The sequence below is a fragment of the Eutrigla gurnardus genome, assembly GCF_963514095.1.
Source record: "Eutrigla gurnardus genome assembly, chromosome: 12".
Lineage (NCBI taxonomy): Eukaryota > Metazoa > Chordata > Actinopteri > Perciformes > Triglidae > Eutrigla > Eutrigla gurnardus.
Window position 1 is genome coordinate 10,529,231 of NC_139926.1, and position 144,179 is coordinate 10,673,409.

General features: G+C 41.0%; 5 protein-coding genes across 5 annotated transcripts; 1 reads left to right on the plus strand and 4 right to left on the minus strand.

Moving 5' to 3' along the window:
* Nucleotides 1–45,541: 45,541 nt before the first annotated feature.
* gmppaa (GDP-mannose pyrophosphorylase Aa) lies at nucleotides 45,542–53,126 on the minus strand. Its single transcript, XM_084023534.1, has 12 exons — nucleotides 53,006–53,126; nucleotides 52,299–52,396; nucleotides 51,905–52,008; nucleotides 51,347–51,539; nucleotides 51,120–51,179; nucleotides 50,894–51,024; nucleotides 49,221–49,355; nucleotides 48,826–48,923; nucleotides 48,700–48,746; nucleotides 48,457–48,549; nucleotides 46,920–47,088; nucleotides 45,542–46,183 (listed from the first exon to the last, which is right to left on the minus strand). Exons 1-12 carry the CDS (start codon nucleotides 53,043–53,045, stop codon nucleotides 46,083–46,085), a joined length of 1,269 nt encoding a protein of 422 aa, XP_083879660.1. The 5' UTR covers nucleotides 53,046–53,126; the 3' UTR covers nucleotides 45,542–46,082.
* Nucleotides 53,127–54,565: 1,439 nt separating this feature from the next.
* pnkd (PNKD metallo-beta-lactamase domain containing) lies at nucleotides 54,566–63,123 on the minus strand (the record flags this gene model as incomplete). The annotated part of the gene is made up of 9 exons (XM_084023538.1): nucleotides 54,566–56,686; nucleotides 57,665–57,780; nucleotides 58,884–58,970; nucleotides 60,398–60,561; nucleotides 60,844–60,936; nucleotides 61,274–61,332; nucleotides 62,083–62,195; nucleotides 62,399–62,514; nucleotides 62,966–63,123. 9 exons carry the CDS (start codon nucleotides 63,121–63,123, stop codon nucleotides 56,513–56,515), a joined length of 1,080 nt encoding a protein of 359 aa, XP_083879664.1. The 3' UTR covers nucleotides 54,566–56,512.
* Nucleotides 63,124–64,146: 1,023 nt separating this feature from the next.
* On the plus strand, nucleotides 64,147–68,185 carry LOC311021835 (protein lifeguard 3-like). Its single transcript, XM_084022675.1, has 12 exons — nucleotides 64,147–64,213; nucleotides 64,612–64,893; nucleotides 65,003–65,070; nucleotides 65,199–65,263; nucleotides 65,366–65,419; nucleotides 65,587–65,637; nucleotides 65,760–65,799; nucleotides 65,952–65,989; nucleotides 66,114–66,201; nucleotides 66,541–66,636; nucleotides 66,736–66,789; nucleotides 67,782–68,185. Exons 2-12 carry the CDS (start codon nucleotides 64,620–64,622, stop codon nucleotides 67,929–67,931), a joined length of 978 nt encoding a protein of 325 aa, XP_083878801.1. The 5' UTR covers nucleotides 64,147–64,213; nucleotides 64,612–64,619; the 3' UTR covers nucleotides 67,932–68,185.
* A 288-nt stretch (nucleotides 68,186–68,473) lies between these two features.
* On the minus strand, nucleotides 68,474–92,640 carry dars1 (aspartyl-tRNA synthetase 1). The gene is made up of 18 exons (XM_084023683.1): nucleotides 92,497–92,640; nucleotides 89,373–89,478; nucleotides 87,621–87,650; nucleotides 87,183–87,240; nucleotides 85,440–85,532; nucleotides 84,111–84,213; nucleotides 80,252–80,354; nucleotides 79,713–79,793; nucleotides 77,311–77,370; nucleotides 74,960–75,071; nucleotides 73,404–73,538; nucleotides 71,440–71,587; nucleotides 70,692–70,838; nucleotides 70,302–70,344; nucleotides 69,656–69,736; nucleotides 69,409–69,520; nucleotides 69,183–69,254; nucleotides 68,474–69,035 (listed from the first exon to the last, which is right to left on the minus strand). Exons 1-18 carry the CDS (start codon nucleotides 92,517–92,519, stop codon nucleotides 68,944–68,946), a joined length of 1,599 nt encoding a protein of 532 aa, XP_083879809.1. The 5' UTR covers nucleotides 92,520–92,640; the 3' UTR covers nucleotides 68,474–68,943.
* A 3,576-nt stretch (nucleotides 92,641–96,216) lies between these two features.
* Nucleotides 96,217–98,341, minus strand: cxcr4b (chemokine (C-X-C motif), receptor 4b). Its single transcript, XM_084023495.1, has 2 exons — nucleotides 98,271–98,341; nucleotides 96,217–97,900 (listed from the first exon to the last, which is right to left on the minus strand). Exons 1-2 carry the CDS (start codon nucleotides 98,274–98,276, stop codon nucleotides 96,779–96,781), a joined length of 1,128 nt encoding a protein of 375 aa, XP_083879621.1. The 5' UTR covers nucleotides 98,277–98,341; the 3' UTR covers nucleotides 96,217–96,778.
* Nucleotides 98,342–144,179: the final 45,838 nt, after the last annotated feature.

Sequence of the window (144,179 nt, forward strand, 5' to 3'; positions counted from 1 at the left end):
ACACCACAAGCGGATATTACACCGGTTATATGAAAAGTTGTTGCTGTTGATCCCATTTCATTAAAGTCTGTTTTAATTTAGCTTGGCTCATTGGTTCTGAACATAGACAGTATTAAATATATTCTGTGACTTCACCCATGGGTTTCTCTAGAGCCGTTGTGAAGCTCACAATGTGTGGGTCTGGCCGTTGCCATCTTGGCAGTCAGCATAACTTTAAAAATCTGCAACAGGATTGTTGATAGAAGTGGGCCCGGGTGACACAGCAGGAGAGACATCTTGCAGCTTAGGCGGCACCCACCTGTCACTCAGAGCCGGCATGTAGTTAATTATGCCTAACTGACAGTCTTAATATCATTTAAACAGGTGAGTTAGGTAAAAAATGAATCCCCTTTACAGTTATCATAAACGGGTAAATTAGCTACAGAAAAAAACACTTTCTGTACCTAGCTAATGGGTTTTTTTTTCTGCTATAAAGCTGGTCATTTTAACATGGGGGGGTCTATGGGGATTGACTCACTTTTGCAGCCAGCCTCAAGTAGCCATTTGTTGAACTACTTTTTGGCACTTCGGCATTGGCTTCATTTCTCAGCACCGGAGGTTCGTGATTGGCTCTGATGTTTGGTTTTCACTTTACACAGTGGACGGAGGACTGTTAGACTACAATACAATGCCAGGACTATCTAGTTTAAGAACCTAGAATCTAGTTGAGCCACACTGTTCTCATGTTTCAGGCATAGAGTTTTCTTATTTATTTATTTTTAAAATTCAAGAGAGAAATTGAGAAAACATGTTTTAAGTAGCCTCAGTGTCACAGGCGTTCACTTCTTCCTGGTTAGTAGATGTTGACAGGTGGGTGTTTTAAGGCACACAACAGGCTGTATTGTTTTTTCTTATGGCTTCAATGTCATAGTTCAGGCTTGCAGTCACAGTTAGATGAGTGCTTAATGCTTTATGAACATGTGGCTCAATGTGGTCACTGTGTGTACTATTTTTACATGGTACGGTAGCTCCTGCTGATGAGGCCTTGGCTATTTGTACTTGGCTCCTGCTTGCTGCCACTGCCTCCATGACCCCTTTCATCTTCATCAACATTAATATGATATCCACCCTTTACACTCAAACAGACAGTATTTTCTTCTCCACTCCGCATCATTTTTTCCTCACCCCATGCATTTCTGTCTGCAGGAAAGCATTGATTTTCAAAAGTTGCCGACTGATATAGAATGATTTACCAGTCACGCACCCATCCCTTAGTATGAACTCTTCGTATGAGCCTGTTCAGAGCATGGCGGGGTTGAATATCTCAGACTCGCTGATGGATTTCGATGAGACCCTGTCCGCCCTCCTGTCTCCATAGCAGCAGTAATGATGGCAGCAGCGCCAGTTAAAGTGCATAACATGCAGACGGCCATCCATATAGATAAGAGGAACAAATCACAGCTAGTGTCTTTCAGCGTAAATTAGTGTCCATTACCTTGAAATACTAAGCCAACCTGTGCCTTGTCTACCATTATCAACACAACATGAATGCAAAATGTCATTCAACTAAAATAAGAGGATAAAATACACCAATCCTCCAACCGGGAGTGCAATCTGATACCAAGTTACCAACCCCTCGAGAGGTTTACACTGGAACTGTGGTGGTGCAATTATTACAAAGTACTGACATCCTCTGGATTCACACACGTGTACTTTAGAGTAACTGCTGATCATGACTTTTTGATGTCACGGTTTGTTTAACACTATTGACAGACCATTGTATAGAATGAATATTGCATACTTTATCATAGTTGGCTATCTTTAGTAAACAGTCATTTGTATTACGATAGCAATATATAAAATATTCAACTCAAGTGACTACAGGGCAGAATGTCAAGAATAAACACTTGCAAATAAATAAGATTAATCTATGCATCAAAATGCTATATTTCTTCTTTTTGGGTGCTCATATTGACCACAGTCTTGCAAAAGGAGAAAGGCCTGGAAAAATATCAGAATGGCTCTGGATGCTTAAGCTGTTAGTCCTTTATCCATTTAGCTGCTCAACACACACTCAAACATCAACCAAAGGTGGGTGTATGGTGATTTTCCAGTTTAAACACAAAGGAAAAGGGAGGATGCCTTAGAAATAGGCTGTATTCTTGAGCAGGTTAACATTCTAGGCATGCAGCATCACAGGGATGAGAGAGGGGCTCAAAAGGTTTAGTTTGAGTTGCAGAATGAAAAAAGGTGTGTGTGTGTGTGTGTGTCCGTGTGAGTGGGTGTGAGTGGGTGTGTGTGTGTGTGTGTATATATATATATATATATATATATATATATATATATATATATATATATATACACACACACATTATTATTATTATTATTTACATTTAGGGCATTGACCAGAGGGGTATTCCATCAAACTCGCTAAGCGCAAAGCCGGGCTAATTTCGATAAGCCTCGCTACCTTTAGCGAGAGTTGCGTTCCATCAACGTGACTTGAGGCACTCTCCGCTAAGTAACCATGGGAATTTATCCGACCAAACTAGCCTGCCCCGGGGCAGGCTAACCATCAGGCTTACTTAAGCGGGGGTTTCAGAGAAGTCCGTCTGTCGGAAACAACTGTACCAGCAGAAGGTTCCGCCAAGCCTAGTCCTCGTGATTTCATCACGTGAAAGACCAAAAATTACCAAAATTACATATATGAAGTACAAACAGACTATATTTTCATCAAGAATACATGCTTGCAATTAAAAAAATATGAATAAATTGTTTATTTTGTTTAAGACCGACTGGCCATATGATCATCTAAAGCCCCCAGTTGGGTGAGTGGTGATCCACCTGCCCCCGAACGTGGGCATCCCAGGTTCACATCCCGGCAAAGACATCTCATATGTGTTTTTTTTTTGTTTTTTTTGCTTGTATAATTGTCTTTAGATCAGAGAATTAGACCAACATTTTACTTTAACTATGATAAATACACTCAACAAAGATATAAACGCAACACTTTTGTTTTTGCTCCCATTTTTCATGAGATGGACTTAAAGATCTAAAATTCATACCAGATACACAATATTACCATTTCTCTCAAACATTGTTCACAAATCAGTCTAAATGTGTGATAGTGAGCACTTCTGCTTTGCTGAGATAATCCATCCCACCTCACAGGTGTGCCACATCAAGATGCTGATCTGACATCATGATTAGTGCACAGGTGTGCCTTAGACTGTCCACAATAAAAGGCCGCCCTGAAATGTGCATTTTTTTGCTTTATTGGGGGTCTGGGGACTCAGAACCAGTCAGAATCTGGTGTGACCACCATTTGCCTCATGCAGTGCAACACATCTTCTTCGCATAGAGTTTATCAGATTGTCAATTGTGGCCTGTGGAATGTTGGTCCACTCCTCTTCAATGGCTGTGCGAAGTTGCTGGATATTAGTGGGAACTGGTACACGCTGTCGTATACGCCGGTCAAGCACATCCCAAACATGCTCAATGGGTGACATGTCCGGTGAGTATGCTGGCCATGCAAGAACTGGGACATTTTCAGCTTCCAAGAATTGTGTACAGATCCTTGCAACATGGGGCCGTGCATTATCTTGCTGAAACATGAGGTGATGTTCATGGATGTATGGCACAACAATGGGCCTCAGGATCTCATCACGGTATCTCTGTGCATTCAAAATGCCATCAATAAAATGCACCTGTGTTCTTCGTCCATAACAGATGCCTGCCCATACCATAACCCCACCACCACCATGGGCCACTCGATCCACAACATTGACATCAGCAAAGCGCTCACCCACACGACGCCACACACGCTGTCTGCCATCTGCCCTGAACAATGTAAACCGAGATTCATCTGTGAAGAGAACACCTCTCCAACGTGCCAGACGCCATCGAATGTGAGCATTTGCCCACTCAAGTCTGTTACGGCGACGAGCTGGAGTCAGGTCAAGACCCCGATGAGGACGACGAGCATGCAGTTGAGCTTCCCTGAGACGGTTTCTGACAGTTTGTGCAGAAATTGTTTGGTTATGCAAACCAATTGTTTCAGCAGCTGTCTGAGTGGCTGGTCTCAGACGATCTTGGAGGTGAACCTGCTGGATGTGGAGGTCCTGGGCTGGTGTGGTTACACGGGGTCTGCGGTTGTGAGGCCGGTTGGATGTACTGCCATATTCTCTGAAACGCCTTTGGAGACGGCTTATGGTGGAGAAATGAACATTCAATGCACGAGCAACAGATCTGGTTGACATTCCTGCTGTCAGCATGCCAATTGCACGCTCCCTCAATGCTTGTGGCATCTGTGGCATTTTGCTGTGATACAAAACTGCACATTTCAGAGTGGCCTTTTATTGTGGGCAGTATAAGGTACACCTGTGCACTAATCATGATGTCAGATCAGCATCTTGATGTGGCACACCTGTGAGGTGGGATGGATTATCTCAGCAAAGCAGAAGTGCTCACTATCACACATTTAGACAGATTTGTGAACAATGTTTGAGAGAAATGGTAATATTGTGTATCTGGAATGAATTTTAGATCTTTAAGTCCATCTCATGAAAAATGGGAGCAAAAACCAAAGTGTTGCGTTTATATTTTTGTTGAGTGTATGTCATACAATTTCCCCAGAACCCAAATATAACTTGCAAAAACATGATAGGCATAAAGATGTTATTATTAATATGATATGATGATATAGATCCCAATGACAAAGGCATTGCTGCATGCAATTTTCACATAAATTCCTTTCAGGTGAGTTCATTAATAGGTTCATTGAATGTGTTCATTGAATTGTTGAGATAAATGAGTTGGTCAATGTAGATGCATTTACTAGGCCTATCTAAATAAAGAGAGAGAGAGAGAGTTCCGGCGAAAGAAAGAAGAATAAGAAACTTCCATAGTCGGGAATTGAACCGTGGCCGGCCGCATGCAAAGCCGGCGCGTTACCTCTACACTATCCTCACATTCGAGGTATCGTTGTCAGTGTTATATTAGAACATGTTACTCTTAACGGTACTTACACATTTAATCGCTCTGCAATTCTTGCCCAAGCAGCCCCGCGATTTTTATTTATCACTACAGTATTCCCTTTTTTGGTTATGATGGGTTTGTACTCCTCGTACAGTACCATCAATATTTTTTGCTCTGGTCTTTTCTGCCATTTTCTCGATGATTCGACATTCACGGTTCTGGGCTGGCTTCATATCCCGTGAACGCGCGTAACACACGACAACGTTAACCTGGCTTGAATTAGCCTCAACAAGGCGCGGCTGAAATGCGTTAATGGAATGGGTTTAGCCGCAAGTGGAAGTTGGCGTTAGTTCTTACCAGGCTTAACTAGGTAAGCGCCGCCTTAATTAGCGAGTTTGGTGGAATACCCCTCAGATGCAGAGAACTAAAAAACAAAAACAAAAAAAAACATTACCTATAGCACTTAGGCACTGTTGTTCTTAAGGTATGTTTGCTGAACAGCTACTATACCAACACTTCTATTTTTAGCTCTTACTTTATCGGCAATGATATGTTGTGGTTTCTTTCTTTCTTTCTTTTGACAATTGTACTTATTGGAAGTCGCTTTGGACAAAAACATTTGCTAAATGACCTAAATGTAAATGTAATGCTTTGTCCAACAATAAGTACATTTGTCAAAAGAAAGAAAGAAAGAAACCACAACATATAATTGCCGATAAAGTAAGAGCTAAAAAATAGAAATAAGTGTTAGATCCTCGTCTGAGTAAAGCAGTAACTGTTCAGCAAACATACCTTAAGAGCAACAGTGCTATGATCAAAGTGCTATAGGTATAGGTTTTTTTTTTGGGGGGGGGGGGGGGGGGGGGTTATAGTGGGTCATGCTATGCAGAGTCGAGGTGAAGTCTGAACAGGTGAGTCTTGAGCCTTTTTGGAAGATGGCAGATGACTCTGCTGTCCTGACATTGGTTCGTTCCACCACTGAGGCGCCAGAACAGAGAAGAGTCTGGACTTTGCTGAGCGACATTTGTTTGATTTCAGCGATGGTGGTACCAGCCGGCCAGCTGAAGTAGAGGAGCGAAGTGCTCGCGTCAGGGCGTGTGGTTTATATATATATATATATATATATATATATATATATATATATATATATATATATATATATATAATATTGAGGTTGCTCTTTAATAATTAGAGAAAGGACGGTTCAGTAGGTTTAATAATATTTTCAAAAATCAATTTAGCATGGCTATAAATGAAGCTGACTGCAAGACAGACAATAAGTCATGCAAACCTCATTAGGCTTTCCTTTTGTGTGTATGTATCTGCAGTAGTTATTGCATTTAACTATAATACAGATTATGTGATAATAGCTTATTAAATTCAAATTTCACAGTGGTTGTGGAAATTAATTTGCAGTGAGCATACCTTTCTGTAACATTTAGGTATGCAAGACTTCCTTAGTTGATAAGCTAATAAAACCACAACAATGCATTATTCTAGTGAGGTCCTTGGTAAGGTCCACAGCCCCTCAAGCTTAATCAGTGAATGTTTATTGTACATGAGAAATTTATTCATATTCAGTGCATAATCATTCACCATTTCCTGCCTTTTAAAAATAACCTCATTATTTGCAGTATGTACATGAACTGGTTTCTTAAAAGCTGACACTTTTACCAGTGAAGCAGCGTGGTATGGTAATACATACCCTTCAAAGTCAAATAGGAGTCTTCATCTGCCCATCTTTATCCTTGGACTAAACATTCTCCAACATCAATTCTCCCACAAACACCATAATCCAGTTATTACACAGTGCTTTAGGTCGAGTTTTCTGTTTCATGAAAACCCTCTCATGATAGTATAAGGTAAGTGAGCCTGTTATCATAACCTTTGAAATGACAGTAGTTTTATTAAGTCATGTAGAAAGTAAATGGAAGGAAACTACAGTCTTTTCAGATCTCCCAAACTGTTAAAGACATGAAGGCAAGTTAAGTCTTTGAGCTCAGCTTTGCTTAGAGTGTAAGGGAGTGTAAGGGAGTTTTCAGGGTCAGACCAATTAAGACAGTTCAGGATCTGTATTCACGAGTAACAACAGCTGTATCTTCATAGCTACAGGTTAGTCGCTCACATTGTGCTCAGTCAAATCAATAATAGTACATTTGGTTTTGTCTACACTAAAGGATACATTGTTAATCTGTATAATTGACAATTTGGCTATTATAATGTCATGACAGAATCATGAGTGAACATGATATAAGGGCCTAGAGGGGCAAAATTGCTGTCATTTATGAGTGTTAAGGTAGTGGATGAATTCATTTCTGAAATCTGATAATGATGACTGATGACTTTGTTCACCTCCCTCTCTCACACTTGCAGTGTACAGTCATAGAATCTTTGTAAACTGACATCTTATCTTATGACCAGTTGATTTGTAATTTAAATGGCATGGAAGCCTTGATTTTAAAATGCATACAAATCTGTGCATTAGTTGTGCCCTTGTTGATAATCGACTACCCTATAAGCTAAGAAGTGGATCTTTCAGTAGTACACATATCCAAGTTTAGAGACCTCTAAACTCCTGCTGGGCTTTTGCTGGGCTATGTGTAGGAGGCTTGTTTCTCATCTTGGTTAATAACTATCTCACTCAAATAATGCCTATCCTCTTTGAAACACATTTAGATCTCTTATCATGCCAGTGATTTTAGTTTGGCTGTGGTCTTCTCAAGCCATCATTCTCCCTGAGTTTCTGAAACAAGGCTAAGGAGCTGAAAGCCTCTTGTGCGCTGCAACGCCTGCCTAGTGTACATCTCTCTCCATTACGTGTGTCAGCCTGTCCATCTCCGATCAGGGCCACACACACACACACACACACACACACACACACACACACACACAAAAGCATACACACGCACACAAAACACCACAGATTCATACTAGTGATACACACATACAGTTGGAGGCTGCAGATGGGCATATCAGATTGTCTTGCTCTTCAAACAAGCTTGGGTGGACAACATCATGCTGAAACGGTGCATTAAATGCTATTAGCCTGTCATTTCATCTAAGCCAATCCTTTCTCAATTCCTCTGCTTAGCAAACAGCTATGGGGTCACAGCTAAAGATGAAGAAAAGAGACAGGCAAATGAAGCAAGGCTACTCACCCTAATGGTGCTCGTGGTAATGACGTTGAGGATAATGTGTTTTCTACGATCAGAGAAAAGGATTTGAATCTAATTATACACAGGGAAGAGTGGTGGACGTTGGATGGTCTGTTTTGTGCTTTTAAGAACATTCACCTCCCGGGTTACAAAAAAAAACCCTCAAATTACTAAATTAGAACTTGCAATGAGCTGTGCAACGCAAAACATTGATTCGTGTTCAGCAATTAAACAATACATGTAAATGGGGAAAGATCTTCATGGCCATGCACCTAAAATTGAGAGATAATGCATAGACCCACTGTCTGCACGGTAAATGAGCTGCTCTGACATCTTTAAACATACATTTAATTATTCTTAAAATGAATTATTTATAACCATTATTATTACCTCATTACGGCTTCCAAGCGATTGTTGTTGAAACAATTACATTCATTAAAATTACAATTAAAATGTTATTATAACTGTGTATGTCCACCACAACAGAGCTGGCTAAGCACATTTTAAGTTTCTTCGAAGTTCCATGATGTCTGAGCTGGCAATGTTTGATGAAAAGTGAACCCAAATGCCACCATGTGAAGTCTATGGATCTGTCTGTTATGACGTTACCGATTTATTTGTCCATTCACCCTGACATACAGGACAAAATGGCACCATTGTGCCCTATTTGAAAAGCTGGTGCCTGGTGCCTCCATGCAGATGGCTTTGTAAATCAATATTATTCTACAAAGTCAGAACACAGCCTAAATGGAGACTAAACAAATGATTAATATGACTCAAGGTTTTGAAAAAGGTCAATTTGGTAAAGGTATGCATCGGTTTGAAGCAATTACCGCCAGTGATCTGGCCCTACCTGCACAATTGGAGTTGCTATGGATACTGGCTGAGCAGGAAATGGAGATGCTCACCCTACATGACAACATCATATATGTATTCATTACATCTGGTTGCCTGTGGCTAAAGTCAAACACTCAGATTTCTCAAAAATATTTAACAAGAGAAACAGGTTGGATTGCAGGATATTACACTTGTATGTGACTGGACACAAGACATGCACTTCTTACTGCCAGGCTCTCCAGGCAGGAAGGAACATCATGCAAAGCAAAGCTGCATGTAAATCTAGTCTGATTTATGATAAGTGCCCTAAATCATTATGTAGCCAGCAGTGTGAGATTAATGTAATAAAATACTGCCTCTTTTTTTAGGCATTTAAAAACAAAAAAGGTAGAATATTCATAAAATACAAATTCAGAGTCTTATGGTACTTGTGGTATGTAACTGCCAGGATCAGGTGCTAGTTCATCAGGAGTTCAATGACCTGCAATGAAGTTTCACCATCAACAAAGTCACAACCATTGTTTGCAAAAGTAATTAAAGAAAAGCCTGATGACTCACGCCATCTTCAAGATTTCACTTGCCACTGGGAGCATTCGTGGCTCCAAACAAAAACAGGAGGTAATTGTTTTATAAAACTGTCTCAATTTAATGCTCAGTTAGTACATACTCAAGGGGTCAGAGATTACAAAAGCTACATTAATGAATTGTTTTTATTTGACTATTGAAAGTGCGTTTCAAACATTCAGACTAGATCAGATTTGATTAAGAATTGGTTTACTACCATGGATATCATTTCAAGGCCACTAATCAATCTGTACTTCCCATAGCTGCAGTTCCAGTTTCTCCTGTATTTACTTTTTATAATGACACTTATTTTTATATTTTTTCCAGTAGCAAACTTGTGTCTTGACTCAAGTATGTAGTGAATAGGTAACTCAAACACGTTTCCTAATTTAAGTAATTGCACAGCTTGCTAGCAGTGAGCAGTTTCAGACACACTCCAAGATATCATGTTACGTGATGTCAGCAGATTACAGATGGCTTCCTAGACATAATAATTCGATTGTTATTGCCTGAAACAATGACATTTATTGAAATTACAATTAAATTGTGCGTACCTTGTCATTTCATCAAAGATTATGAAGCCAAGTGAGCAGCAGTACCAGAGATTGACTCAAAATACATTAGGAAACAATTTGCAAGTTTTTTTTTTTTGTTTTTTTTTTAAATCGTTGATTATACTGTATATTCCACTCATGCAGCACACTGTCCTGGATGCTTTGATTGTCCAAGAAGGTTACCCCAAACATATGACTCTCAATAGGTTATATGCTATGAGTTTACATCTGAGAGGAATGTTAGCTGAACAGCATTTCAACTAGTAAACACTAGTATTTTCTTGTATTATTTGTACTAGTGCAGTGCCTGTTCGGAGCATGTCCTTTCAGAGTGTATCACCAATTAATCGCTCCCGGTTTTGCTGCTTGTAACGTTCTTAAGAACCACTCATTGCTCATTGACTCCAGGGAAGTGAAGAGTTCAGCTGTAACAGGATATCCCGCATCCAGCAGCAAAAGTGAACTTCAGTTAATGAGCCCTGTAAAGCCTGCTATGGATGACATGCTCAACTCAGCTCTGTCGCCCTGTCCCCACTGCTGCACAGAGCCGTGTTTGCATGTTTATTCAAAATGTATTAATATTGACACATGTTGCATATCTAAATTACACCAAATTCAACATGAAATGTATTGAATTTTAATAGCAACTTACACTAACAGCTCAATTACACATTCATGGATCAAAAGGTCATAGGAGCAAACTCCCAGATGTACTGGAACATTGGAAGTGTGGAGCAGCATGCTCCCTCTAAACCCAGGGTCACAGATAAGTATGAGGAAACCACTCACTTCAAGTTTTCCACCTTACACTGGGCGGCCTAAAGGGAGATACATAATTACATCAATTATATCCTAGTCTTGACCATCAGCGGATGGTGAAGAAAAAAAATAAAATCATCTATATTATTATCTTAGATTTGGGAGAGTAGCCTAAGCCTGAGAGTTATTGGAATGTTAGTAAAATTTCGGTGTTTCCTCACAGGAATAATAGTGGAGGTGGATTTTTTTAGTGCCATTTCTAAGATATGGCTGTCATCAATATGATTTACCTGCACTTTGTAACTCAACAGATATTAACACGAGGTTGTGGCAAACATGATGATAAAACCTGATATTTTTTGTGTGAAAGATATCTCAGTGCAGTGATACTGCCTTCTCAGTGAGCAGGGTTTTAATTAAACCCCTAAACACAAGAGCTATCGATAAAGTCTTCACAACTTAATGCCCTGTGAGTTGCTGCCATGGATGTGAAGAGATTGGTGGGTTTATTTACACCATAGCGGAAGAGTTAATCTGCCTTGATGCTCTTGGATCTCTCATCAAATAGAAAGAGATTGTAAATACCACAAAGTAATCCTTCCAACTAGAAGTCAGATGACATCCGCGGTTAATAAAAAAAACAGTTCATGTAAATTATCTTGTGAGCGCATTATGTCCCTTTTATGAGTGGTGCATCAACTCATACTGAATATTAAGGTCTTGTCCTGATTGAAATAGTCTACTGAAGGCCAAATCTTACACAAAGATAAACACACATTTCATGTCTCAAATTACAATTTGCCTGATCCTTGTACACACACCTTCAGACTGAAAGAGCAGACTACAGCAACCAGACTACACACAAGAATATTAAATAATGACCAGAGCAAATGTGGATATTAAATTAGAATGTAGCTTTGACTTGGTGCAGATCCAAATTATATCAGCCATCAGTATAAGTATAATCTGAAATCTGTTTACACATGCACATTTTCAAGTTGTTTTTTTTCAACTGTTTCCCAAATGTGAAAATCAACATGTTCAATCACTCATGCTGCAACCACAGTGTCAAATTCAAAGTTATTTTAATAAATTGTATGGTGAATTCACACTTTTCCTGAGGTTAAGATTTCTGTAGAATGCAGAAAATGCAAATGCATTTACAAAAAAATGGCATTTAGTGATCACATGCAAGATATGCCACAGATGACGGACAAATTGAGCTCCCTGTTTGTTATGCCTGTTATCATACACATCTCTCAGCACAGAATGCATGGAAAACAATTATTTGTATTTAAATGATTTTATTGAAAAGCTAAAGTCTGAACACAAGAAGGGCTGGGCGATTAATCAATTTTTTTTTATTATTATTTAAATGTTATGATGTTGGCTTCCAACCATTATAGAACAAGATATTGAACATTAATGATTATGTTGAGAAAATGATTTTCTGGCGATTTACATTTTTGTTGCTATACAAAATAGAAAATCTAAATCAAACAATTTTTTTAAATGTTGCTTTGCTTTGGAGCTACATGTGCCACCATTTCCCACACTTAAATCAGACATATACTGTATATTAAATCAAACCAAAATGTTAAATATAGGTTCAGGAGTTTTTAGTTGGTTGTGGCAGTGCACTAGGACATATTTCATCACATTTGTTCTTTAATTTATTGTCCTATGCATGATTCTTACAAGTTGTACCTCGTTGTAACAGTGACTAATCAGGCTTTCCAACAAAATCAAATACAATACCAATTGGTATTACGAAAGGGGAGGAATAATCGACCGAAATAACGTTTCCAAACTTTTTTTGAGGAGTTTATATTGAATATTTATGTTAATTAGTTTTTACTATGACATAGTGATCTTATTTTTCTTCCAATCTGGTTTCCTTTATTATTAATAATCTTATTTTTAAAATGTATGTTCGTTATATGAATGAATGTGTATGCATATATGTATTTATTTTACTTCTAATTATATCATTCTATTTAAATATATTTTATAATCAGTCAATCAGTAATTATAAAGTAAAAAATACAAGAACATTAATCATTAACCAATATAATCCTGATTATGATTTTTGCCATAACATAGCAGCTCTATCACAGATAAGCACATACTCAGGTGTAAGACTACAAACCAAAAATACAATTCACTGATTCAGAAATTCTACACTAAGACAGACATCAAACAGAAAAAGTTTTTTGCTTTGATGTCTAGTTACTGTCTTCATAGATGAAATAGTTCCAGTGATCTTGTCCAAAATGAGGATTGTGCACATTCTATAGACTGGAAGAAAATAGTTTAATATATTTATGAATACATAAAACTCCATTGTCCATCTCCTATGAAACTAATCACACTTGGAAACCAGGTAAAAAAATAAGAGTGGGAAGTCTTTGATTCTTCAATACACTGTGGTTTATATGCATATTTCTTGGTTTATTCATATCTCCCATACAACTGTGAGAGCCTTTAGGCCAAAACCTCTGCTGAAAGGATTAAGTTCAAAGGCAAGCGAGAAAATTACTCACAGACTCAAAGTCTTCAGCCATGCAGTGGGCCTTCTTAAAGCGACAAGACTTCGCCATGTCCCACAGGCAGTGAGCTGAACGATCGTACATCCTTTTTTAGGCAAACTGGCCACAGCATGGTAGCTCTGCTTTGGTCCCACTGAGGTATGTGAAACGTTCCCTATTCACCTCATGCACATGACGTGTGAAGTTCTCTGTATGCTCTGCAGGTATGTATGTCCAGATCTCCCTTAGATGTTCTATATCACAGGTGAACTTTCTCGGAGTATTAATATTGCGAAATGGAAAGGCACGGAAGGTTTTCTCAGACACCAACTTTTCCTCGAACTTGGTTCTGTGGTGGATAGGCGTGGAAAGTTATAGGATTTGATCATGCATTGGGATAAAAAAAAAACACAATCGATCTGATCTTTGGTTCCAAATATAACACGAGAAAGTTTTTGCTTTCCGTAGCGGCCAGCCAGCCACCGTACATCCAGGCCCTTTCTATGTTGCAGCCATGGAGCACAGTAAGTGGGGCTTATATGACTGAACACCTACGCCGGCATGGTGTACAAATAAATAAGGAGTGTACCATGTTCAAAGTGCTGCGCCGGTTAGGGCTGAACGATTTATCGTTTTCTGACCGAAATTGCGATTTCAGACAACGCGATCATGTGATCGCCAAAGCTGCGGTTTTTGCAGCGCTCCTGACTCACCCAGGATCTGTTGTCAACTATTTTACACATGCCGTCTCCCGACCATCCTGCCAAGCTCACCAATCAGACTACTCGTGAACAGGTCACGCTAACCAATCAGTATTAACCTGCTCCGTATTTGTAATTAGTCAGAAATTACTTCAACTGGACCAGAAGCGGAGTTAGGGGATTTAATCGCCAAGAAAAACAGCACGTCCGTCATTTGGGAGTATTTCGGGTTTGAGGCTGCAGACGTGCACCAGAAACGGGTACTGTGCAAAACCTGTGGCGCTAAAGTTGCGACATCCAGCGGAAACACAACCAATATATACCGGTGATATAATCTCCCGCGAGAGGGTGCATTTCACGGCAGGGGCGCTGATTACGGCACAACACCGGCACTTGAAAAATCACCACAGACATTTGCATGACGCGTGCATGACGAAAAAGTCCGGTAAAAAGTCCGGTGACTATGATGATCAGGCCCACTGTAGCAAACAGACTACAATTGCAGCATCTTTTGCCAGTGTAACTCCGTATGATAAGAGCAGCGGAAGACACCGGAAAGACGGATTTAAAAACCTCCTCCGCACGCTGGACAGATATACGATTCCCTCCCGCACCGACTTCTAACAGGTTGCCGTCCCACAGCTATACGCGGAGTGTAAAGAAAAAGTGGTAAGCCATAAATGAATGACCCACCTATTTTAATGTCTGACATATTTTTTAGAAGGGTCATTTTATTTCAATAACAGTTTTTGTATTTGATTTACAATTAAATTATTACAGTTAAGGATTTTTGCACATTTTTTTTAAGTTCATTTGTAATAACTGCCATTGGTCAAGGACTTTAAAGAATGAACATGCATGTTTCTTGTTAATAAATTCATTTGGAAGCAATTTTTAACTTTAGTCCTTGCATTAGAGTAATAGCATTCAATGTTTTAATGTTACTGTACATTGTGAATATTGCACTGAAGCTTGATTTGAAGGAAATCGTGAATCAAATCGAAATCGCAATATCTGTCAGAAAAATCGCAATTAGATCTTTTCCCAAAATCGTTCAGCCCTACCGGTCACCCTGTCCTGCCTTGTGCTCCTCGGTCAAACGCAAATTGCTACTGCTAGTAGCAAACCTACTGCTGCTAATGTCAAACTGCAGCGTGAAACTCTACTTCCATTAGCAGCAAAGCAAGAAAATGCCAGCGGAGAAACGTAGGATATTAATTTATAGTCCAGACCAGGGTGTTAGTTTTGCATATCTTTTGTTCTCTTTGGCTTGGTTGCAGTTATGCAAGTGCATCATCTTGCAGAGACATTCCTACTTCTCTCATCAACACCCACATTGGCTGCAGCTCCCAAATTGGTAAATAATTATTATGGCCCAAGAACTGACAACATCGGGACAGAGCCCTATTGAAACTGTGTTTATTGTTTTTCTTATTTTTTCGCAAGTTGGACTGCCTTTTTGGGGACCTTCGCATGAAAAAAGAATTTAAGCAAAATTGGTGTGTGCATGGGGACTGCCGAAAAATTTTACATTTTAAAGGTTTCATAGTTGGCCACAAAAAAGTGTCTCACTAGCACTACCTAGCACCTTTTATGCCATGCCCCTCACACCGTAACTCCAATTGACAAGGAATTTGGCACACATGTGAGAGTGCTGTACAAAACTGAAGTCCGCCTACCAACATTTTCCGACATCTTGGATTTTGTGAAAAACACATTTTTGCTAATGTCTGTGGATCATCACTAGACCAAGCTGGTCAATCAAACTTTGTGAGCCTGTTCTAAAGGCTTCGACAATTAAAAATTACCAAAAGGTCCTCCAAAAGTCAAAGAGTGTGGCCATTTGATGAGAGTCCCACCCTGAACATATCTGCACTGCAATATTTACTCACGGTGAGAGTGCCACCTACTGTTAAGAGGAAATGTCATGAAACTGTGTACGGCAGTCAAGCGTGATGACTTTAAATGGCTAACGGTTGTTAACAGATGAAAATCCAGGCACGTCCAGTGATGGGGGCGTTGGCCGGGTAGGCCGCCGCAGCACTGGCAGGCGGTCGTAGTACCCGACTTGCGTGTGTGCGAGGGTCCGCGCATGCATCCTGTGAAAAAAGCACGTGACTGTTTCTACTCCACCCCTCAAAGAATCGGAATCGATAACAAACCGGAATCGTAAGGAAGAATCAGAATTGGAATCAGAATTGTTCAAATCAAAACGATGCCCAACTGGGGATGCAAACAATTAATCGATTGTCGATAAGAAATTACACGATTAAAATCAATTGATTGCAATTAATTGCGTTTTGAACCCGTCATTCCCCGCCAGTCCACGTGAGGGCGCGCTTGACGCCAGACATACTTGACGCACATGCGCGAACACAAGCGAAGCAGGGCTCTGACGACAACAACACGACAAAACGAGAAGCGGGAGCAGTGTTTCCCACACGACGAGACTATGGCGCACCGCTGTAGTTTAATTTTGGACGCCAAAGTCTCGGTGTTCGGCCAAAATTATTTTATCAAGGCAAATGGACGTAACTAGCAGCTCTAATGATAGGCCTAAACAGGATGGCAGCAGTGCTTATTGTAAGGGGAAATCCTCGCGGCTAGTCTGGCTCATCAACGTTCTGTTTTCCCCTGTCGCCATGGCAAGGCGTCCCCCGCGCCGACCCCCCCTCAGCTGGCGAGTTTGACGGCGCGTATAGCCCCGTTCACATACGTCGGTACTCGCTTTCTCCCTGAATTCTACTCGCTGGCAAAAAAAAAACTCACTGCCGCCGACGGCTAGTTTCAAGCAGCAACTCTCTGTGGAACTCTCTGTTGACGTCAACTGTCAATCATCTCTATTCTATCTCTATTCTACATTCTGATTGGTACTCGCTTCACTCGCATCACAGAATGTTAAAGTTATTTTCTCTCCGTCCCCGCCCACATCGCATCGCCTGTCCTGGCCACATTCCGCTAGAACACATTCACATTCATTGACAGCTGTCGCTCAGAGATGGACGAGTGGCGATGTATGTGAACGGGACTTTAGTCAAAACCAAAACACCAAGGACGGCTGAGGAATAGTCACCCACTTATATTAATAATAATAGTTATTAAAGATAATAGTTAAACTATTAGTTAAACTAATAGTTTAAAGGCTCAGCACTGTGTTTTAGTCATTTTTGTTTTCATCTTTTCTTGAATGCTTAAATTCCTCAACCCCATTTAACATGTCAACATTTGGATTAGTACCAGCAGTTTGTAAGAAATTGGTCAGGAAACGATGTCATATTTTGGTTCTCAAAATTCACCAAATTGATGCATTAAAATGAAATTATTCAAAATATGATTTGCATTTTTCTTTATATCATAAGGAAGATAGCATTTTATGTTACGTATACAGTAGATAGAACCTATTCAGAGGGAAATTCAGCTTCTCAGAAGAATTGCCGCTTAATTAATCGATCATCAACCGATAAGATAAACTATCGATTAATGAATTACTCGATAATTTGCATCCCTATGCCCAACCCTAGTCATGAGTGACTTGAAAAAGCAAAAAGTGAATGAAGTGAAAAATAGTGTGAAAAATACACAATAAAAGAAAATGTAATAATTATTTATCCCTTTTTGTGTCATTTATATGGGGAGTATCGGGATAATATCATGAATAGCAATTATTTTGGCCAGGATAATTGTTAAATGTATGTTCATATTGTCCCATGCCTAATGGTGGAACTGAAGTAGTACACAATCTTGCTATGCAGTGGTAGATGGAATGAAAGGAAAGATCCAGATACAATGTTGGAGACACGTCTTTCTGGCAATTGCTGCAAACTCGCTCCCTCTGGGTAAGTATGGAATGGTTGGGACAGGAGTTTGCCCCTGGGTCAGGTTCACCCCAGACCCCCAAAAGTGAATGTGTTGATGTGCAGCTCATCATCAAACACCACTTAAATTGAATGTATAGGGTGAGGCAGAAAACAGTAAGATGACATTTCCAATCAAATACATTACCTTTATCCCTAAGAAAACCTTTTTCCATCAAATATCCATCTCACACAAACAGGAAGCCAAGTTCAAATCTATTCAACCCATTTCAAAAAATAAAAGCAAAGTTCATGCAAAATGGAAGTTGATGAAAGCTGCCTTAGCTTTTTTTTCTGAGAGAGAGTGAGAAATTTCTAATGTAACTTGTTTCCACTGATCTTGATAAAACGGTATGATAAAAGTTCACTGATATACAATTATGTTTCATTTCTCTGCCACAGCAGCAATACATTTGAGAGGCTTTACAATTTAGTTTTAGCTTGAAAGCACTACAGCAAAACAAATTTGTGCTCTTATTGTTTATTTCTGAAAAAAATGACAGTATAACTCTTGGTACTAAAGTGTACTAAACAGTACTGTGTGTGTGTGTGTGTGTGTGTGTGTGTGTGTGTGTGTGTGTGTGTGCGTGTGTGAGAGAGAGGGCAGCTGTTCTACTTCACTGCAGTTAAACAACTACTCAAGGAAAGCATTTTATTCAGGGTGAAATTCCTCCTTCGACATTAACAGATACGTGATCATAAAAGTTGTTCGACAGTGTAGATTAAATGCACTGTTGGTGCATATATTATCTCGCAGTGGTGGCCTAAAGGTTAGGGAAGCAAGCTATAAATCTGGGTCAGGAAAGTGAAAAGCAGCCCCTTCATCATTACCTCCCCGGAGGTGCCCTTGAGCAAGGTCCTTAACCCCATCTGCAACAGTGGAGCTGCTCAGTGGCTAGCAGATCACACTGTGGTTGTACTGGAAATCTTCCAGGCGTGAATGTGTATGTGTGAATGTGATCAGAGAGTTCCTGAAAACTTGCTGTCATTGAAACTCCCCCCTGAATAAATAAAAGGTGAAATAAGATCTCAAAAACAGAACTGGAACCAGAGGAACCGTGACGACACAGACGGCCATTTGATGTATTAAATGAGCGTCTGAAATCCAATTAGCTCGAGGCTTCAAAACAACTGTGAAAGGTGAACTTTTGCTTGTCTTGCATATTTACATGATGCTTCAACTGTGAGCCAAGTTGCTGTGCATCATATACATGTTGATGATGCAACCGCTGCCTCATGTGAGCAACTAAACCGGCTTTCTATCTTCTTTGGATCTACGTTCTCAGCTTGTTAAATGCTCCGGTGGCACTTCACCTAGTAACACGTCTTCAAAACGTTGAACTAACAACAACTAACAAACACAAGGTGTGCGCATCTCCCACCTCTACTGAAATGTGATCAGTCATGCCAGCCTTGGCTCGCTCGGCAGCACGGCGGCCACACTTTGCGCACCGGCTGCCTCAGACACTCGCGGCGGCTCCATTAGTCCGTTTATAAATAAAACAATATTATGGTAATCACTTGTCATCATTGCTGTTTATTACTAATGCAATACAAGTTGGATTTAGTGCTGTGACGCTGTCGGCACAGGTTTCTGATTTTAATTTTCGAGAATGTGTCACAAGGCCAAATGCTGGTTCAGTCGGTTTGCATAAATCAAACCGGTTTCGCCCCATACACCCAACTGGACCGGTGAAACCGGAAATTGCCCCAACTCTATTACCACCAAGTTACCAAGATCGTCATAGCCAAACAGGGGCCTGTACTACGAAGCGAGTTCAACATACCCAGGGTATCTTTCAGTTATCCAGCTTAAGTAACCCTAACAAAGGCAATCAGAGATAAGCGGTCACACGAAGCTGGTTATCAACTCGTTAAGTCAACCCAGGGTTTACCTGTCCAGCTATGAGCGCGTGCACATGAAAGAGGCGGCGTTTGCAGCATTTGACCAATCACAAACATGGATCAGTCTACGGCAGCGGAGCGGCGTATTTCACGTACGAGGAGCGAACCATAATCTTACAGAAATACAAAGAAGTAAAACATATAATACAGGTAAAAAGCAACAGTATCATCTGCCAAATGCAGGAAGGACAGCTGGCAAAAACTTGCCGACTGTGTGAATGCGGAAGTCATAATAGTATTAGTAGTCGTATAATATGACTGCCCCATCATAAGGACACTACTAGATCTGACTGATTGAATGACAGCCGTAACTTCGCTGATAGCTCAGTGGTAGCGTTACCGCCCCATGCACTGAGGCTCCCTGCAGCGGTCCTGAGTTCAAATCCGCCCTGCGGTTGTCTTTTAAATCATGTCGTCGCTCTCTCTCATCCTTTTCACTCTCACGCTGTCCTCCCACAATAAAAAGCCAAAAATATAACTTTAAAATAATGAATGTTGCTTAGATGTATTCTTATGTGGTGTATGACAATATCAGCCTAATTCTTTCAGCTGCAATCCCGGCGGTGTAAAATTCAAAAATTCAAAGTGGTCAGTAGGCTGTACACTGACACGGAAAAGTATTTCCCTCTGATGATAATCTGTATCTCTCATATAAAACATTGTCAGGGAAAGAAAAGGGTGTTTGCCGGTCTCTGAACACTCTAGTCCTCCTAAGAGACCCTTTCACGATCCACCGAGCTTCTTTTTTTTTTATCCGCGCACCAAGAGAGTTGATTGGTCAATAGGCGGTGTTTTTCTCCACGTTGATCTCTGATCAGGAACATAACCTGCACCGGAGCAGGTTAGCTCTGCAGCGTAAGTTACCATGGCGATATACCCCGGAGACTGATAAGAAAACACTGGTCTCATTATCAGCTGAAAACCTAGACTGATGATCCCAAAATATGACATCAAGTTTACACTACACGCCTTTGAAAGTCATCAGATCGCTTATTGTTCTCACTACACAACTTGCGGTCATTTAATTGGGAGTCTTGTCAGGGAGCCACGCAAATGACAAAATCCTTTATCTGGAATCCCAGAGGAGGTCTCCAAACTACATTTTTATGACACAGACGTAGTCATGCTTGTTGATTTTGTCATCGGCACACGTGATCATACATTAGCATGTTTCCACACGTCTTTACAATTTCCCCTATTTAGATCAGTCACTGCATTATGTTTCATGCAACACCCTAGGTGCAATAACAGCAAGTGCAAATGCAACACATGGCTCAGGTAGGCTACATAGTCGTGTAATGCAAACTCATATTAGTTGACATGGGTTATCTATTTTGTGTGAAAGCAACATTTTCTCATGACCTAATTGGCTGACTACCTGTTCAGGGGGTTATTAATCCCATCTTGAACAGACTCTACCTTTCACTCCCAGTTACCCTGCGAGCATTAAACCTCAATAGCCAAACAGGGAGTGAAGAGGATCTGAGGGAGAGATAAAGAAGTGAAGGTGTTTTGAGTGGCAATCAATAACTAACACCTAACATTGCTGGTGTTTTTGATGAATCAAACCCATGAGAGCTTGACAGGTCGAGACTTGTGGCAGTCCAAGTGTAATGCCCCTAGTGAAAAAAGAACGTATTTGGACGTAACAGTGCCATTTCTATGACGTGTCAAAAATGTAACGAAAAATAAAATTCCATGGCCCGTAACAGAAAACTCAACTTTTAAAGTGATATTGCACAATGTATTTACTGATGTTTTGGAGCTGCACTGGTGTATGTCTGATACAATGCTGGGTGGTCCTCCTATATCAGCAGTAGTAGGAGTAGTAGTTTCCCCAGATTGCTATGGCCATACTAAGGCGGTAGCACCAAAAGGCGACAGTAAGAGTGACAGTACTCCAGTACAGCATCAGAGGCACAACAGTGCTTACACAATGCATTACAAGATATATTATATATACACAATTTTGTAACATGTCCATTTCAGGCAATTTTCTGCAAATGGAGTAACCATACATGCTATCAGTTTCTATTGCAAAGTTTTTTTTACTAAAAGGAAACAAACCAATTCTACTTGTGATGAGCCATGCTTGAACTATTATTGCACTATGATGACGTTGCATCAGCTTATGGTTTTGAAGATAAGATACGGCACCTGTGGGATGCTAACCAACGTGTGTTGAATGTTAAGGAGACAAAGAATGGTTTTGACCCTGGGATCCAGTGTCAATTTTGTCAACAAAATATGAGTAGATAATGACGTCCTTTTATTTCATGATTAAATTGAAATGATAAATGAAATGACAAAATGAAAAATTGTGACGCACCATTGCTTTTCATCAATTCCTGACAAGTGAAAATGAGACAAAATGTTCAGTTTGGCGGACATGGGATGCTAATCTCTGTAATATATAAAATTACTGTTAAACATTTTCAGTGTCCGATTACATTGGAATTTTTAGAGCCAGGAGAAAATCCCCCAGCAAAATCCATTCCAGTTTTATGAAACTATTTGATAACACTGACTACATGACCAAAATCTTGAGACAACAAAACAATTAAAATGGGATTCTAAACCAACTAAATTTTCAGTTGGCGACAAAGAAAAACCCATCCATCCATCCATCCATCCATCCATCCATCCATCCATCCATCCATCCACTGTCAACCGCTTATCCTTTATTCAGGGACGCGGGGCTAACATATAGAGACAAACAACCATTCACGCTCACATTCACAGCTACGGGCAATTTAGAGTCATCAATTAACCTATCCCCATCCTGCATGTCTGTGGGAGGAAGGCGGAGAACCCGGAGAGAACCCACACTTACCTGGGGAGAACATGCAACAACAATGAACATTAACTTTTGCAAAAGGGAACAAAATTAACTCAATGCAAATAATGTATGAATGAAATTCCCCAAAACCCTCCATAATAACATTTTACAGTTCTCTCCAAAACAATATGAAAACTACAGAAAAAAACAACTCCTTAAATAATTAACATACAGTTCAAACAATTTCCCTTAGTATGTTAACTCTGGATTTGTATTTGGACTTTCTGCTGCACTCATTTCGGAGTTGTTAATTGAGTTAAGAAAAAGTCAGTCTCCCTCTAATTGTTCCTGATAAAGCCCCAGGCTATCTCTCAGTGTCATCACAGATAAGGGACTTAACTCTCTTGCCTAAAAATACTAACTGAACAGCCTGCTTACATCTAGATGGCAGGGCAATTCTGCTTCAGGGATAGGCTCATTCTTAGACCAAACTAGTGCATGTCTGTAAAAAAACATTCCACTTCAATGTCCAATTATCATTATTTCGTCATACTACTTGTACTTTACTGCTGCATCATTGACATGCCATTCCTGATATCAGCTCATTCACCAACATGATTTTTTTTTTTTTGTTATCGGGGGGGAAATGAGTCACAAATACTTACATTCCACTGTATAATTGATTCAATGTCAAGCCATCAGTGGTCACGAGCCATATACTGTGACATAGTCTGTAAAACAAGGCAGCAAAATAGAGAATAATAATAATCTGTAATCTTAGTGTTTGTTTTTTTATTACTGCTGCAATATTTAAATATTAAAATCACAGGATGACAATGGATGTTCATTAAACAGTGATAATGATTTTTTAATCTCACTCAATTTGAGTTTCTCCATAATGCTCCAAAATTACCCCAAAGTAGCAGAGCACAAGAAGCCATGGTTCTACCGCTTATCCCCAATAGACTGAAAAGAAACATATTCTGTCTATATAATTAGTTTCACAAATGTATAACACCCAGCTAATTAATATTTTCATGGCTATCCACAGTAATAAATTGATGGATTTGATTAATTAAACTGCCCCCTTGCAACACTCAATTTAAATTACTCTATATGCAAAGAGAGGTACAATTTGAGGCCGTTTAGGAGGGGGAAGACATTATTTGAAAATATATTTGCTTTCCACTTTATTTGATGGGAAAAGAGACTACTGAAACCTATAAATTACTGGAATCAAAAGCATGATGCAAAGCCCATTAGGATGCTAAAATGTGTTTGTATATTAGGGGAATGAGTCACAATTGACCTACCCCCCACATCTGTGGCTCATCTTAATGACAAAACACCAGTGCAATTGATGATGATGTACTTTAGTATCAAATCACAGTTTCCAATGACTTTCCCGTTTCCTTTTTTTTCCATAAAATCTACCCTTACCTTATCATTCAGATCTTTTCATTTAATTATGTCTGCTTTAGTTAAAACTTGTGCTTTGTGAGTGTGCTTTTGTTCCGATGTCAAACTGCCATTGGAACCTATTGTCTTCAAGATTTAAGTTAATTAAGGTATCCTACGGTAATATGGGAAAAGCACAATATCTCCTGTATTTAAAAGATCATTGCCACTGAAATGTCACAATGGCAAAAATAGTTGCCAGTGACCAGTGGTAACAGGGCTGTATCACTACTGAGATACATACAGTGTGATGTGTATTCATTCAGAAAGACATATGTTTTATGTTTTAACTAGACAATAATTACAAGGCATATTTCAAGTCAAGCTCTATATTGAAATTGAAACAAAAAAGCCTGTGAAAAAAAATGTATTTCAAAAACCAGCCAGGAAAATGTAAATTTGAAGAACACACATCCCCAAGAATAATTTTACTAAGTTGCTCTAAATGAATAAGCAATAATTAAACAATAATAATAAAAGTGGAAGTTTAATAGCATTTGTGTTTGCATATTGTTGTATAGGTGGCATGATGAGTAACAAGAAATTGCAGTAAAGAAAATTCTAAAAAAGAAAAAAAAAAAGTACAACTGAGGTAGATGAGAAACACTTACACAATTATACCATGTCTATTTGAAAGCAATGACAAGTTTACTTTTAGCCACGCAAGCAGAATTTCTTAAGCAATGGCAATGTTGGTCTGTTGGTCCACCACTTTGGTCCAGATTGAAATATCTCAACAACTATTGGTTGGATTGCTGTGTCATTTACTGCCACCATGAGATTACTGTTGTCAGAATAACAAAATTGTGACTTTGCTACAATAACCCGCCTAAATGCCTCGATAACGATACTAAAATGATACCACGACAAAAATCAAATCAAATGTTTCGTCAGCCCAAAATAACCAAATATTAGGTAATTTTTTTGTAATCTTTCCACATTTTATTAAGTAATGTAGCAAATCAACTGTATAATACAAATAGGAATTGTTTGAATGGTTTGAATGAAACATTCGCATTATATTTAAATACAAAATAGAGATGCAACGATATCCTGATACACAAACAGGTTAAATCATCATTTATGCCAGAGCATCAGTAGGAATTCAGGTGGAGTGTGGTTCTGCAGCACGGAGAAGGCAAGAGGCTTCCAAAACAAAAACCTATCCCACAGTTAATGTTGTGACTGCTGCAAAGTTAAAACGCTGTGGTTTCGTGGAAACCCATTCAGTCCTCTAGCGGTGCCCTGCACAATCATACACCGCCCCGCTATCAAATATCAACACAACTCACAGACTGTGGCTTATTTTCCACATTGTCTACAATTATTAATAGTATTATTATAACATAAAAGGGTAATGTGAGTTAATGTGAGTGTGAATGGTCTGTCTGTCTCTACATCCGTCTGTCTGTCTCTGCAGCCCCGTGATAGACTGGCGAAAGCAGGATGGGATCAGCTCCGCTGGATGGATTCTCTCTCTCTCTCTCTCTCACACACACACACACACACACGGAAATACAACTGACTAATGAATAGAGCTGTTTTGAAGCATCATTCGTACCATTAGCATTTCAAATATAATTAATATCTTACAGGAATATTGCCTGCAACAGTCCACCTTATCTACCCCTCTGTCACACGGCTCTGTCTCAAAACACAGACATGCACAATAAGTGAAGCAACGCTCCGCAATTGTCTCAGTCCAAAAGTCAAAATTCTAAATAAAAAAAAAAGGTAGATGTTATCACTTCCAAAAATCACAGCATGATTTTATCTTTCTATTCTCCTGCACCCATCTGTATTAACGGTGCGGTCGAGCAGTCTGTCTGTGAGCTTGCCTGTTTCACTACAGGCAATTTCCCCTCACTGCTAAAATCAATTAATCAATACGTAGGCCGACAAACACTCTTGTTTTCTTCCCATGGAGCCGACATGAAAACTATTTTGGTTCAGTAAATGTCTGCTGTCACTCAGGTTGGTGAGGGCAGGTTAGTGAGCCCCTGCCGAAAAAAAACTGAGTCACTGTGGATTGGATCCCAGAATGTTTTGGTGCCCACGAATAAGAATCATAAACTGCATTTATGTTACCACAATAACACAAAATCATACCGCAAACTACTAATGCAATGGCCAATACCGCATCAGCTGATCACCCGTAGATAGGACGATCTTACTAAAGAGAAGACCGCATCATGAGTGGGTGGCCACCATGAGTAGGGCTGTAGCAATAACCGCATCACTGCCATACTTGAAGGTGCACCGCGGTGTTGACCCCATCATCGCTATACCGCCAGTGCACAGGTTTTTTTTAAACTTTCATTATTTTAAATCTCTCCACATGTTAATGTCCCTGCACAGAGCTAGGGATGTCCCGATCCGATATTTGGATTTTTTCTTCAAAACTCCGGTCCGTGTTTTCCAGCGCACCAATGTAGTAATCCATTCAAATTTTTTTCCGTTTTTCCCCAAAGTCCGGTCCGCGTTTTCCAGCACACCTAACGCACACCTCGCGACCTGTCCAGCATCCCCTAAACAACAACAAGACGGACTTGTGTGCATGTCCAGTGTTTCCCCTACAATTGTACAGGCCATAAAATCAATATGCCAAAAATAAGCCACCTATCAATTCATTCATAAATCAATAAACATTTACATTAGGAGCGCCTCCGCGCAGCACAGTAGACTTGCTCCGCAAGACGCGCAGCCACAACACTCCTCGCCGCGTGCTCCCGCTACGTTCTCCTTCGTGAACTTTACGCGCTTGATGTTGTTCTGATGCCGTTCCGCCTCGTTAAACCACCACGATGTCGCTTTCTACTAAAACACGGAGTTGACACTGTATTTTGATAAGCTGTTGCACTCTTCAGACTCGTGGTGTGAGCGGAACCGGACCGGTACCGGAACCGGACCGGCTTCCGCGCTGCCTGCTCGCACAGATCCGCTCGTGCGCACATGCGCTGATGCAGGTCGAGTGTTGTCGATAAATATATGCACTCCTTCAAAACAACATCAAGCCATATTGTGTGTGTAGTATTAGGACGTGATGACGTGTGTACGGGCTAAAGCCCGTTTGGGCTGGAGCAGTGTGAATGCAAAGCAAGGGACTCCCTGTGGGGGGAGGATTGTTTTTGATAAGATGTGGAACTCTGAGTTAACCTATTTCTACCTGAATTTCTATGAACTATCAGGCTGTTGAGTAAACCTATAACTTATATTTTACTTGATAAAATAAGACAATATATGCACTCATGTCGTTGTAGTGTTTTACAGTATCTGTAGCTATTAATGTGATGCTCATCATTTTCCAGACATATTTTTCCAGACCCTAATTTTGGATCATTTCCATCAACCGGCATCTTTAATCTTTAATACATGCTTGAATCGGCCGGTATCGGTATCGGCCGATACTTAAAGCTACAATATCGGTATCGGATCGGAAGTGCAAAAAGCTGGATCGGGACATCCCTACACAGAGCATACCCATAACATCCAGCAAGTGCATCACATCATTGTAACTTTCTTGTCCTGACCAATCAAATCAATCCAAAACACCGACACTGAGGAGAAGCAGGCATTTAAATGTGAGCAACTGCAACATTTTTGGATAAGAATCATGAACTGCATCAAGATTATTTGCAACAAATAATATAATACATTTTTTGTGTGCCGCATACAAAGTCAATGCAAAGCTGCGGTTGAGGTGAATTTATATAAAAGTATGTAATGGCACTCTGACACGAAAGTCTATCAGCACTAAGATTCTTCTGTCCTCACGGAATCAGAAATGGAGACAAAACATATCGACGTGGCATGTGGTCAACAAAACTATGTGTATAAACCACAGACTGTCTATATTAATATTAACAAGGTCACTACCATATTTATGTCTAGACAACTGTTGGGACCTCACCATTAGGACTACACAATGCGGCCTACAAAAGCCCTCACATGCGGTCAGAACAAAGGAACAAAGGAGATAAAAAACTACAACCGCCATTTCAGTTTCACTTCTCACCGAGGTGCAAAGTGCAACGTCCCACAACTGGTGCCCTATTGGCTGACAACCACAGGTACCCCAGGGGGTCCCCGGGAGCAGCCGTGAACTATATAAACCGGCGCCATCTTAAGAACTGTGCTTCCAGCTCTCTCCTCCGTAACACACGTTACAACAGGAGGTGGTCTCCTCCACCGCAGCATACCGCTGCAACAGGAGACCAACTTATAACGTCTGCAGCGTTTCCTTTGTCCTAGGCCACAGTCTTCTCCCCGTTTTCCTGATCCTGAGAGATCGCCAACAACCGCGCGATTATCTCTGTGTTCGCCTGCAGAAGAGGAACAAAACCGGTTCCTGCATTCCAGCTACCAGCTCCTGTCTGAAGTAAGCTGACTAAATCGCCAAGCCGCGATTATATCGTTGCCCGTGGAAGGAAGAAACACCAACTGTTTTCTTTATTCGAGTTTGATCAACGAGAGGAAACACGCTCCGCTCTCGTCTGGACTAAGCCGACTCATCACGGGGCCCACGAACTACCGCCTCGTTAACGAACGCCGTCATCGCCAAGACGGACTCGCAACCTACGCAACGACACCAGTAAGAGGCTATCAGTCTGGGCAGAGACATAAGTTTGATAGTGTAGGATATGCTTGTAATTCTTGTTAACGTGTTTTAAGTTTTGATCACGGACCGCCGAGTCCGTTGCTTTCTGTGCTGTTGTATTTGAATGCTGATTGTGTACCCACGCCGCTGGGTTGATTTCTATAACGGTGTTTTTGACTAACCTCAGCCATATTCGCGAGCCCAGTAAGCGTTTACTATCAGTTAAGAGACCGGTCCCGCTGAATGAACGCCAGTTCATTCACGAGCTCCCGTGTGATAGTAACACGCCTCCTGAGCCTTAGAATATTGCGTGCGCATTCTCCCCCTTTCTTTGTTTGTGGCCCGCTAACACACACACGCACACATACACTGCCCCACACGTATCCTCCGCCAGCTGTTTCCGGCGGACGCTAAGGACATAGCTCCATCCGGTGGCTGTACCCGGCCATCTCTCGCTCGCTCTCTCTCTCTCGTGCGATCCTATCGGACGTCAGTGGCTCCGCCCCTGAACGCTGTGAGGAATAGCTCCATCTGGTGGCTGCACCCGGCCATCTCTCCCTCTCTCGCTACTCCATCTGGCGTCAGTGGCTCCGCCCCTGAACGCTGTGAGGGATAGCTCCATCTGGTGGTCGCGCCCGGCCATATCTCTCTCTCTCTCTACACACACGCACCCGCACACACACACGCACTCCACGTGTGTCTCTTCCTTTGTTAGCTTAGCTTTGTGTGTTAGGTAATAAGGCTTTGTTAATTGCAGTGTTATTGATTGTGATCATAATTACTAATTGGTGGTGCCCCGTTTATTTATGATTATATCATAATAATATATTAAATATAATTATTAATATCGATAATCATATTGACATTAATAATTAGCTGTTGATAACCAAATCTGCTCCTGCTACATCCCAAACACAACGTTATGTAAAGTGTTTATGGAGCAGCTACAGCGTTAGCAGAGCTGACCTTGCCATCCAAACCAAAGTTATTTGCTTATCATCTTGCGGACAGACCTAATAAACAATGAGTTTGGACTTCTTACCACTTGTCCTCATTATGTAGTTTTTTTGGCATCCTTTTTTATATATTTATTGCAATTAAATTACAAGAAAATTGTACCATACCACTGCAGTAAACCAGCCGATGTGTGGCTTGCCATTTACAGCTCAACTAAATTCACAGCCACAGTCCCTCTGGATGATATTATGATAGGACTGCGTATGGTTACTCAGCGTATCTAGGACAACATGTAACAAGTAGTAATAGTGTTTATTTCAGCCATGATTGATGAAACCTTGTCGGTGTCTACATCGAGGTATAAAACTAAAAAATAAACACAACTGCTCTTGCAGTCAAACTCGCACGAGTAACACAAGGTGAAAATTACAAATAAGAACATAACAACTGAAAAGCCCATTTGTGGGATTGTTGTTTTTTTAAAGAAAATAATGATGATGATGATGAATAATTACCTGAAATTGTAATAATTACAAATCACAATCTCGTCACAAGTCAACATTCAGCCAAAGCCAGCAAAAAGGAGGATGTTTTGGAGGAGGATTGCTTCATACTTTGTATGGATGAGCTTATCAATACTCAATCTGACACCTGTAACTTTAGAGCAAGGAGGACGATCCGTCGGAGATAACACGCATTGTGATAAAATAACACTTACCAGGAACATTCAGTGTCTGTCCGACCGATCTGCTCCCACAAATGTGCTTTTCGGTCTTTGTTATGATAGTATCTGTCCGACGTCACCAGCACTTTTTGGGAAAGTTCAGTGATTTATTTACTTTGCCACTCAGTGCTGCCACACAAAAGAAGCAGAGCACTCAGGAAAGGGCACGATGTGGACATACGACCCAACAAATATATAAACTGAAAATGTATTTGTGTGGACATATTGTACCTGTATATGCTTTCGAGAGATGCCTTGGTACGTTTTGGAGTCAGATGCATTACATTCTCCTGGTATTATTAATTTTGACTTATGGCATCTTGTAACCACATTCATATATTCGTATAGAATAAAGCACATTCTATATATTACTGTGTGAAAAGATGTGCCTCACATGATACTGTTAAACTGACTATTCTCATAAGTCATTAATATACATACAATAACTTACTCACCATTCAATATTCAACAAAGATGCCTCACAAAGATAACAACTGTTTTTCAAGCTGCTGGTTAGAGAACAATAGTAATTCAGTCCAGTAGCTTTCTTCATTCAAGCCCAACCCCACAGGACCTTCTTCTCCCCAATCACATGGGACCTGGTTTTGCAAAGCTTACTTTTTTTTTTTTAAATTAAAAGAATTGTCTCAGGAGAAACATCTCAGATGAACAGAGTGAATGAATAATACCACAATCTCCAGAGGGGGCTGACAGACTCTGCTTGACCTTGAAAGTCAGTGACAGCCTTACTGTCAAGTCAGTACAATTCAGGACATTTTGTTGGCATTAATATAGTGAGATTATAAAGAAAATGAATACGACGCAATTCATAAAATGTTCAGTGTTCTGTTTTGTGGTTTGGGTTCAAATATTTAATTTTTTATTTTATATTTAATAATAGTTTATTTAATAAAATAAGTATGTTAGTATGTGACAAAACTACAGTGAAACGAACAGCGGTCTTCTACTGGGTGAATGTCCTGTGTTCTTTTGATGAATGAACCTTTTCTGATGTCGAGATAACTCAAATGTGAACTTTGTTTTTAGAAACAAATACTATTTTAAGCATGTTCATTTCCAAAAACTCAACACTTAACTTGGTTGAACCTTTACAGACATGGAGCTTGTTTTTGTAAATGGCCTTTACTGTGAAACAAGTCTGCCAATGTGCTGATTTCAGCCAGCTCATCAACTGCCATTTTTTGCAAGGTTACCGTCGCTGCATCCTGTGCTTCACCCAAGATGACTGTGGTCGTGTTAAAGATATACAAACAAGCGACAGCATTTTTCATTATAATAGACTTTATTGTGTGGAAACCTTTTTTCAGAAAGGTCTGACTAAGACTACTGTGAAACAAATGCAGTAGGAACATGAATTATAGACTTTAAAAGTGTATCATTAAGTTTAACGACATGCATCAGCTTATTATTGATTATCTTTAAATTTTACAAGCATCTAACAGCATTCTTGAAAAACACTTGGAATTATACTTGCTCGCTTTGTGCATTGAGTGTGTTTGCTGTTGATTTAAAACTCATCTAATTAATTATTCAAGGGTATTATTTTCTACATTTAATCTATTTCCTGCATCAGCGATGCCAGTAATGGCTCCCAGAGGAATCTGGAGTGCCACGTTATCACCTCCACTGCATATAAACACACAGCCTTCATAATAGTCCTGCAAACAAATTCAAAACACAAACACAAATCAATGTTTCCAGGGTTTGCAAGTACTCTACGACAGTAAGTGAATTACTGTTCTTGGTAAAGTGCAGGGCTTTTGTCTGCCTCAGAAGATGTCATGTGGATAGGCTGGAGGATGGTTTTATGCAACAGTATGACTGAATTTAAGAAAGCCTTTAGTCCTAAACTGATTTTTATGACTCACTGATGCATTCCTCAGGAGGTCCTGTGACATTTATTGGGTTTTGGTTTTGGTTGTGGACCCTGGGACCCTACCTCTTTCAAATAAAGAATGAAGCCAACTACTGTTAAGTCATTGGGTTAATTTAACCCAAGTGATATCTGATATATAATTGGCAACAGGTGTTGGTAACTGTTTTGAGGTAGTTCAGAAACAGTCACCATTACATAGTTTTACCACAAGGAGCATTCAACTGTAAACTATAGTTCATCTAAGTCAAATAATCAAATGTAAGGGAAGCTAATACATCAACCTTAAAATCCTAAGTACTAGTCTTCTGGTCTAAGCATGTGCTTCACAAATGCAACACTCCCAGTTAATGCCTTAAAGTAAAATAAAATAGTTTATAGCATTTACGATAAAGTACTTCAGAGGCGGTAGCTTAGCAAAGGTTGGTTAGGTTAAGATCGAGGTTAGAAGTTTGGTCGAAATCTGTATTTTGACCATTTAAACCACTTGGAGTTGGTGAAGCTGCAAGGGCTTACAGTACTTGCAGTTTGGGTGTACATCTAATTCCCACCACAAATAATCAAGGCAGGCAATGCCTTGATTATTTTATTTATTGGTTAATTTAACAGGGCTAAGCACAATAATAAATCGTTGCTCTAAATGCACTAGAGTTACACCAATGGCTATTTTTACAAAGTCACACTAAAAGACAAAATCTTTTATAAGCATGCAGACCAATAATAAAAAGAATATTGATTATTCATGTCATATTGACTAAATAACATTGTGGTGCATTATTCGATAAAAGACATAAAAAGCACATTTTGTCTATAAAAAATACCTCAGACACAATAAACACCATGATAAAAGACGCATGAAGGTATACATAACAGCAGCTGTTTTGTTTTTTGTTTTTTTAAATGAGCTCTACATTAACTGTATGGTTCCAGTTCTATATAATAGTTGCTGAGTTCCATTCTAAAGCAGTTTTAACAGAGAACGCAGACCATCTTGCTGCACCCCTTACAAACTGATATGCTAAACTGTCTCGGCAGGGGAGAGGTCAAGCCATGTATAACCTTTTACATAAGACAAACACATAACACATAAACATATTTATTCTAGGCTTCCCAATGAAGAATAGCATTTTTTAATAGGGCAGTGACTCAAATTTACTGATTTATTGTCATCAGATTTTCAGTATTAATTTACACAAAGACTGCAATGTAGTGTGGGTAGTGTGCTAGCCTGAGACCAGGTTGTTTAACAGTAAGTGATAAAAAAAATAAAAAATAACTCACTATGGCATTTTAGCAATCTCTTCTCACGTGTAATTTCCAATTAATCTGAAGTTGAAATGCTGAGGTGATTAGCACTGCCGCCTCACAGCAAGAGGGGCCCCTCTGTATGAAGTTTGCAAGTTCTCTCCGTGTCAGCATGGGTTCTCTCCAGGTTCTCCAGCTTCCTCCCACAGTCCGAAGACATACAGGTTAGGTCATCGATGACTCTATTGCCCATAGGTGTGAATATAAGCGTGAATGGTTGTCGGTCTCTATGCCTCGACTGGTGACCTATCCAGGATGTACCCTGCCTTCACCCAATGTCAGCTGCGATCAGCTTCAGCTCCCCCGCAACCCTGCATTATATTGCACAAGACAGTGACCTCCCTTGCATTTGTTCGGAATCGCTATCGGGAGGGAAAAAAATGGTATCGGAACATCTCCAACTACTACTACTACTAATACTACTACTACTACTACTACTACTACTTATACTACTACTACTACTACTACCACCACCAACACCAAATGCTGATAGAACCCAAAAGCCTGCTAGTCTGCTTAAGATTTTTGCCTAAAAGTCTGTTAAGGCAGTTTTTTCTCACCACTGTCACGCTGTAATGCTTGCTCCTGAGTGATGTTGGGATTTTTCTGTGTTCTAGTCCTGCTCAATGTGTAAAGTGTCCCGAGATAACTTGAATTTAAGTGACATACTACAATCTGGGCTTTAAGTCTGCAGACTCCCATCCTAAAAAATAATTTAAACCACCCAATAGTACATGTAAACTTAATCTTCAACTTTGTTTTGTTATTGTCATCATTAGTGGTAACTTTCATAAAAACAGACTCTGCTACTGGCTGTTAACAGCTATCAGCTATCGTCAACTAGCACTCCTGTAGATTTCTAAATAGATTGAGAAGAATGAGTTACCATAGGGCCGACTGGCTGGTAGGCTGAACAGTATTTTATCATAATCACTGCAGCTGTAATCTGCTTTTCATGACAACTAGCAGTCATGGTCATTTTCAGTGTTTGTTTGTGGTTTCACCTTCTTTTGTTACTTCCAGCTGCAAAAAGCAAAGATGGCCAAAATGCTGTATTCTTCAAAATGACAATCCACAAAACAATGGGTGCAATCACAGTGACTACTTCCACTTCTCATATGCAGTCTATGGTTTTGACGTACAAACACACAATTACAGGTTAATTAAAAAACAACTGTAACGGACAGAAATACCTTCAGTCTATTTTTTTTTATTAGCACGTGTAATAGGGAATTTGGCTTTCCTCTGGTGTATTGTTATGGGGCGTTCACACCAAACACCACATCAGTTGTATTTATTTGTGTCTATTCACGTCACCCGGACTGGACTGGCCGGAGAGGCTGCTTCAGCGGTATGCGCCGAAATAAAAAAAAAACGCTGTTGTGATTTAACTGCAATAAACGGATGTTGAAGTAACGGCAATTTGTAAAAGTCAGAAGTGATGGTTTGTTAAGTCAGTCTGCAAAACGATATGCAAATAACTTTTTAAATGCTTGTTTTGGCAATGGCGTTCAGCTCGATCAGAGCTAGCTATGATAACAATGGATCCACTCTGTAATCTCAACAATGACTGGCTTCACGTCAGAGTGCCACATGCAAATTTGTGAAAAATTGTGCCTCAGTCATGTCGGTTCTGTCGCGTCACTCCCATCTTTGCATTGACTTTATATGTAATTTGGTCACAAAAATAATTTCCGTCTCGTTTGGTGTGAACACCCCTTTAGTCTCACCTGCGACACTTTTCAAATGGAAGTAGAAAAGGACGTCATTTCCTGCGATTCATCACATGAGCTACAAAAGCTGTGACAGTGGCCGGTTTACTGCCCCCACAGAGTTATGTTATCTTTTTAATATAAAAGGCAAGATACAGCCAACATGATGTTAATTATCTGATATCCACTATACAGTCTGTCTTGTATGGATGCAGAGTAAACCAACTTCTCTCAAGAATTAACTGCAGTGAAGAGGACAATTAACAGCAATAGCAGTTCATGTCTCATATAGATAAACCCCATTTAATTTAAATGAACATGCCAAGAAAATTCAATGTCTTCTTAATGCATGCTGATACTTTGTTAGTGTTTTACAAGCAATGTACAAAGGATAACAGATTCTGCTCGACAGACCCCATCTAAATTATTTTCCTTAATCAACAAGCCTCTGCAAGAGCATTTAATTTAGAGAGCAAAACTATTTATACAATCACGGTATGATTATATACACATAGGACATGCCAGATTAGGGAACTGGTGAGGACACCAATAATTTAAAAAAAAGTGTGCAAGTACATTAATTTGCAATAGGAGAAGAGTACAGGTGGTAGTGTGTGAATATAAAGGGAAAAGGTGCAAAGGAGAAAGATGAATCAGAAATGAATCCACACAAAAGGATCCATTAATATAACTCTGCCCATGTCTCAGTCCGACAGCATTATAGAGACTGGATGATGAAAGTGCTATGGAGTGGAGACTCACCTGCAAGGTTTCAAAATAATTCTTCTTCTATGATGTATCAATTCTCAATTACATCAATTCCATAGGAATATTCAAACATATTGTTGCACACTTGGTCTATATAAACACTGCACCACACTGCATAAAATGCAGTAAGATAAGTCATGACATATTTAAGTTGACCATCCCAGTGATAAAACTTGATGTCCTCATGAATATATCAAACACTAAACAAACATCTGCTTTTGGTCTTAGGCTTGCATCTGCATCTAGCAGTGGGATGCAAAGGTTTGTTAGATCAATAAGAAATGTGATGTATTTTAATGGTGTGTGTTTTGCGGTCCTTACAGGTGCAGAGGGAATGCTAGAATTAAGTAAAAGGGGAAGAAAGCATCTAATGCTACCCTGCATCTTATTTACCAAGTGCCACAAAGTCAACCGAATACAACAGCTTTGCTCAAACACTGTAATCACTGGGGGGGTCATACACAGACACACAAGACACGTCTGGCCTCAATGAATACCCACAGTGCCCTCTACTGGGGACAGAGAAATGCACCTTTAAGCTTCATCTTTGACAAGTGCAATGCTGAACAGGAGTCCCAGTTTAGGAAACAGGTGTTCACATCAATAAAAAATGAAATTTTGTTCCTACCTGTAATTGCACTGCCCTGTGCCTCAGCCACACTGGGTGTAGAACTTGACTGGATGGTGAACCTCAGGAGAAAAGAATGGTGCACAAAGTAAAACATAAATGCCTAAGCAAGGTAATCTAAATTATTGCATATTTATGGTGTGCATTTTTAAAATAGCAATTTCCTATCGTTTACCTATCATTAAAAATATGGTTGTAATATATCTGCAAAGCTTGGTTTGTGTATCATTGTGGGACTTAAGTCCTATACACAAGCTATCACAGAACCCCAATTACTAACTGTGTATTTTGCATTGTGTATATGAGTATGTTACAGCAGACAATGTTGGGAAAGTTATTTCAGCCTGAGCTAAATTTTGGATAGTGTGGTTAAAAGTGCCTGCCTGGATTCCTTTCTATTCCAAAACCCTATTTGACTGGTGACACCAATCTTACAGTACACTTCCAGTAGTTATATTAAATATGGTAATGAGTTGAAAACATTGGTATTTATAGGTTTCTGTGTATGTTGTAAACCCTATATTTAGTAGTTAATGTATTTGTTGTGAATTCAAAATAAGTAGTAAAACACACTAGTACTGCTGGCACAGAAAATATTATTCTGACTGTAAAATGAGTGGTCAATTCTAGTTGAGTAACCAGCTCACTCAGAGGATGGAAAGCTGATGAGTTAGTGAACATAACTATACTTCGACAAGACATCAATATAGATAAGTCTATTTTAATGCAGGAGATGTTTCACAGCTGCTGCCAGCACAGCAGAAGCAACAACCCCCCCCCCCCTCCCCCCAGGACAGGGCGCTCCTCAGATGCTATAATCTTAGATGTACAGTATGTGCAAAATTACGATCTTATGGGAATTATGCAAATAATCACACTGCCATTCTCCATTATGTGTAGGTGATAGCCCTGCATTGTGCAATGCAATGCATAGTGCTCTGTCCACCTACCACTATTGAATTCAGAATGCAGAGTGATGGTGTGCATGTCTAATAAATATTGCAAGAGGATACATTTGGACCATCTAGCCCACTGCATAAATCAAGAAGCATTGCAGCCCCACATTATCACAGCTTCACTTAGATTCACATGGCGGCTTGGCCCTTCAGCTCTCCAGTGGTTACTCATCAGCATCCGTGTGGCTATACTCCACGTTTGTCCACTCTTTCCACAGATTGAGGTCTGAAGAACACTACCTAAGTTCAATGTCCACTATGTTCATTTATTTTTTCATATTCACTTAAATCACGTACATAAGACAAAGTCTAAGTAGAATAGCTGTGGTCTGGTTTGGAGGTCCTTCCCCAGAAAACGCTTGTCATTCCTTAACCCATTACTTTATACTCTTCATTACAACTGTGGTGTGGATTTCTTCAGCAAAATCAAAGAATTAGCCACAAATCCTTTAGCTGGAGTTCTCACAGTCGGGCAGAATGCCAGACAGAAACGAACAGCATAATGAGCATCTGTTAATACAGAGAGCACATTTTTTTTTTAAATAAAGGCTCAAGGATGCAGCATCCAAATATTTTGTAAGCTAGCTAGTTAATTGAATGCTCTTCTCCCACCAAATGCCATTTATTACTTGAGGGATATTAAGCTTATTTAATGCAATAATTACTTAGCAAAACACAAACAGGTACGTTTCTAAAATATTTAGTTGTGTTTCGTAGGCTTTTTTTTAATGGCTGCGTCGTGCCTTTTGGTTTCCTTCAATTATCCACAGTTAGCCAGTGAGTTCCTACCGTGACTCGTAATTGCACCTGCGCTTTTGCCGCTACGAAAACATTATTTGTTCATCAACTCTGAGTTACAGAAACGTCACGGTTAAGCTTATTGGGCTCGGCCACTGTTGTTTTTAGAAGTCACACTTTACATTGTGTGTTTGTTTATTAAACACACGGTGTTTGTGTCAGTAGCTGATGCTACGTGTTCGTATGTGGTTGCCAGCTAGCTAGCTAACACTAGAATCGTTGTTTTTAATTCGACCTTTGGGGATGTTTCCATTGATTATTACATGCAGTCCCGACTTTTTCAACGTCCAACTCTTAAAAAAAATCAACAACAACCCACAAGTCGCTTGAGGAGACGTAACTTACCATAACAGCCTCCTTTATCCGGCGTGGTGCCAGAAAGTGATCGTCCGCCAGAAACTGATTTCCGTCCGCTGCCAGTTTATATCCGTCTACAGCTAATTTTATCTGGATCAAACAGTCATAACTACACATACAAATAACTTTATGTCCGTGGTAATGGCAAAGGCCTTTGTGAAACTTGAACGTTTCTTGTAATTGAAAAATCATACTTGTGGCCATAGGGTTGAGTGTAGACTGTTAGTCACATGGATGGGTTGTGTAAACAATAAAGAATTGATCTCTATTGCAATTCTCCTTATGGCTCTCATTATTTTACCTGTTCTATGCCCCCTATTATAACCAATCCAGTCCTTTTTACTTGTTGAAATATATTTAAAGGGCCAATACAACAGATAAAAGGCAGTATTCCACCTGCCAAATCAGTTTCTGGACGACGATCACTTTGTGGCACCACATCTGGCTTCATTTGGCCCAAATGGTTGTTTTGTGACCCATCTTGCATTCTCCTGATGCTTTCGCGTTGACATTAATCAGTCCACAAACAGAAATATAAACACCTGGGAAAGTATTCAAAGCGCTCCAGTAGGTCTCTTCAGGACCACACTTTGCCATGATTAAGGCAGGAGGATTTCAGATTATGTAGATATTTCTTCGGTTTCATAGTCGATTGGATCAAATGGTGTGATGCTAATTGAATTGGTTTTAATGGAATGCTATACAGAACCAATTTTCAATATGAAGTCTCTGAGAGCTTGTCTAATGCTGTTGGTAAAGAAGGAAATTCGTTGCATGGCATAGAGAGGTCTATGGCTACTGACACAAGAGGGTCTGTCAGCCTGTCAACAGAAGCAAATATGGCCCATGCATTATTATTGTTGATGCCTTGCATCAGTTGAAGGGAAGAGGGGTGAGTTTGGTCCCAGCAGTGACTGGCTCTTACATTTAGACAGTGGACTCAAGTAAGTGGGGTGGAGATAATGGATTTTCACTATGTTTTTTTTTTCTTCTGTATCTCAGAGTTAGCTGAAGTGGTTTAAGACTTTGAGGCAACCTGAAAGCTTCATGCAGGGCTGGAGATCATGATATACAAAGAACTGTTGATGAAATCAGTCATGGCCAAAGCCGTTCCAGAGCTGAAACTCAAACACGCCCACAACCAGTTGGATGTTGATATTGAGAAGTGCTTCAAAACTGAGGCAGCCAGGCTATCAAGCTGACTGCATGGTGAGGCTGTCAGATAGCGAAGCTGGAAATCTGTGGTTTTCGCCTGTACTGAATTCCCCTAATTGTAGCACTCAAATATTGGCTTTATAATTATTCATCAAAATGTAAGAGAAGAATATGAACTATGAACTTTTTTTCTCCAGGGTAAGAAGTCCGTTGAAACATAATAATACATAACAAAGCTAATATTGCACCATAATTCAACTGTGAGCTTCTGGGGCATCATGTCACTTTTACACTGCATCGTTGGTGATGTGAGTATTTTCAACCTGAGGGCAGGCTCAGACGTTGGCACCCCACCATTTTTTTTCCCAGCAGTTGTAGATGCAGCTGATGTGTGGTTTCTGTAATATTCATGTCTGAATGATGTGCAGAAGTCTCCACTTGCTAATTTGGATCACAAGGGAGCTGATGTCACTCTCCACAAAAGCAGTAAACTGTAATGTATTGCCCTCTTGCACAAAAACAAATATTAAATGTCCTTTGTGATTAATTACTGAAATGTTTATTTTTCCACTGGTTGTCAGTCAGTTATGAGTTTTTTTTTTACACTCTGACATCAGCCATGATAGAATAGACAGACATTGATTATGTTCTTGAATTAAAAAAAGCAATGTATGTGAAAAGTGATGCATCGTAGATGAAACTAATCTCTGATCTGAGCCTGGGAGTAGAGGCTACGCAGTGTTATGCCACACAAACTCTATAAGAAGACTCACACAATTGATCACTTTTATCACAATTAATGAACAATGGGCATATACTGTACGTATATATACTATCTGAGATGGCAATAATTCAGCGGTCTTAAATCTTGAATGGCTAAAATATCACATGTTTAAAATTGGAAATGCAGTATACTGCTTCTTGTATACGGACATGTTGCCAGAAGAAGCTATGTTTTTCTATTAGGGGAGGGTGGTAACTAAGACGGCAGTAGCTGCACAAAGCCGCAGACTCATATGTTGATTACTACATTCAATTCAATTTGAATACAAAACAATTCAGCTTAATGCAGTTTTAAATAAGTATCGTATTGACATGTGATTGATAATACACAAAGACTTTTGAACATTAATTCACGCTTGGTGGCAAATACATTGATATTAGGGCTGTAGGTTGATCCTAATCATTAGAGTATGATGCAATCATAGTGTTGTAAATAATTACATTCATTTGATTCCCATGATTTGATTTACTGAGTTACTGTACAGTGTTTTGGTGGAAGGGAGTATCAAACCCTGTACTAGGAGCCCTCAACGGTAGTTTCAAACAGAGCAGAAGTGACGAACTACATTCATCACAGCATTGTGCATTTCAATTTAACAACACGTTTACACAATTTCATGTTCATGCAGTCGTACTGCTCCACATTTGAGGATTTCTCTCATTGTTTGTGTTAAATCCTGTGCTAAGACGTATCAACCAGAGAGGAAGAGAGCAGCTGAGTTTATGAAAGTTCAGTCTGCTGAGAAGTGGAACTAAGACTGTTTTCAGTGTGGGGGATTCTAACTTGGCTTAGCTCCTCAGTATTAAACTTGCCAAAGCATGTAGTGAAAGGCACAAAAACACAAATGGAGGAGCAAAACACGAAAATTGGGTTTTAATCAAACTGCATGGCAACTTTGACTGTATTTCAAGAGCTGTAACTAATGCTACATTCAAAGTCGGATGAAAGTGTCGAACTGTTAATCTACTACAATACCACACAGACTTTTTAGGGGGAACGATGGTACTTAGTGCTATGAAGTTATGAATCACAGCGTTAGTCAGACTAGCAACATTTGAGCAAAGATGTGACAACACTGTATTTTTTCTTTTTTGACTCAGTTGCCAGTTGCTGAAATGAGCAGATATAATATACATCGCGATTGCTTGACCACCATTATGTTGTCTGCAACTTCACATTTAAAGCTATGGTCTACATTCTGAAAATCAGTTGAGCCTCTGAGACAGATTTGAAAAAAGCATCCCCCGCCCCCCAACCAAACCCCTCCCCTCAGTGGTCCAGATGCAACGAGGTGGGAGGGGATGAGGCGGGATGACAAGGAGCAGGGGAAACAAGGGGATTGGAGGGAGGGTACAAGCCAATGGGAGCCTTCTGGAGCAATGGCTCCCATTGGTCAATTTCTATGCAGGCCTACAGCTGATAGACTGAATGGATTTTTTTTTATTCCAAATCGTAGACCATAGCTTAGATAGAATAATACAATATGTGTATACACTTTTCTTCTGTTAGTAATAAACTGTATTTCATCAAAAGATAATGACAGAACATATAACTAATACTTCAGTAAGAAAAGACAGATTTTAATGTATGTCAGCTCATTCAATAGTGAAGGTTACCTTGTATTGTATTTGTAGCATTATTAACAACTTTAAATACATATTTCTACACAGTATTGACAGAATATGCTGTCATGTTTGTGGCACAAATGTAAGTTAAAATCTTCCGTGTCGAGATAACTTTGTCATCTAGTTGGTATTTCTGTTTCAGGGGGCATTACACCGCATTTATCAAAGTCAGGAGTCAAAAAGTCTGACTTTACATTTCTGCAACACAGCACATCTGCTGAGCGAGGAACAAAAACGACAGCTTTACACCTCTCAGAGGGACTCGGGAACTGACGCTCTTTGATGTTTCAGAGCACAGTTTAACACAACATTAGTATTCTCTGGTGATGCGTGACAGCCAAATGCTATTTTTCTTCACCACATTCATTTGAGTGTGTGTGACTATGTGTGTGTGTGAGATGTCAGTTACTATTTGACAGCTCATTTGTCAGTCCTTGAGACTTCTGGTAGACATCATCCTTTCGGCATTCAGACATGCAAACCCTCTACCTGTCCTCTCGCAAGGAAACGTCCCTGGACCACAGCCCGCAGCCAGTCTGGCCAGACGCACGCACACTGCAGCTGGAAGGAGACGATGACCACTGAAGCTGTTTTTATTTTGCTTATTTCCTATGAACAGACTTTTTTTTTTCCACACTGACCTTTTTGACCTTTCAGTCTGTTCCTATGACTTTTCAAACACCAGAAATGCCAGATTACTCCACGAAGTATTGCACTCCTATAATACTGTATTAGTATATATATCATATTATTTATAGTTATATCAGGCATCCTCCTTTCTTGTCAAGAACTGGCACCTTCAAGCAACTTGGTGGTCATTTGAGATTTTTGATATGCTAGTAGCAGCTCATCCAGCAGAGATTAAGAATGGGCTGTAGACTTGCTTTTACCCTTGAGGTTCACATAGAACCTCAAGGGTAATGAGTGGCACTAAAACTGCCTCAAAGCCCAATGTAAACAATCAGCAAAGCAAATGCAACAACGCCTGTTAATAATGCCTGCATGCATGTTTGATTAGACTTTCTGAAGCCTGTATTTTAAGTAATTTACCTCAATATGTTCAGTGGTTGCAGCCAAAAAAACAAACAATCAGAAGAGATGAATGCTGAAGCTTGAGAGACCTGACTATCAAGATAAGCACACTGATCAAAGCCGTGGCATCCTAATATGCACTCAGTCATTTTTGGTTAAAATACCTTTCAGCCTTCAAAAGGAACTTCAGCCTCTCAGACAACCTTCTTTAGTTGGAAAAAGTCTATATTTATAATGGATCCCAGGGTGGTAGTTGCTATTGCACGATGTTCATGTACATTTACAAAATGTTTGCCTTTAGTATGAAATGAACCTTAATGTCAGTGCAGCTTATTTCCTTTTCACAATTCTGTGATAGATGCCACCATCCTTGTAGGACTACATTGTGATATATCCAGTAGCTCTAGTGTATTGATTGGCACTAATGTGAGAATATACAAGGACCATGACTATTTTCATGCCATTTCCCTTTCTAGTGTCCTCAACGGAGATTCCTGTTGAAACAGAATGCACCCAGCCACTGGAGATGTCCCAGGGGTTTATGGGAGACACTTCAGTTTCCCTCATGCTTCAATTACAGATCTGTTATGTTGTACCGACTGCCCTGTGTTAAAACACAACCTCTGGCACAACAAGGACTTATGGAAGCTGTTGGTGTAAAAGCTTGAAATGAGTAGCTAATATGCCAGGGGAGTAAGACAGTTTAAATATAATTCAGTCTGATCCAGCTTTCAAAAAGTACTTTTATTAAAGCCTTTTATGGAAATAGTGCAGTTTTGTTTGTGTAATCTGGGTCATGAAGAATCCAGTGTCAAATAGACCAGACATATTTGCCGGTCCTCTCTTATGTTCCTTCACAAACAATTCATCTTTGAGCTATCGATGAGCGAAGATATTCTATCCAACACCACTTGCATGTCATCTTGATGTTGACTAGTTCTGTCCAATTCTACCCCCCGAGAGTACAGTGTGCCACTGACCCCAGTTTGTACATCAGAGGCAAGAGATGATTGAGTTGTTGTTTCACAGGGGTCCCAACAATTTGCCTCCGTTTTTTTTGTTTTGCTGAACCACGTCTGAGATGATGGTGTCTCAGTCTGACATGTTGTCCTGAAATTAACCGTAAGTGCTTCCTGTGCAGACGCTTAGTGGCGCTCTATAACACATCACACACAAAAATATAGTGTGGAGGATATCAATATAATAACAGCACAAGTGGGGTATTGAACTTGTATTATGTGGTCCACTCTGGTTGAGACATTTCATTTGACATCCTGGAAACAGGTTTTGCTAAAACACCTAACAACAAGACAAGTACGACATTCTCTTCTTTTACCCTCAGCTGATGACTTCAGAATACAACGAGTAGTTTTGTTAATTTGCATTAATACTCACTATAAGAAAAGGTGTCACATGCACTTGTATTCTACACAAGCAACATCTTTACTTGTTACGGATCAGATGTCTTATTAAAGCTCGTCAAAACATAGTTTTGTACCACTGTGCATTAGGTCAAGACAAGTAATAACACGTTTCAGAAACTCTTTCAACAATTACGAAGACAATGAAAACAACCTTTGGAAAAAAAGAAAGAAAAGATTAAAAGAGCAATCACAAAAACTAAAGGAGCTAAGAAACTAAGATCTAATATGTGAGTGGAAAACATATTTGATCTAATGAATTCTAGGATTGCCTATATTGTGAAGACAATGTGGATAAAAACAGGAGGCAGTTTTGTGAAGCAGTAAGGCACCTGAATCCACAATGGAAAACACAACAACCTATTAACCTGAAATAAACGCCTTTTAAATAATATACATTATCTTGTTTTTCCCCTTTCACCGACAGATAGTGTGTTAAGAGATTTGATTAAAATATATTATGCTGCAGTTCCTGTATTACAATTTACATCACTCCTTAAGAGACACTCTCTTTTCAATAATTGGAACAAAAGTGCTGAAGTGATCATGAGTGCTCAAGGGCTTAATAAGTAAATGTTAATGTGCTATATCCGTAAACTGGAACATTTCCTCCAGTGATTGCAGCTGCACCATTTAAGTATCTGCTGTTGTTGTTGTTTATATGAGTCTCAAGGCCCCCTGCTAAGTTCACATTTTAAAAGGAAACATTACTTGATTGCAATGTAAATCTCAAGCCTGCTGATTAATTTTAGTGGCAGTCAATTTTTGAGACAAACAATGAAGATGCTTAACGGTTTTAATCAGAGCTCCACACAAATAATCACCTCTAAAAATGTACCACAGTCGGTAGCCAGGGATTTTTTTATTTTCTAATAAATCCTCTTCTCACGCTGAAGTAACAAGTCTAAAATGTGTCAAGGATGCCCTTGACAAACAAAGAGTGGTCGTCTATAAACTTTTTTTTTTTTTTTTTTTTTTACATCATATTACAATCAACCAAATATATTACACTAGTGTCTGCAGTAATTTTACAGTTCGGTAAAGTTAATAAAAAAAACAATATAAACCTCCGGCATGACAGCACTTCTCAAGGTGAATCAACATGCGTGATTAGCCTCTCTCTAATGTTGCTGACACCCAATGATGCATAGAGGCTCGAGGACAAATATATAAAAATCTATCTTTCAAAACTATTTAATGAATGTCCCATATCTTCAGTTTTGACATCTTATATACAGTAACTCATAGGCAGTCCCGGAGCGCGTCCAGCTGCATCCTTCATCAGTGACAGTAAGTGGACAGAAGAATGAGGAAGATTACTAGAGAATAATCTGGTTTTTGAAGCTGCGGTTGAGGTCTTTGTGCGGAAGGACGATTGAGTTGAGTATAATCACCTCGGACGGGATGGTGACGTTACAACCTGAGGAGAAAACGCAAGGCTGTGTTTAGTGTGTGAAGTGTAGAACACTACACAGGAGATAAGACATTAGTTTTCAGTTTTATCCTGCACTCCTGTGGTTTGTGAATGAAGAACAGCACCTCTCAAATGTAGTGTTTAGCCATGGTGAAAATAGCTTTAGGCTAAAGAGAGCACCATTTAATAAAATCAAATATTATTTGACAAAAATAGAAAAAGATCCTCAAGTATTAGACTTCGTCCGAAGCAAAAACAAATGTGGGTAGGACAATAAAAAGGGGGGGTAGATGTCATTTTCTGATGCATTTTAGCGTGGTTTGATGCTTTTATCTGGCCAAAGCATGAGAACGAAATATGGTGACATTTTGTAAAGTGGTTGGCTCCTGTCAGATCACAGATTTGAAAATATTTTTAAAAAGTATATTCATTGATTCCATGACTTATTCAGAGGATCTGTTTATGCTTGCATGCAATTGCGATTTCTGTTGATGTTATCAAGTCAATGAGTTAAGTGCAGAGTACTGTAGTCAGAGTATATTCTCCAATAAACTACATCCCCGTTGTGGATTATTCCTTACTTATTCAATCCTTACCCATTGATACTAACAAGTCCTAACAACGTTAAAAAGAAGGGGGTCCAAAGTCGTTTTAAAAAGTGAAAAATGAAATTACGATACTGAATATGATGTATATTTAACAATGTATCCGAGGAATGCACTTCAGGTCAGAGCAAGCTTACCGAGAATAGTAATTGAGGGTGTGAGTTTTCCATCTCTGAAGAGAGTCTCGCTGTCAATCTTTGCAAAGGGATCGTTGGGGTTTGGGTCACTTGGGGTTCCTTCTACTCTTGCCCACTTCCCAATAGTGCTGTCCCATCCCACAATGCTGTTCAAAACACAGCAGTGATCCTATGGGGAAAAGAAAAACCACATGACAGAAACATGGGAGGTTAAAACCGTTTTCAATTCATTTCTTCATCAGCAGATAACCGTAATGAAAACTGAAAAGGTTTCAGGTATCCATATGTGCAGTGTGTTACGGCCATGGCTGTATACCCAGAAGGTTCTCTCGTGTTTTCCTGCATTCCCAGTTCTCCCCTGTCCATCTGTTTATGTTTTGTCCGTGTGTTGGCGTGGGAGTGATCTCCCTTCCTCCTTCTCCTGACTCACGCAATCCGCTCATCTCCTCTCCCAGTCAGCTCGCCTGCCTCTCATCAGCTCATCGGCTCATCAGCTTGCGGTATAGCCACCCCGGCTCTTCAAGCATTCCACGGCAGATTGTTGTTTCAACCTCAGTGGTAGCTACACTTCAAGGCCAACTCAGGATTTATATTCCTCGCGATTTTCGCTTCTCCGTGTTTTGCATTACTAACCCGTTCCTCCCGTGTCCCACGATCATCAAACACCTGCCTGTTCTCCCCGATAGTCTGGCAGCTATCTACTAGCTACCGAGTTACCGCTGCTTGCCACACTTCTACCTCACGCCAGCCAGCCCCAGTCTCCCTCATCTCTCTTCCTCCCCGCTGGCACTTGATTCCCACTCCTGATCATCAGCCTCTCATCCTGATCATCTGTTACAATGAAACTCTCTCTTCTTACCAGCACCAGCCTGTCTGTGTCCTGCGTTTGGGTCCCACCTGTGTTCATTAGTGTTAGATACCGTTTCTACATTATGAAAACAGTGACCAAGGCCAAATCAGAGTAAATTTAGATGAATGACAAGCAGTGTTTATTTAGAAGTATTGTAAAACTCAACTAATAAATTGTCCTTGCAGGCAGTATGCAATAAAAGCCAATAAGTCACTCGCAGTCTAAATTCATTTCAGAGACATCTAGTCATCACTTGAGACGTGGGATTAAATTATGCCAGTCTCCAAATGAATAATGACATCTTTGTGAGAGACGCAGGTCTCTGGCGTGACGGAAGAGCTTAAAGATAAATTCTAGACAAGTCACTGTTGAAGTGTGGATAATGTTTCTAATAAAATCTTAGGACGTCAGCAGCTGTGAATGGACAGATAAATTTGACTTCAGCTCGCTCAGTTTGAGTTCCAGTTTAATTCCAGACTTGAAGGTTATACAGTGCGAGAGACTCAGCAAAGGGTTAGTTAGGTCGCTCGTTTCTGTGGTATTGAAAATGGCATGATGATCATCTCAGTACATTGCAGTGCACTTCATTTACACTGCGGTGCAGGCAAGACACCAATATAGCAAGCCAGCGCAGGCGAGGAAAAAGCTGTTGTGTGGGTGTAAAACTGGAGTCCTGTGTTGGCTCACCTGTAGAGTTGCACCATGAAGGATGACGGATTCTCGAACTCTGACCCCAGCACCAATAGTCACTCCTGTGCCAATAGAGACATTGGGACCCAACTAGATCAATAGAAACAAAGGAAAAGAAAGATACCAATATTACTTTTTTTTCCTCTGCAATAACAGCGGCACATTTTTCACAAAACAGTTTTCTCTTAAAGGCACCTGTTGTAGGTGTTTAGTTATTTAGGTGGAACATTGAGTTCTTACCATAGCAGTAGGGTCAATGTTGGCTGTAGGATGAATGTAGACATTACCTAGGGAAAAGATGAATAAATGATAAATACAATAGCAATATAAGAAAGGAACAAACGACAGAAGATTGATGAATCTTACCACTTATTTTGGGCCCTCCCTCCTTATTAGAGGCCAGTCTTTCAGGATGAGTTGTGTGATACTGGTTGAGGTACAACCGACTGGCATAAATTGCAGACCTGGGAAAAGATAACAAAAAAACACAACAAAAGGCATTTTATTTTTTGATAACATCAATATCTATGCTATCGATATCAGACGCTTTCTTTTGGATTCAGGCAGGAATGTATGGTATTGGTGTTCAAAGCACAATGTTTTAAATTGTTTTAAAATTGAAGTTTGCTGCAAAAACAATAAAAGCAGTATCCAACTGTGTATGACAGTCTAATGTCTTGCTTCTCCTCCAACATTTTTACAGGCTACAGGAATGTCACAAAGACATGGAATGTGGCAACATCAATGACATGAGCACTCACCCTGCAGATTTAATCTGGCTCCAGAAGCTGAGGGTTTTGTACACATAGAGTTTGCCCTGCCCCGCCAGGGCAGTGAAAATGTCCTGCTCCAGCCTGATGGCCTCCGCTCGGTGCCAGCCGTTGGTCGGCTCCTCTCTGCAGGAGACACATCATCAATTTATGGTAACTGAGTTACAAAGCAGGGCCAGGTTTACTAAATCAAATATCATTGTGTGCACAAAGTTAGGGGTTAGAATGAAATCCAAGAGTAAGTTGAGACACAAACGGATAAATATACAAAACTTAACTCAGCCACAATCAGGGTATGGTTGTAATTATATCAAGATTTTCTCTATCTGTATATTTTTAAGAATCAAGTGAGACATTATTTTTGAAAAATGAGGCCCCCTGATTCCCCTAAAGTTGATGTACTATATTATAACCTAAATACTAAGCGGGACTATGAGACACTTCAGGCGAGGGTTCTCCATCTGCAGCCATGCATACTGCAAAACCAGCCCAGTGGCCCCATTACCTTCAAAGTGTTCTCAAAGCCAAAAAAAAAGAATAAAATGAGAATAAAATGAGAGTAGTGAGTTAAAATGCATCAGATAGAACGTTGATGGTATCAGGGCTGGGCTACAACCAAAGTTGATTACCTAGTAGGGATCTAAAACTTAAGTAGAAGAGTCTACGTGTCCCATATTATGAAACAGTGTTAAATATTGATGAAAAGAATATTTTAAAGGGTTGCACCCATAATCGAAGTTTTACCAAATAGGAGGGGATGTGGTTCGAGGCAAAGAGCTCCCCTGGAGATTTTGCAGCACATCCCGTCTCATTTCTATCAAGTATCTCTGATGTGTTCAATATTTTTGCTGATGCAGTGGCCAGCTTGATTTAAGTGTTATTGATGTTGGCAGGTGAATTATGCACAATGTGGTTTGACTTTTTGTAATATATTTCAAGTGGTCCTTGTGGTACCAAATGTAAGGTCTTCTACACCACAGTGAATATTTGAAAAAAACCAAGAGTGAAAAAAGTGTAAAATCTCCAAATATGTGACCCCTCCGCCCCCCAAAGTGTTAACTAGCTATAGAGGTCCTGGTGGGTGGATGTAGTGACCTTTGGACAGAGGAAGGGCAGCTTATTTACAAAACAGATACGAGTGTGGCTTCAGTTTACTCTTCTACTGTACCTCTCTGATACAAAGTAAATAAGTATGTTTACCAAAATGTCAGACTATTTATTTAATCTCTGACAGGGAAACCCCCTCAGTGCCCCTTTGAAGGACTGCATTTGTCAAAAAGAAAAAAAAAAAAGACCACAGTAAAAAAACAAAACCAAGCTTCTTGCAAGACGGGAGGTTCATCGTTTGTCGACAAAATAAAAATGTGCAGAGAAAAAGGCCACAGGCAACATCCACAAAGCAGCCTATGCAATCGCAGCCTCATCGTGGGTTTTCTTTCTACAGCTCACAACATACAACAAGTGCTCTATTACTACACCGTGCAGCCCAAATGTACCGACTTACCCATCATACGGATATCTGATGGTTTTGTGGGCAAACAGAAATCATGGCAGGGAGGAGGAAGGAAAAAGGACAAATGAAGAGAACCAAAGAAATGGAATGAATGGTATTCACATGCATTGCCTCACAAAGATCCATCCCATGAAGGAGAGCTTCTACTCACAACAACATGTCCTGCTGGTTCTTCTGAAAGACAGCGCCGATATGCTGGAAGATGTCTGGCTTCAACAGGTATATGCCGCAGTTTATGATATCGCTCACAAACGTGCTCGGCTTTTCCACATAATGCAAGACCTGAATTTAGAAAAAAAGAGAGGAGTAGTTGTTATTTCTAGGTGAGATAGTGATTAGTGACAACTTAGAAAAATAAGATAGGAAGTGTTAAGTACCTCATTGGTTTCCACGTTTTCAACGATACAGCCATAATTCATGGATTGCTTTCTGTTTGCCTGATAAGAGAAGAATGTCCATATGAATTAAGGCAAACATTTTAATCAAACAACTGAAATCTCATATTTCCTCATATTCAATATGCAAAAAGCTAAACATGATAAATAAAAAGAAAAACCTTTTGGAGTTTAAAAGACAATAAGCACTGCCAAAAATGAAATCTCACCGTTGTCCCAAGGATAACAAAGCTGTTGGGTTCTCCGTGTTCCTTCTGGAAGCTGAGCATCTCTGCGAGCGGAAACGCTGAGCAAACATCTGCATTCAGAACAAAGAAAGCCTCTGGGCTGCCGGAGACGATCTGATCTCTGAAGTGATAGATTCCCCCTCCGGTGCCCAGGGCTGAATACTCCTGCAAATACCTGAGATGGAGAGAAAGGGAAGAACAGCATACATGCAGTCAACCAACAGTGGCAGGACAAGAACTAGCACTTGTACAGAAAACGTTTACTTAGATAGAAGAAGTGATATATTAATACTTCTGTCACTTATGCATTCAACAAAGACATGTTTTCAAATACTGTCACCGTTCAGAGCATCTCGGAAATTAAAAATTGCATGATTGATGTCTATTCTTTACTGAATGATGTGTTATAAGAAAAATAAGTACTTTCACTATAAATGTCTTTATGAAACTTGACACTTTGGCAGTACATTCACGTAACTCCCACCACCACTACTATGTCTGCACTTGTTTAATGAGGTAGCTACGAGCTCTGTTGTTTACCTGATTGAAATTTTGAACTCCTGCTGTGCATTAACCAGGAATCGGGTCAATTCTTCATTTGGCTGATAAAAGCCGATGAGCAAAATCTCCTTCATGTTCGGTACCTTACAACACAAAAGATGTTCATTATCGGATTGATTTCATAGAGGGCTGTTATCCGCTTTACACTGCACATGCTCCTCAGTGTGTTAAACACCCACTTAGGCTATTACCGTCTGATGAAACTTGACTTTAATTTGGTTTGATTTCATTTTAACATTAACAACCCTTTACCACCTCTTACTTGAATACATAAGCTATTTACAGTATCACGTTTAAAATATTTATTTTAGCTTCCATAATACCTTATCGTATCCTACATTGCTGCTGCACAGACTCTTGCAGCGATGCTCACCTTGGCACATGCTTCGATGTGATGCTGCAGCATGGGCACACCGGCGACCGGGAACAGGGGCTTGGGCACCTCAAAGGACAGCGGCCTGAACCTTGTGCCTGCAGAGCAAAGTTGACCATTACTTGCAAACAACCAGATCACTTTCCCCTCAGGTTTCTAGAATGCACCAAAACTAAACACCCCCTTAGTACATTATAGTTAATGTCATGTCTTCTGTTAGAACAAAAAGACATTTAAATGACCATATTGATCATGGCCAAGCAATTGCACAACTCACTTTTGGTACTAAATAAAGCCTTTAACGTTAAGTCATGAGACAGGACTTCATTCCTGTAAAAACGTATATTAATGAATGCATGTTGAAGAGTGTGTACACGAGCATTCATGTAAAATAATCTTAAAATGGTTCTTACGTCCACTTGATACCAGAGCTAATGGGTCTTTAATTTAATAACAGGTAGTGTAAAAACTGTTACAGAACTACTGACTACTGCTGTTGTTTACATGTTGTCATTTAGTGGTGCGAGTCCTAATAATAAAAGGTTATCAAGTCTTAAATGACCCCTCTTTATGCCACGTCAGTCACAGAACTTAAAACAAGCTCAGCCGGGTCTTCAGAGGTCTTGCTAGCGTTAGCAACCTAGCTTCGCTTAAACCGAGTACAACAGACGCTGACAAGACGACAAGGTTGACGTATATATTCTTACCTTTCTGGGGCCCCCCAATGAGAATAACCGCCTTCAACATGTTGACCGAGGATCCGTGATTAGTGGTAGACAAGTCCTGCCTGAAGACAGCCGTTGGGACGGGACGTACGGCGCATCCGCATCCACTTCCTGCTTGTGACGTCACGTCACCGAGATCAGGACAAAAACGCAGAGCGGCGGCGCGCAGTCAAACGGAGTGGAGAAGATTATAAAGACTTCTTATTTGGATTATGGGGGCGATTAGAGAGCAACACATGTGTTACAATTACACTCATTGTAGTAGATGTTATTGAAGTCATATGCGGTATCAATCGCTATGTATTGTCCAATAAAAGAGGCACTAATGGCATCCCTAATCAATTAAAAAAATAGGTTTGAAAAGGAGACAGAACTATCATTAAAACCATCAATGTGAATTAATTAACTGGTGCAAAAAAAAAAAAAAAAAAAAACTTGTGCAGATCCTATTTGCTTAACAGATCAATAACATTAAATATTAATACTGCCTTGCTCTTTATGCTATATCTACTAATTTTGTCCACATAAAACATGCTCTGAAAGTGGTTTTGTAATACTTTTCTTTTACATCTAAAATTATGACAACATATAAAACAACCCCTTGTGTCATTGAAACGAACACATATTTCTCAAAGTTTTGAGTTATCCTGTCAAGTGATGTCTTTGTCCTATTTCTGTGCAATTATTCTGGATCATGTTATTTGATTTAAAAATAAAAATGCATCTGTATTAGGCCTTTCTTCACAGCAGACATTTTGACTCTTTTGCTGGAGAAGCAGTGTTACGATTAAAAAAATTGCTCCTACTGAAGCAGCTCAATGGAATTCAGCCATAAGTATTTGTTATTGTTTATACCTGTTCTTTCACTAGCCTACAACTAAATGCCTTAGTAATAGAAGAGTAATACAATAAAACGGGAATAGTAATATAATTGACATACAGTAGAAGGCATAATAAATTGTATTTTTTAAATCTTATTTATACAGAAGATGAAGGCACAACATATTGGTTTGTAATCGTACTCCTGGTTTTTCTGCTGTATTAAAACTGCTTTGTCAACAGAAAATTCAGTTCACCCTTTACTTTGCAGGTGCATCTTTTGCGTGTGCATAAAGTAGGTTATTCTCCTATTTGAGTTTAGGGAAGTTATAGAAGTGGGAAAAATAACTCAGCTGTCAGTTTGGAACGCTCATAAAGACAACAAATAACGCAGACGCAGCTCTAATGAAGGAGTTTACTTTCATATTCCCTCATTAAAACGTAACCTGAAGTAAAACAGTCTCCCATGTGGTGGTATTCATAACTCAAACATATGCAAATAAGATGGGAATCTGCATCAAACAAACAGAATAACATTTTAGTCAACAATCACCAGGGGACGAGGTTCTTTGATTCATGCCCTATCGCAGGAGGAACGGAGGAATCTGAGGAGCGTTCACAGCTCCTCAAAAGATTGAAAAGGTTTATTCCTTTGCATTCAGGCCCATCTCCAGCTTAACAGAAGCTGCACTACTTTACAATAAGACAACAGAAATAATGAAATTTGCGTGGGAAGAAGATTGTTTATTATACAGAAATCATTTGCATCATAGAATTGTCACAGTATAACAAATCCTTCAATATATTAAAAAATATGTTCATTTTGGTTTCTAAAGTTTTCAAATTGGCTATAAAAACATTCCTGTTTAAATGTTAAATTGAGTACCACAGTGGATATCACATTGTATTCTCATATTAGAAAGGAAATTAAAGATCTTTCCAGCACCATCGTACCCTTACATATTACACATTTTAAACAAAGTGGAAAGTGTTTTTGCGTTTGCCTACATATTGCTTGATTCAACATCACTGTTTAGTTGTTGCTATTCTGCATGCTTACACAAGAAATCATCCTTTCAACAGCAATTCAGTCATATCTCATACATTACAATGCGCTACCAGTCAAATCCTTCACGTGTGTTGCTGTTCACGTTCACACGGTGCAACTACACCACACTTGAACACAATTCTCAAAGGGGAACAATTAGTTAAGGGCAGAATGAGTAGGGTTCTCCTAAAAATCAATGTATAGGCATATGCAAAATGAATCTCTCTCAATCAACACTTATGACCACTCGAGGTGTATGGCGGTGTCTGTGTCTGCAGAGAACACGGCTTCTCCCTGCATTTCCTTATGTTGCCGTGTTTGGGATGTTTCTGGGCGTCAACCTAAGGCAAAAATTAGTGGTGGGAATCTTCAGTCACCTCACAATTCGATTACGATTCAGAGGGTCACGATTTCATTATTAAATGATTTTTCCTTCAAATCTGTCAAACCAATTCCTATTTGTATTATACAGTTGATGTGCTAAAAAAAATTTATAGACTTAACTGCATCGATCAGACTCATTCAACAAAGCCTCGCGATGCATCATAGAAACGATTATTTCTCCCACCTCTAACAAGAATGCAAAAAATGATGCTAATTTACAAGGCAAAATGCCAAGTGGACAAAGCTCGTTCCAAAACAAGAGGGAATCTTTGCTTTTAGTAGGAGAGCACCCTTACCATAACCGGGGTCAGGGGGTGTGGGCTTCTGGTATCGCTCAGCCCGGGGAGGAGGGGTCAAGTTTGGATGTTGTGTTTACAAACTGCAACCAACAAATCCTACTCATTCTGCCAGCAAAAATGACTCGCTGAGGGGTGCAAAAAAAGGGCTGAAGTAGAAAATGTGTTCCACCTTCAATACCTGTGGGCCTCAGAGAATTATAAATGAAAACAGTAGCCCAATCACATACATTGTACAGAAGTAATGTCAGCAACATCTCTTTCAAGTCAAAACCAAATTGGCTTTTCGATTCAGCAAACAAAGCTTCACATGAAGGGCTAACGTACAAACTTGCGTACAGTGTTTCTGATTTGTTAAATTAACCGTACCATGACAGCTGGAAAATAATATAACAAAATGAATTATTCACAATCAAATACTCAAGTCAAAACATCACAACTTCCATGGAGAAGTGAATTACTCTTCAGCACCACATGTCAATGTGAAACCAGCTTAACAAAGATTTTCATTGAAGGTTTTTAAAACAAGCATTACTTGCCTCAAAAATAAGCCAAACTATGCAGTTAAAAAATAAAGTACCTAACGTGCCAAATGAACCCAAATAGTATGCACACCTGCTATCCTGTTCACACACCAGAATCAGAAATCTGCTTGTACCTACTTGTAAAATTCCAGAAATCTCACTGTTTGCATCTTATTTAGAAGGAAATAATTGAGAACTGTGCTGTCTATATGGCATAATATACAGTATGTGTGGAGGTAATGAGCTTATTGATTAGTATCGTGTATTAATCAAGTTGTGACTATGGTCCTAGTGGTATCTGATAGAAGTTTCTAATGGTCCAAAAATGACTTAATGTCCCAAAAGTGGTTTATTTGAACAGACTTATTTTACAACGTACCATTGTGCAGCTGCTTAGCTGGTCTTTGTGATTCCAATACTATCTTCTGTTGAAGAGGTCTTTGCGTTTTCGCAGCTCTTCCAGCACCCGAGCCCTGAACTGGGTCCAGTCTTCATCCTGGAACTGCTGGAGACCCAGGGCCAGATGGAGCTCTGCGGAGTGGCTGCGCAGGAAAGGATTGTACTGCCTCTCCTCTCCGACAGTGGAGGGACTCTGAAAATGAGGCGCACGTCAAAAGGCAGCCCTCCTCAAAATTGATGTAGTCTCACTCAAGCAGACAGCTAGTCATATGCATTTCAATCAGTTGCAGTTCCACTATTGTGGGTAACAAGTGATTCCTGCCAGTCCTGCACTCGAATGCTAAAAAACGGTTCCTCACAACAACTAACTGTAAAGCAAGGAATCTCTGTCTGGCTATATGTCGGTGTCTGTGTGGAACTTGGTGCAATTTTGCCAGATGAGATGGCGACGGGGCTTCAGGGCTCTGCAAGTAGCAAAACCAGTCCGTTCTAATCAGGCACATGGTCCAAACGACCACTGCACTACTAGATAGATAGATGATAAAACCCTGCATCATAGAAGTTGAAAGCAGCTTAAACAGTGTAGGTTTGAATGTAGATTTAAAGCGCTCTTTTCCCAAATTAAAATGACATAGCTAATGGATATCAAAGTAAAAGTAGCACTGTTAAAAAGCTAGGCTGAGTTCGTATCACAGCAAGACAGATACACAACTATAGTTACTAATCAGGAAAGCACAGGTGTAAATACTAAAAGTAGTGATTTAGCTGCTTCAGTTTCAGGGTCTTGGTGCTGGGAATGTTGGCTCACTATCACAGCTTAATGGGAAGCTTGAAGCCATTGTTATTAGTTATCAGTAAAACTTGGGCTTTTCCTGCTATCACAACTGTTGTAAAAAAAAATATTGCCTCTAGAGCCTTGTTGTATAGATGGCAGAGAAAAATTCATCTAAATTCTGGATAGGCTCTTAAGTCAAAAGTGAACCTTGGCTCTGCCTGTGGACTGTATCACAGATCCAGAGACTCGACTAAGACCCTGGAAGAGAAGTGCTCGGCACTGACAACACATACACTGAAGGCAGGTGTTACCCTTCTTCCCAGGTGCTGGACACCATGAATCCTCTATGGGATGGCGTGCTACAGAGGCATAACAATGACAATATATCATTCTCACCGTGCACAGCTTCTGATCTCGCTGCTGCAGCACCCACTGAGATTTGTTTTCCCTGGCAGCGTTGCGAGGCTCAACCTCAGCAGCAAACAGTAGGTTGTCCTCTGCATACTCATGACCTGAGAGGTAGCCAGTGGACACAAAAAAGAGAGGAAAATAAAGTTCTTAAAAGCTTACATTCTATAGGAAGTTCTCATACAAACTCTTGTAAGTCTTCAAAATACAGAAATCAAGTCACAGCAACACATTCAAACAAGGGCTGCCAAAATGAACATGTTAACGCAGGATGATTCATTTGTGGTAACCGATTAACGCTGTTGGCTCTCTGGATGGACGTTCAAGTATAAAAACAAAGATGGAACAATCAATAAACTACGTAACGAGAGTGAGTATGAAGTCATCAGTAACGTTACAGCGTGAATGCAGCCGGTCAGTCTGTGTTCCACTTATTTTTCCGTGAATAAACACTACACCTAGACACGAGCTAAGTTCCTGTGTCTTGTTGTCGGACAGCTGATAGAAGTGAAGGGAGTTAGCCTCGATGTTAGCAACAACTCTGGCTGCTCCTGCTCCAGGGCCCTTAAGGAGAGAGCGTGTTACAGCGTTACAGCTTTGAATGTAGCAACAGCTCTGGCTCAGGAACTCTTGAGGTGGGCTGACCTTTAAGGTGGGCTGACCTTTAAGGTGGACCAGCACAATTCTCATTTAAGTGACAAGCTGCTCCTCGGAGTCTCTAAGCTTTTTTATCTTTAATATTTCTTTTAACTGTATAACTGAAAGCACGGTTAAACAGTTCATTATGAATATCCCAACTGCAAACTCTGCTCTGTTTGTATCAGGAAAACACAAAGTTGAATGTTTTATTAAGTACTCATATCAGTAATCTGTATCAAGTACTGAAATGTAAGTACTTGTACTCGGTCTGAAAAAAGTGGTATCAGTGCATCCCTAAATGTGGAGGCTTCAAACTCTCGTGCATATTTGCCTTCTGTCATTTATCTTTCCGTTTCCACAACAATATACAGAGAAAATGAGAATTCTTTGTATATATTTACGAATGGTGATTAATCGTGATTAATCCACACCTACCCTGTGATTAATCCGATTAAAATGGAAATAGTATTGACAGCCCTAATCCAAACCCCCACCACATCTACATCACACAAACAATGACTCACTGGTTTGAAACAGAGCCCTTCACAAATGAGAAGAGTTTTCTTACCAGGCCATAATAGAGTGTCGTCACTCAAAGAGGCGACTGTGTCCAGAGATGAGAGCATCGTTGTGGCACTGCCTTCAAACATCCTTCCTGAAAACAACAAGAACAGGTTTCACTCAGCTCAAGTAACCAGGTATCTGCACGTTTTAGAAACTATTGTACCTGCAATCTGAAGGCCAGACTTTAAAAACACTTTCAATTGGTAAAATTCTAGGAAAAACAACACATTCCTGTTTCCAGGTCCAGGGGGTTATTAACCCATACTGTAAACGGGAAGTACAAGAAAAGGGGCATTAGCAAATGTATTTTTAATGTATACCAGTATACCAAAGAGCAGACATTATATTGGTATTGTATAATGAACAAAAAATAGATCTCCAATGACTATATTACAGCCATATCTAATAAGAATGTTTACTATAGAGACCTGCTAGTTTCATATAAGTCAACTCCTTGTGGCCTCTAGGGAACTGGGTTGTAAAACCAATAACCATAAAAGTGACGAGTAATGAGATTAAGACGCAACCAAAAAAAAACATAACTGTTCAACATTAGCCATGCTTTAAGGACATTTACATTTATGCGTTTCTAAGAACAAACACCCACATTCCACTGGGATTGGCGAAGCAAAACTAATCAGCATGCTTGGAAATAGAAAGACGTATGTTTGCCTCGCATGTTGTAGTCGCGTTGAGTAGAGACGACAGTGACAGTGACAGTGAGAGGGCACTGATTGTTTTCTGGACATGCTGCTCTTGAGACCACTTAGAGAGGCAAGGTGCTTGTTTGTGTAAGTGCTTAAGCATAAACAGTAGGCACAGGAGTCAGAGTCATGCATTCAAAATGCATTCCCTGTCTGTACAAGACAGATAGTAATGTACAAAACAACTATTCTTAAGGTCTAAGGTTTATGCAAGACACGAGGTATCACAAGGTTTCTGCCATAAAAATACCATAGTAGGCTACAGACGAATAGTTATTCATTACATATTCAAGTTACATCTTGTCTGTGGGTAGATCTCTGCATGAGAACAGAGGCTTGGGCTACAAGTTAATGCAACATCTGTTTGTAATGTTGTGCTACCTTTAGTCTCTCTCATTCTCTTGCTTTTTCGGTTGCATTCTTGTTGCATATACACATGCTCGCATACAGCTGATTTTATGTTGTCGTTATACAAATATAAGTCATGGTGCTGTGAGATTGATGCTAGACTTTACCGTTAATACAGGTGCGAAGGGATTGAAGAGGAATATTCATTTCGATAAAACAAGTCAAATTCCCTGACATTTTTCTCACCTTCACATGAATGATCTTATTTAGCTTAGCATTAACTTACAGTCATTCAGTGGCCCACGTTATGTGTAAGATGACGTCACATCAAACAGACGCACCACAGAGGTCTCAGTTGTGCATTTTCTGTCTCTTCTGTGTTTTACATGAAAGCATGAGTTGCTGTGAAACACACTCTCAGTTCTATATGATTATTTCCATAACCTCCTGTTCTGTTGTAACTCACCACATCCTGAGAGGAATACCAGGTCACCAGAGAAGAGGCTGGAGGGTGCGTCGACTCCCCGGCCGTCTAGGAGGTAGATCATGTGGCCCACTGTGTGTCCAGGAGTGAAGAGGGCCTTAAAGTGCAGACGGCCAACTGTCACTGAATCCTTGTGTGAGAGAGGGCTGGGAACACAGAAAAACATAACTTTCTATAAAGGACAATTTTAGATGTAGAGTTTGAATGACAGTCGTGACCTAATAATTGGAAAGGGGAGTTGGGAAGTACATTTCTAAACTTAGCATTAATTGATGGTTGGTTGGGGTCTTGCTGAGGATGGCTGCATTAAGCCACAACCCCTCAAGGCATAACAGAATACTTTCTCATACTAGGATAATGTACCATGCAATCAGATGCTACTAGTCTGACAGAGGAAACAGAGGGGGTCAGTACAGTCGGGAACTTACTGCGTGAGGCCAGGAATGTTATCAGCTGCATTTCCATAAACTCTGCATGAGGTGTGAATCCTTTTCAATCCTTTGTTTCCTCCACTGTGATCCCTGTAAATGGAACAGAAAGCAGAGGCTTACCACTACTGTGGACCATTAGACATTTTGTTTCGGCCTTCAATCTACACTGTACATTTTCAACCACTCACTCTTTATTCTAGATGAAGTCTAGTGTTGGTATTTTCCGTAGATAAGATACACTACGTATTATAATAGTAACACCAGCGATTGTGAACATGAGAACATTACGTTTACCTCTATTCACTACATTCAATATTACGTTTTTATAGTCTGTCATAATTGGTACGTTTAGCCCCATTTCCTCATGTGTTTTACAAATCAAAATGAAAATAAAACAATTAAAACAAGCAAAAATCTATAAACTCACCAATGCTTGTGTGTGCAGAGTATTGCTTCTAAAGTCACTCCCTCTTCCTCCAGAACTGCCTGAAAGATTGCAGGTGCTGTCACAACTTTCAACCACCATATCAAACATACATAATTTTACCTGTGTGCATAACAGAGGCTGCTGAAAATGCAAAAACATGCTCATGCAAAGCAACCACAGTTATTGAAATACATAATTCTAAGGCAACAAAAAAAACAGAAGTGCACTGAAAGCGACGCTGAACATCGAGTTAGTCATTTTAAAATACCTGACTGAATAAGAAAAGGGCAGAATTGTCAGTATCAGGGTCACTTTGGGCTTGTGAGCTTGATAAAAGTGGTTTGTGGTCAAGAATTACAATCACACATAAAACACCAATTTTCCTGTCCCATTGTACCTATCTACACCATGTTATGAGTCCTTTTCATCAAATCATTTTTGTAATATAACCGAATTGTTAAAGCGTCCATGGGACCATGCTATATCTCATTTTATATTGTCCCATTATATAATCCATTGATTTTAGTTTATGTTTGGTCTCTTTCACGTAAAATTGATAACCCAACTCCTGACAGCACCCACAAAACGTTACTGAAATAGAGCCAAAGCAACAATTCAATTCTTTTTTTGTCTAGATAGTGTTGCTATGAGATACGGCAAATGTTTGGCGTTTCTCAACTTTTCCTGAGACAGTGTATTGCAACTCTCACAACAAAATGGCTGCAGTAATTGCGCAGGAGACATCTGTGACACACACACACACGTGATATATACACACAATGCACACAACTATCAGCAAAGGAATTCACCTGAACTGTTTGAGGGTCAGCAGGGTCGACGACAGCTGCAACACTGGAAGCCATGTCAACTACAAGATAGCTGTAATTGTCGGACAGTACCGGGATGGGAATTATTTTGATACCTGTGAACACACAAAAAATGACATATGAAATGTTAATATTAAATGTTTTCATTTGTGAATGGTAGACGTGATTAACTAAAAAAGGTACATGTATGTCTTGAAATGATAGCACCTTTGCACCGAGGGTAAACTAACTTCTACATCCTGTACAACAAATGCACTGTGTGTGACCCAACCAATGTTTGCCACTCAGCATCTCATACCGTTGAGCTCCGTGGGCTGAGCTGTGGAGTGTCCAGTGGGGTAATGTTCTCTGGCTTTCCTCATTTGTCTCTTGTAGAACATGTAGCCAAGTCTGGTCCGTGTGTACAGCGTGTACCTGGGAAACAGTGCAAAGGCTTAGAACATTGTGTGTGGTAGCAGGGGTTGGTGATACTAACCGTGTCACCATCTTTCAAAACACAAGGTGGTGGTGGTGTCAGTGACTAAGAGATGGTTTTTAAAGAGGCTTACAAATAGTTGGTTGGCATTATTATAATCCTCTGCTAAAATAAACGGGTCCTTCGTGGCTCGTGTTTGTGCCGAATAAAACAGTAGCTTCTATCGTTTCAGGAAAGGCTTTCGACCAACATGGCAGGGTAACGTTAGTACCTTTGTCACCTGGCAACGCAACTTATAATTGGTAGATATGTGAATACAGTTTGGTGGGACGGCCTCTCTTAGTAAGAACGGCTAGAGCTTGCTCAGCTACGCTAACGAGAATCACCGCGGTGACGACTACATCTTGTTTTTTTGTTTTTTTGAATTAAAGACGGCCAAATCACACTCACGCAATTCGGAACAACGGCTTCTCCGTGCGGGCCATTATTCTGCTCAGCAGTTTCCTCCAGAGCACTTGTCCTTTGCGTCTGTAGCGAAAACAGCAACATAAGAAACAGCACAAGGATGCGGTGGCAACCAGCGTACCGATCCAGGGAGGAAGCGCCATAGCCGCCGAGGGGAACGTAATGCTGTGACGCACCACGCCAAACCCGGAAGCGAGGAGATAAAAAACAAAAAACTATACACACACACACGCACATTACATAACTATAATAATAATAAATGTATAATATATATATATACTGTATATATGTGTGTGTGTTTTATTATATTATATTGTATTTGTATTATTAATGTGTATATATATACATAAATATTACATAATAACAATAATAATAATAATAATAATAATAAATGTATAATATATATATACTGTATATGTGTGTGTTTTTTATTATATTATATTGTATTTGTATTATTAATGTGTATATATATATCCATAAATATTACATAATAACAACAACAATAATAATAATAATAATAATAATAATAATAAATGTATAATATATATATATATATATATATGTTTTTATTATATTGTATTTTTATTATTAATTTATATATATTTACTGTATATATGTGTGATTGACCTCTTCTAATTTGAATTCTTCTTAGTTAATTGGCCACAAAAACACTATTCAGAAGCCTTTTCAAAGTTATAATTTTGAGGCTTTAGCCCATCATTTACTACTCTATCTAAGTTACATGTACAACTTAATAATTGTATATGGCATCAATACGGAATTCAGCCAAGTTTTGGTGGACTAAATAATTTAGCGACACCGTTCTGAGACAGAGCAGTACACGTACAGTAGGCTCAAGGTAATAGGCCTAACATTTGGGTCGAGAGGGGAAATATAATAGGCCTTTGGAAAAAAAATATTCTCTGGAAGCCTGTTTTCAAAAATCACCTCAACTTTGGGAGTAGTGTTACGTAGAATAACTAACATAACCTCCTAAATGATTGTAGGGCACAACAGTTTATGAGATTTGTTCTTTTAATTGTATGTTATTTTACTGTTTTGTATAGGAGCCTGAACAACCTGGAGTCACCGTGCTTTGTGAGGCACATCAGTGTAGGTTTCAGTGTACATATCCTATTACAGAAGCAACATCCTCCTGTGGTGTCTGCAAACCCTCCAAGGAGAGAAAGGACAGAAGGGAAGAGTGCTCCCATCTCAGACTAACGCTGCCAGGTGAGAAAAATGTCTTTTCTTACTTCCCTTTTTTGGGGGTTTATGTTCTCATATGTGTCTTTGTTCATCTAGACTTTTTTTGTTGTTGCTAGAATTGTTATTTCATATAGTGCATTTATTTTTGCGTCTGCTTCGTAGATAGCTAATACGGACATTTGGAGTCTTACCTTTGTTACAAGGTGGATTTAATCCTGTTTGTGTAATCATAAAATAACCAGATTTTTTCAGTAATTGTGACACTGAAAAGTATACCTTCCTAAAAGTTGATTGGATAACTGTGTATAACATACTGACCAGACATGAGAAGGAGTTGGATGTTATGAATATGTTTGCCTTTTATATGTATCATATTGTCTTGTCTTCATATGTCATGCCAGCTCACTTATCCTGTCTTTAAGGCACGGTCATGTCATCTAAAACCGATAATCCTCCACCCTATGAGGATGCGCTGCACCATCCTAAGTATGGAAACTACCCCCACCAGCCACAACATGGCGACCCTCTCCCACCACCTCCATCTTACAGCCCCAGTCCAGGCATGTGCCCCGGCCCGCCTGGCTACTGGGGCCAGGAGGGGGTCTACCCTCAAGCTGGGATGTGGGCAGCCCCTGGCTTTTCTCCATCTGGGATGCCTAACACAATACCAACTCTGTCTGCTGGAGTGCCTGCATCCAGCCAAGGTTTGGGGACATGATACTGGACTTAATTTGAACATATCCTGTATTATAGTACATTAGCTTCCAACTGTAGGACATTTAAATAACCACTTTGCTATTTCCAATTCTGCAGGAGACATGGAGGACTTTCTGAGCACCCAGTGGGAAAGCACATCTATACGGCATGCCTTCATTAGAAAGGTAAGGATATTTCATCGTCGGTCATGTGACACACAAACCTTCAAGAGTGCCAATTACGATCATATACAGCAGCTGGAATGTTTTCTTGTGTGCTCAACACACCTGCTTGCTTTTGTGTTTGTGGGCAGGTTTACTTAATCTTAACAGTGCAGCTTGCCGTCACCTTTTCAGTTGTTGGCGTCTTTACATTTGTGTAAGTGCTCGTGTTCATCACAGTCTAATATTCCAGACGTAATGCATGTTGATGGAAGGCAAGTTTTAGTTTGAGTGACCCGTTCTGTCTGTGCTTTCATAGTGACCCAGTGAGGCTGTTTGTCATCAGATACCCTGGCATCTACTGGGCATCTTTGTGAGTTACACTCACGGAACAAAACAAGAACATACTTTCAAGGCAATGAGATTAAAATAAAAGCATAGGCAAATCAAATCCCCAGAATAAACAAAAGTCACACTTCTATAATTCTCATGACATGCTGTTATATGCAATAACAATCACCGTGATTTGTCTCTCCATAGTGTGGTTTATCTTGTGGTTTACTGCATTCTCGTCTGCTGCAAAGGGCCGAGGTAAGAATGGCCCTGGCCTTTTTGAACACGTTAGAAAACTACTGCTAATATGTTGTCTCATTTCAACTTTCATTACCCTAATTTGTATACATTTTAAAATATGATTCACAACTTATGTTTAGGAGGCGTTTCCCATGGAATCTCGTGCTGTTGGGAATATTTGTAAGTATTTTTTGTTTGAGAAAGTATGGGTCAGATGTCATTGAGTATGAACCAAAAGGCCAAACTAAGAACATATTTTGAGGAGGGCCTGGAATAATGAAGCAAAACAAAACAAAGACCACCAGTAAAAAGAAAACTATTTTATCTTGCAGACTCTGGCCTTGTCTTACATGTCTGGAACAATTTCGAGGTTTGTTTTTGGCTCCATCTCAGGCTATACACCACATTACATAAATATGGTGCATTTTGATGGTTATCTATTACACCCTGTGATATGCAAAGGTTTTTTTAATCACTATATGTATCTTTTACAGCTATTATGAAACAAAGGCGGTGTTTCTCGCCATGGGAATAACGGCATTAGTTTGTATAGCCGTCACAATCTTCTGCTTCCAAACCAAGGTAGATGTGTGTCTCTCTCTGCAGCTCAGTAGGCCGTGGCTTGTCAGAAGATGTCTTTGTTGTCGGTGTAAAAGAACGCCTTTGTCTCGCATTACAATGGGCCACTGAGTTCCTTTAAATATTTATACACATTTTGGGATAAGATGCATCCAACTGCTCTGTCTGTTGCAACTCGAGATAAATAAGTAACATTTTTATTTTGCTGGTACATGCCTCATCCATCCAACGTTCCCCGATTCTTTTACCTAATTCTGATCTTTCAAATGATCTCGAACACCCTTCCATGCACCTTGAAGCAGATTCCTTTTTATCCCGTTAATGACTTGTTTCTCATCACAGGTGGACTTCACCTCCTGCGGGGGACTTCTCTGCATTGCCTCTGTTGTGCTCACGATCATTGGGATCGTTACGGCCATCGTGCTCTCCTTCCAATATGTGAGGACTCTTTGGTCAAATACTTTAATTTATTCTCTCTACTCGTGTTTCTCTGTGACTGATTTCACATTCAGAGGCCTTTCTTATGCCACTCAACAGGTCCCGTGGCTGCATATGCTCTATGCCGCAATTGGAGCCATCGTTTACACTCTGGTGAGTCGGCACTCGCATGGATTTAAGGAGAGCATTTGAGCCCGGTATTTATTACAAGGTTATTGCTGAATAACGAGTGGCTCAATGGTCCTTACTATCATTAAGGCCCAACAACATGCTGATAATTCGATATTTCTAGAGCCTTAGTTCCATCAGGTTTGTCTTGATGTGGGCACAAGAGGCAAGGCGTCTGTGAAATCGCAATGCAACAGGACCATGAAGGTGCCCAGGAAATTTCACAGCAATTGGCCTTTACACCTATGTGATATCATCTGTGGTAAATTGTTGTGGTCTGGGAGTGAAGCACAATGGATGCTCCTTCTCTGGGGATGTTGAACATAATCATCACATTTCATGGCACATTTCCCACTAGATTTTGGTATTTTTAGTGTTTGGGGCTTGACTCCAGAGGTGGCACTGTCGGTCCGTTAGTCCACCTCTTTGGTTCAGAATGGAATATATCTCAACAACTAGACCTTCAGTGTATACAGAATGACTTTCATTGGTGTTCACTTTACTATAGTAAGACTCTAAATGACCATGGTTGTCCCTTGCCTTGTTTTTTTAGCTCTACAAAAGGGTCTCATTAATGGTCGTTTTGAGTAAAATGTCTCAAAATGTATTGTGTGTTGCCATGATGTTGTTTTGCAATGACTCTTCTCTAGCACTTACATGTCAAATATTTCATGAATCATACACTTTCATAATACAACGGTTTATGACCAATTACCGTATTAATGGCACTCCCATCAGCCTCAGGTGTACTTTGTATACTAGCAAATATTAGTATGCATACACGCTGAGATGGTCATATTATCATGTTAGCACTTAGCTCAAAGCACTGCTGTGCATAATGCTTGTTAATATTTGAGATTTACATGAAGATGTAATGAGTTTTGCCAACTGTTGTCAAAGCCTGTGATGGTGTTATCTCCATCCTGCACTTGACAAATGCATATTTTTATGCTCTAAGTATCTTCTCGTTCTCTTAGTTTTTAGTATACAGCACCCAGCTTCTTATTGGAAATCGGGAGTTGGCCATCAGCCCGGAGGAGTACATCTACGGAGCTCTGTCTCTCTACATTGACATTGTTCATATCTTTCTCTTCATCCTTCAATTCAGTGGAGCTGCTACCGAATAAACCCATTATTGGAGGACATCTTGTTATCTTCAAGTTTGGACTCACAGGATATTGTGTTTGACATTGAACATATTGCTAAATGTAGTTAGGATGTTTCACCATCAGCTATCAATTTCTAAATTCCAAGCTATTCATTTTAATAAATGCAAAGTTATTTTTTTTTATGTCAGTAACACTTGAGCACTTTGATATATTCCTGCACTCTATGAAGCAGAGCAGTGAATTAAGTTCATCACTTTCCCAATTGTGAATGGGGGAACAGTTCCCTACAGGCTTTAGTTCCTCGGGAACCCCTGGGAACTAAAGCCTATATGCATGGTGGTTATTTCATATTTTGTCTTGCCTTTTTGTTTCAGCAACTGGTTTTGTAGTAGATGATGCATGCATCATGCAACCACGAGAGACTATCTTGAGTCTATACTTAGAATGACATACATGTGTATGATTAAACGATGCATTTATCTGTAAATTATTATGTTTATAAAACTTAACAAGTGACGGGTTCAGAAGCAGCACAGAAAAAACGAGAACCAAGACATTGATTGTTTTTAGAAGTTTTTATTATTTGTTTCATCCTCTCATGACATACAAAACACCTGTAGTTATAGGCATAGTGCTGGAGACCACAATCATGAGTCCTTATGCTGGCAGTAGGAGGGACATAGATCTGTATTAATGTAGGTTTTTAACATCCCCATAGAAAAGAACCGAGACTGGAAACACTGACTGGATTAAAAAATGGATTAAGTGTGTGGACCTTTACAGGAACTTCCCCTATATCACTGGCCAACTCCATATTATATATGTTATTTGCTGCTGTTGGACAACTACACCAATTAATAAAGTACACCCTACTGTTGCAAATGCGTCATTCTTTCATCTTAATGGTTAATCATAGTGGCATGTTTGAGTCACAGAGTGGCACTAGCTCCTATACTCTCCCCCTTTCTGCATTGTGGATTAGTATTGTTTCCCATCACCAGCATTTGCTTTGTCTAAGGTTGTTGAAGGTTCAAGGCGTCAGGCGCTTAGGGTCACGTGGGAACATGGAGGTTTGACGCACGTTGTGGAGACCCAGGTACAGCATGCAGACTCTCTCCAGGCCTGGAAGGCATGACAGTTCAGTCAACAAATCATCAATGCCATATTCACATACAGTATATTCTGATGATACAAGTGATCCATGTTCATTAAAACAGATAAAAGTATATATGTTTTTGTGTGGTACCCATAAAAGCAGATATTCCTTACCAATGCCTCCACCGCCATGTGGGGGAGCTCCATACCGGAAGGAGTCGATGTATGCCTTGATCTTCTCCAGATCTGTAGAATCAAAGAAACAAAGAAGCGGCTTAAGAGCTTGTAATAAACCATCAATCCAGCAAATATCCTAGTGTTGTAATTCCAACCGGCCACCGACAGAGGGAGACATAAATCACTTTATGCCGCTTTATCAGAGCCACCTCTAAACTCTTACCAATCTGGTGATGGGTGGCCCTGTCGGTCAGCATCTGAGCATCATGGACTCGCTGAGCTCCAGAGAGGATCTCCTCTCCCCTCATGAACATGTCATATGAATTGGAGTATTTCTGGACAAAAAACAAGGAGGAGAAAAGAGAGACAGCCAAAACATTAAAATAAAAATAGCATGTGTCTCTATTTCTTGTAGCCATTAACTGTGTGCGCACTGTATGTATGTGTCCATGATTAAGTGAGAGGCTTACAGGGTTGTTGGGATCGGGCATCGTGTAGAAGGGTCTAACAGCCAGCGGATACTTATCCAGCACATAGAAGTCAGTATCATACTGAAGGGAAAGAAAACAGTCAATAGTTGTTTATAAAAGACACTTTCTGGATACGGCAGATACCTGTGGATGAATCAAGACAATTACTTCTCCCCTTTTGTTTCCATTGTGTAACATTGCATGATGACTTACTTGAACTAAACCATCCTGTTGATGGCAGGTGCTTCCAAGTCCTGCACTATAGCTGACATTTCACTTAGGAAAGTTCTGTAAAATCAGTCCTTTTGCCACGTGCACTGATGGAATTATGTGAAATTGTAAATCCATTGCCTTTCTATATTATGTTTTTAAACCCCACCTACATAATTTTAATGGAAACTTCCTGCAGTGCTCAGGTGTTAGGACGCGATAATTAGATCACCTTGCTTTTTTTTGGCAGCTTTTCTCACAGCCGATAGGTGCTAATTGAAATGCTACAATCCATCAAATGATGGCTTTTTAATACTTAATTCCACATCATAGTTTTCCTAACCTGTTGACATAATTTTCTACAGGCAGTGTCCAACCACCAATATGAATACACAAAATGATGAAGTAAATAAATGAAAAGACAATTTGAGCATACCTTTTCCTTGACAAGGCGTCCAAGCAGCTTTTCATTGGGAGTACTGTAGAGAAAGCAAAAGACATTCACTTTAAAAACAGATAACTTTGTCTTACTCTGCCTGTTACATTTCTGAAAGGGATTATTATATAATTATTTTATTGTCTTCTAGTGGTTTTACACCATGACAAAAACAAATGTTTCAATGCAATTCTCAACTGTGCTGTAAAAAATAGTTCAATAAAATAGCACTGATCACAAGAATGACTTGAATGCTTAAATACTGCTGACTTACTGGTCTGATGTTTCATTTCCTCTCTTTAAACTCGTGTCTAAGTGTATTTCTGCTTTCAGCAAATGAAATCATCTGACAAAAATAAGTGAGAGACGGGGCGTGTGATGAATTCTGACCTCAGGTCGTCCTCGTCACCCATTTCCACGCCAGCCTCGTGCAGCATGGCTAAGGCCTCGGTGTACTCCAGCCTCAGAGTGGGCTCCAGGAACTTGAAAGGCTCACTGGGGAACTGCTTGTTTACCGTCTGGATCTCTGTCTGGTAGCTGATGCAGGCAGGAGCACATGCACACACATTAGAACTTCTTTGCTTCAACAAAAGTTCTAGCACACCAGCCAAATCTCCATACATTTGTATCTTCTAGTAATGCAAGACACACATCCATCAATACATGTATGGTTACAGAATCCTAAGGATAAACTGGCACTAAAATAAGCCTATCAACCATCATATCATATTCAGTCAATGTTGTCCAAAAAAAAAAACACTATGGGCATGCCAGAAGAGCTTTACCCACTTATTTTTTTTATGATCTGCTTGAACATTTCTCTACACATGCTGCACTCTTTCACACCACTAGGAGGCAATAAAGCCACATCAACAGATTTAGCTGACATCAATGGCTGACGGCACTGAATCTGGACTCAACAGCGAAAATAGTCTTGTTATGAAACACAATACTTTTTGAATTTACACACTCAAAATCCACCTCTTGTGTTTAGTAGGAAAACAACATTTCAGCAGCTGTGGCCTGTAATTTGCATCAATTTCAAGTGCAGTCATCGCCTCCCCTCGGCTCACAGAATTTTAGAGTAAATCAACAGAAATGTCAACCGCTTAGTTTGAGCTTTACTACATAATCTTACTTGTCTCTCAGGCCCTTGAAGATCTGCACCATGGTGTCAGTGATGGAGTCAATCACTTCGTGGTAATGATAGTTGAAGGCCATCTCAATATCCAGACCCACAAACTCAGTCAGGTGACGGTGCGTGTTGGAGTCCTCTGCCCTGAAAACTGAAATGGTGCCGATTTAATATCAGCAAGTGATAGGTTGCACATCTTCCAGAGAGAGCTATTCAGCATCACTTTGTCCAGGTGGCATCATACGATTAGGAAAATGTCTTAGTATGCAAGTTTCTGATTCATTGAAATACTGTTTTGTCACCATTTTTGCACCATTATTTTTCTGCGATATGACAGACGCCCGTCCGTTGGGAATGGGAGCAGCTAGTCTTAAGTCCACGGTCCCACAAAGGGCCGAGGTCCGGGCAAGAGGTGCCGTAGAGCTCACGGCTGGGGCCACCTTTACTCAAGACCTTTAAAACCCGACCAGCTTAAAGTGAAACACGGAGCCAGCACCTGGGAGAAGATCCTCCCACACTGTGTTGGATCCCCCTGGCAGACGCTCGCCCGTTGGTGTGTAAAAATACATACGGTTCATTATGCTGGTGTGTCAACATAGATTGCAGGCAATTAATGGGAAACACTGAATTAGTCATGGAAAACTAGAACTGTGCATGTTTTCCTTGTGTCTAGCACAAGAACTGTGTGCATGCACACGTCAAAATAGCAATGCTTTTAAAGCAGTCATTTTGACATGTAATTGCAGAGTAAGGGAAACGTGTAATTGATCAAGTTAATTATGGTCCCGTTGTATTTAGTGTCAGTCTTTCTATTGAGCCAACATGCACAAAACCAGGGCCTCGGCCCAATAAAATGGAACGGGCCATAATAAATGTTATTAATGACACGTGTGTTAACCCTGCATTGACATGCCAAACTGGCTGCTGTGAAAAGCGCCAATATATCGTGCAGAAGGAGAATTGCTCCGCCAATGTTGGAGGGCCTTACTAAGCGAGCGTCTACATCCCACATACGGCCGAGCGGTGTGGAAATCAGGTATGTGCACATGCACGCAATGGCTGTTTTATAAAACTCTGCCATGCTTTCTAAATCTGATTATACATATTTCGGCATTTGTATGCACACAGTTTTTTAGACTAGAAACTACAAAGTTTTATGCGTCTGACTCTGGAATACATTTTGTGAAAAGAATAAAACGACTCCACGCATAACAAACATGGCATCTGCTCAGTCGTGCCTAACGCCAGCCTTGTGTTTACACCCGTTTGTTCCACGACGGACCTCTTCAGCTGTTTTCACAGTGGCATCACAGCTGTGAACATTTAACTGCACACGACTTCCGATTCCAATTCTCCTTACTTGCTGAATTGGTGCGACTGTAACTAAGGCAACAGTGGAGAGTGCATTGTTGCTTTTAGAAGCAGTGATGACCTTAAGCCCTTTGATTTCTCTGGTGGAGCTTCTGAGAAGGAAAGAAAGACCTCAGTCCAGTCTGTAGAATACTGAATGAGTGAGCGCCCTGCTCTTAAATGTTTTATTCGTCTCGGTGGAGACATGAGTTTCAGCGTAAAATCACATGCAAGTAGCAAATTAAAAAGGAAGGCTGTGTATAGCATGTGTTGTATTTATGTAGGTTGTTTCGTTACAGACTGTATTCACTCAGGTGGTGGCAGTGTTTGCTTATCTAAAGAGCCGAGGGGCTCTTAAACTCAGTACAGCACCATAAAGACTTTTACAATCCCGATGTGTCGCTAACACACTAAGCTCTACAGCAGCTCTGACCACAGGGACAGCAACAGAGGGAGGTCTGTTCAAGTTTAACAGTCCAAAATGCATTTGCAGCCATTCTCAAACTGTCATTTGACTTAATAGGGTCTACAGTTTTCACAACACTCTTGCTGCTCGTTACGCTGTTTGCCGTAAGTGAATGAAAATGTGCGAGTGGACAGTGGGGAGGCGCTCTTACCTGGACCCACACAGAAGACCTTGTCAAAGTCAGCACAGATGCACATCTGCTTGTAGAGCTGGGGGGACTGGGCCAGGTAGGCGCTGGTTTTAAAGTAAGACACGGTGAAGACGTTTGCACCACCTTCACTGGCAGCTGCAAAAAAGGACAAAGACAACTATTAGATATGAAATGGGGTTTTTACTGTCCCACAGCTAATGATGACATACCGTGGCCTGTTCACTAGACTTTTCGGTTGGGACTCTAATTGAAAATAACAATATTCCCATGACCGCTTCGGGCCAACATTCTTTTGACAACAGATTCTTGGATGTTGACATTTGTTTAAAAAAAAAAAAACGATACAGTTGCCAAAACAAACAAATTCAGTTTACATCAGGCAGACTTACATAACGCATCTGCGGTTCCCTATTTGACGTCAGAAGGCATGATATGATATTCTCATGTTGTCAATAGTAGGGCGGGGAGGTATAATCTGTTCACTGTGTGTACTATGGGTGTGGGCAGGCAGGAAGATGTGGTTTTTGCAAAAAGCACAGACTGTTGATTTACAGAAGCCGCCAAAATAAAAAAGCGCCAGTTTTGAATCGAGTAGGGGCAGGCTAAGCCATTTTCATTGGCTCTTGAAGAAAGGAGGACGTTTAAAGAAGTATCACAGGTTTCACAATAGCTCATTTCAAACCAACGAGTCACGCGGGAGGTCGAGGACTGGAGATTATTGTACACGATTGTGTAATATGTTGTTGTTTGTTGTAAGACATACAAATAATACTTTAATAATCTTTCAAATTCTGTCCCTATTCACTTTCATAGAGTTTTCATTGTAAATTATACACACAGAACTTAGGCTTTTCTCCAGGATTTAAACAATGAATACATTTCAGATAACGAGTGCAAAGGTTTTTCACAAAGTAAAATGTATACATGTAGAATACCAAGTATTCTCTCACACCCGATGTTGAGAAAAAAGATACCAGGAAGAGAGAGACACTGTGCCAGGAAAAGCTCGAAATAACCGTCTCTTCTGAAGGAAGATTTCTGTTTGAATCTTAAGTCGTTTTTTTCCCCCCAGTCTCCCCTTTTTTTGCAATGAAGTGGGATATGGTCTTTTGGGAGCAAGCTTAAGGAAGGCCTCCCCTGTCAAATTAGGAAAGGCATTGTGTGGAAATGTGAGAGTCGAGGAGCTAATGTGAGAGTTGGTCGATGCAACAAAATTCCATGGCTGGATTAAAACCCGGATGGCTCTAAAACACTAAAACTCTTTGTCACACATCACCGTCTGTTGTTTACTGGAACATTGCGCATGATTGGGTTCAGAAATTCTCCATGACTCACTGAAATGGTTTTGTGAGCATAAACTGAACTAAAAAAAAAAAAGAAAAAAAAAATGGACATTGTGCACAGGAAGTCAAATCAACTGTCACACGATGACTCACAGGACACCTGTGGGCGATCATATGGAAACAAGCATTCCTCTATTAAAACATCTGATAAAAAAAAAAAATATTTAATGCACATTAGCCTTAGTTTTCCCATGGGGCAGGATCCACGTGTACCTGATATGATTTTAGGGGTCTGGATCTCCACGAAGCCCTTCTGGGTGAGGGTGTCTCTGAAGAGTTGGCACACTCCCGACTGCAGGCGAAAGATGGCCTGGCTGGTGGTCGTCTTCAGAGGGCAAACACACACACAAAACCATGAAGCCACACACAGACATTACCACACTTGGCGCGATTGATTGGCTATATTATACAATCATAATGGATATGCGAAAACAAGACTGCCAATTTCTGCTCATGCAACGCCTCTTAAGATGAAGGTTGAGTCATTTACCTACTGGCAAGGGTAAGACATGCATTCAAAGCCAGCGGGAGCCCCAGGTACTTTAAACCTATCATTAGAAATGTAAATGCTGAAACCTAGGCGGGGAGAAAAACAGCTCAAACTAAACCGAGAGATTACTGTAGAAACTTAAGCCCCAAATCCCCACAAAATGCAACAGTTGGGCGACAGACCATGTCAAAAAGAGAGAACGCTCACAATAATTGACTGATTCATCTGAAATAGATGCTTTCTACTCCAGTTATTACATGACTTTGTGAAGACAGATCCTGGTCCTTTCAATAAAAGATGCACAAGGATGGCATTAATTAAAAGTTTTTGTTTCTACCTTTTTCCCCAATACTAATGGCTGTCCAGTGCTGAATAGGCCCTGTCTAACTAACAGCTTGCAGAATGGAAAGGTGATAATGTCCAAGTACTGGCAAGCTCATTAATCTGCAGACAGTGCTTCAGGGCTGTCTGGCTGTAACTTTTCCTTCAGCCCCAATCTGAATACTATACAAAAAGAAGAAGCGAAGAAAACATAAAACTTTCCGTTTTTCAAAACACTTTAAACCCAAACCTTTAAAAAGCAGTGAACCAAATTACCCACCTGAACCTCAACTCATGTGACTCATTTGTCTCATGTATTACATGTCGGGCTGTGGTCTTTGTTAAACCCGACTCAAAACCAGTCAGTGCGCCATATTCAGAAATTAGAAAGCACGTCCTGTTTACAGCACGTCTGTGGTGAGATGGTGTCAGGGTGGGTGGGGTGGGGTATGTAACGGTTTGTCTACACTCAAACTGGCACTTTGTCTGAGCGTGCCCTCACAGTGTGGCGTCTCATTAAATAGACCCGGACCTGAGATGCCTCTGAGCGGCACCAGCAGTGCTGGCCCGAAACCTGCCTGTGGCGGGGAGGCAGGTTTCAATCATGCCCATCTATATTCTTCTTTCTAGTAATACAGCCAGTTGATATTTCTTCAAAACGGCAGTTGAACGATTGGATTCTCTATCCTAGCTGCCGGATTCGGAACTAAAGTTGCTGAAGCACGCTTCATCCTGCTGTGGCCTGTCTGCTCTCTCTGTGCCTGTGTCAGACCTCGGAGGTCTATGAGCCTCGGTATGTGAGAAAACAGCGGTGTTTGACCCGGGAATGAGAGCGGACTGTCCACACTGCTTATTGGCTGGGGGGGGTTACACCCCTGTGTGGGGTCCAAACACTCTTTTCTGATGCCCAGGAGAGTCGGGATCACAGATGATGCAACAAATGATGCGTCTGCCAGTATGTCTAGCCGTCATATGCTAACGTACTTCAGGACATATTTCCTAATATGTTTGAGTGTGAAGTGCCTTATGTTTAAGGATGGTTAAGTTACAAGGGGAGTTGTAGGAACTCAATTATTATTGGGGGGGAGTTAATGGTTCCCTTTTGGAGCGTCTGTCAGTCTGCCAGTGTGGGAACCACTTTACAGCTTCACTGGGCTCTAAAGTACAAAATTGATGACAGACTCGAGTCTGTGAGCTCAAAGTCCTCCGTGGTACAGAAACAGGTGTTGTTACGAGGCTGGTGAGCTACACGGCTGTGTGCTGTGGTCTTACTGCCTTCCTGTCTGCTGCACTGTACACGTGGGAGGCACAGATCAAAACAGGGCTATACTGCTGCTGGTATAGGTTGAGCATCTACCACACTGCAAACCATACCACTTAGACACAGACACGAGTGGTTAACTTTGGATTTCTAGAGATTTCTAGTAACGTTTAGGTCGCCTGCTTTCAGTTTACTGTAAAAATGCTTTACATTTCTATTCTAATTGTTTTTGACTTTTTACATTTCCTATATCACTAGACAGAATTAGACTTAACTTTATTATCAGATTTGTAAATTAAAAATAAATAAATAGTAAAACAAAGTATTTTGATGGAAATAAAGTAAAGTAGGCCTGAAAAGACCATCTTAAACAGGTGTGACCTAAACTAACAGTTTTTTCCCCCATCTCACCAGACAAGCTCTCAAAACCTCAAATGTGAAAATGTCACTTGCAAGATTCTATACGTTAAGACAGATAATGTAGCAACTTACCCTGAGATCAATCACCCTGTTGTCCAGCTTGGTGTCCTGGTTGACGGTGGCTCTGCCTTCCTGAGGACAGAAAAAAAAAAGATGTCTTATAACCAGACAATTTGCAGACTATGAAATATGTGATGTGTAATGCTTTGTGTAGGCTTTTCAGATCTCACAAGGAAGACAATACAAGGAAACATACAAAACACGTCATTCTCTGTATAAAATAAATACATGTTCTTATATCAACTATTGGCAGATTATAAGCCTGCAATAACAATAACCCGTATACTATTTTTAGTTTATGAAACATGCCCAGCTCACATAGCTTAAACCAAGTTACAGCAACTATTATGGGGTCAACTTCAACAAAAGACATCTGCAATGTGGGACAAGGGGGTGATAAAATATAAACGAAAATGATAAAAAAACAAAAACAAATGAAAGAATGAATGTTTCATCACAGGAGGAACCACTGCTTCCAGGGTCATGGATGTCAGGCTTCCTCAGGATCCGCTGGGGTTTGAGCTAATAGCCTGTGTAGCCACATCCTGCTGCAAACAGCCCCACGCAGGGGGACAAAGGGTTAGACAGGCGTACAGTTGGATAGGCAAGGCTGTTGAGGCCCGTGTCTCTCGGGAAGGCAGGTGCTGCTCCGAGTGTGTGACTGACATGCTAAATCCCCTCAGAAAGCACCTGGGATGCTGCTGCAGCTGCACAGATTGGCTTACAGGATAAACACGGACCGATCAGCCGTCTCTGGTGTGGTGAGACCCATATATTGATTTGCTCATGATACATATAAGCAATATGATAATGTAACATTTGATATTGCATAAGATGGATCCACGCTTGATTTCACTGCATCCATAACATATTATTTACATCTGTTAATAGAAAGGTTTGCAACAAACAGCTGTTGCTGAAGCATTATTGTTAATCACTGTGACAAACTTGAAGAAAGGAACATTTTGAGAAAAATCCATTATCCCCAAAATGCAGCTCTTTTTGTTTTCAAGATAAATATACTCGAAGTTGACTTTCCAGATGCTGCATTTCACAAACAAGCATGTCAACCATCCGACGACAAGTCTGAAATATAGCAAAAAAATGTTTGTGCTTCATGTGAGGTGCCAAGGCGTGGGGGTGCCTGACGCTGACATTAGGAGACGTGGGCTTTCCTCTTGATTTTAATGGCCTCTTCTTTCACAATACTCTGCTGACAAATTATATTGTGAATGTAGCTCTCAAATGAACACTATAGTCCTTTCCTTCAGTATTTCAGGACTAGAACACCAGAAAACTGCTATTATCTCCTTTGGAATATCTCTCACTGATATTGTTGAAAATGCAATATTGCCAGTGTGACAGGCCTAGCAACAGTAACCTTAGTGAAGATGAATTTGAACGGCCAACCAATCAAACTTGTATCGCAGTGACGGGCTGTTAAGCCAGTGATTCACACTCCAAAACACAGCCTCAAAGTTTAATGACCATTAATTGCTACCTGAGCTGCAGGTGGGAAATATAATGACTTCCTAAATGCATCACGATTCTCTCAAATTATTCAGCATCGATGCACAAATCGGAATTCAGACGGCACCCTAAACCCTGGCTGCCAGCTCTTATAAACACTGAGTGATGAAATCCCACTTTGCATGGGGAGGGGGGAGTCAGTCTAGATGATGTTACTCACTGAATGTGATGTTAATCAGTACCAGCCATAGTGCTATTTATCTTGTTTAATTTAACCAGGTGTAATTACCCAATCCTAGAGTCGGCCAAAAACACAAGCCTCTATTCTCCTTACTGCTGTCATCTGTCTGTGAAGGAGTTACTTCACACACGGATGTGCTGCAACTTCGCTTCTAATATAAAGTATACAGATACATTCAGGCATAATGGTTTATTGTTGCAGTTGTATAGTGAGACCAGCCTCTCCATGGCTTCCAGGCATGATCCTTCGACAGTGGACTCTCGGACAGTCAGTTCCAGTTTCTCACACTGAAAATCATTTTCTAAAATAACGTCTGGAAAAGAGTCGACTGCGGGCTTCTTTTTGTCTGGCTGAGACAGCGCTGCTTTAATGCCATTACGTGATGATTCTTTTCACTTATAGTGAAAAGTTTCACCTCTAGAAAGTATCAGACTTGCTATTCTCCTCAATGCCTCCTAAATCTTTGGGTTGGATTTTCTCTTTTTCAGCCAAACCAAGACATAGTGGCTCCTTAATCAACAACCTAATGTCATGCAATCAGTGTGAACTGCTATGCATTGCTTCATTGAAAGAATGAATAAGGTCAGCCTTGGGTGTCAGCCAATACTTCACATTAGTAGGCACAGTGGTGAAAACAACATTAGAGGGTGAATAGTTAGAATTTTAGGTGTAGCCTTTCATGCACCCCTACGTTCATCCTCACCTCTTCCCCCTCTCCATCAGGCCTGACTGCATCCTCCAACTGCAGGGGGAGACGAGGCTCTGCCTGGCTGATGACAAAAATCTGAGAGGAGAAATAAACCGAGAGCATTTAAATTCAGAGGGTGATAACCCAGCAATGTTTCCATTAGATGTTCTGACAGTGGAAAGCACCTGGAGTTCACGTGCAGACATAACAAGTCAAAGTGAAAGACACTGGCGGCCTCGCCCCGTTAAAGCCTCAACTGTGTGTGACTGAGTTCGAACTTGTGGGTTCCCACGCCGTTAATGATCAGCCACAGGAAGTGGATGCAAACATTAAAAACAACTGTAGAATCTTAGGCGATCCCCCGAGCCCTGCAATACTGCGCATATTATATCACATTCATGTGTATTTCCCTTTGTCCCCTATTCCACACTGAAGTGCAACTAGTATTGCCTGCCGTTTACAACATAAAGTCTTAAAGTAACTAATAATCATGAACTGTGTTGATGTGTTTATGCTCTGTAAGAACGGGTGATTGCAGTAAACGGTGTGCCCACCCTCTCAATGTGCAGCTCCACGTCCTGCTGTGAACAGCTCTCGATCTTCTGCTCCACTTTCTTCACCGACGCCTCCACGTCCACTATGCTTTCCTTGGTGATGCTGGTGGAAACAATTGGGAGGGTGGAGTGTAAACAACGCACAGCACTTAGAAAACAAATTCATCTGTGTCGGGGGCTAACTGCCTGAGAACAGTGTGTCCATTAAGCTGTGACTGATGCATGCAAGAGTTTTCATTCGTCTTGGTGTGATGTGCAGGCGGTAGTGAAGCATATGGTTGAGTGAATTTGCTTTGGGTTGATAACAACGAGATGCTTTCCCCAAATCACGACGGATGCTAAAAACTGCCACGATAACGTTAGCTAATGGTGGGAAAGGGGTACTGCAACTTTGCAGCTTTCATGACCAAAAAAGCTCACCATCTCCTTCCTCTGCTCAAAACGTGTGTCTACTTATGTTAGGCTCAAACAAACAGAAACAGAAGATGTGTCACTGTTTCCACACGTGTTATCTCACTCTGACTTTGCAGTCTGTTATGGAATAGCCCAAAAATACACCATGAAAACACAATTTAACTCACTTCAAAATAGATTCTGGGAGCCTACCTGACACAATATTATTATTAGTTTCAAAAGCAGCCGCTTTTAATGTTTGGTTTTTAGAAAATATCTGCATCCGGTGGTATCACACTGCACACTTTGAGAGGTATAAAAAGCCCTATTAGCCCCAACTGTCTATCAAAATAAGGTATGCACTATTAAACCAGGACCAGCTCAAGGCAGATAGCAGCCAAAATACATTATAATAATGTGCATAATCAAAAAGTCCCTTATTTATTGCATTGGTTGCAAAAGATTTGCAGCCCTAATCATTTTACAGATCCTGGAAAGTACCTAGCTTAACTACAAAAAGACATTCACACCAAGGGGTAAGAATTCCCCATCATACAATAAACTACAGCATGTGATGAAACCCATTTCCAATTTTGTCACTATAGGTTTTTTTGAAACAATGCAGCATCTTCCTACACAGGTTTCTCACTGAAACCCAGAGCATCATCGAAGATAAGAGGAACAACACGGACTGCAATGCACCGCAAGGCCAGATGGGAGACCCACTGTAATCTTTCACTCCTCCTCATTAAAAAACAGTAATGAGGGACTGAACTCTGGGGTACTGCGGTCCCTTCAGCCCCACGACAGCTGCCGCCATAGTCCTCTCCCTCTAGTAGGAGATCAGTTAGATTAATAAATCCCCACATTAATAACCTCTGTCTCATGGCCCAGAGGCTGACGACAACACATTCAGCGCCCACTGTGGGAAACAGACTGATTAACTCAAGACTGAGAGTTGACAATATCACATGGAGATGAAAAATACGGGAAAAAGGGAGCGGCTGCTTTCATACTGAATCAATGTCCCAGGAACACAACACCCTGGCCATGAAAGACACATGTGGCCATTTCTTCAGCTGATAATGGATCACCAAATAACACAACAGGCAAGCGGAGCTCAGCGGACTGACTGACTTTCCTATTCGAGACCCTACACAGTGGAGGTTTTCCCACCAACCCTGTTGCTTTGATACCTTAAAGCCCACAAACAAGGACCGGTGCCAAACATTACCATCAGGACCTGAGATCTCACTCAAACCCTCATTATCCTGCAAGACCCGAGACTGATTAACCGCTGTGCCAAACAAAAAGACAGACGAAGATTAAAGATGACACCAAGGCTGCAAACACCCGCTACTGTTTGCTGTCCCGTTACGCTCGGTGTAAAGGGATAGACCTGCTCTGAAAAGAAACTTTTAAATATTATTTCCAATCAAAGTGAGCAGTGGCAATGACATTTCATTCACCTCCACACTCTGCTTAACACTGGGCACTCCGGAGGTACTTGAGTGGAGTAAAGGTTGCAGAGCCTGAGGATCACTTAATTAAATTGTGTGAGTGAGGGGAGGACGACTTAGATATACAATCTGAGAAACAATATGAGACTTCCCCCTGCAATGTCATTACTGCCCTGGCCATTATTATGAGAGGATTTACATGTAATCCAGCGTCTTACTCAGCTTGTCAATCATCACACCAAAGTGTGTGAAACTAGACAAGGGGCTAGAAAGCCACAGCAACTGATAGTGCCACCTGTTCTTAAAGAATTAAATACAAAAAGCACATAACATTTAGATGCTAGCAGCAACTCTTCATGGTAACATGGTTAGGCTGCAGCATGACTTTGCTATTTTTTAAAGACTACATTGTCTTGGCAACCGTGCAATCATTTTCATTGCTCTGTTGTAAGGTGGCAATGCATTGCACAATAATGTAACTGCCCAACCACAACATTGCACAACCGGATTGAGAAACAGCTACGCATTAAAATAATAAATAAATAATGTATAAATAATAATAGAATCACAAATAATAAAACATTTTTAATACAAAAATAGGCACATATGATGTCCTAAACACAATATCCTGCGATATAAACAACATGCAGTTTGAAATCTCTGGTCCTTTCTTTGCCTGTGTGCAATGCTGTCGGCATTGCAGGGTAAAAGAAACTCATGATGAATTTCAAAGACAGCTGGGAGCAGGTCAGCTGACCGACTGAGAGGAACTACAGCGTGGTCAAGGCACTCTGACACTTCTAACAAAATGGGGTCAGTGTGTTCAGACAGCAAGGTCAAGACCCGGGTCTGAGCAGCAGTGACCTCGCCCTCATTAGAAAAATGTTGGGGTTTAGTTTCCAGTAAACCTCAACATACTGCTCCTCGGGTCTCATATACAAAACAAAAGAATAAGTAATGTGTGCACAATGGTAACTGATGCACATTTAAGTATTCATTAAGCATCTAGCAGCTGCCCTGTTTACATACGAGTCAGGCAGGTGTGCACATAAACTCCATCAGTTATATATTTCATGAAATCTTTCATGTTTTTAAATTAATCTGGCTGTGCTGAATGTAAGTATCACATGGATTATCTATTTTGTTGCAGATGCCATCTAATAAAACTTTGCTGGGAATTGTATTGGAACAACATGGGAGCTTAACACATCCCAATCATGTTGGAGTCTGCTTTGTCAGTGACGTGCTGTTCATAGTTTTAATCAAACTGATTCCTTTCCGCTTTTTGCAAGATTCTCTGGGAGGATGAAACCGCAGGCGAGGCAATCTCTGGATTGCTTAAGTTCTTTATTATCCAACGTCTTAACTGTCATTTTGGTCTGGCCCATTACAGTTGTGGGTGTTGCCCTCTGCCATTTAGCAACATTTGAGGGGGTGCCATTTAAGTAATGCATGATAATTAGGTTCTTCCCCATTTACAAATATACTTCATCACTGGCAGGGATGGAAAACAATGATTCCAAAAATGTGATGAATGCACTATGTTTTTGTACTTTAAATACAAGAATAATATAATTCATGTCAAGTCCAATTTTAGAGTTTTTCCATCAAATGTCAGCCTAAAGCAGCATTTTACCAGCCGTGCCCATAAAGCCCTGCAGGGGCAAGTGCATACCCACTGAAAGTTGCGTTCATTCATAGACTACCAGTAATGGACTACAATTTGGCTGCTAACATGAATAATGATGCTTGGCGCTGAAGTAATTCTTCCTCCTCTGATCCAAGCTGCTGTATCAGCCATCTCTACAGGAACCGCTCCATTAAAACACTGCTGTATCCCGCCCTGTTAACAGCAGCTTTTGTTTTCAAGTGAAAAATGATTGATTCCCCCCGAACCTCCACCTCACTCGGAATGTGTGAAAATGGATCGGCGGACGATTAGGGACCAGGGTTTTCCCACCATTGTTTGCACCCTCTCGGACAGGAAGTGCAGCCTTGGTACTCACTTTGCGGCAAACTTGACCATCTGCTTGCTGGCACGATCTCCCACGGCGACCAGTGCCTGCACATTGAACTGCTGTTGACGCAGGACCAAGAAGCATTGCTTCCCTGAAAACAAAACAACAACAATAGATGGTGCCGGGCTCTTAAATGCAAGCTTGTCCCAATAAAAAGCTTGGGTACTCTCTCTAAAGCAATGTGCCTTCGTTCAGTCAAAAGTCTACATGTGACTCCAGAGGAGGAAGGGATCCCCCAGCTGGGAGGACCTTCCTTGTCATCTGCAGGTAAAGTGTGAAACATTTGTGAATGGAGTCTTCTCTTTGAAGAGCACTGTGTGAGGAAAGGCTGATTGCTACCTTCCTAACAAACACACACCTAGGAAGACTGTAAACAAGTTAGCCAACAGAAACTGAGGGCAGTAGACAGTCAGACCACCCAGATACTTTGATGTCTGGTGCTTGTGAGAAGGGGGTGGGTGGTGGGGATAATAGCAATGCCAAAATCCCACCAACAGATGCACCTCATCCCAGACCAAATCAGGATGTTATTCCGCTCACACGGACATCCTTACAGCGAGCGGAGAGAATGAAGACGTGAGCGGAGGGGAAGTGACTCTTGACTCCGGAAGTTATCGTGAAAGGAAATGGCTAAAAGATAATCATTGAGTCCTTAGGTTTTTTTATGTAATCACAGGTTTATTACCGGAGTTAAAGGTCTGTTGATACGGAGGTGTAATAACCTGAAAAGGCTGAGTAGGTTCATTGTATTCAAATAGAGCAACTTCATGGCTGCCAGTAGCTGGAACCTGACAATTACAGGTTATCTGAGCTTCCAGTTGGCAGTGACATGCTAATCTGACGATGATATCAAAAATGCCCTCAGGTTGTCGAACTCTGCTTAACATGGAAGGAATAGGGGAGAAAAACTGCTGTGCAAGTGTCTGCACAACTGCACAAAGGAAACTATATTGGGGGAAAGTCTCATCAAAAGTTTGTACGGGGTTACAGTTTGGGATGTATTTTCTCAGTAACAGCTGCCCGTTTCTTTTGTGGTTTCTGAGCTTCATCGGCGATCAGCCTGAACAGAACGATATCAGTCATCTCGGTCGTGGGAAATCTTAAAGCAAGTCAAACGGCAACTCGTATTGCGAGTGGGTCTTGAAAAGAAGGGACTGACGTGGAGAGTTTGCCCAAGGGCAGAAGTTTTTGACAATTCACTACAGCACACCAAGGATTAACACAGGGGTCATCTAATCTTGGCTGTTTGTGTCTTTTGCACAAAGAAAGTGGCTCTAAGGTGAAAAAAAGGTGAACAAAGACGGGGAGTGATCTCACCTTTGGCTCTGCTGGTGTGGACTCGGGCACGCAGCCAGATCAGCTGGTCAGCTTTCTCGGGAATAAGGTCTTGGACCCGTACCAACACTCTGTCTGCTCACATGCACGCACACACACACACACACACACACACACACACACACACACACACACACACACACACACACACACACACACACACACACACACACACACACACACACACACACACACACACATAAAGAATTTATAACTTCAAAGGACATTTCTGTTTCCCCACCTCTGTGTAAAGAATCCTCCTACTCACCCCTACACACTCCCAAAGGCAGAAAGAAATGTGAATAAGCATGCATGTGCAGACATACACACCATAAAATGCTCAAATTACAGACGTGCCTAATAAATAAGACATACTAGGAGGGCTGCTGAAAAGCTGTCTAACGCACCCATTCTCTGTGGGCTATATGACAAATTGGCTCTGGTTTCACCTGTGCCACTCAGAGGCATGCTTTCTCCTTATTATCAGTGAGCAGAAGAAGCAGACACTGAGGCTACACCAGAGAAAATGGAGCCGCCCTTTTGGCTGAGAACTCTGCATCAACCCACATGAAAGCCCTCAGCCTCCCCCCCTCCATGTCCCAATAGCTGGGATTGGCATGCAGGTGAGGGAGGCCCGAGTTTGTTTGCTGCCACTGGAGCTGAAAGAGCATCCAGACAGATGGACGACCTCGACAGGTCCGTCTGCTGCCGCTTTCATCCGGGAGCGATCGCACACTATTAGTTACTGCAATTATCACTGCTGCGATCGTGTTGAGAGAAGAGAGCAGAAGCATTTTTTCATGATGTTTATCAGCTGTAATTGTGTTATCTGTAACTTGACAGTTAGGCTATGGTAATAGGAGAAGCTCTAGGTCAGGACGTCACACCTTGTACCAAAACACATTTGAGAGTTACGACATGTTCTCAATTTTTTTTTTTTTTTTATCATGCTAATTTCCTCACCTCGAGAGTGGATCTTAATTTGAAAAAGGCCATTTAACCCATTGCACCAAATTACCCATGTTCACCGTGCATTTGGCTTTGATATGTGCGACTTGTATATTAATGTCTTGCTGTGTCCTTGTGCCTTTAACTCAAAAAGGACGGAGTGATCTTGAATTGACTTTGCCAACCTGGCTTACAATTTCACCAATCATTGTTTTTAAATATATTAAATCAATAAAAAAATAAACTTTAACTACTATACCCTAATGCGCCGTCGGTCAGGTCAGACAGAGCAAAACACATACAAATAAAAAAGACAGAGCAGCGTGTAAAGCTGTGAGTTTTGAAGAGTCTTCCACTTCTAGGAAGTGTCACATGAGTGACAGGAAATTGAGAATCACACACAGATAAAAACAAGAACTGGTACCTGGAAATAATACTCAAACAGGTGTCTTTGTGTTTACTGTCTATACTGTATAGTCATATTCTCTGAATTTGTGATAATGGATGAATAAATGCATACCTTTCATTCTCTATGCTGACATTGTGGCGACATGTTTGAAAAAAGAGAGAAAACTAAATACTAAAAAATATCTAGAAAGAGTGATCAGTCAAATGTCATGAATTTGAAACAGCAGCAGGGGAAAATGTAATTTGTAATTTGTTCCATTGCAAATCTTCAATTAATCTACACGATCGGATTATTTTTTCAGCAATGAGAGGGTGTTTGGTTGGCGGTTAGGTTTACTGATGAGTGACTGAAATACCTTTAATACTAACCCAGTTTTTGTTGGGACTGGACCAACGGCGACACACCATATCTGTCCTTGGCAAAGTCCTGAAGGAATGAAAGCATGACATCTCAGCAGTCCACATCAGCCATTTCATCAAACAGCTAAATAAAACATCACAGCACTTTTAGCGTATGCGCGTCAACTCTCTATTGTTCTCAAAGGCAACTCTACCACTTTGATTTCATAAGCGTCAGTCTGTCTACCACATCTGAGATAACAGACAGAACAGAACAGATAATGGTGCTTATCACGATCTGAGGGGAAAATTGTCAAACAGACAACAGAGACACTGAGTTCAGTGTGCAAGCATTTGCATACAAACTGTTGCAAAAAGCTGTGAAAGCAGAGGTAGAATCAAAGACAGACAGAAAGGCGGTGAATTGGTCTTGGAGGATGAGTGCTGCGGTTTGTAGGGGATACTTACATCTTCCTCTGTAGTTTGCTGCTCGGCAGCCTGGGACACAAACAAGCGACAGTGATTTAAAGGGCAATGCAAATACCAAGGAAATAACAACAAGAGGACTATATATTCAATTCAAACATTACAAATTTTCAAAAACATTTGACTTCAAATGGAGCAGCTGAAAAACGCTTTGCTACAGCAGTCGTGTGAATTGTGTTTTCATCTTGTGTGATCAGGGGTTTGAATAAAATTAATAAATCATAGCTCAGTCCTGGAGCCAAACCTCAGATCCCTGGAAGGCACGGCTCTTCCATACATTGCCCTAACACATCATAGACAATGAGTAATGGCAGGAGGAGATATTGCTTTGTAATAGAAAGAGCGTAAGTGGACAGATTCTTTATCTCTGTACTGACTTCTAGGCAAATGACTCCCAGAGTGCGACGAGATTGTGTCTTGGCAAAGTTACAATTCCATTTCCTATGCAAATTGATATTGGTGTATGGAAATGACTGGTGGCGGTGGAGTGAATTGGAATCGCCCATCCTTGATATGATAATCCAGTCACATGATGGATGATATTGCAGGTTATGATGAACTGGATATAGACCTTCTATAGCCGTGAAGCAACCGACCCACACCGGAGCAACTAAAGTGACAAGTGTCAGCACAAAAAGTGCACAACGGCAGATGACAAAGCTAACACTCGATCAATGAACATTCAGCTCATCTTTCAGGTCTTCTCTGAGGCGATGCTTACCACGCCGATATAGGCAGCAATAGCCAGGGTATTAAACAGTGGGAACACCTGCTCCTTGCATGAAACATGCTGACTGGATGAATCCAGCTTGAAGAAAGGATAATTTATTGCTTCAACCTATAAATTCCCGTTGAATCATGACACACTGATGCACAGGGTGTCTAATTATTCTTGGATGAGCCAGTGTCAAGATAGATGACACATTTTCTAACAATGGAGAGAGATTCACCCATTCATATGCTTTTGCTACAACAGACTGCCTGGCAAAAAAATGTGAAACCAGATGTGTTTTACGACATCACGGTTAGCTAATGTCACCAAAGACTCAATCTGTTATTATTCTACGAATACATTTTCTGCCCTATTTTTTGGGAAGTTTGTAGGTTTGGAAACATTGCACCAACATAAGTAACGTTAATGCCTGGAGTAAAACAAGACTAGGTTTAAACCCAGTATATGTGCTAGGTCAAATGTGGCCAAACAGGGATAATCAGCGGACGTGTAATGTGAATTCCTGGATATTACATGTTCATCTGTAGTATACACATGCATTATGTATTATTGTGACATCTGTGGCCATGAAATTTCGATGCATGCATTGATTGCTGTCACTTCAGATATGTTTGTGGGATACAAAAAAAATGTGTACTGTTAACCCAAGACACCAGCAATTGATTCACAACAGTTTCCAGATAAAGTTCTGATGCCAGAAAAACTGTTCATAAAGTGTGTAAAAAATGTTCGAAAGTGTGTGGGAGTCTTAAAGCTACTCATAAAATGCTAAATGTGCTAATGTCGTGCACTCTGGTAGAAAAAAATAACACTTTGTTTGGGTGGATATAAACAAACAGAAAAATGACAGGAATACTTAAACAATGGACACTCTTGCCCCCCCTGTGGCTAACCGACCCTCCTGGACCCACAATGCCCTGCAGAACCGCACGTCACAGCCTTACCAGCTGTAGGAGGCGGCGACGGATGTGAAACAACAAAAACAAAATCACAACACTGACCAGCTTGGCCTGTTTCTCAGCCTTCTTTGCAGCTTTCTCTGCTTCCTTCTGCTGTTTCTTCAGGCCTTTCTTTGACTGAGCCTGCTGCTCCTCCTCAGTCGCCGCCCTGAAACAGGAAGAGGTGCATAACATAAACATTTAAGTCAACTTCCACCTTCTATTTCTCCTGCATCCCATGAGGAAGTTGTTGACCGCCTGGGAAAATTCATTCTGAGCCATCGCCACATCCAGCTTCCAAGTATTTGCAGTACCTTTACTCCTATTGTTATTTCAAACCAAACAGCTATAGCCGATGTGAATGGAGAGATGGAAAGCAGCTAAAAGCAGAGATGTCAGAAAGTAAGATAAGCTAGATAAACACTAGAAGACAATAGTCGCAATAGCACTTTAAATCCATAAGAATACAGATTTATCCAATTATGATAACATTTAGTCTTATCTGAAAGTAAAGGTGTCTTTATATTGTCATGCCCCTGCCACACGACATAGCACAACACAATGTCAGCCCCTTTTACACTGCCCTTTCGTTGCGGGAGTATCACGCCTTTTTTCCACCACGTCGTCAATGTAAACGCTAACCGAGACGGACAGGGTTGACAGAATGTTCTCTGACCTCTGAGACGGCAACGGAAGTCACAGAGCGGCATCAGAGGCGAGATGAGTCGATACCCCATTCTTTGTCAACAGAGCAAGCCGGCGAGTCGGAAAACATGTGACGTGGTGAAGATGTGTTACCAGGGCGACACGGCACCGCGGATTTAACGAGCTGAAAGCCTAGATCCGAAGAAGATACAACGCCGGTAGTTGCTCGTACAAGGCCGCCATTGTACGCATCGACATGTTTATGATGAATAGCAACTTCACTTGCGGTTGAAGAGTCATGTAAATATGCGAGACGAGCAAAAGTTCACCTTTCATTGTTGTTTGTATGCACTCGAGCTAATTGGATTTCCGATGCTCATTTAAACCGGCCTGCATCAGTGCAACATTGGGGCAGTATCTGTGTCTTATTGAGGAAGCGATATCTGGCACAATTTTTGGTCAAAGAATAAAAGGCAATAAAAAAGCTGCAATAAACGAGGCAATCAAAGACTGAGTATTATAAACAGCCTGAACTTTGCACTTCTACAAATCAGGCTTGCATTCACTGTTTTACAAATGTGTGGTAAGATTGCAGGTGGATGAGTGAGTCCTGCTTGTTTTCCCCCCACTGACCAGGTGTCTAGACCTGAAGGAAGCCTTGGAGCTAAATGGGAGCTGCTCCTGTTTAGTCAGAGGAAATAACAAGGACGAATTGCAAACTATATATAGCAATAAAGCCAAAACAAGAACCAAAAGCAACATCAGATAATGTCGTCGTCTTCAAAGAGAAGACTTCAGACCAGTATTTATACATCCCTTACTGCGTAATGTAATACTAACACTCTTCCAACAACCTGCAGACATTGCTCATGATTTCACATGAGAAGTTTTTGAATAATACAGAAATGGTGGCACAGCACTGCAGCACCATATTTCTCAAACACCTTAAAATAAATTTGGTCATGAATTTGTTTTTATGATATTTCCCCCTGCTTTAGTCTGGAAACAGCGCAAGTGCTGTGTTTATTGTACAAAACTACCTGAAACATACATACATGTATCCTAATGCTACCTTGTTAGATTAAAGGTAATAGTTGGTATATCAGTTACTCACCCTGTGTTACCTTGAATTGGTGAAGAAAACTTTGTATGGTTAACGAAAATGTTTTTCACTTCAAACTTTACTATTTAAAACCCTTCCACATAAACAGTGCTCGCATGGATGAGTAGCACACCTGTGGAAGTCCCTGGGACCCCGCCGGGAGCTCTAGCCTCCAACACAGCAACCAGGGTCACTGGGGCACACAGACCACTCCACCAGGTTACAGTGGCGATTCTTTAGAGATGTGCAACAGCATAATTGTATCAAAACTGATGATGTTTCATTTACATCAATTCATCAAGGATTTTTCTCGATTGATTATTCATTCAATGGAAGGCATGAAAGAAAAACGAGGTTTCTTCTCACATGGTAGTAATTGATAAACAAATATTCCTTTAATCTAACTGCAGTTCAGGTTCATAACACCGATATAACACAAGGTAGCTTTCGGCTAATCATATGCATGTTTTAGGATGTTTGTCCAATAGATGCAGAACCTATAAAGACATACTTAAAGATTAGCTCAGGCTGGTAATTATATGTTCAACCAGTTGGATTTGTTGAACTGCATCAACAAGCTTTTTTTCCCTCAGGCAAGTGAGATGAGTTTGTGGAGCAGCTGTGAACAAATAACTACAATCTGCTATCAAATCAATCAACGAACAAACTGCGTGGTCGTCCATTCTTTAAAAATAAACAGTGAATCCTATTTGGCAACTAACACAACTCAGTAAACTGCCTTTAGTGAATAACAGATACACACACATGTCCAACAGATGTATTCATTAAAAACAATAAATGGCAGTTGCATAAAATAAACCTGTTATGTGTCCTTGTACGTCCAAATTTACAAATCAAAGCTCTACACTTCAAAATGCAAGCCAATGCAATCACAGGGTTTGGTTCAATTCACGGGTAATTGTTGAAACTACTATCTGTGACATTGTTGTAATTGCATTATCCTGCAGAAAACAGCTTTTGTTTTAATGTCGTCTGTACCATAACATTTTAGTAATACATAACTCTCCAATGTAGCTAAGTGTTGTATTAATTAAAAAGTTATTACATGGCGAATTCACCAGACATCCAAGACACGTGTCAGTTAAATCTATCTGTGCTAATGGCGTATTAATAAAGGCATCACAAATTGAGCGATTGTAATATAATAATGTAATTGTGCGTTTCAAGACCACAAATCCCTCCCGTAGATACACTAGTCACTGGTTTAGTGTTGTATTGCTGGTATTTAAACGTATTGTTCACATGAGAAAAACTTCACGATGTCTTTACTTAAACTGTCAAGATGATGCAATCTGCTGGATATCCAGGTAATGCTAGCTTAATGCTATCCGTACTACTGCTAGCACACGCTTAAAGCGTTGTGAAAGCGTTGCTGGGAGACGTCAGATATGACACGCACAACTTCCACGCCGTTCTTACCCCTCGACTTGCTCTTTAGTCATGTCGGACTATATTCTCGGAGAATGAGGACAAAATGTTTCACCGCTGTCTGACAGGGAAAAGCACCACATCAGCTGTTCAAAGCATGGACTGGCACAGGAAGGAAGGACTTGTTTTGACGGAGCACCAAAGCTACCGGATGCCTTCGGTTCCGGGTAGAAAATACGGACCTCTCGTTGTAGTTCCGACTGACTTATTTTGCCCGTTGTGCACATGGGGTAGACGAAATAATGGAAACGGGTTATGTAAAATAATGGCTTCAACGCAGGGTCAGTTTTATCATAATTGTTCATGGTAAAACTGTTATGAATCATAAGATATGATAAACATTGGCGGCATGCAACCTATGACGTATGTAGTATAGTCTTTAATAATAATAAGAATCTACTTTTTTGGCTAATTATGAGAACACATACAGAGAAAAATACTTTACTTTTTTTTTTTTAACAGAATTAGAAATACCAGCATGTACAATGCCAGCATGGACAAAATGGCAAAATATTAGACAGAACTGGTATGTAAAAAAAGTATTGTATACACAAGATAAGTATTCTGTAAGTTATTAAAAATACAAAGAACTAAATAAGAAATATTTCTTACTAAATACAAACAATTTCATACTGGATGATTATCTATAGTAAAGATCTATACCGTCTAAAGGCTCTACCGTTTATTCAGTGTAGGATTTATATTGACAGTGACAGATGAATCATATGGCATACAACATGGTCTGCATTAAAAGCTGTACATTTAAAACCTGTAATGGCATCAGGGGATATTTTGGTGTAAGAGGATTATTGACAGCCTATATGCAATTCTGTTTCCGATAAAGAGGTACCACAGAGATCTTAACCTGACCTACTAAAGTGCAGTTAGTGGTCTAATGACTCCTTATTAGACGGTTCCTTAATGCTGAAAAATGTGAAATATCTGCAGTAGGTAAATAAACGTTTCACACCAACAACAACATGCCCACAAACACCACCGTGTGTGGTCATGTTGTGATTTTTATAAACCATTAGAATAAAAAAAATCGACACTCCCCATGAAATTGCTTTCACGCCTTGGGTCGAGTGCACTAGGTGCATCCAGGTATCCAGTGACCTTTACAGGAATGGCCAAGCGTTGCGAGTGATGGTTTGAATACAGTGGGGGGTCATCAAAGCTTTTCTCAGGCTGTTGACCACAGGAGCTCCTGATGCAGGAAACAGCCTTCCTGCTGCTCACTTTCCAACCAAAACAATGTAACCATTAGTAGAGCAGGTCGCTGCCCAAAAGGAACCTGTGGTATTTGCGTTGCTTTCATCCTAAGAAATGGCCCTTTAAAATATTCCCTGCACGTACTGGTTATGCTGTCACTCATACATTTGATACATCTCAACAACAACAATTAAATGAGGTCCTTCTGGACAATGGTTTCAAGTTGCAGTTAGAAACTTAGACGCACACCGGTAATGAATCCCCAGTAGAAAGCATTTCCCGTCCATTTCAACAACTTTGCCCTTTAACCTATAAAGCAAACAAGAAACTCGTCACTACTTCAACACACACTAATGAGTTTGTTATAACTAATATATTAGATGCCAGAAAGTTTGGATTTTTGCAAACAAATTTGCACAGGAAATTAATGTTGATGTAGTGCAAGAGATGGTGACAGCATCATGAGAATGTGATCATATGAAGTGAGCTAAGTGTGTCTAAATAAACACAGAAGAGGCAGTATATGGCTTGTGTATATTATTGAGCAGTCAGTATTTTGTCATCACGCAGAGAGAGAGAGCAAAAGCTTTAATTATGAATGAAAGGACGCCTTCTTGCATACAGGGGTTTATTCCCAGAGGCGCCCTGAGTATCATTTGTGCACTCAAGCGGGCACTTTGGACAAGCTGTAAAAAATCCCATTATGTTTTGTTGTGGTGATAATGGCTATTTATTTTGAGAATGGCATGTAATACACCCATGTGGGGACAAATAATCAGAAACATTCGTGAAGCAAATGCCTTTAAATGCGGCGAACTCTTGGGAACTGTCATGTAGTATTAACACCATTTTCATCTTGTATATGTGTATATGTGTATATGTGTAACATGTCCATCTTTGGTCTTTACCAGCTACACAACTTCACCACTAATTGCTACTACTACTATACTACCAACACCAAATGCAGTTGGAACCCAAGGGAACACTGTCGCTGTAACGCTTGCCCCTGGGTGATGTTGGAACTTTGAAATTGTATTGACTCTGGAAATTTTGAGCGTATTCTAGTCCTGCTCAATGTGTTAAGTGTTCTGAGATGACTTCTGTTGTGATTTGACACTATAAATACAATTTAATTGAATTAAATGTTCAAATCATGTTTGTGATAAGATAGGACTTTTTTTTTTTATCAAGAGGGAAATAGTTTGTTTAGGGTATATACCCTTTAAAACGTTTTTTTTGTTTTGTTCATTCTTAACATTGTTTGGTGATTTGCATGTTTTTTGAATATCTGATTCTATCTGATCTGATTATTTAGGTTTAGATCAATCAGTTTACGGTGTGTCTGTGTATATTCTGTGTTGATATGATCCCAAAGCCTCTAACTTCCTTCCCTGATGGCGGTAAAAGAAGCAGATGAAGGGGATTCATCTGAACACTTGAAGTGTTAATCACATATCTGTCCCTGCACAGACTGAGACAGTCCAGCTCGTATGCTAATTCTGAAACATCTGGGAACATTTCCAACTGAAAAAAGCACCTTTTGTTTTATCCTCTTTCACTGTGAGAGACCAGAGCCCCCAAATAGCTATTAACCTTGTGGCCTGATGGAGGCACTTCACACCTTTTTTTTCTTTCTTTTTTTACATGTAAAGAAATGGAAATGTCCCTCATTTGGAATCTTGAATGGATGCCAGCGTCACATAGCTCAGCAGCCGTTATGACTTCATTCTCCTTGACATCTATTGCTGCCGAATTCCTTTGGTCTCCAACTTGAACATCACCCTGTCACCAGTCCACCCAGGTTCATTTCTAGTATGTGTTGGAGATAAAAGAACCCACAGAAAGATTGATGTCAGCATGTGTGTTTAAACTTGTCATTTTTTAATGTCTTATCTTGTCACTATGTAATTTCAGCAGATTTATTGCCAATGATATATTGCGTGAGTGCTCCACAAAGAATATGTCTGCCTTTTTGCATCTTTAGAATATACAACCTGTGTCCGGAATACTATTTTTCATGTTGTTTTGTGAGCTGGGAAATAACTAAACTGACCCACTGACCCGGCCTGAGAAGTGCATGAGGATAACACTTGTTTACAAGCCAAATGTAATGGAGGCAGTATATCTAACTGAGAAGAAAGGAAACGAGTCAAAGGAGAACATAACATGCTATTTTCTTTGTTAGGGAGCCATATGGGTGCTAATTATAACCAAAGATTTGAGCTTTTGTGCCTTTGCTGCTAAAGATGTAAAAGTGCACAGATGTCCTTACAATTACAGGGTCTGCCTGCATAGTCCTCCTGCTTTCTAGCCAGATCAGGTGGAGACATTTGTGTTGACCCCCAAGCACCCACTCACCCCCTCCCCCCAACACACACACACACACACGCACACACACACACACACACACACACACACACACACACACACACACACGCCTCATCCCCCAACCCCCAAGGGAAGGAGGAGCTGTTTTTAGGTGAAAATGCAAACCAGTCATTATGAGAAGCAATGAAATTCTTTTATTTATTTTTTCAAATGGTAAAAAAGCAGCATGCAGTTTTTCTTTTACAAAACTTTACAAAAACAAAAAAAACAAAACAAAAAAAACATCCAGTGTGACTGTGGGCAATAAATAACAGCTTTCAGATAATCACACAATTTAAGTGCGAACATGCAAATGCTACAAACTATGTACAGGATTCAAAGAGCAGCTACCATCCATGAAAAAAAAAGTATGTACACCTGAGCTTTGATACAGCAGCACAAATTGCAAAGATTAAAACACGGTAAATGGATCCTGATTGTAAAGTTGGATGACAATACAAGGCACAGCCTGAGGACACAATCTGCTTTGAGCAACATACAACTTACACAAATCCCAATAAAAACACACAATCGCAGTAAAAAAAAAGAGGCAAAGAAATCCAAAAGTATAAAAAAACTCTTCTTTTTACATCTTTTACAGCTTTACAAAATGTAGTAAGTTCTTTGGAATTGGAGCTTATTCTTTCTCTCTCTCCTGAGGGGTATCAAGTTACAGACTGTGTTTGACTGTTTGTTAACTTGACAGAACACTTGAGGACTCGGACTCAGTTGACACAGATGAAATTTGCCCACGCTTTTTTGTCATGAGAGTCGCTTTCTGACTTGATCTGCTGCCGGCTGTCAGTGCAGTCCTGGCTGATTTCTTGAACTTAACTCCCAGGAAAGCATAGAGGATGGGGTTTAGGCAGCAGTGAAAATAGGCCAGCGCCTCTGTGATAGAAATCCAAGTCTCCACCGCTTGTTGCAATTGACAAGAAGGAGAGATCACATTCAGCATGGCCAGGGTGTCCAAAAAGATGGCAACACAATAGGGCAGCCAGCAGGAGAAAAAACAAAGGATCAGGATGACCGTAGTCTTCAGCGCTTTCCTCTTCGGAGCCTGGCCCTTGGCTCCTCTTGACAGCTTGGCGATGATGATGCAGTAGCAGATGAGGATGACCAGACCGGGCAGTACGAAGCCCACCAGGATGTGCTGGAAGCGGGATGTGACTATCCATATTATACTGCTGTCTTGCGGGTAGATGCGCTGGCAGATGATCCTGGAGTCTGTCACCATGCTTTTATCGGAAACGTGGTAGTTTGAAGAACTCATGTCTTGCACCCTGGCAAATACCAGGTCAGGTACGGTCAGCACAGCAGCAGGCAGCCACACACCCACATAGATCACCCTGCTCGCAAGCAGCTTCCTTATAGCTTGGCTGTTGGTGGCCCGCACAACTGCCAAGTATCTGTCTAGACTGATGAAGGCCAGGATCAACACACTGCTGTACAGGTTCACCGTGTAGATCACGTGCACGGACACACAGAGGAACTCTCCAAAGTACCAGGTTTTGGCAGCATCCACGGCCCAGAAGGGCAGCGTGAGGACGAACAGGAGGTCAGCCAGGGAGAGATGGAGCCGGTACTTGTCTGTCATCGTCGTTTTGACCCTTTTCTGGTAGCCCATGACCACAACAACTAATCCATTGCCGATGATTCCCAGGATAAATATAATTCCATAAACTGTTGGTAGGAAGATCTTGTTGAAGTCGCTGCTGAGCGCTCTGCCACATGGCTCCTGGTTGTCTATGGCGAAATCTCCAGACTCCTCTGACATGTTGTCACTACTGTTATAGTCAAATGAATAGTCAGTGAACTGAAAGAAAAGGGAATTGAAAAGTTAGAAAACAGTTGACAGTTACATTACTTATCACATCAGCTCTTTAAGAAAAACACATATAAATCTGCTAACTTGTTTCTAAAGTTGGTGTTGTCTAAAAGTTTAAATTTATATTTGCACTTTTTTATGTATTGTTTTTTTTAATCATTGGATGAATTGCAATGTATTTGAATTTTTTTTTTTTTTTTTTTTTTGTAAAATGAGTGAATTATATACCAACAAAAACACTGGTGTAAAAATGATTAAACACAACAACAACAACAAGTCTACATTATAATTAAACCGCCTCAAGCAAAACGGATCTAAACTGCCACATGTTTAAAAAAATACCGATAAAGGAACTCACCTCCATGTTTACCACTCGTTGATAACGTAACGTCAGGACCAGTGTGCGTCTGTGTGTTGCAGCGTGGGGATCAGTTGCGCCTATAAGCAATCAACTCGATATATAGGCGGGCCTGGCCCCGCCCTCCCAGCAGGAGGAGGAGTGGGAGGATGCGTTCGTCTCCAAAAACGGGTGCGCTATAAAAACCAACGAATCTGCTTGTGGTGAGGGCGGCAGTTTGTGAAACTTTTTGTAAAGAAAGAAAGAACAAAAACTGTCTGTTATTTCGTCACCTCATAAAAAACGTTGCAGCAAGTCTCTGGGGACAGCGTGTTAAAGGACTGTATTATTTTGCAGCTGTTACAATTATTTCATGACAAAAGGCTTAGATTATTTTTTTAATATGCTACATTTCTGGCATTATCTCTGTATGCAATGGAACGGGAAGTAAAGAGCAAGAACTATAGTAATATAGTTTTAAATAATAGCCTGATAACTATAGTAATATAGTTATTAATAATAGCCTGATAACTATAGTAATATAGTTATTAATAATAGCCTGATAAACATTATGACACTGCAACAACATCATCATAGAAGTAAAATCACCATATCTGGCTCACTTACACATAATCACATGCAAATGTAATTGGAATATAATGAGAAATATAATGAATATTCATAATATATGGAATAATAGCAGCAATACAGGTGTTAAAGGTAGAATAGGTAATTATATTCAGAAACACTTTCTGTTATCATAATGACTTATTACTTGAAATCCTCGTAACATACACAAAAGTTTTTGGTTCGGAGATGCGATCAAAGTCAAAGTTTCGGTGGTTTTTCCAAATGACCGATTCAATCTTTAGTTTAATAAGATCACTATAAAGTGACACTTGATTACAGAAGCCTTTCCACAAGGGTTGTTGGAACATTAGAACAATTTTAGGATTACACATGCTTTCCTGGTAATACATCATCCGCTCAGCAGCCGCCTCATATTTTGCGCTTCCCCTGCTCATTCTGCATGGACTGACATTTAGAGCGTCCCGGCCTCATATTTGGCTCCACAAATCACTTCATAACTGTGTCTGATGACAGTTTTCATCAGCGGAGGTCTGAATCCATCCTCACCTTTATACACACCGTGTCTCTCTCAAGTGCTGTTATGTCTGCCCTGCCAAGTGCTAAATGACCCCCAGAGGATTTGAAAAGAACCACACACCCTATAATGTGGGATTTCTATCAAATGTATCAGGCCTCAGAGTGTTGAACATCCATTTTCTCGCAGCTTTACCCAGCCTCTCTGATTTCAGTGAAGGTATGATGACAGGGCCCACCCTCCTCTCAGAGGGAGCCGACGCTTGTCTGAAACCGAATCTCCTCCGTGGGGCACGCAAATGCTGTTTCTATGTCTTTGATCTATGAGAGCACTGATAGATTCAATGAGTCAACGTGCATCATTGATTGCATTGATTACGCCTACTTGCGGTAGATAGGGATTCTTCGAGCTGCATGACGACATAACATTTTGAAAAAAAAAACACAAACACATTTCCATAGAACAAAATCAACATGTTCTCATCTCTAAATTACCTTTATATGCATCGCAAGCATGCTGCGTTTGCAGAATATGCTTTTTGTGTGAAGGTAACTGTATTTGTCATTTTCTTTTAGAATATGGGTAATTAGCATACGATGCATCTGCAGAAAAAGAAACAGTCGCCCAGTTTGATTTACAAGCAATCTATTGACACTCAACAGCGATGTGTGCACTCAGTCGAGAAAAAAAAATGCAGACAGAAACAAATTAGGAGCTCAGTGATTATAACTTTGATACAATAGCAAAATTCAATAGATAATCTAATAATCAGCAATAATACAGCATTCTCAGAGGGATGGTTGTAGACTAATCCTGTGTGTGTGTGTCGTCTTCAGATCCTCCTGCAGTGGGAGTCCTGAGGAGAGGAACAGGGGGACTCTGCAGCTCAGAGAAAGGCCACTGTATTGGTATGATGCTCTTATCAACGTCATTCAGACGCAGACCGTTTCTCTGTTATCTGTCTGCAAGCAGAACTCCTGGATGGCATCTGTGTGCTGGATGACACATACAGTATTTCATTTTTGTTTCATTTCTCACATCCCTCTCACAACAGAGGGGGATTCCACTAACTCATTCTTGAGTATATATTCAGAAGAATTTCGTCTGAAGCGTTCATGTGTTTTTACAAACTACAAATTCCTCAAATTCCCCACATTATTTTAATCCAGCCTGATGTGTTGTGTGGAGTCGTTGGCATCTTTAAATTAGTGCAGATTGAGATGGTATTGGATCACTTTGCCATCCTTACAGTACAGTGCAGTACATTCATGAGCGTAATGTCTCACAAATACTACTAACTTACTTTATAAATCAGCACCAACAATGCAGAATTCATGAGGTCCAAAGAGTGCATGAATCAAAACTAACTGAACGTTCCGAGACTCGAGGAAAATGCTGAAATTGGAAGTGGGATTTCAGTATAAAGCTCTGCTCCGTCAAAACTACTGCTACAGACGCATTGATGGGTGACACAAAAGTTATGAATGTTTTCTTGGCATTCATTTTGATAGTTTATTGGTTTTCTTGTTCATTTCAAATTCATACATTTAAAAAAGGGGCAAAGAGAAAACAATTTCCAGTGTAATATCTGTGCCCTGTCTTGTAGCTTTTTTAAAAAAAAAGGTATAATCAGTGCACTGTGCAAACAACCTGCTTTTGCAATGTAATTTTCATCATCTGCGGAGTCTGTGTGTACATGGAGATTATCATTTAGTAGGATTTCAACAAAAGAGATCTCATTCCTCATAATAAATAAGACAACCCCCCCCCCCCCCCAGCTTCAGCAGGATAGCTGCAGCCTCTACTGTCAGCGTGAGGATTCAGATTGCTATCGTCCCGGAATACAAAAGATCTGTGAGCTACTTAGAATACAAATCACAAGAAGTGTGAACGGCGGCGATGAAGGCTCTCCCGTGAAGAATGGCTATTGAAATGAGGTCGAAGAATGCCAGAGAGATAAAGAGAAGAATGAGCAGCGCCGTTCAGTCAACAGCAAGTCCTCCAGTTCCAACTCATCCCGGGCCCTTCAGCAAGTCGGCACGGGATCATTTTTCATAATGATACCTCTGTTCAAATATCACCTTCACTCTTTTTTTTTTCACTCAATCACCACACAGAAAAAAAACAACATCCAACCTTTATTGTTGAAGCTGACTTTGGGTGTTGCCCATAAATGCCAAAAAAAAGGTTACCTTTAATCCCTTGTCTGAGCACTGTAAAGTGTTTTGTCTGATTCAGCTAAACACAGAAGAGCTCTGAATGCTCGCCAGTGTATTGTAGACACATTTGGGTGTTCTTTGTTGTGTTATTTTCAGCTGGTAATTTGATTTAATCCGTATTCCACTTATTAAAGTAGTGTTAGTTCCTTCTCATATTGCAATCCCCATACTATCATTCACACTGCATCTATAGTGTGCATATTGAATGTACTTTGTGGCATGCATTATTATATTGGGAAGTGTGGGTTTGTGTGTTTTTAAATGATTTAAGATGATCTGAATGTCCCTGCATTTCTTGCACATGGAGTCATGTTCATTATCCACACTGGAATGCATAACTTCTTTATCTATCTATCAGACTTCAAGGCTCTATGAGGGTGCTTTTGTTTTTTTCCATCTCTCCCCGGTTGGTTTGTGAAGTCTGTTCAGGGAAGAAGGTTGGTGGGGGAATCTGCTGTCCTCAACCAAGGTGAGAGATTCATCCATCCTTCTCTCCAATCCTTCGTTTTGGTTTAGTCTCAGAGGAGACGCACCAAGCCTTGACGAGTAAAACTTGGCATCAGAAAAATTATACACGGCTTAATAACAAGACTTTAATCGTGAATGCGAATATTGTGGAGAAGTTGCCATAATCTCACTAAGAGGCTTGATTTGATTGACATGTAGAAGCTGCCGGTGCCAGTGGAAAAGTATTTTTCTCCTTCACAATGTTGGCACAGACAAATATTAATGATTATATTTCCACGCAGAGAGAAATATTTGTTAAAGCATCCAACTTGCTTGCTTGAACGTTTGTGTTTGAAGAACGAGTGTGAATTTGAACAATAGGGCCGCTTTAAAGACAAAGCTCGCTCCTTATCTTTGGAAGGCACCCTCTTAAACTTCCTACTTTGCTGCATGTGCATGCTGTTGGCCCACTTTAAAAACTCTTTCCTCATCCTCAAGGTCACAAAACCCCAGATAATTCAATATGACATGCGAAGGGTGTGCAGAACCAGCCTGTGTGCGCTCAATTGAAATGACATAAATATTACTGACACTTATAGTCAGAAGCAATAATCAGTGATTTATTTTCCATGACAAATGTATTAGGATTGTATTAACAGGTTGGATGGATACAACTCTTGAAAATGTTCATTTGAGCAAAAACATATTGGAGTCTTGAATCATTGAAAGAGTTTGGTGTATGCCTTTATGGACATTTATGAGTAATAATATCTTATTCTGATGGTCCATATCAGTTTTACATTTATTTAGGTCATTTAGCAGACGCTTTTGTCCAAAGCGACTTACAATAAGTACGTTTTAAATACATGCATCATTCTTACAACTGCTGAAGTTATTTTGGGGTGACTTTTTTTTTCTTACTGGAATACGAGAAGCTAATAGTTTGCAACGTTGGTGGGCGAACATTTTCCACGCTGATTACCGTGAATTCTGCTGCTGCCTGTCCTGACATGAGATCCCTGCAGAATTAGACAACGGGGCATGAACCAATAAAAACTGAAATGGGTGACACTGCCCTCCAGCAGTTAGGGGAGAAATATATATCACATGTGGCACAGATCCAACGCAAGCCACAAGGCCGGTTGAGAAATGCAGCTTGTTGTTGCATCGGAAGGGTGTTTTCTATGAGTCCATGATAAATGCAACCGGGGTTCCCTTTCCTTTTTCACTAACGTCTCTATTGTGGTTTTTGCTTTGCAACAGTATTCAAACACTGGTAAACGGCCTCCAGTGCCATGGAGGTTTATCTCTCATGTGTACTATTCAAATCATATAATGATAATGCAAACTGCATTGAATGGATGGTTTGAATGTATTCATTTGCATGACTTTTCACAGTCTGCTCTTTTCAGGTTTTCCCAAAGACACAAGGTTATAGGACTGTCAACGCCTCAGAAGATCAGAGACCTGCAGTTGTAAGAATTTCAATCACGTTCCGAATGGGTTCCTTGAGTTACTATTTCCTCCAGTCACCGGGAGACCCCTCTGCTGCATTTGTATGTGACAGAAGATCACAGAAGTTTCTTTCAGGCTCTCTGCAGGTGGAGCTCCTCCATCTGGCCTGCGTGGACGTTGGAGGAGACCCAAACGCGGACAGAGGCTCAGCTCAGCCCTGATCACATCAGATAACGGAGACAATAGGCCAGATGACAGCAGATAAGCTTCCCAGAGTCGAGTGACCAGAGGAGGAGACTGGGAATAAACCTGCTGCCAAGCCAGACCCCCTCATTATTTCTACCATCAAGAGCCGTGACGGAGAATCTTTTAAAATCACGCGTCAGCAACAGGCACAAAAGTGTTATTTTTCCACTTTTATTGATCACCATACATATTATTTGAAAACAGACTGCCAAGGATCCATTTAGTTGTGATGTGTGTTTTACTTTTAAACCATACTTTGACAGAAAAGGGTAAAAAAAACGTTGCATCGCACCAGCATAAACACCATTACCTCTCACTTTCAGGTTAGTCAAGTAAACCTTAACATTTAACCTTTTCAGAGGGGTTTTGTGCGTAAGACACTATTGCCTTTGGCTCTTTGCTTTTAGTGCTGATTTATAGCACCAGTCAGAACAAGAAGACAGGCTTCATTCATTATTTAAACACTGTGATGGAGAGGCGACGAGCCGGATTTGAGCATCCTTGTCGATGTAAGGACCTTCCTGTGACGAGCGACATAAGGCTGTGGTCTGGAGTGACGCGGGCGAGTGTCCAGCACCAGACCAGAACAAAGCACCAGTGGAGGGACATCTATCAGCCCTGGCCAGAGGGACGCTTTACCGCCCCTGTGGTGCCTCCTTGTCTGAAAGATGACACCGTCTACGCTCACTGCCTGGAGCTAACAGAAAACAAATAGTCGTTTTATTTGCCTCTTCCTAGTCTTCAGGAAAGGGCAGTGGTAAAAAAAACAAACTGTTTTTTGACATAATACATTTTGTTTTTGTGCTCTGTTGATGAGTCAGACGGATTCATCACAGTCTGCTCATCAAGCTGGAGCCCATTGTGAAGCAATCCATATTTTGTGCCAACTTTCTGATATACCTGGCGTGAATGCAGGTATGCTCGTTGTTTTGTTGAGTGTCTACTCCTTCCTCGCCGGTGATGTCTGTTCAGCTAATACTGGGGATGTAAGAAAAACGCCATAATGCCAATGAAAGGAAAGTCTCGGGTTGTTTCCTCTCATGTTTGTATCGAGGCAGACAGGGAGTGCCCCCTGTGAATTAAAAAATACCAGGATTTATAGCTAAACAAAACAACCCTCTGTGCTCCCTCAGCCCTATGATAGAGTTTCCTCCTCGAGCCAACACTTTGGTTGAATCCTAAAGGCGCTCGCTTGGGACCGGCAGCCCTTTGTACTCAGCTGCCTTTGGGTTTATTTTCTCTCGCACAATTGAATTCTTTTCTTTTCTAAAGACAACGAAGACTGTAGATCCCTCTGCTGATACAGTGTGGTACCTTTCTTACCCCCCACTGCCCCAAATCTGTGAGGATTATTGTGTTTTTGTGTAAACAAAGATGTGGCGTAAATAATACATCTGGATTTGCTGAGCCGATGCCAGCGCTCGCTTTTTTCGGACTTTTTGATTATTTAGCAGGCCCGTGCTTTAGAGTTGTTTATGACAGGAAATAGGACGGGAGCTGGTCACTCTGTCAGCATACCAATAGCACTGTATCCCCACAGGAAGGCTATTGATCAGGATATGACAGGTGCTGTTTGTTTCCTTGTTTGTGTTGAGTCTTATTTCTGCTGTGCTGTTTGTTCTCACCATGCCTCTGGAAATTATATTCTGGTCTCCCCTCAGCCTCAGCAGGCCGATTCGGTCAAAACACGCTTTCTTCTGACAAACAGTGACGCAGCATACATCCATTAATTTAATTTTAGCAGCGGGTGCGCGACTTCTAGACACTGTGAGCTTGGGGAGCGGGATGTGATAAAGCGTTGCCTCTGTGGAGACAGAAGGAGGTTTTTCAGGCCTCAGGTGGGGGAAAGCTCCTATGAACTCATATTGTTCAGGCTGATTATGATCTGTCAAGCAGTGGGACACTTTGATATTTGCTTTGAGCCGCGGTGGCCAGAGAGGATGGCCCTGAGGCCGCCGGCAGACTGTGTCATTATCAGGCGTGTCAACAAAGCTTCTGGGTTATCATCAATAACATCTGTATGACAGCAAGAGCAGTGTTTGTGTTCCAGTTAGCACCGTGCACCGCTGTGATTCACTGTTTACTCTTCTCTTGTACCTGGATAAGCCTTGTGTATTCTGAAGTGTTTATCGCACACTAACTAGTAACCTCTTTGCTCTACGTCCTCCATGTGACCAGAGGTCACAGTGGCGTACGGTAACGGACTTACTGCCGCTCTCTCGGCCGCGATTCACTTTCAGTTTCTCCTCCTGTTTATTTCAGACAAATTGCAGGTGCAAAGCCCATGCTCCGCTGTGCGTCACAGGGGCTTTCCTGAGGTAACTCCAACAGTTCATGTCAAAGCTTTCACGAACTGGGTGAATCATTGTTGTGGTAACGGAGAGAAACAAAATAAACAGATTCATTTGTAGAAAGAAAATGCAAAGTATTTCACTCAGCAACTGCACCCGCGAGAAAGCCAAATGAAATTCTAAGCAGCCCGGTAAATCCCTTCGGTCTAGTGACATGACGGCAGTTAACTAAGAAACTGGCTCAGCACATTAAGTCAACTACTGTACTTAAGTACCAATGTGAGTTACTGACTTATTTTACTGCTACTTGTTATTTTACCGTATTCTTCTAATTCATGTCATCGTACTCTCTACTCCAACAGCTTTAACCACTATTTGTTTTTCACATTAAAATTGTACTACAAAACACGGAGAAGCAACACCTCTGAGGGGGCGTGGTGGAATAGCTGGCAGCTGGGACTCGTTTTCTTTCTTTCCACTCTGTGAATCAACAATTCATTTCCAGCCGATTTGTACAAAAGGTGATTGTTAGCAGCAGGTCCAGCCTGTCCACTTACAGCATCCTGAGTGAACCCTCCAGACAGCCATTGCTCAATCATGGTTCACCTCTCTGGCAGAGGGCACGGACGGCGGCTTTCACACTCACTTCAAATCAAATCAACGTCTGATCCATCATGGGCCTCTTGCCTTCAGGGCAGCTTCGGATCTGTAAGAACTACTCTCTGTGGTATCCACTTGCTGCATATGTCTTGGACTGTGTGTGTGTGTGTGTGTGTGTGTGTGTACAGAGTAATAGAATTAAAGAGGGCCCCTGTCCCCCTTGGGAGCTTTCCATCTGGTTTCATATGTTGTCTGACAAAATTAGGAGACTTTGACTTATACATATATTAGCAGATGTTGAGAAAGGATGTTTGGGATATGATGCTGCTTAGAAAAGGGCAAATAAATGTCTAGGGTCATCTGTGGCACGGACAGAAGTCACCCAATAGCTGAACATCATCAAGAGTTTTTGTGTCCTATGACTTCTGCTGGAAAAACTGTCGACATGGCACTTCAGTCACACCTAACTCTGCGTAAACAAAAACACTAGTTCCTGTTTCCTTTCATCACCATGTAAATGGGGGGTTTCATAAGATGACTTGTGACAGTCACATTTCTTTTTTTATATGAATGTTTTTCCGACTAAATACCAATACATATAAAGCACACATCAGTTCCGGATCATAGAAACCGTCTTAAGCCATAAATGTACCACAAAAAATATACAGGGTCGCCCATTAAGTTGGAATCTTTGCTAATATTAAACAAATGTTATGCATGAACTCATTTCACCTGGGTAATACATGGGACACATAATGTAATCATTGCACCTGGTCAAAAGTGATTACTGATGCTTTTAAATAAACGGAGGATTGTGTCTGAAAATGAAATATTCCTACTTTATTGGCAACAGTGTTGAAACACGATCAAAATCAAATACTTTGTTTAAATATTCACAAAATAAACCAGTCTGTCAGAAACACCTGCTTTATGGGGATGTGGAAACAAGACATTTGGGACACTTTCCCTATCATAAAGGGGGGGGGGGGTCATATGCCCTTAGCTAAAGGAGATTGGAGAGGAAGCCCTGAAGCGAAATTCTGTGGCATTCCTGGATCTGATCAGCTTTTACCATGACAATTCCCTCAGTTAGATCGATCACATTTCCCATGTGTTTGTAAATCTAAATCAGCTACAGTTGATATTTTGCTCTATGAACCCAAAGCGATAATAAAAAATAATAAAAGAATAGTTTGACATTTTGAAAAAATGTTTATTGTCTTTCTTTCCAATGCCAAGAGTTGGTCAACAAGATCGATATACCACTCATGTATGTTTGCTCAATATGAAGGTACAGCCACAAGACGTATCATAAAAAGTGGGAAGTCACTGTACATTGTAAGACACGGCACATACCCGCCCTGTAAAACCTTGTTTTTGTATACATGACACAAACATGAAATGATGCTTGAGCAACATATTCTCCCCCCCAACTCGTCAAATACAGACACTTGGTCAGTGTCCCAAAGCTTCACACTATGATGCTCTTGGTTTCCCACCAAGCTTCAGTCTGGTCTAGGAAAAGAACGGCGTTGCTGTTCATTTCACGCAGCAAGGACTCACGCCACCACTGAGTGACTAACAATTCACATGGCGATGTCTCAACGTGACTAAATGTTTACTTTTTCGCTTTTGCAGCGGTCTCCTGGTGCTGCTTGCTGTTTGACCAACTGTCGTACCAGCTGGGGGTGAGACCGGGTTGGCTTTAGAGGTGCCGCCAGGCCCAGAGCCAGGCTCCCTCCTGCTTCCAGTCTTTAAGCTAAGCTAACTGTCCTGGCTCCAGCTCTGTAGTTAACACTTAGAAGATAGAGTGGTATTGATCCTCTCATCCAACTCTCGGAGGAGGTGACCGAGCATATTTGCCAAAATGATACACCATTTTATTCCTTCAGGATACAGTTCTGGTTGATGATTATTAATAGAGACAAGGAGTTGGTTTCTTTGGTATGTCTGGGCTGGCAGAAAGGGACATTATTGTTCACGTTAACATAGCAATTTAATCACACGTTATCACGCAAACAGTTCAGCTAAAACGTGACCCTAATCCATGCATGTATTCACAGGCACGGATTGCCACGCTAGACAAAAAGCAACAGACTTTCTCCTACACCTGTAACCTGATCTCACTCACCTTTCTGTTGTTCAGACTTATTATTAGTCTTACTCACCCAACATTGTCTTTAGTCTCTGACAGGGCTCCAGTAATGGTGACTCATGCAACACCCACTGCGTTTTACCTTTTTCCCTTCCCGGCATCGTGCACAGCTACTTCTCTTTATGGGCTCTCCTTTTCTCATCCCCCATGATTCATTAAATTTAGTGTGTTTGAATGCCCAGCGGCTCAGAGCCATCATAATATGTGGAGAAAGATAGTTTCTTCCATCATCAAGTTTCTAAATCTTCGGCAGGGCTTTTCTATTTCTCCCACGTAGATAATGATAGTACACCGGCTTTGTAACGCCGAGGCAGCAAAATGTCATAAATCAAGTTTTCATAACGCATATCTCCGAGAAGTGCTTTCCATCCATCTCCGAGCTGTCTCTATTCTGTCCTTTAATAACGTGATGTGGTTCCACATAAGATGCTTTCATTCCACGCTCTCAAAATATCTCCAGATCAAACACAAACTTGTGCACCGCATAGAGGCGAGTTATTGAACCTATATATTGCAAGAGTGTCAGTACCGATGTTTACTGATGTTGCAACAGTTCCCTCTTCAGATAACCAGGTAATCTCTCTAACTTCAGGCAAACGTCTGGACAAAAACATTTTTTTGGCTTTGGCTGCGACGCCAAAGAATGTGGAGCATCAATCCTGTTCTACATTTTCTTGGCAACGTCTGTGAATCAAGCTCATGTTCCACTGCTTCCATAAGTTAATGAAAGCTGCAGATACTCTGCTTATCTCTCTCACTGCTGCTTCTTTAAAAGAAAAATCATCTTTTTGACACCTCGTGTGCAAGAAAACACTTGAACGCTCTCACACAAACATTCCGTGTTCAGCGATGGTGACTGGTGTAGAGATAGAGGTCTGCGGTGCGAGAGAAAGGGGAAATAAACAGAAAAAAAGGACAGAGAGAAACAAAAACAAGTTGCTTCTGTCGGACTGGTAGAGAAACAGGGTGAACTCAGGGTGAACCTGTTTGTCTTGCTGCCCGCTTCATCACACGCACCCACATAAAACCACTCCACTCTGGCCTCACTTCCCCTCTCTGATGACTGACAACCCCTCTGATAGATGCCACAGATGTCCACGGTGAGATCAATAACCTCCACCCGCCCCCCGCCCCCGCCCTGCCACAGACCACGGGACAATACAGCACTCGTCGTCTGCCCGATTCTAACTTCCTCATCTCAGATTGCGTGAGAGGTTTGGAAAGATGAACTATCGACTGGTGCAGAGGCTTGTTTTTCCCTCTGCCACGCTGGCGTCAGACTGTGTCAAAACAAACCCTCTCTGTCTTGTCGACGCGGCTACACGGCGCTTTGTCATGGAATCTTATGCAACCGAACCATTTCAAGTCTCAGCCAGCACTGAGTTGACCTACGTGATGTGTTGCTTAAAGAAGTCACAGGTCATTAAGTCATTAGCTGTGCAGCGGTGCCTAAGCCTGTGCTTAGGAGACAAACAGAGCAGCCTCCTCAGATGAATGTGTAATCTAATGTGTTGTTTGACAGCAAGACGCACCGAATGAATTATTAACGGCAGAAAAGTCTTGTTCATTAGTGGATTCCTCTGATCTGGTCATTGTGTTGCTGCTGCTGAGGGCAGATGGCCACCCCTCCCTCAGTAATGGGGGAGGGTGTGTGTGTGTGTTTGTGGGTGTGTGTCAGTATTCATGTGTCCCTTTGTGTGCGTCTGTGCGTGTCATGTCTGTCTCTATATGGTGTGTTCACTTTTCTCTGTGTTTTCTCTGTGTTTATGTTTTGTGTGTGTGTCTCATAAAATATTCTCATTATGTAAGTGTGTGTGTGTGTGTGTGTGTGTGTGTGTGTGTGTGTGTGTGTGTGTGTGTGTGGTCACCCCCAAATAAACCTCCATCTCAGCACATCATTTGCTCAATTATTCAGTCCTAAGATCGTGTTTTCTTATCCAAACAGGTGAAAAAAGATCAGATGATTTCACCTGTTTTCAACACAAATCAACGTCTTTGATAATTCTTTTCCACATTAAGTGTAATTCATTTTGATACCAGTGCACTGACATGCCATATTCTGCGAAGACTCGCTTCTTGTACATTTCTGAAATGAGGGGGAAACTGCACCAGGAAAATGTGGAACCATGTCACTCCAGTGACATGTTTTCTTCTCGTTTTGAGGAAAATAAGTCTTAAATGCTAAACATGAGAATAAATGACGGTTTCATAGTGCTCAGGGGCAGACAGGCGCGAGCGGCAGAAACGTTAATGGCAGAGCATCTCATTCTGAATGTGAATACCCTGCAAGTGCCGAGCCCGGTGTGTGTGCTTTGTTGCTGCAGACAATACAGAGTTGACAGCACATCTGGCATCATAGCAGGGCCACAGAGTTTGTCTCCCCCACTGGGGTATGCTCTCTGCACCATTAGCTGCTCACTAGGTAGGAAAGGAGCAGCTCTGTCCTACTGCCAGTCATTCATGATGCATCACTTATCACACTCCACACCTCTGTGGATGAAAAAAACTGTAACCACGTTGGCTGTTTCCTGTCCACAGTTTGTTGAAAGTTGGCCATTTTCATAAAAGGATTGTATAATTCTTCCACTGGTCACCTGGAAAGAACATTTCCTCCCCTTAGTTCAGCCTTATTCATTCACAAAGACTTATTTCAACTTTGAAGAACAGAATGTGCCACATTTAAAAAAAAAGATCACATGACGATCAGATGCCTGAGATCACACATCAATATGAGAAATGTAGCCAATCCGGAGAGCATTTACCAAAGAAAGAGAGAAAAAAACGAGAACTGGAACTGTTTGCACACCCTGGCAGCCATTTTGGAAAACCAACAAATAAAAGCCAAACGTGTTTCCACAATCTGGTTGTCACAGCACAATGCCCGGTATACATGAATATTGACTTTTCTGACAATGAAGTGATGATTTCATCATTGCTCAGTTTGACTGTGTTCTACGCTTGCCACCTTCATTGAGAGCCCCCCATTTGGTTCACCTTTCAGGTGAAAGGTCAATGACTTGGGCATTCATATTCCAATCTTTATTTAAGCTTCATCATATAATTCTTTTCACCACTCACTCTTCCACTCGTCCCTATTTAATATCGGAGACTTTCGACGATTTAGAAGTAATAGTATGACATTTAGGGGCCATTGGGTTAATTGAGGCCCCTCTAAATTAGGCCAATGTTTCTCTGTCAAATTGTGAAGAACCCTTCAAACAAACAAATAAACCCGACCCTGCAGTGAATGAGTGAAAGGAGAGCTGTGTGACCTCTTCCCTGACTGTGTTTGTTCAGGGAATTTCAAGTCATTAAAGCACTAACAAGCACAGACCCTCGAAAGACCTGATAGTAAGTAGTTAAACTGACACACAACTAATGGCTGAAAGGGGGGAGACATTTGTACAATGACTTTGTTTGGTCATGAGTCTTTTCCACAATCAGTGCGACAAAGCCATTCCAAATCGTTACAAGGCTCAGAGCTGAAGTCTATCAGATGATTAGGATTCGGTGCACAGCATCATTGAGTGCACTGATTTCTCTGTAATTCTGAAGTCATGCATAAAACCTCATGGCAGTAACGCTGAGGAAATACAAAGCAATTTGGAAAGGTGATATGAATAACCGTCAGCAGCTACAACAAGAAATTATTAAGGGGTTCCGATGTTGACATCGCACATTGAAATATTGGGAGATTTGCAATCATATCAGATGAGAAACATCGTGAAATGTGTTTGTATGGTAGCGAAGCTACGCCTTTGCTACGGTTTTACCCTCCCAGCCTACAGATTTTATGGCATTAAATCCAACACTGTGCTGTCACTATTCCTGCTAGAGCAGCTGAATTTACTGCCTTGTAAATTTTGTTATAGGTTGCTCTTCAGAAGCTTCCTTGTCTCAACATGTGACATTGGCATCATGACTGAGTGCTTGCGGACCCCTGTCAGACTATTATATCTCTTACGGGTTAACTAAGACAGATCAGGGTCAAAGATGCTTGTTTTGCCCTCTGGTGATACAATTATAGCCCTTTTCAAATACATGCGCATTAACCAACAAGCCAGCTGGAGAAAGCAGTCTGTCATAAGTGGCATGTTTGTATTTGCTTCTCCATCCATGTATTTCTCCCATTCTCAAAATAGAGCATAAACAGCCCTGGAACGTAAAGCTGAGAGACTGCCCTGGGTGGTATTTTATTGCATAGAGCATTATGCTGTGAAAGGGAGTCCTGCCTGAGCTGTTAGAGACCCCGTCGCACTGACTTTCCACTGTTGCAATCGAGCCTGATTACAAATAGAAAGCCCCTGGAGCTTGCAGGGTTTTTCCTCATCACACGCAGAGCGAATAAAAGCCATTTGAAGCCATAAAAACTAATTCCACCAGATGGTGCTCATCACTTCCCCATTTGACTCATTCCGAGTTTTCCTATAATCTTTTATTAATTTCAGGCCAAGCATTAATTTCACCTTGCAATCCCCCTCCATGCGCGCTCACGCTTGTAGCGGAGACAACCATGATTGTCAGCGTTCTTCTTTCTGAGTCCACATGTCTGCTTTAATGACTTATTGATGGACGGCTGCCTTTCATCTGTGTGGGGCTTTCTTGCCCACTCGAGTGTCCAGCCGTTCCCATGTCTAAGGTTTCGCTCCGGACTTTCTCCTTTTTGATCATCCCTCTGCCTTTTCCAATCTATTTCAAGTCGGGCAGTTCCAAATACCATCTCCCTGCAGCAGTGCCTCTTTGAATTCTCCATGAGGATAAATGTGTTGAAAAGAAAGGGGCTAGAGGAGGACCGACAGGCTTGTGTTACCAGAGAGAGATTTACATGGGGCCATAAAAGTCAGGGTGAAAGGAGAGGAGGTATATCCCATATGAAAGGGTCAGTGTGCGGGGACAGAGAGGTAAACTGACCCAGCAAGGATGAAGGCCGGACAGCCCGCACACACCACCTGCACACAAACACACCCATTCACGCCCTGCCCTCCGGTCCATGGCTTTTTGGCTTTGGACAAAAAAAAATCCCCCCGCCTACCTACCCTCCCTCTCTCACTCACAGGGCTGTCTACGATTTCCTTTAGGCCTCCACGTTATTTTATCATTGTCTATGGACCATAAATCAACAAGAGAAACAGCACCAGCTCTACCGATACAGCTCAGCTTCTGCCTTAAAGCCACGTCAAGGCTGAGCACTCCTCTGACACCCAGTATCCCCATGTGGGCCAGTGTGGATGGATCCCAGGGTACCATGCTTCCACAGGAAACAAAAGAAACCTTGTAATATTGTGAGTGAGAACCCATAGGCTGAAAAAAGCCGTTCAGCTCTGAGATGTTTATGAGAGGCCTTGGGAGGGGAATCCATCATTGCGGAGAGAGCAATTTATGTCCAACATGAGATAGTGACGGACATCTCCCATCCCACAAAGAGACTTTCCTGGCTTTAGTGCCTCGTATTTGTCAGCCAATGCACAGGCCATTGTTCATTTGGGCAGCGTTTGCAGTTGGTTAGCTCACGAGTTGCATGTTGCTTAGTGAAATGCTTTCAATATCAGAAGTCAAAGGAGGATTGCGTGTGACAGTCTGGTGAGCAAAACCACTTCCTCAAATGGGGAGAACACATTGTACACTGTTGTTGTTTTTCAATGCTATTTCTGACTTACTACGTAGTCTGCGATGCTTTGACGCGTGAAGCACGATAGAGAGCATCCGTTATGCAACACACTTTAAGGTGATAATGAAAAATAACTAGATCAGGTAGGTAGGTAGGTAGGTAGGTAGGTAGGTAGGTAGAATAAATACATTTAAGACTGGGCCTGTAATTAAAAATGTTTTAAGTGTGACTATTGTTAAATTATATGGACTTCAAGTCTTTTAATCAAAAAGTTCCACGCCCCTGTCAGTTGTTCTCCTTTTCTGAGGCAGAATTAAGCAGCAATCAGATCAAGTGCTAATGAAACATGACTCCTAAAGAGGCAGCACAGCTGGGTGCAAGGGCCATCTAGTGGAAACATGGGCGTCATTACACAGATGAATTCTCCCACAAATGACAGATTCACAGTCACTTATTTCCCTTTCCAACCCAGTTCCATGTAGATAGCTGTTAAAACGTAGCCATTCATTATTATCAGATTGGCCCCTTTGTGAATCGGTGAATGTAGCTGATTGTTGTTGTCGTCACTGTGTTGATTTTTGTCTGTCGGGTCCAATAACATCCAGTCACATTTAAAGGGGATATTGGTTTTTAAGTGTTTCTTGGAAATAAATGTGGGTTTAAGACGAATGCAATGTGATTGGTTTGGATGGCTGCCACTGATAGCCTAATTGCCACTCTCTCCCGGGCACAATATCAAATTGAGAACAAGCAAGAGGGAAAATAGATACCACACAATTGTGAAAATGGCTGTTGTGTGAGTGAATATGTGAGGGGAGGTTGTGTCCGTGGATGAGACAATTTAAATTACAATACACTGGTTCGACACAAATTAACAAGCAACAGACTGAGCAACAGAGTGTCTAAATATGGTGGTGCAATGATACTCACAGACATGTTTTGTGCCTAATGTTGTTTAAGAAAGGTTAAAACAATGGAAAGGACTTGCAATCTAGAAACATCACCACTAGAAACATTGACATAATTTATGTGCAGTCTAAATGTTGCTATTGTTTGAATTTCATTACTCATGGATACATGAATTTTTAAATAAAATGTTGCAGTCAAGTTTCTTTTTGGGAGCATTTTAGAAGATGAGTCATTCGTCCGCATCACGGCGAGTTTTTAGTCAAGCTTCCATTTCCATTTTGAGAAAACAAATTGCTCCTCGCCAAATGGTTTCTTTTGTACCAGAGTACCTGAACTCAAAATCAACTTTTAACATTTAACTTTGGAGAACTGACACATTGTACTTTTGTACAGAAGAAACATTTCATATGGCAATTGATTAAGCACGAGGAGTTGAATTTTTCATTGTAGTTTTTCAAGGCGAGGGGCATCATGAATCATCATTCTGAATATTTTTTTCATGTCCATTTCAATGGGGTGACGGCAGATCTCCGAGACAGGTGTCTGGAAACCTATAAGCATATTTGCACGGCGAGGTCGCAGTCGGTAACGTCATCTTTTTTCCCTTTAATTCTTTAATTTTCGTAAAATAGCCTTTAACATCCTATAAACACACACATGTTTTGGTGGAAATGAAAGAAGGACACAACAGATAAGCAGCTCTCAGCAGGTGCTAAAATCAGGCAGACAGCTTGAATTGCTAAATTAAGATAGCGTGGACTTGTTGGAAATACATAAACACTTCAGATATCTAATAATATATAATAATGGAAATCCTGGGAGACTGTTATGTGAATACGCAGAAGTTGACAGCAACTCTGGCTGTAAATTCACACATGTGAGTTAATTCATTTAGCAGGGAAACAACATGTATAACCTTTTCTTTCTAAAAAGGCACATTTTCTCAGTTGTTTAGCTCATAATCTGCTCATGGAGAGCAAAGTCCTGTATCGTTACAGTAAGGGAACTCGGTTACCTTACTCGGTTGCATACCTGCTAGTTGTGCAACTTGTAACATTGTGGCTATGTTCCCATGCTCTCTTTGTAATCATTCACACTAGATATAGGTTTGGGATCAGTTGGGTTGGCTCAGATTGGCAGTATTCGTCATACTAAGAGAGACAGATTTGGTGGCATCATATTCTTATGCGAAGAAGCCTATGGGATTAATAAAAAAATAAAAAAAAGGGTATCAAAATGAACTGTTTTTTCTTTTTTTTTTTGCTTTCTGTCATTGTCTGCATGTATTCGCACCTTTCTCTGATCTTTCTGCATGTTTGGCTCTTTGCATCAGTTCATACAAAGCTTACTTGACTGGGATAATCAAGTGAACGGAACCGGCCATTCTTCCTTTCTCCGCCTCCGCAGTATGATTTACAAGCCTTTGGGAAAAAAACATGAATGAAATACATTTGTAATTTTGGCAGTGGAGTCAAACAGCCATGCAAACGTAATCATGTTAATGGGGCTGAATTAGATTGTTGACACTCATGCACGGTAAAAACAAAAACATGAAAATGAGATGTCAGTCGACTATTTGAATTCATATTTCCATTTCATCAAGGGATCATGAGATTATAACAGTCAACTAAAATACTCAAGTGACGGCAACATCAAATGGAGAATGGGAATTTTAATATGGCAGCTATTGGTTTTTGCATTCAGTTTTGTATTACATCATGAAATATCCCCTTTTCGCACAAGAAATCAAAATGCAGTTGCATATCTGCATTTTCAATTTAGTTACATTGTTCTAACTTCACAACGGACAAAGAGACAACATTACTGGTAAATAATTGATGGCACATTATGACAAAGTATTTCCCAGCACCATCGGAAACATCAACAAAACCTAAGTGGCCACTGTAAGTGGGCCATTGATACACTGTAATCCAATAGTCTTCTCAGCCTGATTCATTGAGGCATTTTTCCTTGTTTCCACTAACAGTCTTGTGTTCATCAGCCACAATTGAGATTAAGTTCTCTCATTTTACTCACCATGCAGGACAACTAAAGACCTAACATACACCATGACATTCACATCCATGACTGTTTACTCCCCTTATTTACAGAGAGGACAAGTGAATAGCTGGGATTAACTCATTAATCTCGTGGTACAGGCGGAAATGGGTTTACACAAATCAAGGTAAATGCAGCCTGTTTTTCTTAATGTCAGCGAAGCTATTTGGGCAGCAGTTGTCTCACCAAACTGTTTTGTCAAAGGTTACACAAGCGTTTAAATTACATTGTCAGCATTTATATCAGTTGGGGTTTTTTGGGGGGGTGAAATGGCACTCGTTTCTCCTGCTCTAAACCTTGTCTGGCTGCTGCCTCCATTTGCTAAGATGCCATAAAGTCTCCAAAAGGAGAGCAAAGTGATGAAGACAGGCTGCTGGAGGAGCTGCAGGAGCATTTATCTGAATGAAATGGAAAGTCCCCTGACAGGTATATGCCAAAGCCACTGTGCAGTAAACCATGTTTGCTGCATAATAAAGTCACTCCCCTCGCATCTAATACCCGCAAAACTAGCAGTCGCAAATTTGCGACTTTTTTTCTCCGAATATTGCCCACCTCTCTCGGCTCCCCTACAGTGGCTCTAATTCGCTGTCGTAGCACTTGACATCATAGGTACAGAACATCAAGTTTTAATTTTTCTATGCTAATAATTAAAGCTGTTCGTCTCGATACGACTTTGCCTTAACGGCTCTGCGCCTTTCTGCATGAATTGAGATGCTCTTAATAGTGTGGAGGATTGAAGTGGGAAGGTCGGGGAGCACTTTGAGCCAGGATATTGGGAACAAATTGACAAGGCCGTCTATTCTGTCTCACTCTTCATTTAGACCTGAATGATCCAGACCAGCTGGCTGGCAGCCAATTTATCTCGGAGAAGATGAGCGTGTGAGAATGTTCCTGGCAAAAACGATTCCAGAGGACATCCTGAAATGTGATGAGGTCTGCTGGGGTAAAACTATGTTGTTTTTTTCTGTCTCACTTCGCAGTCTCTCCATCCATCAATGAGCAATCCTGTCTCAAAGAAATTACTTTTAACTTGTTTAATTTGCATGGGCTGCTGGTGGAATGTAAAGCTGTTTGGGACAAATGTTTCTCGGGAGATATGTATGCTGAACATATCTTTTATCTTTACTGTTTTAAAAATAAATATTATTACAATATCTGCTTCGTCGACTGTCAGCGTGATTGTGTTTTTTCATTTATCTTCAGTCGACACAAAGCACGCGGTTAAAGCGAGGGAAACATATGTCAGAAATCGGCATACAGATTATGTAAACCTGACAATCCAAATACGCAGAGGTAATGTATCTTCAGCATGCTGGACCAAGTGGAGTCATGAATGACAAGCACTAAGGGGAAAACTTCACATCTCAAAAGTAGACCGCTTACTGCAGAAAAGTTTGCCTCACTCGCTGTTTTGTTCAGATTGATTTAGCCTACGGTGAATCATTCTTTCAGTGCTTACACTGCCATTATTGGCACTGTGTGTTAAGTTAATTTACAGAAGCCATTTGTCTCTGCACCAAGGCTGCAGAGACAGAACTAAGTTTTCGTATGTGGGTAGGAGGAAGAAGGCAACTAGCTGGAAAAAAGCTGCTGCCGGACTCGCCGGAGTGGGAGGTTCAGCGCTCTGGAAGCCGAATGTGGCACTGCAGACTCGGTGCTGAAAAACGATTCTTTTTGTTTATTTTATTAGTCCAGCACTGATATATATCTGCTAGGTGGGGACTCCTTACAGACCATAGCTTTTCAACCACATCTAACATTTATATGGAATAGCCCCCCTGAAGTGTTCAGCTCATTAACGAAGCCAAATGAGCTCAAACACAGTCTGCCTCAATACCCTTCCCAAACGGCACGCACGTACACACTCACAGCACTCCAAAGTGAAACAAATGTGGCATGTTTTCCGCACTTTCCCCCGGCAGGTCAACAAATGCAGTGCTCAAGAGAGGCACTTCCATCCAAACAGCTGTCCGTTTATTTGCATATCAAATGGCTATAGTATCATAGACACAAAATATTCTGAAGAGGTCATTGCACACCCGTTATGCCAACAGCCGTCTACTTAACTGGGGCACCTGGTGACACTCATGGGCTGAACAAGCTCAGTTTCATTTTACTAATCTGCCCATTAGATTTTGAGAGGTGTGCAAGTGGAACATTTGGCCCGAGGCTGGAGGAAGACGAAAGGTCAGTAGGTCACTACAATCATTAGAACTCGCCCTGTATGTGCATACTCATACCAAATGGTAGAGTAATTAAGTTAGTTAAATGGTACTTGTTAAGACATCTTCCTCTAGATCAGACTATTGGCGGAATCGGCAATTCAACAAATGGAGCGACCGGCTGATATCGGCATCCTTGGACGGTGCTGCTTGAGGAGAAAAGAACAAATCAGCATTCCCTCAGAGGACCTCACCTCATTATAGCCACTTATAGTATAAGAAGGAAACTGGTAACATTTTTCAGTGCTACTTCCAACCTGCTTGGCATATTACGGTACAGTCAGACAAACCCACGATTCAACTTCCAACATTTCTTTCATCTACCTTCAGTCGATATATTGACTCAAATCTGCAATCCTTCATGGAAACAATTGTCCTCAGCTCTGTGGTGAATTTAGTGTCTTTCAGCTCATTGTTTTTGGTTTTATTATTGATGTCTTTTCTGTTGTGGCTCTTCAGCAGGGAGGTGTCAGTGTGACAGACAACATTAGCAGCTGGTGAACACAGTGGAGCATTCAGCTAAATGGCTAAATATTTTTTACAGGAGTGTGTGAGGAAAAACAGAACTATAAGGAGAATTAGCTACGGGAGTGGATGGACTACACAGAGACGACTGTTTGTTCAAAAGAACAAGGGCAGCTCCCAAAGAGGTTTGCGTTCTCAGATGGTTCTGTGTCCAATTGATAAATCATACATTAATTCCTCCACCATGTCTTTCACCTACTTACAAGATCACAACCTAGATCTTATATACGGTCTTAAACTGCAATAACAAAGCAGCATTGCAGTTATGTAATCATCACACCAAGTACGTTTTTTAATATCATCATTTTCTCTTTTTATAACAAGCCCAAAGCATACCCACTATCAAAATGATCAAAACTCTCTTTCCTTTTACTAAGTTCCTCCTACATGGTTATATCATTGGTCCCTGGTGGCTTCCAGCTGATTGTTTGTTGGCCCTTGGAGTTGTTTGTTTTCTGAATGACAACGATGATCTGCCAGTCATCACCACTGATCAGGGTACTGGATGAGCTTTCCTCTCTGTACCCTGTAGCCTGATTTCCAGCTCCCTAGGCAATTACAATTCATTTGACTGCATGCAAGGGGAACAGCGCTGCCCTACTTCTCCGACTCTGCAGCTCTGTGGAAGGTTGAAGACGCATTTTACTTAAAAAAGGTTCTATTCTATTCCATACTGTTGCCTCGTCTGGTCATATTATCTATACTGGATCAAAAGATTGTATTTCTGCAAATGATCTCTCTCAAGCAGAAGAGACACCCAAAATATCAGCCTTTGTATCTGTGCAGACGGTGTTGAGCTAGCGCTTCAAGACCGCGCAGTATTAAAATGCCACATTCAAAGATGAAGGAGTTGATATGCAGAGACGAGAATTCAGCAAAAGCGCAGTGGGCTAGATGCTTGTCATAGAGCTGGTGTTATAAAACACAAAGAGTCAGGCATTTCCTGTTTAATCACGAAAGGTTTATGTACCGTCTTTGTCCTCGTGGCTGTGGTTCGTTCCAGTACATCTTTTCCAACACTTTTATTCAGACTCTCCCCTTTCTTAACGTTCTACGTTGTCCTCTTGATGCATGAGAAATCTATGATGCTGTTCAGAATCTGAGTTTATCTCCAGGCCATGATCCATATTAGCCACCCTTGCTCCTGCACCGATATTGTAATGATCTGTCATTTTTAAAAGCTGCAGCCATTTGTTAAAGCTATGCCAGCTTGATCAATGTTGTTTACAAACTCAGCAGGTAAAAGCAGGACGCAAAGATTATTCCTGATAAATCATGCAGCCCTCTTCTCCCCCCCGAGATCCCTACATGGGGACTTGTGATGGCACCCCTGTCAGATGAGGGTGTCGCGGTGTCGGGGAGGGGCCGGGGGGAGGAAAGCCAGCTGTGGCTGGGTCAGCTCTTCATATTCTCAAATGTCTTCTAATTCATGTGGACAGTTTCCAATAACGCGAGAGGCCCAATCTGGCTCGTCTCTCCCTGCATGAGAGTGCAACCCAATTGTCACTTTTCAACACTGTTCTGAGGACAGTCACACTCCCTGACCTCACCCATGTCCGCCTGGATCGCGGCCAAATTCCCTGAGCGGGAGTTTATTGGCATGCCAACAGAGAGAAACAGCATTCTCAGCGATGACGGTAAACATTTAGGAATGTTTTTCTTTCAAGAAATCTTTTCTTTGAGTCATGACATTCTACTACCATCAAACTGGAGTTATTGACTTGTGCTTTTCTGTTGAACGTGATTTCATAACCCCTTTGCTTTTTCCTACACATTTACACATCTTATAGAAGAATTCTAAATTTAAAAGATTGGAGACTTTGTCGAGGTCAAAAGACGGGAATGTCAGTGTGTACCGCAAATATGAATTGTAAAAGCCTGATGGGAAAACTGTCTAACTAGAATGCCATAAAGTACCTCAGGTTCATGTTGCCTGGCAACAAAGAATCTGAAAAGATTTGAATGCAGCTCAGACATGGCTAAATGAAAAGCTGCTTGAGGTAAATATCTGCCTTAGCTGCGTCTTCATTGTGATGTTCTTTAATTAGAAGGCAGCCGGGCCGCTGAGTATGGAATATGCAGACTGCATCAAACCAGAAAAATTGGCTAATCTTTCCACCTCACCTCCGTCGCTCATGAAGAAGCAACTCTGCTTAATCTCACAGAGACTTGAGTCAAGGTAATTAGTGGTTGGTTCACGAAGCCTAATTAGTATTGTTTAATTACTTTCATTTGATGTAACACTCTACTTATACTAACAGATTTGGCACACTTACTTCACAGTTTATCCCAGTCAATGAAACAAAAAAGTTTCTAATTGTGTATTGAAATGCAATGTATAGGGACTCATTAGCTTGTGAGGATACAGAGCCAACATCTCGATCCTTACAGAACGAAAACTGTATTTAGATCCCCAGTTTGAGGTGATTTCATGATGACTGAATTGATACCTTACTAAAAAAAAAGCAGCAAACACACATGAAACCATCATCCGCTTACAATAAAAAGGGAAATCAATTATTTGCTTTCAAGCGACAACAAAAAAAAAAGAACGAAAAAAAACAGGACGGATAATTTGAGATGATGAAATATAGAGAAAACCATCTTCACACACAGACACACACAGAGCGATCCGCCCCCACACTTATATTCCTACATTTTCAATCACACTGACAAATCACCTATGACTGCATGCAGAGTGAACCCACCCTCCCCCTGCTGAGCCGCCGGGAGCCTTATTACACTTAGGGAGTCGGTCTCAGCGATCTAGTCTGCTGAGCAGGACGCTGCATGTTTTAACTCCTGCCCTGTAGTCACACCAGCAACATGCGATTCGCCATCCACTGCTCATCGATGCAATTAGAATGGAATTAACATGAAATATGCATGCTGCCCTGAGACACAACACAGAAGGCAGAAAGTTTGGTCTCCACTTGAGAGCCAAAGCAGCTTGAATTCAGACATTGTAATGGAAAAGAGTTGGCACCCAGAGACTCCCCCCCCTCTTTGATTATTCCTCATTCTTCTGTGAAGGAAAAAGAACAGCACATGTGAATAGATTCCCCACTGCCAGGGTTTTATTTGACTCAACCAAATTGGAAGCCACACAAGGCAATTGGTGTGCTGACGAATAGTATCTACAAGCCTCTGAACTGGTGCCAGTGTAATTCATTATTTTATGACATAATTATCTCTCTTTCTTCTTGCTCTGTGGGTGAGGGCTGCTGTGACTGCTTGGTCAGCAGAAGCAGTGCCAGCCAGCACGTGTGTCAGATAGCATCTTAAGGCTCCTGGTCCCCATCTACCAGTCCGTTATTATATCCTATACCTCCAATTTAATTTGTACATAGGATCATATCTACATTTCCATTAGCCTCAGGCTGAGGCTTTGCCATGATTGCTAATTGGATGTGCTGACAAGGCTGCGTTCGCTTTCCATTTCTTTGGCTCAGGTCTGTCTGGTGCTTCCCATTTGCCCGTGGGATGAAATCCTTTATGCAACGAGAGGAAAGATCAGGCAGAAGGTGTGCACGATTATAGTTCCCTAACGGTTCTATATCTCCTGGTACTTGTGTTTCTGTACTCCTGCAACTCAACAGTAATCCATTAAGCATTGGAGAATATGTCCCACCACAGTGCTGGCATGATATGGAATTTCTCTTTCTGAACTAGCCTGGTATTGAACCAAATGAATTGCCTCTGCAACCCTTTCAGGCGTTTTGCTGTCAATGTCCCACTATTTGCGTCTGTATAAAACTTCACGAGTTTGTGTTTGCAGTACAGAAAATAGAGTGAAGTTAATTCCCTTACCCAGCCCTGTAAACACAATCAAATCAGGACCGCTCGAGCTCTGTGGTGCAGAAAGCAGCAAAACTGGAGGTTGGTCGACACTGTTGGATCAAGGTAATGCTCTATTGGTAACCAATATGTATTTCTCTGTGATGAATGGAGCAATTCTTCAGAAACCCATTCATCTGCTTCTATTTAAGCTCAGTAGAGAAAGAAATGTGCAAGTAAATACCAGCAAAAATATTACCAATTTTCCAAATCTGATGAGTAGACGGCGGCAATAACATGCTCTGATTAAGCACTGTGTTCCCGTCCTCCGTTCCTGCATCATTACACCAGCCGGCTGAATCATTAAGTCTTGTTTGGAGAGTAAGATTTGTTTTATGGAGGTGACAGGTAAGTACATGCTTGGAGGCTTGGATGCTCACAGCTACTTGTTAACTCCGTCGCCAAGTGTCATAATGGTGTCGTTCTCCATCCGCCCGCTAGATGGCAGAGTATCTTCTCATGCAGCAGCAGCAGAGGAGGGGCTGCTCTCAATTCAGTGGTGGGAGCCTATGCACAGGAGACACGGCAAATCCAATTTTAAACCTTTTGTGTGTAGAGCTAACTTAGTTCCTCCAATCTTAGTTGTGGATGAAGAATCATTCTGTCACCATGCGCTCTCTGCCATAACCAGATGCGGCAAAAAAAAACCTTTGTGACCTATATAGCGATGGGCAAATGATCAGTCAGTTTGTCAGGCCAGGTGAGATTGGGATTTGTGCTTCCTTTGTTAAATGTAATGCGTGTAGCAGAAAGAAGCTTGTCACAGCTGTTGCTTACTAAGGCTTAAAGCATGCTACTCGCCGAGTAATGCAGGTAAATGAAGGCCTTTCACTTTCCTGTACAGACCGGGTGCATTTACACAAACATCCGGAACAAGCTGCCACTGTTTCGGCTCCAACAAATTAGCTTATCCTGGTCGGAGTGTCAGCCACACACAACGGAGCTGGCCCCGCCGTGTGCATTTGCCAGAAGGAAGAGAAAAGTTTTCATTTTACTCTAACATGATTGGCCTGGGAAACAAGTAACCTCTCCCTGTTAACAATGTAGCATGGCATCTAGTCAGACAGTATGAGTCCACAATGTCCTATGGCTATTTCTGTGCCAGCTGTGTCCAACACTTTCTCAAACATCATGACCATATGAGCAGATGCTTCACGGACGTGGTTGCAGTGGCTAAAACTGTCGGGTGGACAATTGGGCTTTGGCTGAGGGAAACGAAACAAATGGACATGTTTATTCAATCACGGATTGGACTGGCTGAACTTTCCTAGTTACAATTGACGACATCCATCACCACCTTCCCTTTCTCTTCTGGTTTAAGCTCCTCATTTGCACCGTCTCCAAAGGTGTCTGGAAATATCATGCGCTCTAATCCTTCGGTTAGTATGCAGCATTTTGCCAGCTCACTGCAGGAATCTGGGGAGACACACTTGAGTCTGCAGGTGTCTTCCTGCTCCAGCTCAGTAAGCCTCTGCTCTATCTGGTGTAATTAGGAGATAATGAACCCCCCGTCCCCCTCAACTCTGCTGAATCATCTGCCACTGTTGAACTGTCAAATCTACATGGGTGACTCCGATAGATCTTCCAGGCTGCTTCGCTCAGCTCTGACTTCAAACTCGTCAAGATGTCTTCTTCTCAGCATATGCTTAAACAACAAAAAGGCCAGATTTATTAGCTCTCCATGCAAAATTATATCTTACAGAGAAATGCAGGCAAACAACCAGAACAAAGAGATACTGATACCATGCTATTACTTCACCAATTTGCTTCATTTCTATCGTTGTATTACTCGTGTATTAACATTTTGAATGACTTCAACAAGCTAGTGATACAATGTGATAGTGTTTCTAATCAATTTCGGCCATGTTGCTCCATTTGGTTCCAGGTCATTGGAGCGGTGAAGTCAAGTCTGTGGGTTGAAGTCGAAGATTCAGGAAAGCGCTCGGAGCCTTGAGGAAATACTGAGACCTGCAACAAGTAACAGCTGTCATAGACTCTGTCTGCCTTGGAAAACAGTGCCGGACCAATTTGGACACACTTTGTGCTCAACTTACCGGCACTCAGTTACACAGCGAGCAGCAAATCTTTTGCTGAGATGATGACAAGTAACAAGAACAAGATTCGGCAGCAATGGTAAAATCTGAATCAGTAATAGTGCATATGGCAAGGAGCAGTATGGGCCTAATTTCTTTTTCAAGGAGCTCCTTAAACAGAGCCTGTTGTAAAAGAAAACAAACATGCACCTGTCAAGGAGAGTAAAGTATGTGCTCAAAGGCGTTTTCTCTTTTTGACTCCGCATGAAACTCCCCTGTTACTTTATTCAGCCTGCGGCTGATTTAAACCGACTTTGAAGATGCGATATTTAACATGAGAATACGTTGAACCGTCCCTGTTTGTCTCTCCAGGAGACTGCTCCTAGACAGGGGAAATATTCATTGGGTTGCCAATGTGGATTCAGATTGAATCCATAATACGGATTGTGCCTTTTAGGAATTTCTTTTTTTGCCATGTATTCATAGACAGCTGGGTGACATGACAGCAGATGGATTTAACTCTCACTGATGCAGTCACATGGCAATTCACTTGAGGCAGGGATCCACCACAAGGTTTGTTTATGTAATACCAATGACTCTGAGTGAACATCAGCATCTCGTATCTGTCAGCGGATTAAAGAATGACTCTTGTCTCTTAGAAACAATGTGGCTTGGATTCAAAATCAGAATCATTAACACACTATTAATCGTGTAGGCTGTACCAAAGTAGAAGCTGTAATAAACTCACTGATGTATGAAACTCGGATCTGTGAAAATAAACACTTAGGGGCAGACTGGGACTATACAAATAGAGTGTAATTAATGCAGCACAGCCACACTTCACTACCTCAGAGGTCTTGGAACTCTGGATAAACTACATTTTCATTGGCTGCTACTGTGATATTGTATTTACAGAGCCATTCCATGCCACCGCTTTGACTTGAGTGCAATGCTCTTTTTGAACTCATCTGCACAGTCTTAGCTGCAATTGAGATCCCACAACAGCTTTTTGTGAGTTTGTTCTGTCAAAGCTTTGTCTTTCCCTTTTCCTCACTTTCTCTAGAGGCCAAAGTGCAGCAGCTCCTACCGCTCTGCTGAAAATCTCCCAACAGCTTGGGTGTCATTCATTCAGCTTCACAGTGTATAAAGTCTTGCTTTCTCGCTTCAGTATTTACTCCAACTGTTTAAATATACGGCAGATATCTCAAAATGACCTGCGAGTGGGAGCTACTACTTTGATCATGCACATAAATACTCCAAATACACCATTGATCTGAGATGTCTTGTGTTTGCTGCAACCTGCTGCAATCTCCTTCAGGTAGTCTGCAAAATGAAACAGGTGTCATCCCCCAAAGGGCTTCGCCTTAACAGAAAACTTGCTTTTCACTTAGAGTAAATGTTAAACATTGTTGTGCACAACTGAATAGAGACTTATCACATCAGCTTTTCCTTCTCTTAGAAGTGAATCTTGCCTTGACTTTGGAGCTGTAAACAAAGGGATGAATGCAACATGACTTATCGAGTGTGGAAGGATGGTGTGTAAGCATTTGTGTCCAACCACAAAGTTGTGGACGTTAACACTTTTCTTCTGCCATTGTGACTTATTTCTGGGATAATTAGTGTGTCCAGTATAAATCGTTTTACGGAGTCATTTTGATAGTGTGGATGTATAAACCAGGAACCTGGAGTGATGGGGAAATGTACTTTCAGTGATCCTACTTATTGGAAGAAGATCCCAGTTCCCCACAGTCGGTATCCTAAACATTCTATAATCATTTACAACTATATTGCATTGGTTATTATGCCTTTTACAAAAAACAATGCTGCCTATTGATGAAATGCTTGGATGTGCAAAATATTCACTGTCAACATACTACAGTAAACTGATCATCTAACCCTTTACAATATCCACTCCTGGAAACCAAAGCATGATTTAGATTTTTATCTTCCGTGCACCTTGCTGTGTGTTCAATATAGATGAGATGTGATGCATTAACCAAAACCACTGTCTTTCCCTACCAATCATTTTGTAGCCTAACTTTAACCACATATGGTACATGGAGAGCCCAGCTGTCCTCATGCACCGACAAACACTGCATAACACTTCACTCACTGGAACAGAACAGTACCAGTGGACGGAAAACGCTCAGTCGGGTTAACAATGGAGAAATAACACATCAAACCAAGTAAAAATAAAATAACAGCTTTTGTTTTAAACACAGTCAATTCAATCAAAGAAGAAACAGTGGAGTATTCATCCTTGTCATATCGATGAGGATGTGTTCCCCTGTTCCTGCACAAAACACACCCATGCATTTTGTTGTGGTCACTAAAAGGCTTATTTCTATCTTATTATTAGGGTGTTTTAGAAAACAATTGCGTCTTTGCATTAAGGGAATCCACCTTTTAAAGGTTGTGGTAAAGGGCAGCAGCCACAGGGGTGGGCAGGGCCCCAGCTGATATTGACAGCATCCCTAAGTGATGTCTCCAGATCCTTCATACATTATTCATGCATTGACTGAGGGGATGACTCTCCCCAACTAGACTTCCCTCTGAGATTTCACACTGGCCTGTGTCTGCGTCAGCTTTGTTTAGGCTAAAGAGCATACCTGGAGGGAAAATACACCATATGTATCTTCCGTATATATTAGGGATGCAAACAATTAATCGATTATCGATTAATTGTCGATAAGAAATTACTCGATTAAAATAAATTAATTGCAATTAATTGCGTTTTGAACACGTAATTCCCCGCCAGTCCACGTGAGGGCGCTCTTGACGTCAGGCGTACTTGACGCACATGCGCGAACACAAGCGAAGCAGGGCTCTGACGACAACAACAAGACAAACGGGAAGTGGTGTTTCCCACACATTATGGCGCACCGCCATAGTCTAATTTCGGCCGCCATAGTCTCGATGTTCACCCAAAATGATTTCATCAAGGCAAATGGACTTAACTAGCGGCTCTAATGATAGGTCTAAACAGGAGGGCAGCAGCGCGTATTATAAGGGGGAATCCTCGCGGCTGGTTTGGCTCATCAACGTTCTGTTTTCCCCCGTTGCCATGGCGAGGCCGCGCCGACCCCCCCTCAGCTGCCGAGTTTGACGGCGCGTATAGCCCCGTTCACATACGTCGCTACTCGCCCGTCACTCGCTTTCTCGCTGAATTCTACTCGCTGGCAAAAAAAAAAAAACTGCCGCCAACGGCTAGTTCAAGCTGCACATCTCTGTGGAACTCTCTGTTGACGTCAACTGTCAATCATCTCTATTCTACATTCCAATTGGTACTCGCTTCACTCGCATCGCAGAAAGTTACATTATTTTATCTCCGTCCCCGCCCACATCGCATCGCCTGTCCTGGCCACATTCCGCTAGAACACATTCACATTCATTGACAGTTGTCGCTCAGAGATGGGCGAGTAGTGACGTATGTGAACGAGGCTTTAGTCAAAACCAAAACACCAAGGAAGGCTGAGGAATAGTCAGCCACTTATATTATTATTAATAATAATAATAGTCATAATAAACTAATAGTTTAAAGGCTCAGCACTGTGTTTAAGTCATTTTTTTTTTAAATCTTTTCTTGAATGCTTAAACTCCTCAACCCCATTTAGTAGCCTATGTCAACATTTGTATCAGTACCAGCAGTTTGTAAGAAATTGGTCAGGAAACGATATGTCATATTTTGGTTCTCAAAATTCCCCAAATTATAAGCGGTAGACAATGGATGGATGGATGGAAATTCCCCAAATTGATGCATTAAAATGAAATTATTCAAAATCTGATTTGCATTTTTCTTTATATCATAAGGAAGATAGCATTTGATGTTACGTATACAGTAGATGGAACCTATTCAGAGGGAAATTCAGCTTCTCAGAAGAATTGCCGCTTATCAATTAATCGATCATCGATCGATAAGATGAAACAACTATCGATTAATGAATTACTCGATAATTTGCATCCCTAGTATATATTTATTGGAAGTTTGCATTCAGAATAAACCGGGAACAAAACTGTATAATCAGTAAAAACAGTGCCTGGTATTAAAGCAAATTATCATAAACTATTGAACAATACTTTTAGATCTGTAGTCGACAGATGTAATACCATTATAAATATGAGTCTTCATAGGTCACCTCTGTGCTAATTAATTTAGATAAACGGATGAATAATCTGCTCTTATCTCAGACACCTGGTAATCATGTATAATAGTGTGGAATTGCATTCATTTAACATGCTAATTAAAGGCTTAGCATTATGGCTGTGCCTCAGAGGCTGATTTTGTTAAAGAAACACAGCCTAAATAATGTTTGAGGCACTTGGGTGCCGAGGCCTATTTCTTTAGATCAATGTTAGTCTTTCATCAATTGATGATCTTTTAGGTGCCACACAATTGTTCATTTATCTCAACAAGGGTGATGGATACAATTGACCTTCTCTTCCTAATGAAATGCCATTTGTACTGCCAAACTGTGCACAAAACATCTTGCTGCTCTCAGAACTGTGCTTGTTTGCTGCTGTAAATGTCTGCTTCCAAAGGTTGAAGAAAAAAAATGGATACCTCTGTAATAAAAGGTGACAGTGACAGATTTTATGCAGCATGCTTAAAATGTCTATCGGATTGCAACATGGATTGCAATCCATCACACATTAAACACGATTATGATACTAAATGCTGCTGCGTACATGTCGTTTCCTGATTAGTTAAAACTTATATGATACAGTTGGTCATTACATGTAATGTTAGTAAGTAAATAGAAACTCCATTATATAATTCTATGTAAATTAGTTTGAACTTTGCATGTTCTCCGTGTGTCTGTGTGGACTTCCTCAGGGTGCTCCATTGTCCATAGACATGCAGGTTAGGTTGGCTGGTAAATAACAGCATGTTGGTGTAAGGCAGGGGTCTCAAACTCAACTAACCTGTGGGCCGCTAAAGGTAGAGTCTGGGTGAGGCTGGGCCACATCAAGTATTCCACAAAAAAGGGGGACCAATGTTAGTGGGTGCGGCTTATATTCAGGTGCGCTCAATAGTCTGGAAAATTACGGTACAAGTGACCAACGTTGCTAATTTGTGTTGTTGTCACGAGCCTGAGCTATGGTAGCTCATGTGTTAAAAAATGCACAGGGCAACGACTCACACAGATAAAGTGAAGAAAATTACGTGCGGGCCGCGACTTTGAGATCCCTGGTGTAAGGTGTACTGTGTTGACCATCTTAGGTTAGCATGTTAGCATGTATATGCTCATTAGAACTAAACACAAAGTGGGCTGTATCTGTGGTTGGTGGGAATGGTGTTAGTTTTGCAGGTATTTGGCCAGAAACCAAAGTACTGGACATCTGAATTATGACTAGAGGCCAGGGCATCAAACAATTCATCTTGATATCAAATTGCATGTTAATCATTAGGATATTATTTGAGCCATTTCACTCAAATATAGAAATATAAACTTAATATGGTGCAGAATGAAAAGTCACTACCGAAATAATCCGGATTAATGTCGAGCAAAATTGATCGACAGACTGACAGCCTGGCAGACTGACACTGCCATCCCCAGAGTGGAGCATGCTATCAGCTAAGGTGCAGTTCAATTCATATTTGACTCACATTTAAGGAGTTGTCAAGTCTGTACCAGAAAGGTAATATAATTAAGATACTGGGTTAGATTTCAATCAAGTTTTCAGTCAGCTGTCAGGAGTATAGAGGTTCTGCCAGACTTTAAACAGAGGTGACCGTCTGATAAATGGAAGATGTCCTGGCTGTAAAATTTTATGTGCCATTCTAGGTAATGTGTTAATAGACTGTCTTCCACCCGTGAGGTTGGTTGCTGCTCAGGGCTTAATATTAAGTGGCTGTGATTTTGGGTTGAAACTGAATTTAGTGTGGCTGCTGTGAAAAGCACACGGGCCATAGCCTACTTATTATTATTCTTCTTCGCATAAAAGTTTTGGGGAAAACTTGCCTTGCAGCGTTGCAAATACAAAAAAAACATGAACACATGGTTTGAGTGGGAATGGTATGATTCTCATAGAAACTCGACTAATTGACTGAAATAATTCCACATACACAACAATGGGAAATCATCCCAAACAGTGCTGAAACCCAGTCCTCTTTGGACCCACATTACTTCATCATACTGTATAAGTAGAAGAGTCTCAAAGTTTGTACGGCTCATGCCACTGCTAAATCATCCTTTTGATAGCATCTTTTTTTATGAAACAGTTACTGCTGATGCTGGTGAGTAGCACTCATGCGACTACTTGAAGGACTACGACTATCACTGCCACAAATACTATCACCCAAAGTGCTTCAGGTACTCCTGAATAAGTGCTACTATCACATCCAGTGTCTGGCAACCATGCAATGCTCCCTCAAGTCCGCTTGGCAAACACCCAGAATCAGAAAACTGATTACCGGGATAGGCGCCAAGCAACAGGCCCACTCAAAGTTTCTCTGAAATGTTCTGGTTTCTATATGTTATCAGAGAAGGGTTTTCCTCTCAGCAACAACCTTGGCTTCTTTTGCTTATATGTATCACCTTAAACGTTCCCTTAAAGGTTATTATCCATAATAATAGTTTGAGGCAGATATTTCAGTATTATGCTTCATTTTATATTTGCAATATCAAGGTCAAGTATTTGTCTATGGTTCAAGACAAAAGAGGATCCTATAAGCAATCTATAGCGCATGATCTTAAGTGCATGGTGCAAGTGCATTTACGGCAGGTCCAACGCCACTTTTGCTAGTTAAAAGGCACATCATCTGGACTAAGAGTAAGGTCCAAGGGAGTTGTATTTAGTATTTTGGGCGTAACATGAATTAAACCAATCAGTGTCATCTCCCATTCCCTTTAATAGCCAGGTGTGCGCAATCAAGAAATGTTGTTTTTTAACAGATAAATGCCAAAAAAATATGGATTGGAACAGAATATTTTGTTCGATAAAACCATTTTGCTTTGGACTGGATTTTTGGAAATGTTTCCAAATCTGTCAGCAGTCGAATCTAATTCTACAAATAACAACAATTTTCATTTGCAACTGTTCAGAAATACTGGATTTAAAACATAACGTGTGTGTGTGTGCCCATCCACACATTCTCACTCTTTTACTCAACTTTTACGTGACAAGCAAACGAGTGACACGACTTGCGAATGTCTCATGATTTAACTAACAACTGTGGTGACACATATATATATTCTCATATTTTCAGCCATGCGTGTGTTTGTTTCTCCTACCCTTATTGTTCTACTTGGCTGAGTGACTTGTCTTTCATTGTAATGATGGACATTGTTCCTTTGTCAGAGTGATGGGGTTCAGGTCTGGCATTATAGCGGTCCTCTGTCCTAGGGGAGCTGCTGGTGTTTCTGTGCATCAGACTTTCTCTCTAATCTGATTCTTCCTTCATCTCTCTGTGGGACCAGCACTTATCGGTGCAGTTGATGGAGGGAAAGGACCTCAGACTGAGAGAGAATGGAGCCCTCCCTACATTGAAGGTTGGGAACAAAGACCTGCCATCGTCACAGTCCCCTTGTATCTTGCCGCAGCGCTTTAAAAGCTATTCTGGTGGCTGTAGGCTGTTATCTCACATTCACCCATTTACCCCCCTTTGCAGCCATACAGGCCATTATCAGATCCAGATTCAGCTGTTTTCATTTCCCTTTATTGTAAAAACATGAGCAAAGTCGGTGCTGAAACGCTTACCATGCACAATCACAAATGGCCACGGATGCTGGGAGGTGCTGTAATGTTGCTGTGAAATAGAAGGAAAGCTCATTGTTTCCACACCATTTGAAAAGACCAATGGGGATGGTCGAAAAGAATAACTGAAGGTGGTCCCCGATTGAAGGTCTTGATTGATTGTTGAGGGGTGATGTTACCAGCATGTGGGTGTCTGATCTATGACATGTCTTTCTCTTTCTCAAAAGCAGAAATAAGAAATACACAGAGAAAATGGAAGCAGACAAAAGCAACGATCGTTCAAAATCCAAGCTGATTTAGGCGCAGAGTGTCTTGTGTCTGTATTTTCCTTTTACACAGTTAATCAGAGGGAAAAACCTTGAACATTAACCCCTTTTGAGTTTGGGGCCAGTGCAGACGGCATCAATGTCACCAAAGGACATGCAACGTGTTCAGCACAAAATGCTTCAACCTTACACATTTTTCACAGTCCTGTCACAAAACCCCCCATTTTAAATTGCACTGATTTCCTCCTTTTAGCGAGGAACTGTTCTAAACCGAACAGTGCCTTTCATGATGAAATAGAGTGAAACGACAATAGTTTAACAGTTTCTCTGAATCTACATTAGCCATACACCAGCTCGCACTTCGTTAGTATGATGAGTCATTAATATAATGTCTCCGAAATGAAATGGCACCATCTTTAAGCATCAGTAGGCTGTAATTTGTGGCAATTACACTCTTTGCAGTATCTTGTTTATGAATAATGAATCGGTGGACATGTTGAGAACTGTCACAGTTGGAGAGGCTGATGATTGTGCAGCATGGGTGACCTCTGTCAAACACCATCTGTCTCCTGTCACTGAGATGCATGGCTACAGACAACTCACCCGAACCAGACACTGAAGAGGGAGATGGCTGGGTCATAGTGTGCACAGTTAGATTTAGTTTAGCCTTTGCTCTGCACAGTCTTATCGTATATGCCATCATCCGAGTTCCTCGAATGCTTCATAAACTGTACTGCTGTGTTCATTTAAAGGTCTATTCAGAAATGTGGCCAGCCCACAGCACAAAATAACCACAGTATATCAAGAGGGGATTTCCATTTTTGCTGATCACTGCACATTGCAGTTATTTCTCTTCTCTTCTCTGACCACTGAGATCTGATGCTTCCCAGATATACAGTAACCACCTTGACCCAGTTTGTTTTGTTTTCTGATAGTTGAATGAACATGAATGCTGCAGGTGCAAGGTGAAGGCAGCCTCAGACTCATTCTGTACTGTGATGCTGCATAAAGCAAATGTTTGTTTTGTCAAACATCAATTATACATTTATCGTACCTTGTCTAGCTGTTCATCAGTTTAGGGAAATAATTAGCAAATATAACGTTTTTAAAGTCACAGTGAGTGTGAGGTGTAGCGTATTAAATTCAGCTTCACACCACAGTGGTTTACAACAGATTTGACCTTCTCATTCTTTTAAACAAGTTGCAAATGTTTTAGGACATATATGTAAATGAGTGAGTACATCTAGCTACAATTTGAACAATTACCAATTGAATATTTCTTGCTGGTTAATTGATTATGTTGCTTCTCAGTTGAATAGTTTTTCTCTTCAAAACATGTATGAATTATTTCATTGTGTAGGTCATCACATGCCAAATTGTCTTTTCAATTGTCAAAATCTGTCAGTCATAAATACACCATGAATATCATTACTGTAGTATGGATTTTTTTGTAACGTCCACTCAATTGGTGAATTGTCTGTCAGTTAAAAGCCTGAACTTGACATAACGAACGGGGAGTTTCTCCTTCCATCCAATCACAGTTTAGCTCAAGTTAGCTGACAGGTGCTATTCATCAATACGGTTGTTGCCAAACATATTTATAGAGCTCGACTACAACAGAATACAACATTTCTGAACATGGAGGAACCTGGTCAGGTCAATAATGAACGGGGGCAACTGCCTGTTGGAGGAAGAGGAGTAAGGACCAGTGGTGGTCTCATGAGGGGAATACAGTTGATTTACGTTAATAAAAATACAGTAACAATTTGTGAGTGCAATGTGTAACACTGTAAAAAAAAAAAGACTTGACTGTAGCCTATTGACAGGTAAGTACACATTGCGTTTGCAGGCAAAGTAATGAGAAGGAATTAGACCACAATGACTAAAAAGGAGCACACCAGTTTAAGCAAAACACTGTATTAAGCACACAAAGGAAAATAAACAGTTTACAAATACTGCCGGCAGTTAGTTTTTTGTTCTCATTTGAATAATAATAAAATAAAATAAAATGTCTTCTCAAAATAAAAAATAGTTCACGTGAATCGTCCAGGAAAGTCCTTACCCACAGCCCTTCTACGCTGACAGGATGGAAGATGAAGAAGGGGAGAAGGCCCCTCCTTAATCCAGATGCTCACACAGGTAGCTCGCCATCTCCTTCATCGAGGAGAGAATCACTCCAAATCCGTGTTTCTACTATAATGTTGCTGCTCTCTGTGTATTCTCCGACACACTCCTGCAGCGATGTTACGTGAAGGAGGCGTGACATGCGCCGTTTTAACCAATAGCAATTAAGAAAAACTGAAATGAACCGATGAAATCATCTTTTTAAAGTTTTACTTCCCAGGACCACCAACTGAATCAAAAAGACCTCTGGGATTAAATGAAATGATAAATGAAATTAAAAATAAAATAAAGAATGTCATTAGGAATTATATAATAAATGTATGAATTAAATACAAATAATTATGTTTTTTTAACATAATGGGCCCTAGTTTCTTGGCGCAGCGCAGGGTGGCGAATGCAAGTTTCGACCCGCGCAGCCTTGCGCACGGTCAGTTTGGCAGTTTGGTGGATCGCCTGCGCCAAGATGGGTGTGGCGGCGCAGCAGGGGGAGGCGTCACAAATTCAGCTTGGCGTAGCGGAAGTTTCGTGGCAAAAAGCCTCGCAGAGACTGCGCCGAAAGCCCGCCAGCTCCAACCTAATCTACTCTTGGCGTAGGCGCAAGGCGCAAATAAAGTCCATTCATTCAAGGCGAATCACAGCTGGCGAGTGGAAGTTTGGCTGACCGGTGCACAGTGCGCACACGTCACCGAGACCTCACAGGCAGGTTTCCACAGTTCCAGGCACATTTAAATGCAATAAATAATCACAACAAACACTCTTTAATGCAACTTATTGAATCAACACGTGAATTTATATCTATATAGATTGTCCCGTCACATCTGACGTCAGATCAAAGGCATTGTTAATAAGCAAATTCGACTTGATGTAGCCGCCTGCAGCGCGCTACCTAACGTGATGTATTGTGGGTTGAAAGCGATGCATGATGGCTAGAATTGCAAAGACGTCACAGGGTCGCGACCATATCACGTGACCCAAAACATTGCGGGAACAAGTTTTTAAGAGTCGCTTCTTGCAGCGCTTGGCAGCGCGGTCTACGGCGGCTGCAATCGGTTTGTCCACACCTCCGCTACAGCGGAATGGTTCTCATTGGTTAAAAGTTCAATGACGTGTGTTCAGGTCCGCACTCGGCGGCCACCTTGTGGTGAAATGATTTGCCTTTTGGTCGCTTTGATCTCATGGCTTGATCTAAAGTTCTGTGCATTGTGTTGTGAGTAGGCCTATTTATATGTGAGGTCTGGTTAATACAAACATAGAATGATAATACAAAAAAAAGAATGCCTTCCACATGTTGCCTTGCATGTGTGTGTGTATGTATGTATTTATATATATATATATATATATATATATATATATATATAAAATAACATATCTCTTTGGTTTGCTGCTGTGTTCTATCGCTTGAGCACCATAGTCACGTTGACCTTGTTGTCCGACTTGACGGCGTTTGGCTGCCGTCTCCGTTAGAGCCCGCCCCCTCAGACACCTGCAGCTCTAGCGGCGTGATAAGTCAAGTCAAGTCAAGCCAAGACCATCCTGAACAAGCCTATTGGCTGCGTTTCGGATCGCATGCATTTGCGTCTATGCATGCACGAGACTTGAGAGGATCCGCCGGAACTCGTCATAAACACGTCAAGTTCCCACCACGTCAAGTCGGACACAGGTGCACTTCACGGACTTTAAAAAAAAATAAAACATTTAAACTTTATTCATAATTATATACATAACAAAAGCTATCGCGCCAGGGGAAACTTCACGGACTTTGCACAAAGAATATGTTCTACCCAGTGGCGCTGGCTTTTTTCGTCGCTGACGAATTCGAGCTGAGGCATTTGAACTCCCCTTGTTGAAGGAGGCTGAGGAATTTTCTCACGTGGGAAATACCACGTAATAATTCTAACCAACTAGGACAACGTTGAGGGGAGTGTCTTATGTCCGCACTTATTTGAGACCATCTGCACAGAAAAGCATGCGGAGGGAGGTACCCTGGAGATACCGCAAGTTTTTAAAGTCATGTGACATGTCGCAAAGGGAAGTTATCATCAGCATTTGTGACGTTTTTTTCCCACAATGCCTGGTTTTGCGAGGAAAATGCATGCGCATGCATGATTCGAAACGTGCCTATTATTATGATACGCACGCACAGCGTGTGATGCACGTGGTAAGAGCGGTGGCGCTGCTTCTGTCATCGGGTTGTCAAGTGACGGAACTTGCACTGAACCTCCCCTGACGCATTAAAGGAGAGGAGAGGAGCTCATTTGATTGGTGAAGATCTGAATCGGCTGTATTAATCCCAGTCCACGCCTTGGGCCCTAGTTTCGTGGCGCAGCGCAGGGCGGCGCAGGGTGGCGGAGCCAGCGCAATGCAAGTTTCGACCCGCGCAGCCTTGCGCACCATCAGTTTGGCAGTTTGGTGGATCGCCTGTGCCAAGATGGGTGTGGCGGCGCAGCAGGGGGAGGCGTCACAGATTCAGCTTGGCGTAGCGGAAGTTTCGTGGCAAAAAGCCTCGCCGAGACTGCGCTGAAAGCTCGCCAGCTCCGACCTGGTCTACTTTCGGCGCAAGGCGTAAATAAAGTCCATTCATTCAATGCGAATCACAGCTGGCAGAGTGGAAGTTTGGCTGACTGCGCACAGTGCGCACACGTCACCGAGACCTCACAGGCAGGTTTCCACAGTTCAAGGCACATTTAAATGCAATAAATAATCTCAACAAACACTATTTAATGCAACTAATTGAATCAACACGTGAATTTATATCTATATAGATTGTCCCGTCACATCTGACGTCAGATCAAAGGCGGATGGCACGCGTAACGGAAACTCAGCCTCTCGGACCAAAACATCTCCCTCTCTCTCTCCTGTTTTTTATAATATCGGCATTGTTATTATTATGATACGCACGCACAGCGCGTGATGAGCGTGGTGGGAGCGGCGGCGCTGCTTCTGTCATCGGGTTGTCAAGTGACGGAACTTGCACTGAACCTCCCCTAACGCATTAAAGGAGAGGAGAGGAGCTCATTTGATTGGTGAAGATCTGAATCGGCTGTATTAATCCCAGTCCACGCCTCGTCTCCTCCTCGTCTCCCACTCACGCCTTCTTCTCCTCCCTCTTTACCACTTGCGCCGGTGGGCGAGACGGGAGGTGTGCCTGCGCGAGCCTGCGCGGTGCACGAAACTTGCAAAGTCCAGGCGGACACACCCCGTCGGCGCGGCGCAGATGCGCTGAAAGCTGACTGCGCCTGGTCTACGAAACTAGGGCCTCTTGTCTCCTCCTCGTCTCCCACTCACGCCTTCTTCTCCTCCCTCCGTCCCACTTGCGCGGGTGGGAGTGACAGGAGGCGTGCCTGCGCTAGCCTGCGCGGTGCACGAAACTTGCAAAGTCCAGGCGGACACACCCCGTCGGCATGCGCTGACTACGCCTAGTCTACGAAACTAGGGCCCAATATGTTAATATGTTTTCAGAGAAGCATTCAAATGGCCACAACTTCTTCAAATATTATCAGATTTCCATGTGTTAGACATCATTGGAAAGCTTAGACTTACACTTTCAGAATTTGTGAATAATTCAAAATGCCCCGAGGTAGACTTGTTCCTGGTCACATATCTCATTTTTATTAAACTCATTTAGTAACAGTTGGGTTTTTTTCCCAACGGTTACACCTATTGTTGAAATCAGCATCTGGATACTATTCAGTGGTCAATTAAACAAATAGGACACACCTGAAATGTAGATTTAAGGAATTTCCAGGGTCCACTGCCATCCTTTAATAACATTTGAACATTTTGACCCCTATTTTTGACACACTGCCAACTTATCTTTTCATTTTGATGGCAGTAACTTTTTACATGAGCCAATAACTTTATTTTGAAGTTAAACATTTTGAGTGAGTTATGACCTTTTGCAAGTGAGTTATGGTTTTCTGTTGTACCATATAAGTTATTTTGACAAATGCACCTCAGGTTTTGAGAATGTTAACAATGGTTCAAGAAATGAGCCAAAGCGAAAAACTGTAATTCCAAGGCTCACTCTTGTGGTCTCTGTTCACCACCTCCAGTCACATGGATTCAAGGTTGGTCAGGAGGAAGAGAAATACATTTCAATAGAATCAGAGATTTAAGTTTATTGATAGTTCATGACATATTTTCCTGGTTCATGACATTTACTGGATTGAATAAAAATGTATACTGTGGGTTATATACGGTCTGTGAATGACTTTCCGTAGGTTTTCCTAGCTATAGAACAGTGTATGACAACAACCTGATTTATGCAACAGGGTAGTGCATGATTGCTTCATGCATATATTTCTATGATTATAACGAGTCAGTTCTGATTAATCTCGCTCTTTGATATCTAGAAGTAGTGAGACATATTTCCAGTTGTCTTTGACAAGTCTTTAAAACTGCAGAAGAGTTTCGTAAAAAAATAAAACAATGTAGAACATGTTGAATGACTCGTGCCTTTTAAAATAGCAGTGTTTATGTGCTTCATAACCTATTTGTCATTGACACCGTTTGAACTTATTACGTGATTATCATGCATTACCTCCCTCATTAAAACACAGTCCCATCTTAAAAGCCCAATTCACTCAGAATACAATAGGAAAAGGAGCCACGCTATGAAATGTTTAAAATTCACCTTAATTACCCAATTTCAATTTCAATCTCTAAACCCAAATCTATCGCCTTCAATGTGAGCAGCTCTCATCAACGTTTGCTGTCTAGCCTCTCTGGCCTGTTTTGTTTTCTCTGAGCATCACAGACCAGCTGAGTTGGTCAACATTAGCATGCTGTGTGCGGTTTGACTGGTGCCTCTGTACATCATTTCAATTCTATCCGATTTTAGCCCGAGTTCAAAGAAGTTTCCTGTTCCCTCCGAAACATTATGAAATGCTTCAGTTCATTTCGGTTAATTTGAAACAAGGCAGTGACAGTTTCTCATTCATTTTTTATGTATTTTTTCACCGTCTTCGTGGCCTTCTCGCGGTTAATCCTAGACTCGCTTCAGGATTTCACATCCCAATTGTGGGAAGAATCACCCCAATATCTCACATCTTGTTTTAACAGCATGTTGGTGTAGCATTGCCGCCTCAGCACATTAACTATATTTACTGCCACCCCTTTCCACAGGAAATTGCCTTGGCCGGGTGAAGAAGAACTAGGAGGGCATTTCCTAAATTTAAGTCCCTCTACAATTTATAAATAAATCCGGAATCGCATTCCACATTTGTAAATCCAACAATGTGTTGCCTTGCTGCAGCCGTAGACTATAGGCTGTGGCTGATACGCTTTCAATTGTGATGTGTAAATGCTAATGGTGAATTATGTCCGGGGCAAGATAGGAGTTGTCAGACTCGCACTGTAATAAACCATCTATCATGTGGGGGTGAGATGGAGACAAAGCTACATTGCCTTTTCTAATGTCGTCTTGCATCATAACATGCTTTATGGTAATGGTTTGCATGGAAAAGAGAATGTTTGTATGTGTGTGTGTGTGTGTGTGTGTGTGTGTGTTTGTGTACATCATACAGCAGCTGGCCCATGGAAATGAACACGCCATAAAAAATATCCATTCTTGGTATTTACTCTGTCCTTCACAGGGTAATTGTGCAGCAAACTGTCTATCTCCATCGACTCTCTTTTTTTAAATGTCCATATGACTTTAGACTCTTAGACAGTATGTCAGTCTTGCTGCTACTCCCCAGTGTGTGTTTACAGGATGCCAGTTTCTTGCTCACTCCCCGTCGCGTTATCACACCTTGCGACCTCTGATTATTTTCCCCTTCACCCGTCAATCTCTATCTTTGCACGACTTCACAAAGTAGTCCCAGTTTGCAGCATCGTGACGAAGGCAAGATTGACTGCAGTGTGAATGTTGCCGTGGACCAGCCTGACATGGGAGTAGGAGATATCAGAGATGAAATAATGGGACAAACAGTCGCCTAGAACCTAGTCAGGGGAGCTGGGTCTGCTGATATGATCAAAGTCCTTTCAGGACATTGATTAAACAGTATTTTTTTTTTCCAGACAGACAGAGCATCGTGGAGGGAGTGTGATAAACATAGAGACTTTGTGGGTGTGTGAAGAGTTTGGAAGAGGAAATCAGATATTTTCAATTTCCACAACACACTGAATCATCCTAAAACATTCTCGCAAGGAAATCTGCAAGTTAGGCCTGACTTTCATATAAACTGTATTTGTTCAAGTTTGACATTGCAGATACAGCAGGCAGCCCCCCTATACAGAGTGAAATATGACTAGCTGACTAATTTCAGTTAAAACTCACCTCTCTGTGTGATGTCCTGCTCATACCGGTCTTTCCAACACCAAGCCAGGAAAGAAAGCTCCTGCTGTGGGAACAATCTGATCCTCCTCCTCATGTTGCTCTCAAGAGTATAGCACACATGAGTTCACCTTGAATCTGCAGGAAGTGTCCTGCTGGATTTGCCTAAAATGGAATATTACAGTATAATTTATTCTTGTTTATTTTTCATTCAGTGTCTCATTGACTGGGCTACTGTGCTTTGAGCAACAAAATGTAAAATGATAAAAAGCTGTCCAGCAGCATGTAATTATGGATATGTTTTTCTTCATGTTATTTATTTTTTAATTTATTTTGAACAAATACAAATTTTATTTGGAGTCATTTTAATAACAATAACAATAAATTACCTTGAGGATATATTAATATTTGATAGAAATGAACATGTATTTTACAATTTATTACTTTTCCTTCAATTAAAACACAATATTAATGGTGCAAGGGCGGTCAAATAAGTAAAAGATTGGTATCTTATAATACTTTTTAATTTCAGTGTGTAGTGGACTTTCAAATGATATTTGTATAGTAATTTTAAAGCTGAATGCTTCCTACCTCTTTTGACTGTTCTCCATTACAGCTCTATGTGAATTTCCTCATCTTACATGTCGTTAGCCTAATAGCATAATTGCCTAAGTCATATTTGAACGTTTTCGGAAAAAGAGAAAAAACACAATTTCTAGCAAGCAGATTGGTATTTTTTATTGATAATGTAACAGCAAGTTCAACCAGACCTGTGAACAAGTTTGAAAAAAAAAAAAAGACACAACATCAACTCCATAACAAATAAAAGTGACTTAGGCAGAATATGTCATGACTTAGGCATTTTTTTCTCTTACAGTATATGTATATAATGATAACATAACCAAGTCTAACCTTATCTAAGGTGTTTTAAAGTATAATCTTAACAAAGTTGTTTTAAAGTTTAACCTTGCCTAAGTTGTTTTAACCTTACCTAAGTTGTTTTCACCTTAACTAAGTTCTTTTAACCTTAACTAAGTTGTTTTAACCTTACCTCAGTTCTTTTAACCTTAACTAAGTTCTTTTAACCTTAACTAAGTTGTTTTAACCTCAACTAGGTTTTTTTTACACTCACCTAAGTTGTTTTAACCTTGCCTTGAACTCCTTTTCAGCTGTCTAATGATGAGGGAGGTCATCATAGTACTGGTGGGCCACTCTTGGTAGTACTGGTTTCATTGCCTGCAAGTCATTGAATTTCCTGAGAGTAATTGGCAGTTGGGCAGGAAAGAGTGGGACCCACTGGAATGATTCATCGGGGAGGCTGAGTCGCTGAGGCAGGTCTTCACTTCTGTTAAACTTTCTTATGCGATCAGCCATGTTTGTTTATACCGGCAAACATGCCTAAGTCAAAAAGATGACTTGGGCAGATAGTGATTTTGGACTCTAAAAAGTGTTCTGATAGGTTGAGGACATAGCCAATAAGGCAAGGTGATGCAGCAGTGGTAGGAGAGGAAGGTTAGGCAGATATCTCAATTTGGCCAAAAAATGACTTAGGCAATTATGCTATTAGGCTAACGATGTGTATGTTATTTCATTCAAGATGCTCCACAGATATAGACTATATGGCGTTGGAAGTATGCTTTTGTCAACATCTCACATGGTCCCCAAGGGAGTCACATCCTGCCTCCATTCCCAAAGGAATACCAACCCTCCACCAAACTAAAGGAGGTATAGATTTCTGACTCTGATGCACCCATGCAAGTATAGAGTAGTTATTTAATGTATTTATTTTCTGGTACACTGGAGTAATTGGAATGGCTACAGTACTTTCCCTGTAAACACATTTGTAATTGTGCTC

Bases quoted from the DNA above. Each gene is read 5' to 3' on its own strand.
- gmppaa (XM_084023534.1), bottom strand. From the start codon at position 53,045: ATGTTGAAGGCGGTTATTCTCATTGGGGGGCCCCAGAAAG. The intron at 49,356-50,893 runs GTGAGTAGAAGC...TGTCTCCTGCAG, and splicing joins AACCAGCAGGACATGTTGTT to AGAGGAGCCGACCAACGGCT. The intron at 47,089-48,456 runs GTGAGCCAACAC...TTTTCCCCATAG, and splicing joins TTCATGGTGCAACTCTACAG to GATCACTGCTGTGTTTTGAA.
- dars1 (XM_084023683.1), bottom strand. From the start codon at position 92,519: ATGACTAAAGAGCAAGTCGAGGG. The intron at 71,588-73,403 runs GTAAGAGCGCCT...GCACCATTTCAG, and splicing joins GGTCTTCTGTGTGGGTCCAG to TTTTCAGGGCAGAGGACTCC. The intron at 70,345-70,691 runs GTCAGAATTCAT...CTTTCTCTACAG, and splicing joins GGTGACGAGGACGACCTGAG to TACTCCCAATGAAAAGCTGC.
- LOC311021835 (XM_084022675.1), top strand. From the start codon at position 64,620: ATGTCATCTAAAACCGATAATCCTCCACCCTATGAGGATGCGCTGCAC. The intron at 65,071-65,198 runs GTAAGGATATTT...GTTTGTGGGCAG, and splicing joins GGCATGCCTTCATTAGAAAG to GTTTACTTAATCTTAACAGT. The intron at 65,264-65,365 runs GTAAGTGCTCGT...GTGCTTTCATAG, and splicing joins GTTGGCGTCTTTACATTTGT to TGACCCAGTGAGGCTGTTTG.